Below are 144,179 nucleotides of genomic sequence, written 5' to 3' on the forward strand. Positions count from 1 at the left end.
GTGGTGTAAGAAGGAAGGCGCTGTATGTGTAGGAGTGCATGATGATGGAAAAGGAGAGCATGATGGTGGGAAAAGGACAGCGCTATAGGCGTAGGACAAGGAGAGTATGATGTGTAAGGAAAGGAGAGAGCATAATGGTAAGGAAAGGAGAGAGCAAAGGAGAAGGCTGCAGTAAAAGAAATATAAATGTAACTTATTAAGATTTTTAAAAGTATTTTTGGTAAATATTTACATAAGGTCACCCCTTTCAGAAGTCAATGACCTTGACATATGTTGTCAAGATCATCACTCTCAGTAACGTTTAAAAGGTTTTAGCCGTCGTTCGTTGTTTACTAAAAAGTTACATACAGAAATTGTTAAAAATTGACGTTTTTTTCAATTATTTTATCAAATATTGGAAATTTAAAAAAATGTTTCAAATAAAAGTTGTAAGTCTCTTCAAAATACACGTTTTATATTCTATCCATTTTTATTATACGAGTGATAGTTTTCGAAAAAAATAACGATGAGACTATAAACCTCATACAATATTAATTATAATACCATATATAATATAGTCCCACTGTATCCGCGCATATACTTTTCTACCCACACAACAAATGGGTTGCGTTAGGTTATTTTTTTTGGAAGTGGAGCCTCCCGCAGGGGGGCAGAACCCACTATGCCCGCGCATAGACTTTCTATGCGTGAAAAGTGTATGCGTGGATACAGTGGGTTCCGTCCCCCTACGGGGGGCTCCACTTCCAAAAAAAATAACCTAACCCAACCCATTTGTTGTGTGGGTAGGAAAGTATATGTGTAGAAAGTGTATGCGCGGATGCAGTGGGACTATATTATATATTATGTTATAATTAATATTGTATAAGGTTTAGAGTCTTTATCGTTGTTTTTCCCGACACATTTCCATTATAATAGCTCAGATGAACTACGCATTTCGATAAAAAAAATATATATAAATATATATAAATATATATATAAATGTAACTTATATAATATATAGGATAGGATTTTATAAAGAAGATACATAGCGATATATATGTTTAATATACAGGGTGTCCCATAATTCGCGAACCACCCGTCAGGTGCAGGTAGAGTAGGTTAAACTGAGTAAAAAAGTTATGTACCATTTTGCAATTTTCGCAATAGTTAATGAGATATTAATTATAAGAGATCAGCCAATCGGCGCCCGGCAGGAGCGCGCGGCACAAAGAAGCCTCCCATTGTTACTTGATACTAAGCGCGTCGACGAAGCGGTGGGAGGAACGCTCTGCATTGACAACCTGAAGGGTCACATATCGGCGCGCCTAGTATCAAGTAACAGTGGGAGGCTTCTTCGTGCCGCGCACTCCTGCCGGACGCCGATTGGCTGATCTCTTATAATTAATATCTCATTAACTATTGCGAAAATTGCAAAATGGTACATAACTTTTTTACTCAGTTTAACCTACTCTACCTGCACCTGACGGGTGGTTCGCGAATTATGGGACACCTTGTATATCATTTTTTATTCAAAATGTGTTTTCATACATATAATGTGTATGTGTTAAAATTTAAATTCGCGTGCATCGACCGTTCGGAGAAACTGCAGGCACAATTGTTCGCAGATGCTTTGATTATAAGTTTGATAGGATGTGTGATTATAATGTATTTTTGTCACATTTAAATATCGTACCAATTCATTCGGCAGGTAAGGATTGCCAAAACTGTCAAAATATATAGCGCGATTCCCCCTCTTTGCATACGCTACTTAGTGAGTACCCTTTAGCGTTATCCAAATTTATGATGCCGCTCTCGTTTCGATATATATCACCGATCGGTAATGAGTCACGCATAAAAACACCTCTAAAATACATGTGCATACGTTTTGCTAGTTGAAGCAGTTGTATGTTGGTAGTTGCACCCTCTGGCATTTTTAGTGTCTCTTTGACGTTTTTTTTTCTTCTTTCTCATTGACACTTCTTGTCCGTATTTGTATGGCGCGAGATACAATCCGCGACCTTCCACGGCGCGATTGTGACGTAGCATCTCTTGAAACTGACGTTGTGTAGCTTTTCCGTCGTTTATCATCTTTGCTACACCAGCCGCTCCGTCAATCAGAGATCCGAGAGCACCCAGCACTGGTAGAATCGGTAATACGCCCCCGCGTTTCGCTACCGGAAGTATTCGTTTTTTCGTAATCTTTTTCTTCGTCGACGACTTTTTCATCCCCATACCCATTTTCGTCTTTGCTTTCATGACCGTCCAAACGGCCGTGGCGGCTGCTCTTTCACCAAAATTCGAATCTTTCGCGATAATACGTTCTCGCGCTCTCGCAGCTAGTATACGATCCGCTACGTGTCGTTCGCCGAGATCGTTGCTTCGCGAGTAAGCTAAATCGTGTTCACGAGACGCGACGTCCAATGGATTGATGCCTCGATCATCTCTAGCCGTTCTTGTAAACGAGTTCCCGGTCCACAAAACTGATATCCAGGAATATGTAATTCGATAGGAAGTGCGTTTATCACGCGATTCAACAGACCACAGCCTCTTACGGTTCTCGCTGACATTCGTAACAATCTTTTATCATCGGCGCTGGACCGTCAATGTGCGTTTGTTGCCACGGTCGATTGTAATGTTCGAAACAGCGACAATATGTCTGAACCTCCGAATCCGCCTTTATGTATTCCGGAAGTTTGTCCCACAGACGCTCCACGTAACGACCAAACTGTTGCAATAAAATAATCTTTGGTATATATCGCAACTGTTCTGAGGTAAGGTTGAAAATATCACAGTCATCCGACAGTGAAAGAAACATGTTTGATACTGAGCGGTTTCGATTTGATGCGCATCTATAAATAGGCTCTCCTCCTCCTCTTCCTCCTTAGAAAGTATTGTTAAGTCTGATTAGACAAGTCATGCGATTCATGCTGCAACCAACGGTAATTAAAGTAACAAATTTTAACAATAGACTAATGCCTAAAAAAGAAATACACAAACATGGAAAAATGTTACCGAATACAATACGCGGTCTCATATGCGGCCCTTCGAATTGTGATAAAACTAACTTGTTGATAAGCTTAATAAAAGGTCCAAACGGTATACACTTTGAAAATTTATACATATATTCAAAATCGCTTCAACAACCAAAATATCAATATTTGAAAAATTTACTATCATCGATAAATGAAATTGGTTACTTTACGTTCTTTAATAACAACGATGTCATTCCATCGAGAGAGGCGCTTCCGAATTCTGTTTTTATCTTTGATGACGTGGCATGTGACAAGCAAGATACGATAAGAGAGTACTTCTCAATGGGTCGAGATACGTTTGACAGAGATAGAAACAATCGACGCTTGAGTGTCGATTGTTTCTATCTCTGTCAAACGTATGCCATGATACCCAAGCATCTTATACGCGACAATACTAATCTGTTGATTTTATTTAAACAAGACGGTACAAACTTGTGACATGTGTACACGCACCGGCATAAATGGTGTCCGTCGGTAAATGTGTATGTACGTACGTGTATGACAACCGAGAGCGTCACATACACATGCAGCGCGTACGTACGTGTCACTTGAAGCGCGGCGGAGTTCATGCAGCGGAGGAGAAAAAAGTGGAAGGCAATCCGATGTTGCATCCTTAGCGCAAGCCGCACGATCGAGAAAGAAAGCATGACAAGACGTGATGCCGATTAGTGGTGTCCTGTAGCACTGCCTCACTCACTCTACGCTTGAATGCAGGAGGAATGAGCGAGAGAGCTATAGGACACCGCGTTGTCTCTATATGCGTCTAGTTCGCTCTCGCGCTTATGTCATGCTTTCTTTCTTATTCTTTCAAGAAACGTGGCTGAACCCTGCGCATCGAATGCCGGCATTCGTAAAATTATAATTATATTATATTAATATTAGAAGTTCGGTTTCATATACAGCAAAAAAACATATGATTATTCTAATTAAATATTAATTTATTTATGATTGCGTATTTTTTTTCTATTTATGTAAAAAAATTTGCTAAAAAATATATATATACATGTATCATTATGAGTAATTTTGAGATTCACTAGAACAGTAATTGTAAACTTGCATCCGTTTGTAATTAAATTTATAATTACATATAAATAAACGTGTAGAAATGATAATTCGTGATTTAAAATATTTTTCGTAATTGTATTATTACAAAACTCAAATTTTAAATTCCAGATAAAAAATTTCTTATGTATAGTTATGCAGAATTGAATATTATTATACAGGATTCAACACAATTGTGTAAAAATATGTATAATTATTATAGATGACACCGTATAAAACGTTACGTATATTTATATATAAATGGATTGATAGCTACAATTAGAATTATGTATATGTAAGCTTATACATACTTATACACAATGCCTGCAACATTTTATGTATAATTATTAATAATTATATATAATCATATATAAAATGGACAAATTTCGTATATAAATTTGTATAATTAGATACGACTATTTTTGTCTGATTATATATAAAAATTTTTTACCGGGTTATAACACAATATCGATATCTGATCGAATTGATGGTTTGTCACAAATGAACCAACGAGCATTTAACTGTAAATTTACAATACTTATATAAAAATGTAACTAATTTAGGGAAGATAACGTTATGCTGCGTAATATTACAAAAATTTAGATATCTTCATAAAATTTTTTTAAATATTAATGATTAAATTATACATATATTAATATTAAATATTAATTTAAAGTAAATTAAAAACTCTATTTATTTTCTCTCTTTTCTTATTTATTTTCATAAATACATATATATATATTTTTATATATAATTATATATAAAATATAAAATAAAAAAAAAAATGTATATATATATATAATTATATAGAATTATATATACTGTTACGTCCGTGTCAGCTGTGAGGAAATCGATATATCGATTGGTCAAAAGTTTGAAAAGAAAACGAGCGTCGCAAGAAGACGAGTCTGCTTTCGGACGTAGCACTATATATATATATATATATATATATATATACACAGAGCATATACATATATATATATATGTATATGCTCTGTATATATATACAAAGTATACGTGTTTATAGGCGTCTCACTCGTTCGTATACTCTGTATATATATATATATATATATATATATATATATATATATATATATATATATATATATATATATATATATATATACAGAGTATACGAACGAGTGAGACGCCTATAGACGCTTCTCCTCGCGGTGTGAAAGTTTTATTGGCTCTGAAAAGGGCCGATCGTGGGACAAGCGCGGAAGCTGCATTTCATTTAGTAGTCTGTCCAGTATCCGTCCTGGTCAATAACTTGATTGAGTCGATTTGGTATCGAATCAATCAAGTTTGCGAGAAAGTCTGGTCGATGCCGAAGCCCTTCCCAAACTTCTCTCGCATGGTTAACTAACGCTGCTACCGTCCTCTCCCGTCTTGGTTCCCATCGTTGAACCATTTGTGCCCAGACATTTTCGATCAAATTTAGATCTGGTGAACGTGCAGGCCAGTTGACCAATTGAATCTCCGGATGATCCCGAAACCATGCCCATGTTTCATGTGAGGTATGGACTCCGGAGTTATCCTGCACTAACCGGATAACTGGTACATCCTCTGCGGGATAGATTGCGCGTACTGAAGGAAGAAGAACATCCTCCAGTATGCGAATATAGTCCGCAGAGTTCATCCGCGAGGGAATTTGCACCAATTCGTCGATTGCAGTTCCCGAAATCCAGCCCCACATTCCACACGAAATCCTTCCACTTTTGTGAAGAGGCACAACATGGTTCGGATGCAACCTTTGATCTCTTGGTCGCCATACATGAGGTGTGCGGTCGACAGATGATACAAAGACCTTTTCATCGGTCCAGATCACAGTCTCCCACTCCTCACGGCTCGTCACCAGGTTCTCCAAAGCGAACGCGATGCGCTGCTCCCGATGAACAGGAGTCAGCGGAATTTTGTGGGCTGGACGGTAACAATGTAACCCAGCTTCGTTCAGACGTCGCCGGGCGGTCCGATCCGATACTTGGACGTTGGCCGCGTTGAGAGCCTCTTGGACAGCGCCGAAGGGCTGCTCAACTGCTGCGGCAACGATAGCCTCGTCTTCTTCCGCCCTGGTTTTACGAGGCCTACGATTATGCCGACGATGATCATGCAAAGCATGATCACCACCATCGGCAAATCGTTGTATCCATCGTCGAACAGTTTTGTCAGAGCACGGAATCGCAACAGCGATTTCCGCTACTGTTCTTCCGGCCTGCCACTGTCCGACGATGCGACCTCGTATCTCAGGACACAAGTTTTGAGGCATCGTAATACTTATCGCGATTAATAATGCGTTCTCCGCTATGGCACCACGATAAATAATTTAATAAAACAAAAATAGAAAGGAAATAAAAAGTTGAAAAACGCGGTCTCCTAGTAATCAATAAAGAAAGAATAAATAAAAAGAAAAGAGAAACGGCATTGTACGTAGTGAGACAAATATAAAGACCTATTTATATATATATATATATATATATATATATATATATATATATATATATATATATAAAATTACAAAAATATAGATATTATCATAAAATTTTTTTAAATATTAATGATTAAATTATACATATATTAATATTAAATATTAATTTAAAGTAAATTAAAAACTCTATTTTCTCTCTTTTTTTATTAATTTTCATAAATACATATATATATATATTTTTATATATAATCATGTATAAAATATAAAATATAAAATATATATATATATACAGGGTGGACTATTTTAATCCATCCAGTCGAATATCTCGAAAACTAAGCCCGGGAGAGAAAAATGTTTCAGACAAAAGTTGTATGGTTTCGAGGGGGCCATAAGATGGTACCATTGGTTTGACCTTGAAAAGTCATTTGAAGGTCACGTGAAGGTCACTTGAAGTTTTTTAAATGGAATACCCTATATATTTTTACAGCTCATATCGAGAGCTTTCCAAAACACTTATGACAAAGTATTTTTCATTAAGTATTTTTTGAGTTATAAGGCTTCAAAGTTGCAGTATTTTGACATAAAATACAAGATATCTCGTAAAATATTCATTTTTTTATTATCTTACTCTAATACTTTTATGCACAGAATAACGAGACGAATCAATTGGCATAATTAAAACACATAATTATGTTAAAGTAAAAATCTGAATTTGCAACTACAGTTACACATTTTTACTTTAACATAATTATGTGTTTTCTTTACACCAATTGATTCTCGTTATTCTGTGCATAAAAGTATTAGAGTAAGATAATCAAAAAATGAATATTTTATGAGATATCTTGTATTTTATGTCAAAATACTGCAACTTTGAAGCCTTATAATTCAAAAAATACTTAATGAAAAATATTTTGTCATAAGTGTTTTGGAAAGCTCTCGAAATGAGCTATAAGAATATGTAAAAATATATAAAATGTTCCATTTAAAAAACTTGAAGTGACCTTCACGTGACCTTCAAATCACTTTTCAAGGTCAAACCAATGGTACCATCTTATGGCCCCCTCGAAACCATACAACATTTATCTGAAACATTTTTCTCTCCCGGGCTTGGTTTTCGAGATATTCGACTGGATGGATTAAAATGGTCCACTCTGTATATAAATATATACATTTTTTTTATTTTATATTTTATATATAATTATATATAAAAATATATATATATGTATTTATGAAAATAAATAAGAAAAGAGAGAAAATAAATAGAGTTTTTAATTTACTTTAAATTAATATTTAATATTAATATATGTATAATTTAATCATTAAAATTTAAAAAAATTTTATGAAGATATCTAAATTTTTGTAATATTACGCAGCATAACGTTATCTTCCCTAAATTAGTTACATTTTTATATAAGTATTGTAAATTTACAGTTAAATGCTCGTTGGTTCATTTGTGACAAACCATCAATTCGATCAGATATCGATATTGTGTTATAACCCGGTAAAAAATTTTTATATATAATCAGACAAAAATAGTCGTATCTAATTATACAAATTTATACGAAATTTGTCCATTTTATATATGATTATATATAATTATTAATAATTATACATAAAATGTTGCAGGCATTGTGTATAAGTATGTATAAGCTTACATATACATAATTCTAATTGTAGCTATCAATCCATTTATATATAAATATACGTAACGTTTTATACGGTGTCATCTATAATAATTATACATATTTTTACACAATTGTGTTGAATCCTGTATAATAATATTCAATTCTGCATAACTATACATAAGAAATTTTTTATCTGGAATTTAAAATTTGAGTTTTGTAATAATATAATTACGAAAAATATTTTAAATCACGAATTATCATTTCTACACGTTTATTTATATGTAATTATAAATTTAATTACAAACGGATGCAAGTTTACAATTACTGTTCTAGTGAATCTCAAAATTACTCATAATGATACATGTATATATATATTTTTTAGCAAATTTTTTTACATAAATAGAAAAAAAATACGCAATAAATAAATTAATATTTAATTAGAATAATCATATGTTTTTTTGCTATATATGAAACCGAACTTCTAATATTAATATAATATAATTATAATTTTACGAATGCCGGCATTCGATGCGCAGGGTTCAGCCACGTTTCTTGAAGGAATAAGAAAGAAAGCATGACATAAGCGCGAGAGCGAACGAGACGCATATAGAGACAACGCGGTGTCCTATTGCTCTCTCGCTCATTCCTCCTGCATTCAAGCATAGAGTGAGTGAGGCAGTGCTACAGGACACCACTAATCGGCATCACGTCTTGTCATGCTTTCTTTCTCGATCGTGCGGCTTGCGCTAAGGATGCAACATCGGATTGCCTCCCACTTTTTTCTCCTCCGCTGCATGAACTCCGCCGCGCTTCAAGTGACACGTACGTACGCGCTGCATGTGTATGTGACGCTCTCGGTTGTCATACACGTACGTACATACACATTTACCGACGGACACCATTTATGCCGGTGCGTGTACAACGATCATGTAAATACTGACATGTCTTACGATGATTTTAGCGCGTTATGTCAAAAATGTTGGCAGCACAAGTATGGATTTCTAGTAATTGACAAAGACAGTTCAATGAGCAATGGACGCTACAGAAGAGGTTTAAATGAATTTGCGGTTCCGTAAAATGGTCAGTTGCTATCGAAACATTGACAGAGCAACGTCTACATAAAAAAAAAAACATGAGTGATAACAGTGATCGTAAAAAGATTGCGCGAAAAATTGTACAGACGAGCGAGTCAATTCGCAAAAAATATCGCGCGTTAAAAACTGGCAAATTTGAGGAAGATGTAGCGTTGGAGAAACAGTTTAAACCGATTAGTGAGCCTCTAAAACAGCTTGTTCAAAATACCATCGATGTAGAATCCGACATATCGAAAATCGAGCCGTTTGATATACTCGGAAAAGATCATGTGGAAAAGAAAATTATTATAGTTAAAAAACGATCAAGAATCTCATTGAATGATTTGAGCTCAAAGCAAAAACGATTAAATGTCTCATTAAATGATTTGCCGATAACTTCTACACCGAATCAAAGACGAACGATACCGGACACATCTACTCAGATAAAAATTGCGCAACCGCGTCAATTATCGTACGAGCAACCACTCGCCGAAGAAATTTTTAAAACTACACCCGATTTGTTGGTTACAACGGTTCAACGTGAATTGCAAACGTCCGAAGGTGTAAACATATTTCGAGAGCATTTAGGTCCACTCGGACAAAAATATATACTAACTTTTATGAATCAAGATAAAGATAAAGCTATGGATTATGTGTATGGCATTAAGTTCTCTAACGATGGAATAATCCTCAGTGATAAACATTTTAACGTAGACAAAAATCATAATATAATTATCAATGAAGTAAAATATACGGGAACGCCGGTCTCTATGAATTAATTTTCAAAAAAATCCCCGACGATGAAATATACACCGAAGATGATTTGCTTAAATATAAAAATATATTACTAGCGACGAATGCGCATAAACGTGGGAACAAAGCACATAATTCAGTATTAGGGACTAAAGGATATAAGTATAAAAATGTAATTGCACCGTTATTTTCTAGCAGAAAAGCTGGAAAAGGTATACTACCGCGCGTTATGACTCTAAACGACAATAAGATCGACTACGGGCATTGGAATGATCCAAACGAGTTGGTAGATCGTCTGCGATTACTGGATGCTTCGCGTCGAGCCGGTAACAATGCTCACGACAATAAAATCATGTCGATTATCGAAGAACTTTGCGAAAATGGCCTTATTATAAATTGAATGATGTCTCGACAAAACTAATCAGTCGATCAGCGTCGCGTGACACTTTACGAAGCGTTGGAAAAAAAGAAAAATGCCTATCAACAAATTTGGCTTATTCGATTCAAGAAATGATACAACCGGCATAAACGGCTCTTGGGATAGATTGGTAAAAAGTTATGTGCACGAAAACGCTGTGTGTCGCGTCATTACAGACTTCGACGCAAGGTCGCGTAAGATTTGCCGTGTAGCGCAACCTGAGGCTGACACCGACGGCAAGACTGCCGTCAACAAATTGTACGTGCAGTCCTGCGTTAAAAGATTAATGAATCGACAGAAAGAATCAGACGAGAAGCTTACTTTGCTTGAGAAGGACGTGCGAGCATTATAGATTGCGCTAAACAAACTTCAACGCGCGGCTAACGCTAACTCAGAAACAGCTATCAACCTGAATGAGCATCAGTGAACGGGTTAGGAGCGGTTATTGAACGGTTATCGAACAGCTACAAAGGATTATCGAAGGGCTGCGAACAATTATCGAACAGTTACAAAGAATTACCGAACTGCTATCTAACTACAATGAGTGGCAGTGGCAGTGAACGATCTAGCAGCAGCGGCAACAACAGTTTCGAACGAGGCTATCAGCATCTCAAGCAGGACTGCGAACGAAGCTACGAACACGTTCTTAACGGCTACACTCAAGGTTACAAACAACTCAAGAACTGCTACAATCGGTCAAAAGACGTCTGTGAACGAGGCTACGAACGGGTCAGAAGCGGCTACGAACGAGTCAAAAAACGACTGCGAAAAAGGCTGCGAACGGGTCAAGAACGATTTTCGAATGGGTGAAGGACGGCGGTGAACAACGCAGAAACGGCTGCGAACGGATTAAGAACGGATCAGAAAACGTGAAAAAAAAACATAGAAAAACGCGTCAAAAACGGAACTTAAAAAACGGTTATTAAAGGACGATAAACGAAAATGAGTGATAAAAAAGCAAACAACAAACGACCATCGAGAAAAACTGACAAAGCAAAGAATCAACATAGTTTGGAGAGATGGCAGTTGGTAAACGAACTGCACGCGCCAGCGAGAAAAAATTTTCCCCGAAGACACGTCATAGTGCGGGGATACGATGATCTGTGGCAAGCTGATATCGTCGAGATGCGTCCGTATGCTCGAGTCAACAAGGGATACACTTACATACTCACTGTTATTGATGTGTTGAGCAAGTATGCGTGGGTCGTACCGCTCAAGAGTAAAGGTGGAAGCGAGACGGCTGATGCGATTGTAGAGATAATTCGAGACGATGCGAGATACCCGAAAAATTTTCAAACCGATCAAGGAAAAGAATTTTACAATGCAAATGTACAAAGCTCATGAAGAAACACAATATTAATCATTATTCGACATATTCCGTCAAGAAAGCCTCGATCGTAGAACGCTTCAATCATACTTTGAAGAATAAAATGTGGAAAATGTTTACGCTCAATGGAAACTACAAGTGGATCAACGAACTATCGAGACTCGTTGAAGAGTACAACACGCAAAAATCACATCGCATTATCGGTATGAGACCTGTCGATGTTACTCCAGCCGTCGCAGATAAACTTTTAAATACAGTGTACAGCAAGGTAAAGATTGCGGCGCCGACGAAATTTAAAATAAGCGATTCGGTGCGCGTGAGTAAATTCAAAACTTTATTCGAAAAAGGCTGCACACCAAATTGGACCACCGAAGTGTTTGAAATTGTTAAGATACAGAAAACTAATCCCGTGACATATATATTAAAAGATTCGCGCAGAAATACCGTCGCCGGTGGATTTTATGAATACGAACTACAACGCGTTGCTAATCCTGATATATATCTTGTGGAAAAGATATTGAGGAAGAGGGGGGATGAAGTTTTTGTGAAATGGTTGGGATTCGATAATTCACGGAATTCTTGGATACATAAAAATAATGTATTGTAAAAAACAAATAATAACAAATATTATATAAAGTTTACATGTATATAAATATACATATAATACTCAAATATACATTTTTTTCGTTTTTTTTTACGACGGTATTCTGTAATGCCCCCATGGTAGCGTATCGATACTTTTAGGTATCATATATTGTTTATCATCGTGCGGACTTAGAGCAATTTTTTTCTGCTGAATGGTATATACTTTATGCATTTTTTATCTTATACTCGATTGCTGCCGCGTCATTTCAATTCCTTCGTTCAAACACTGCATGTAATCGTCAAATATTATCGTTTTCGCGACGACGCTATTTTTGACACCTTTTACCTTTTTCGTATTCTTTTTACCATCTACTTTTAGCGCATATATTTTTGCTCTAAGCCTGACAAATTCTGTCATTATCATACCGTTGTTTTCATCCTTCATCAAACCCGGAACTTTTTTATTCATGAGCAGTATACCATACGCATTGTCTATTGCATAGTCGCTCGTGTCGAACTTGTTGATGTCGCGCTTCATATTCTCATACACGTCTTCACACTCAATGTGATATATGAGACTATCCGTGTCGGTGTACATAACTTTACATTTTTCTTTATTTACATTAGAATCATGTAATCGTGATGAAATTCATACAAACATATCTTGGATATATCAAGTATACACATACCTACATAGATTGGTTTATAAAACTTCACCTCGAGTTTACGTAATTCTACGATCTAGCGATTAAGTTTTCCGAAAAAACGCTCCTGCTATTAAAATTTGGTTTCGCGATCATTGCCTCTGTGCCGTACCTATCGTCCCATTTTGTTATAAGTTTAACATCTACGCGATTCCGCATATTTTCCATCGTTTTGCCGAAAACTGCATTATTCATTAATTTGTATAAATTCTTTTCAAAATCATTTTTCGCCATTGTTCTAAATTGTGTGTTTAGTTCAATATATGTAAGCATGGAGATTGCGCGAATTGTAATATGCGATGAATTTTTGTAACGCGAAGACCGTGTCGCGTACATTGCTGCAGATTGCGGTAGTGTATTACGTATCGTCAGTGTTGCGATGCGGGCCCGGTTTTCTCGCGCATGCGCGGCGAACGTAGCATCAGTGAAGTATCTCTATATGTAAAAAGGTGTACCATTGGTCACCCGTATAATTTTGTAAGTTTTTGTAATTTAAGGAAAAATATAATTTTTTTAAATTATTTTATGGAAAAATATATATATATATATATATATATATATAATTATGTGTATATATGTCTGTATATATTTTATATTATATAAATGTCAATTTATTTTTCCTGAAATTACAAAAGAGGTGTGTGTTATAAAAAAAAAGAAAAACAAGACGGAAGGATATAAAAATAACTTTAAACAAAATATACTTTTACAAAATAAAAAATTTAATTTGGTAGAAAAATTGTGGAATACCAACATTTGTTGCAAGGGTAAGGAAAACTGCCAAAAATCTTACCAGTATTCATAAAACAAAATACATTTATTAAAATACAAAATAAAATTATTTTATAAATATTAAAATTAAATCTTCATAGTAATATTAAAATTTAAAAAAAAATAAATATTACGTCGTAGATGACTACTAAAATGAACAATAAAATAAAATATATATTTTTCATAACTTTAAAACTTTAAAAATTTAATAAAATTAATAAAAATATTAACTATTATATATATAACTTAACTATTATATTTAATGACTTTATAATGAAAATATCTTAAGTTTATTAAATAATAAGACTTGTTATAGCCCCAGAAAAGGCTACAGACTTAATGAATATATACATATATATATATACATATAATTATATTGATGCAGGAATGCATCGCGAGCGAAGCGATAATCGCGCGAGCCGCTGACGCAGCGAGCCACGCGCGCCCGAGACGCGAACACGAAACCGGAAAGGTGTCACCGAATTGCTAAAAGTACAAGCGAGAAAATTCGACTTTGAATTTCCTCGCCTGCACTAAAACGCGAATTCAGCAATATAACCATATTTGGTCATGTTGCTAAGGGACCCCCTCCGAAAAACCATGCAGTTCGGAGGGAAGCTCAGCACCCGCCGCGATGAAGCGACGAGCAGTCGTTGATTAGAACCTAACGAGTAATAATTGTCACGGGCAGCTGTTGACCAGATTCAACAGAGTCATACACGAATAACTAAGAGATATATGCGCGCCGGAGATAAGTCGACACGTATCAGACTACCTGGGCGACAGAGCATACGAGAGATACCGCTTTCTCACTTTAACCGATAATAAACGCGAGTGACATAACGTTCGCTGGGAGCAGTGACTAAATATCGTACCATAGACTTAATTAAAATGTTATTTATTGTTTACAAATAAAGAGGATAATAAAAAAGCGAATACACGATATTGAAAAAAAGAGAAATTAAAATAAAAAGAGGCCACGGCCCGCCGTATCCCCGGCCTTCCCTAAACGATTCCGAAAAAATCCTGTGCCCCCTCCCGGAGGCACAACAATTTTGGTGACAGCGGTGGGATCCAGGGAACACCCCCGGTGGATGTCAAGGAGTTAGCACCTCGACCGTCGTGCAAGACCTGCAATAAAATACAAAGTGCGTAAACAGGCAGGCACGTCAGAAAGTTAGCAAACACTAACGGACATCAAGAAGCCAAGAAAAAACTACATGCAGAGCAGACGACTACGGACCACGAAATAAACAGAGCATCGCAGAATTGGAGCAAGGACGCGAGCCGCCAAGCCGCCCGACCTACGACAACTCCATCGACGACGCCTTATCAGCCGCCGAGCGAAGGACGCAACGTCAGCGAAAACCGAGACAGCGAGCGAATATGCGAGCGATACTACTACTGTAAGTCCGAACCAAATTAATTTTAATTAAATTTGCGTGAATGTCGGAAGGAAGAAACTTACCGAAACCGATAGCAAATAAGTCGTGGTTGCTTAGCGAACGAGCAAATCGAGCTATAAAATATTGCGAATTAAGTCCCGCGAGTGTAGCCGTAGAAGCGCTCCGAGACATACGCGACAGTGTCCGACGGAACCTCGAAACTCGATACCCGAGTGATAGCGACACAGAGCTACCGAGCAATGTTATAACAGAACGCGAATTTCCATTTACGAGTTTCGACGCGAGTCTTGTTGAAAATAATCCGACTGACCCCACTGACGATTTACACGACTCAACCAGACGAACGAGACCATATCTTAGTCGAACTCCAAGCCAGGTATCACTCCGGCGAGAATTTTCATTGACATCTTACGAGAGCGAGATTTTTGATCCCGAAGAAATCTACGCACGAACGCGCGAGATGGCAGAAGCTCAAAATCCCCGCGCGTCTACGTCCGCAAACGTGTCTAATGACGCGGTAGACGACGAGATCGCACGATTGCGACGAACAATTAATCAACCGATACAACCGCGAGAAGAATCGACAAACGACTCTACGTCCGCAATGTTAAGAGAAATGCGCTACGCAATACAATTCTTAACAGAGCAAGTAGCTCAACTACCGCAACGCGATCAAAATACAAGCCGTCGAGAAGAACTTTCCGAAAGCATATATTACGGACGGACCGATAGCGACGTTAGAAACCGACGTAGTATGGCACCCAATTTCCTGACGTTAAAGAAAGCGAGACAAATGATTCCGGAATTTGACAGAATGTCGCGACACAAGTTGCAAGATTTCTTGAATTCATGCACATACGCAATACAAAATACAAATCCGGCAGACGAAGAATCTCTTATGCAGGCGATATTATATACAAAGTTACGCGGAAAAGCGCGACAAGATTTTGAAACGCGCGATATACGCACTTTCGATGAATTTCGGACGCAACTCGAAGCTTGTTATCAAACGAAACAAAGCACGACACACTTGCAAGTCGAATTTAATTCATTAAAGCAAAAAACAAGCGAAACCGCCTACGCGTTTGGACAGCGAGTCGATCTAGTAGCTATGAAATTATATGACTATGACCGAAGGAAAAGAGCATACTCTAGAACAAAAACGCACAATTCAGCAAATTATCAGAGACCAAGCGTTAATTAATTATCAAATCGGACTATGCGACGACTTGAAAGTACTCGTACGGTCACAACGCTTCTCGACATTGCAAGAGGCGATAAACGGCGCGAGCTCGGAAGAAAAACTTATTAAGCCGATGGGAGCGAGAACAAACAGTTATCAAAATAAAAATAAACTCGACTCGAATTACTCGCGACCGCCTCGAGATACTAATGCAACATGTTTTAAATGCGGCAAGATAGGACATTATGGACGAGATTGTCGAATGAGCAGATACGCTCTGTAACCCGAAAGACCACGCGTCAATGTGGTAGAAAAATTTTGCAAGTATTGTAAAAAGCGCGGACATAATCGCGACGAGGGTTGGTCTTTAAACGGCCGACCGCAAGGAAAACCACAGGATCGAAAAAACCCGAATAACGCGAATAAATCGAGCGATATTCAAAATAATTCAAAAGGAACGTGTTATAAGACGCGAGGAAAGAGTTCCGACTCCGAGCGTAGTAACAACGAAGAAGAAAGAAGCGATAGCAAGGCAAAGCGCGCGCTGGAATATCAGGTGACACACGTACGACAGACGCGAGATAAACAAGGACTCGACGTCGTAACGATGCCCATACGCGAAACGAAGACAGGGCGCATAAACATGCTATACGATGCGACCATATCACTAATAAAAGTAAAGCATTTAAAAGGCGAAACATTGATATACAATAAAAAATTAGCGTTAATAGGAATAACCGGACACAAAGTATATACAATAGGGAAGATGCATGCAACAATTAATCTAACCGGACAAGACATTAAACATGCAATTTACGTAGTAAAAGACGACTTCCCCATGGAATACGACGGGATATTAGGAATCGATTTCCTAAGGAAGCAAAAGGTATCCTGCGATTACAAAAATAAAGAGTTAAAAATCGGTAAGGATGTACTCAAGATGCAACCATATACTAAAATTATCTTGAAACCACGCAGTGAAACCATCGTGCAAGCCGCGACTAATCGAAACGAAACGGGAATAGTACGCGCGAAAGAAACAGCCCCTAGAATATATATAGGAAGATGTCTGGTAGAACCGAAAAACTTTCTCTGCCCAATCAACGTTATCAACACAACAGACGAGACTATTGAAATACGTACACCTGTTGTAACTATAAACGACATCGATAAAGATAACCCGCACGGTATCTATACAATAGCCGTGGGGACGGACGATAAAAATACCCCACGTAACGAGCGCATCTGACAATTGTTGCGAACACAGCATTTCAACTCTGAAGAACGACAGGCACTCTCAAAGATATGTGATGAATATAGCGACATATTTCACCTGAATGGAGAACCACTGTCGTGCACTGCGACGGTAGCACACGAGATAAATACGCGCATAGACGCCTCAACGGTATATGTAAGACCGTATCGCCTTCTGGAGAAACATAAGACGGAAGTAAATAAACAAGTGCAACAAATGTTGGAAGACGGAATAATTCGTACCTGCGCGAGTCAATGGAATGCTCCGCTATTAGTAGTACCAAAAAAGACCGACGTATCAGGTAAACCGAAACTTCGAATAGTTATAGACTTTCGAAAGCTCAACGACTTGACGATCGGCGATTCTTCCCCTCTGCCTAATATTACGGATATACTGGACCAGCTGGGAAACGCAAAATACTTCACAACATTAGATCTAGCATCTGGATATCATCAAATACCAATGGCCGAAGAGGACAAGCCTAAAACTGCCTTTTCAACTCCGTTTGGACATTAGGAGTTCAACCGAATGCCCTTTGGATTGAAAAACGCACCGGCGACATTTCAGAGATTAATGAACTCTGTATTGACAGGAATACAAGGACTCAAATGCCTGGTCTATCTAGACGACATCGTCATTTACGGAGCAAGCCTCGAAGATCATAACAAGCGACTCAAGGAAGTGCTGCAACGACTTCGAACTAATAATTTAAAATTACAGCCGGATAAATGCGAATTCCTACGCAAAGAAGTAATGTACCTGGGCCATATAATATCAGAACATGGAATATCTCCTGACCCGTCTAAACTAACAGCGGTAAGAGATTTCCCGACGCCAAAAAAGGTGAAAGATATCCAATCATTTATAGGTCTACCCGGTTTTTATCGAAGATTCATAGAAGATTTCTCGAAAATAGCTAAACCATTAACGAAATTGACAAAGAAAACCGAAAAATTTGTGTGGACCGCAGAGCAACAAAATGCTTTCGAAGTACTTAAAAATAAATTAATAACGGCACCCGTATTAAAATATCCAGATTTCGCTGAACAATTTAATATAACTACAGACGCATCCGACTACGCGATTGGAGCGGTCTTATCGCAAGGAAAGATAGGCAGCGACCGACCGATAGCTTACGCCAGCCGAGTACTGAACCGCGCGGAACAGAACTATAGCACTACCGAAAAGGAACTATTAGCTATTGTATGGGCTGTAAAGCATTTCAGACCCTACGTGTACGGAACACAATTTAAGGTCATTACAGATCACAAACCTCTAATATGGTTATTTAACGTGAACGATCCAGGATCACGATTAATTCGATGGCGAATAAAATTAGTACGATTATGAGACAATACATAAGGCCGGACGTGCGAACGCGAACGCTGATGCGCTAAGCCGCAACGTAACGCGAGACGACGACGAGCAAGAGAGAGAAAAGATCCTCACCGCCGAAGACGAAGAGATGGATGATATCAGCAGCGAAGAAAGAGATAAAGAAGAGGACGAGAAAGATAGCAACGATGCGACACGTGCCTATAGCGCAGATGAAAAGAAACAAATATTATATGAATATCATGATGCACCCACTGGAGGACACCAAGGTATCGAGAGGACGATAAACAGAATTCGCCTCACGCACAATTGGACCGGGTTAACGAAAGACGTCGAACGATACATTAAAAAATGTAACACTTGCCAAAAAAATAAATTATCGCGACGATTTAAAGCACCCCTCGTTATCACCGATACACCGAGTAAACCGTTCGAAAAATGTGCATTAGATATAGTCGGTCCATTAACGATAACTAATACTGGAAATAAATACTTACTAACTTTTCAAGATAGTTTGACAAAATTTAGTAAAGTAATACCGATACCAAATCAAGAAGCGAACACTGTGAGTAAAGAATTTACCACAAAAATAATTTTAGAATATGGAATACCGGAAAAAATTTTAACCGATCAAGGCACAAATTTTTTAAGCGAAATATTTAAAAATACGTGTAAATTATTAAAAATAAATAAAATTCAGACGACCGCGTATCATCCTGAAAGTAACGGCGCGTTAGAACGATCGCACAGAACATTAACAGAATATCTACGACATTATATTAATAATGATCAGACTGACTGGGACGAATGGATTCCGTTCGCGATGTTCACCTACAACACTACGCCACATACAGCTACAGGATACACGCCCTTCGAGCTAGTATACGGACACCAAGCCGAAATACCGACAGCATTAACGAAACCACCACAACCGACATACAACTATGACGATTACGCGCAAGAGCTAAAAGAAAGACTACGCGCCACGAATCAAGTTGCAAAAGAAAATCTCACAGAGAAAAAACTAAAACCGAAGGAACACTACGATCGAACCGCAAAAGAAACAAAGTTCAAAATTGGCGATAAAGTACTCATTTATGATGAAACGCTACGACGCGGAAGATCGAAAAAACTCGAATCTCTATGGATCGGACCGTACATAATAATCGAAAAGCACTCGAATATCAACTACACGGTAAAGAAAGGAAGGAAAAGCACCCGCTTACACGTAAACAAGCTTAAGCCATATATAGAAAACTAGTACTCACCTTCTTCAAGGATCCGTGTCCTAGTCCTCCTCCTCCTCCCCCCGGCGACATCTCAGCTCGAAGAAGTCTAATTGGTCGTGGACCTTCATCAACTCCACGCGGACGGGATGCATCGGGTCTAGGGCGGGCACCACTGCCTGCACAAACCTCACACCGGGTGTTGTAAACGTAACGCGGAGGGACAATGTGCCCCCCGCGACCCGGGAACTCCGGAGAACGGCGCTCCGCGCCCGCACTACGGGGTCCACCGGCGGCGGTAAACCCACCACCGGTAGGCGACCCCTCACACAATCACAGCAGATATCGGGATGAATACCATCCCGATATCCATCACACTCGCGACACATTGGCAAGCTCCAGTGCAATAAAAAACGCTGCATCTTGCCTATATGACCGCGAGATCTACCTCAACCAAAAGTCGTTGAGAGACTAAACCAACATTATAATATTACCGGTGTATCACCCGCTGGATTAACGCGAACCCCGCGAAGTCAGGGAAGGCAAGCGACACCCAAGAGATAAAATATAATAAAATGAAATATAATATGATATTACAGGACATTCGCCTGTTGGATCAGCAAAGGTCACACGAAAGACGACGAAACGAATCTCTCATACCAGATACAAGAATTTAAACATAACCCAGGGTTATTCTTTGAAGAAATCGGACAAATCCACTACGCAAAAGAAAACTGGAAACTAGTAATAAAATTAGACTTATCAAACTTAAAGACGAAAGATACGAGCAAATAAACGAATATTTAAAATAGACCGAAAGATTATGCGAAACTATGAAATTTCACACTCATTATCTTCGAGATACATGTGTGAACCTAGACATTCTAACAAAAAGAGAAGCAAAATATTTAAAAAATGTCATAATACAAATTAAAACAATATACAAAAAACAGACAAATAAACGACGAGGACTCATAGACGGAATAGGTTCCTTATCAAAGTCTTTATTTGGCATAATGGACGTTAACGACGAGAAACGAATTAACGAACAACTTAACATATTAGAAAACAGTCAAAAAACAATACAGCATGCCGTACAAAATCAAATTAAAATAATAAATACGACTATCGGGCATATTGATAAAATCGAAAATACAATACAACGTAACGAATACCTCTTACAGAAACGAGTAAATGAATATATAGAACGCAGCGAGATAAACGAACACTTTACCATAATTACCGCAGTAATAGCAGAATTAATACGCGACGCGGATAACATTATAGAATATCTAACATATACAAAAAACGGAGCAATGCATCCGAGATTAACACCAATAGATAGCATAATAACACATTTAAAGGAAGCAACATAGCAGTTGCTACAAGGACTGTACTTCCCTTTTCAAGTACACACCGAAGATTGGCTTACTATAGAAAAATACGCGAAAATAAGCGCATTCAGCGATAAAGCAATTATTTATACCATTCTAATTTTCCCATTAATTGCGCAACCAAGCTATACCATAATGAATGTAATTGCGTTACCTGTATTCAGTTATAACAATATATTCGCAGTAACAGAAATTAACCATAAAATAATTGCGGTAGACAAAGAAAAACTAACATACGTTATAGTAACAGAAAAAGATTTAAAAGATTGTATTAACATTAACTCACAATACACATGTGAGCATGCGACACCGACATATAGAGTAAATTTAAATGCACCATGCGAAATACAAATTTATACACAGCAGCGTCAACGTAACTGTAAAACGAAACACATTATATCAATGCGTACCACATGGATCGCATTACAACAGCCACAAACATGGCTCTACTCGACTGCTACCGAGCAACAATTAACAATACAATACGACAAACGACAAGAATACAAAACAGTGATTAAAAACACTGGGAAAATTACGCTGAAGGGAAAATGCAAATTAATAACTCCAGACATGACTATACAGACGAAACAGACAATCTATGAAACGGATATAGAAACGTACCTGCCTGAATATAACTTGACACTGGTACGAGAACGCAACACGATAACACACGATAATGACACGATACAAGACATAGGTCAACACCGAATGGAACTGACAAAATTAAAATTACAACTAGAAGAAATAGACAACAATTTAAAAAGTAACGAACAAAATTTCTTCGCGAAAAAACAATTCGTATATCCAATAGCGACAAGCGGAACAATCACGATAACAATAATAATAATATTAATTGTACTTTACATAGTCATACGAAACAAAAATAAAAGAAGGAAGCGACCATTAATTAGTATATACGACGAAGAGCGAACCGATCGATCGACTCCCGAAACCAATATTAAAACGTAGCCTAAGCACGCGATTTTAGATAAGAAAAACAATTATATTTAAATATTGTAAACGCGAAAACAAACAAAATTGTAAACTAGAATAAGAAAATAATATAAAAGAAAACATATAGTATATATATATATCGGGAAACTTAAAACTTAAGAAAAAGAAATAAATTCCCTAAAACAGAAAACGTTGTACCTCCGTTTTCTTTTCCAACGGGGGAGGGGTGTTATAGCCCCAGAAAAGGCTACAGACTTAATGAATATATACATATATATATACATATAATTATATTGATGCAGGAATGCATCGCGAGCGAAGCGATAATCGCGCGAGCCGCTGACGCAGCGAGCCACGCGCGCCCGAGACCGAGCGCGAACACGAAACCGGAAAGATATCACCGAATTGCTAAAAGTACAAGCGAGGAAATTCGACTTTGAACTTCCTCGCCTGCACTAAAACGCGAATTCAGCAACATAACCATATTTGGTCATGTTGCTAAGGGACCCCCTCCGAAAAACCATGCAGTTCGGAAGGAAGCTCAGCACCCGCCGCGATGAAGCGACGGGCAGTCGTTGATTAGAACCTAACGAGTAATAATCGTCACGGGCAGCTGTTGACCAGATTCAACAGAGTCATACACGAATAACTAAGAGATATACGCGCGCCGGAGATAAGTCGACGCGTATCAGACTACCTGGGCGACAGAGCATACGAGAGATACCGCTTTCTCACTTTAACCGATAATAAACGCGAGTGACATAACGTTCGCTGGGAGCAGTGACTAAATATCGTACCATAGACTTAATTAAAATGTTATTTATTGTTTACAAATAAAGAGGATAATAAAAAAGCGAATACACGATATTGAAAAAGAGAGAAATTAAAATAAAAAGAGGCCACTGCCCGCCGTATCCCCGGCCTTCCCTGAACGATCCCGAAAAAATCCTGTGCCCCCTCCCGGAGGCACAACAGACTAATAAATAATTTAAAAATAAAAATATTGCACTATCTTGGGTAAAAAGTAAATTTAAAAAATAGATAAAATTAATATACATATATAAAACACATGTATTTAAAAATAAAAATATTGCATTATCTCTGGTAAGAAGTAAATCTGAAAAATAAATAAAATTAATATACACATATAAGACACATGTATGTAGCATGCATTAATAAATATTGGCTAGATATGTGAAAATTAATTAAAAATTAAAAATTTTGCACAAAAATTAAAAATAAAAAAGCAGAATTATAAATAAAAAAGCAAGAATATAATTAAGCACCATTAGATTTGCCTTTTTCTCTATATAAATTTTGAGTATTATGCAGTTCAAGATGCCTTGAGTCAGGTTCAAAATTTATGCTCCTCGATGGTGCGCCACCTTGACGTGGTGGGGAGGCTCTGTCCCGAAGCCCCGGGAAACCGGAGTAGAGGGATAGCTAAGAGTGCACCTTTAACCGGATTTCCTCTTGGATCCTGGCTCGGGCAGGATGCATAGCACCGGCATGCATACCTGGGTGTCAGACGCGTACGAATCGGTCCCTGCTACAGGCGCGACGGTCGCGGCGGAAATGATGGTGAACGCCACATAGTACGCCGGGGGCGAAAACCCTTAAGCCGGAGCGTGGCTGGGCGGGGGTTGAGGAGTAACGAAGACACTACGCGAGGGCCTTAGCGTGCCCGTCTAAAGAGCGTTCTCCCTTCCGGAGGAGTCCTTTTCAGAAGAGCCGATCGGATGGAGAGGCAACCGATGCTGATCGGGCTCCCCGGGTGTCGATCCTGAAGTGAGGCTTACGCGTCGCAAATCCCAACAAGACGGGAAGCGGCGTTCGGGGCACAGCTTCTTGGGGGGAGGCGGACCTACGGGTGCCGACGAGCCTCCTGGGACGATCGGGGCTTCCGGGCCATCTCGGTGTCGGGGAATCCGCCGGCTCTTCGGGGGCGGCGGATTTCGCCGGCATTGCTTTGATCATTGTAGAGTATAGTGTCACCCTACGATGCAGGGTTCGGATAGGACCTCGACCTGTTGGCTTGACAGCAGAGCGTGGCATCAGGGGCTCGCTCCCCCCTGATTCGGATTTTGGTGGTGGGTGATGGAGGGATTTTCGGCTGGATTCGAGTCCCAAAGTCACCAACACAGGGTGTCAAACACCGCAACAGGGGTCCTCTTTCCCCTATATAGGAATTTCGAAAGACGGATCGGTTAACAGGACGCCCGATGTAGGTTGAAGGACCGCAGTCCCGATGCTATACACGGTACGCACAGGGGTCCGCTTTCCCCCTCGTATAAAAACGCGGAGGCGGGGACACGGGTTAGGAAGCCCGATGTGGGTTGAAGGACATTACCATCCCAATGCTACACACGGTTCGAGCAGGGGTGCGGCTACCTCTTGTACAAAACACGGAGGCGTTCGGGGCAAGATGTTGATCGACAATGCGATAACATCCTGTGAAATGGCTGGTGCCTGACCGGGGAAAACCGGTTCGCGCTGAATTAGGACGTCGTTGCACTGAAGACCCCTCCGGGCCAACTGCCGTTGGGGCTAGTACGTGTCTCGACTCCTTCCCTGGGAACTCGTCCAAGGGGAAGGGCTCTACTGGATCGGGGACTGGAAGCGGGAACCTGTTAGTAGGGGAACCCAGGAGGAGTTCTGCGAAACTAGGGCCCTGTGGAAGGTCCTCGTCAAAGTGGAAACCCATGAAGTGCGACCGGACCGCCAATACAGGAGTCCGCCTAGTGGTGATTCGTCTTGGCCACTATAATAACCGAAAGAGGTACGCGAATGGCTACCTTCCGAAGGTGGACACCGGAGGCAAGGACGTGAGCTAGGGGTGTCACCCGGGGGATGCCAAAGAGGTGGCTGGCCCGAGCGAGTTTAGGGTCAAAAGGGATGTCGCCTCGGTCCGGTCAAACGGCACGGCCTGCACCCGCCTGGGTAAGATGTCCGTTGTCGACAGCCATGAAAATTGCCGACATGGGTTACCTCATGGTTGGCTGGGTCAGGGCAAAGGGGTTGCTTTTAAGCAACCGCCCGCTGCAGTGCCATAGATGCCTGGAATTTAAGCATACCAGGCAACAGTGCAGTGAGCCGGACAGAAGTGACACCTGTTATAGGTGTGGAGGTCAGGGCCACGTGGCGGCCAGATGCACCGGGACTCCTTCTTGCATTCTATGCAAGAGTCGCGGAAGACCATCGGAGCACAGAATGGGTGGACTGGCGTGCAGGGCCTCCAAGTCTGGGAATAGTGGGCAAGAAGTCCTAAAGTGACTACAAAAAGGACGGGCAAGGAGTCAATAACAACATGGCCCTCTGTGCACTCCCCACTCAAGGAGGAAGGCAGCCCCCTCTGCTAAAGAGAAAAATGGCAAGAGGAAGGGGGCTCCCCAAAATAAAGTTACAACGAAGCAGCAGGGTGAGACTGGGATGGACAGCAAGAGGAGTGCAGGTATGGCCTCCCCCTTGTCGGAGGAGCCGGTACCCGCTTCGGGTGGCTCTGGATGTATGGGTCCGCAGGAGACCATGGACACCTCCAAACCAATGTCAACCACTCCGCCGCTGCGCAGGACCTCTTGTGCCAGCACATGGCGGAATGGAGTTCTGATTTGGCCATTGTTTGCGAGCCCTACCGCGTACTTCCCTGGTCAGATTGGGCGGGGGACAAAGGGGGGCTTGTGGTAATAATAAATGGGGGAGGACCGCGTCCTCTTCCCTTCGACTTAGTTGGAAGAGGGGAGGGATTCGTGGCAGTTGGCTGGAGAGAAGTCACGGGTATATTACTCACCCAATCAGCCTCTCTCTGGCCTTGAAAGAATGTTCGAGGACATCGAGATAATTGTCCTAAAATGGCTGGTCTGGTCTTGGTCGCCGGGGACCTCAATTCCAAATCGGACGCATGGGGATCTCCGGTGACCAATGAGTTTGGCAGGACCGTGGCCGAGTGGGCGGACACCCTGAGCCTCGTTGTCCTCAACAGGGGGAGTGAGCCACATGTGTGCGACATAACGGCTCCTCGGTAATAGACATCACGCTAGGGAGCCGAGGGCTGCGCGCATGGTGAGCAGTTGGAAGGTCCTCGAGGGGTAAGAAACACTGGCCGATCATCGGTACATCCGATTCGGCGTCTTGAACCCCACTATGGGAAGGGCGGCAGCGTATGCGAATGATGGGCCGTGTTCACACAGCCGACCACCTCGGTGGTCGGTGAAGAAGATGGACGTGGATCGCCTCAGGGCTGCGGCCGGCATGGGTGGAACAACCACTTGAACCTCTGCATGATGTGGATGACGGGGCGGCCGCGCTTCGTGGGGCGGTCACGGAGGTGTGTGACGCCGCTATGCCCCGGAGCCGCGATGTCCAGCGTAAACCGGCGAAATACTGGTGGTCGGATGAGCTTGCTGGACTCAGAGCTGATTGCAATCGGGCCAGACGGGCGTACACCAGATGTCGTCGACAGTTAATGTGTGAGCCGTTCCCACGAGTGGGAAAGGCCCGTGCTACCTCGCCCTTTCAGGCATACGCCACATTTTTACATCCACTGTCTATCGGAACCGCCCCGAGACGGGCGATGGAAAAATCCAGTAGCGCCTGCTGGTTCGTGTGTGCAGGATGGACAGTTTGGCCACGACAAATAAGCCCATCCTTCCTTCCTTAGGGTGACATAAACTCCGCCGGCTGGCATTCGCCACTATCCGACTCCTTCACCCCGCTATCTTATCCGTCGTGCCCACGGGGACCACGGGGAGGCCTGTCCATTTGCATCCCGACCTGGATGAACGCTTCTGACCCTGTCGGGCGAAGGGAATGGTGGGATAGGTGGGCGTAATAAGGTAAGTGGAGTCCTACCTAATTTTATCTAACGCGACGCGAACGCTGCTCGAGAGCGTGGTTGTCCCGAGAAGATTACGGGATCACACCCCCATACCCGAAGGCTCCGACCTCTTCGGTTGAACAACGGACCTACCTAATATATTATATTATCTACGTTTCGTATCCCTTCAGCCAAAGGGATTCGCGGCAAAAATCGGTGAATACGGAAAGGGCCTCTGGGTTTGACACGAAGAAGCGTGCCACATCCGGCCACTGCCATTCACCTTCCGGTACGACGCTTCGCAGTATCTCTCTCTGCGCGTCAAAGAGGGGACATTCCAGCAAGAAGTGCTGGACTGAATCAATTCCACCTCCGCAAATGCACACGTCACTTTCTACGAGACCTAACGACGCGAGTCTTTCTCTAAAATCTCCGTGTCCAGTGAGAACCTGTGTGCTCCAATGGTTTATTTCTATCTCGCACGTCCCTAAAGAAGGCGAACGTGGTACGACCCTTACTTGAAGAGTTCCATCGGGTCTGCCACATATTTATCGCCTCATTTTTAATTCCTACGATCGCGGTTTTTCTTTCGGTTCCGGCGGGGATCTCAATATTACCGATCTTGGCGTCTTTTCCCGACCTAACGTTATATCGCGCGGCACCTTCGCGAAGGACTATATCTACAGGAGTCGCTCCTCCGACAACGCAAAGTGATTCCCACGAAGCCGTGCGGTATGCGCCAGTCATTGAAATTAAGACTCGACGCTGCAGGGCTTTCAGAATTCTAATGTCTCTCTCCGTACACAGGTCGGCCCACCCCGCAGCGGCATAAGCCACTGTCGGTGCGAACACGCCCCGGTAGATTGTGGAGAGTGTCCTAAAACGCAGGCCCCACTGGGCTTTTGCTACTCTACCTAACTTCTCGAACAGCGGCCCGACTTTGCTGTTTAAATATTCGCAGTGCGATCTGACCTTTAAATTTCTATCTAAGTAGACGCCAAGATACCTAACCGTTCGCTTAAATCCTATTTTCGTTTCACCGATTTTAATGATTGGCGGTCTATTCTCGAAGTCGACGGTTTTCTTATTTGTTTTTCGCTTCCTATCCGGTCGTGCTCCTCCCCGTCTACCTATCGGGTTTCTCGCGATCGCGTCGGATTTCAGAATGATGGCTTCAGTTTTACGCTCGGAAATCTGAAGTTTCGCGGACCTACACCATTCTGTTATTATGTTAACTACACGTTGGCCTTCTGTTTCTAGTTCTCTTCGCGAGTTTCCGTTTATGACGACCACGAGGTCGTCCGCATACGCGGCGAATCTATCTGGAATCACGTCTTCCAGTAATCTCAATAGGCCATCAAACATGAGGTTCCAGCAGGCCGGGCCCAGAACGGAACCCTGAGGGCACCCCCTCTCGGCCCGCTTGGACACCTCCGCGGAGCTAAGAGAAATTTTTACACTTCGATCGCTGAAGTAACTCCGGAGTACTTCGAAAATATTACGCGGACAATCTCGTTTCTTAAGGCTATCTAGCACAAGGGGCCACCAGACATTGTCAAAAGCCCCGGAAATATCGAAGAGAAGCGCAACGGCGTACCTCCTTTCGGAGGCAGAGACCATCCGTCGCAACTCCACGACAGCTTCCTCCGTCGACCTTCCGGGCATGAACCCGAATTGTCGATCGGAGACCTTCCCCGGTGCCAGTGACGTGTCTAGCAGACGAGCTTTTATAAGCTTCTCGAAAAGTTTTCCTACTACGGAGAGGAGACAAATGGGTCTGTAGGATTTCGGGTCTCTCTCATCCTTGTCTTCGCCTTTCAGGAGGATTCGGAGTGAACCCTCCTTCCAGACAGAAGGAAAGACGCCCCACTGGAGACACCCGTTAAAAAGCCTAACTAGTTGACCGGGGATTATTTTACAGGCCGCCTTGAGTACGGCGACCTCGACTAGATCTAAACCCGGAGCTTTATTGTTTTTAAAAGTCTTCACCGCGCGAGCCATTTCCGCCTCCGTGAAGAAAGAGGCGTCGGCTGTATCGGGAGCTACCCTGCATGCGTTTCTAATTTCACGCTGTTCGAGCATGTCTTCTATCTCCCGGTCATCTGGGATGTGCACATCCAGGAGGTAACTAGCGGTCTCCCCTAGTGACTTTGTGGAATATTCGCCACACCGGAGTGTGCTTAGCACCCCCTCAACCTGGAGTTTGCTCGCCTGTTGCTTGTAAACGAAGCCCCAGGGCTCCCGGTTGCCGTGCGATGTGACGAACTTCCGCCAGCTTGCGAGTTTCGCCCGCCTCACCCCCCTACAGTACTGCCTTTGTGAAGAACGGTACTCCAGCAGCACCCGGAGGTAGGTAGGGTCCTCTCGCCCTCCCTGAAGGGCACGGCGCAGCCTATATACCTTTTTCTTAATTATAGTTAGTTTTTTTGTCCACCACGGGTTGGACTTCCTAAATTTGCGCTTCCTAGGCATTGACGCGACACAGGTCTCCGTGAGCACCACTGTGAGCGTTTCTGCCATTTTCTCTACTTCTATTGTGGAGCACAGATCGATAGCCTCCAGTTGCGATCTTGAAAGATCTGTCAGGGTGACAGAGAACCGTTCCCAGTCGGCCCGACTTGTGTCGAACCTCGTGTTCCCAGCGCCCCGATCGGCACCTGACTCTTTTGGCAATCTCAATCTTATGTCCACGGCCCTGTGGTCACTGCTGGTCCAGTCACACCTTACCTTCCAGTCACAGATGAACTTGTTCATGGAGGGCGACGTCAGGGTTACGTCGATGAATGACGAACCCCTTGTCGTCCAAAAGGTGGGTGGCTGTCCAGCATCGTTGACCACTGTCAAGCCAAATGCTCTGATGAGGTCCTCGAATCGGGCACCTCTATCGTCTGTCTCTTGGGGACCCCAGAGTGACGATCGAGCATTGGCGTCTACACCTATAATAAGTCTCTCCCCCCTCAGTGAACGAAGCACCGTTTCGAGGTGGCTGAGGTGCTTCTCAATCTCGTCGCTGTACTGGAAGTAGCACGAGACAACGTAGAAGGAGAAGCTGGAAGCCCGCACTTCCACGCAGACACAATGCGTAGTGCTAAGCTGCGAGACGAAAACTGTATCTAAATTGGGATTGCAGATTACCACTGCTGCCCACGGACGTTGTGAGCGCACTGCGGCAACCCTCATCCCTATGCCTAATCCTACGACTTTGTAACCCGAACCTTGTTTCCCGACGTGTGGTTCCTGCAATGCTAAGACGTCAAGTCGCTTTTCGACTACGAGTTGACGTACCTCACCCGTTACTACAGCCGAACGTCGCATGTTCAGCTGCAGCATCCTAACACCCGTGGACGCACTACCTAAGCTAGAGCTTATCCTACCTAATTCCTGTGGCGCCGGGCCACTCGCTGTGTGGGGTGGGGTTGGGTCCGCGAATCTAACCGTCTTTCGCACCGTTGTCGCAATGTTCGCGGATCTAAGCGCGGGTCTAATCGCGGGCCTAATCGCGGACTTTTCTATCTCGCGCGCTATTTGTTTTACGCCGGTCTCCGATTCTCGCGCTGAATTTACCGACGTCGACCTAATCCTAGTAATGAGACATCGCTCTAGTACGACGTACGCGGCTCTAATCCCGGTTGTTTCGCGATTCACGAACGCGGTTCTAGCGGCAGGAAGGCCGCAATCTCGGGGCTGTGCGCCATCGCGTATTGTGTCACGGGCCCGCCCGCGCACAGCTCGGTGAGGCGCTCTCGAGGAGGCGGAGGCCGCCACCGAGCACGCGGTCGAGCAGACCCGCGACTCAACGACGGAGACACCCCGCGCTTCCCTACTCGCGGCCGCGCCAGACCGGAAGCGGTCGGCCAGGCGGGCACTCCTCCTCACCACGTCGAAAATTTTATTTTGAAGCGTCATTACTGTTCCCACGAGTACGGTGGAAGGGGTGGTCGAGCGACGTAGAGCCACCTTTACGCCGCCAAGCCTAAATACTCCGGGAGGACGGCAGGTATCCCGGAGCGGACCGTTCGCGACCGCGACATTTCACGTCTACGCGATCATGCAGACCCTAAGCACGGTTCCTAACACCTTAGTCTTTAGACGTTATGCGGGCCCGACTTCGACGAAAGCGACCGCGACGACAACGACGACCTAACGACCGCCCTAGCCGACGAAGCCACAGACGGCAACATCCGAAACCCGATTGTACCTGAAAGTAAAATTCCTGAAAATAAAGAGAGAATTAGTAGACACGCTCACAGACACACACACACACTCACACGTGGGAGTCACTGGGATCGGGGTGGTCCCCGCCTCTGGGTGACTGAGTCACCCATCCAGTCCTTCGGGCGAGGGTCCCGACCGGCTCCCACTTTTCCCCACTGAGGGACGCTTCACGGCAGGAGCACCCACCGCTCCGCACCCTCATCCCGCGGGAGCACCCGCATAAAATTAGGAGGGGGAAGGAAAAAAAAAAAAAAAAAAAAAAAAAAAAAAAAAAAAAAGGGGGCGACGGCCGTAGACCGTCTGAACAACGCACGCAGTGCGCTTGCCACATAAGAGCCATTCGTTCAGCAAGCTGACACCGACTCGTGGCAATGCTGTTTGGGCACGTTGGCTTCACCTTTCGGTTACTAGGCCCCCTCACCACGTCAAGGTGTGCCCACGAGGGGGTGTCGTCGACGACAGGACGACGAGGAGATGGAGGCCCTCCTAAGGGAGGCTTACATAGCAGGGAAGAAAGCACTCCAAGGTATCATAAGAAAGGCCAAGGCCAGGGCGTGAGAAGAACGGGTCGAAACGGTGGAGAGAGATCCGTGGGGGCGCCCTTATAAACTGGTACGAAAGAAGTTAATCAGAGAAGGCCTCCCCACCGCGGAGCGTCTTCGACCGGCATTCCTCGTAAGGGTGATCGACACTCTCTTCCTTGTAGGCAATGGGGAGATAGCTAAGATAGGTTGACCGCCCGTGCCGAAACTGATCCCGTGGTCCGAGGCGGAACATGGGATCACGGCCGAGGAACTGGGCCGGGAATTAAAAAAGGCTCCGGGCAAAGAATACAGCCCCGGGGCCTGATGGCATACCAGCCAAGGCCCTGGCCTTGGCATCGATAGAGTTGGGGGAAGCGTCCTGGCATTGTTGAACAAATGCCTGGAAATAGGACGCTTTCCCAAAATCTAAAAGGAGGCGCGATTGGTTCTGCTCCCTAAGGAGGGCAAACCGGAGGACTCACCCTCGGCGTACCGCCCTATATGCCTCCTCGATGAGGGCAAACTCTTCGAGAGGATTTTGGCTGCACGCCTGAGAGGGCATTTGGCTCGGATAGGACCCGATCTGGCTGATTGCCAATATGGCTTCCGCGAGGGCCGATCGACGGTGGACGCAATACTCCACGTTAGAGCCCTCGCGGAGGAGGCGATCGGTCAAAGGAATGAGGTTGTGGCAGTGTCTCTGGACATCGCCAATGCGTTCAACTCTCTTCCCTGAGAATGTATTAGGAGGGCCCTCGTGTACCACAAGGTGCCCACCTATCTTAAGGAAGTGATCGGGGATTACTTGAAAGATAGGTACATCACCTACACGGGGCGGTATGGCGCAGTAACACGTCGCGCCGCCGAGAGGGGGGTTTCACAGGGGTCGGTGCTTGACCCACTCCTGTGGAACATGGGATATGATTGGGTCCTCCAAGGAGTCCTTCTCTCAGGCCTATCACTAGTCCGTTATGCAGACGACACACTGATAGTGGCCCGGGGAAAAGGATGGAAGCGGACAGTCCACCTTGCACAAATAGGTGTGCAACATGTGGTAACACGCGTCCGGGCATTGGACCTGAAGGTGGCCCTGGAAAAGACTGAGGCCATATGGTTTGGAAAACCTCGGGCAAGGGAGCCACCAGTGACCCAAATGGTAGTAAATGGGGTCGCTGTCCAGATCGAAAAACATCTCAAGTATCTGGGATTGGTTCTGGACAGCGGCTGGAGTTTCGGGCCGCATATAGTGCGTATGGCCCCTCGGATTAGTACGGCGGCTAATAGTTTGGTCAGGCTGATGCCTAACTTTGGGGGGGGGGGATAGAGCTCGCCGCCTCTATGCAGGGGTCGTGCAGTCCATCGCTTTGTATGGAGCCCCTGTATGGCATGACAAGGTTTGGGCCAGTCGCAAAAGCACGAACACCCTACAGAGTGTTCAAAGGCGGCTGGCTATTCGTGCCATGCGGGGATACCGCACGATCTCCTATGCGCGGTGTCCGGGATGATGTCCTAGGCTCTTACTACGGCTCTGTATAAAGATATGTACAGGGTCGGAAAGAATATCCGGGGATATCGAAGCAATGCCGATATCGATGAGAATGGCGGTCCCCGGGCACCGCCAAACTCTAGGTTGGTGCGGCGCGTACTTCGGACCCAGAGGAACCAGCTCCAGCAGCAAAAGATAAACGAATGGCAGGAGAGTCTGGTCCGAGCCAGGGCCGGACTGTACGCTGTTGGGACACTCGGCCCGATCCTCGATAGATGGATCGGACGAAAGCACGGTTCCCTGGGATATAGGCTGGTGCAGATGCTCACCGAAGCATCCATGCTCGGTGAGTATCTGCACCGGATTAGAAGGAAAGAGTCCGGACGCTGTCACCATTGTAACAGTTTCGAGGACACGGCGCGGCACACGCTGGAAGAATGTCCGGCGTGGGCCAATGAGCGTCGTGCCCTTCGGGACGTGATCGGGAATGACATTTCCCTCCCGGTGCTACTAAACGTAATGTTAGAGGGAGACGTAAAATGGCAGCCAGCGGTTTCCTACTGCGAGCGAGTTATGTTACAGAGGGAAGCCGCTGAGAGAGAAAGAGAGAAGGCGCTGGACGCCCTCGAGAGAAGGAGGAGGAGGGGTGGCAGAGCGCGTTGTAACTACGACAGACGTGCCCAACTCTAAGTACATCCCCCCTCTTAATATATGGAGGCAGGGAACACGGGGCCTACAATATATAATATAACCCTTCGCTCCTATTCTGGTAGCACCAACCCGTGCCACGAGAACATGCTTCTTCCTTCCCTCATAATATGGGGAAGGAAGAAAGTACACCGGTGACGTAAGTCACCTGGTTGGGAAGAGAGGCTGGGAGGAAGTGGACGTAGGTGCCCTTCTTTCCAGGGGGAGAGTGGAGGGATACTCGCGGCCCCTCCTCCTATGTCCCTCTCCTCGGGCCACGGGAAATGGGTGTGGGGACACCTGTTTCCCATTGCATGTGGCCATCGATTGGGCAGCGTTGCGCGGTGATGCCGCAACGCTGCCAAAGGTGCGACATTGGGCGTCCCCCCGGACGCGCAATGTCGCCCTCAGGATGATGTCCTCCCTCTCTCATCCCCCGCTCGCGAGTTTGAGAGACGGAGGACGTAGCGGGGACGGTCCCTGGTAGAATGCTAGCGCAACCCCAGGGCCCGTCCTATGCCGCTTCGGAGGATCACCGCTGGGTTTTAGCTGGTAAGAGTCCGGCATAACCCGTCCCTTCCCCAGGGGACAGGTATCCATGAGGATTTCCCAGCGTTAAAAAAAAACGGTTGAAAATTTATACAATTAATATTTTTCGCTTGAAAACTGGACCGAACTACACAAATTGAATCGACTGACTCATTACATAAACGGTTTCTTTTTTTATTTTTTACGTCTGTTACAATAGAAAAAATTCGTTCGGCCTCAGCATTTGAGTGGGGAAAAGAAAGAACTACGTTAACTAATAATTCTAAATTTGGAAACATCTTTTCCCCATCGAAATTTCTAGATTTAAAAATATTTTGCCACATTTCATCTATTTGTAAAGAAGCTAATTCTTTTTTCCGGTCTTCATTAAAACTCGATGGCAAAATTTTCCATTCAAAAGCTAAATCAGTTATATCAATATCTTTCAATACTCGTTTTGCAATAAAAGTTAAATCTTTAATTTTTAATCTACCTTCATACAAAGCAATTTTGGGATCTAAAAAAGTTAACTGTTCAAAAAGTGTATCTTTAAAAGGCAAACAAAGCCACCTCATTTCCGATAATTTTAACATTTTATTTCGTTGAATTTCGAAAAAATCTTGAAACTCGTCCAAAACTGCACATCTCTTCGCTCTGCCCGAAATATAAGTGGCAACTCCTCTAATTAAACTTTCACAAGAATTTGGCAACTTTTCACAAGCTTTGCTGGCTATAATCGCGGATGAATGGCAAATGCAATTTAACATTATTAATTCCGGTACTTCTACTTTAAGACGAGACATAAAAGAATTATTGCATCCGATCATAACCGGTGCATTATCGCACGCCATTCCAACAATATTTTTAATCGGAATTTCTTTTTCTTCTAAAAAGTTTTTAAATATTTCAAAAATTTTCATCGCGAAACAATCCGTTGCGTCTAAAGGTAATGATTCTAATAATTGAGTTGTAAGTTTTTTAGTTAAAGGCGAAACATATTTTACGAGTAAACACATTACTTTAGTATCCGATATCTGTACTCTCATCGATTAAAATAGAAAATTTACATGTTTGTAAACATTGAACAATTATCTCGACTTCACGTTTTGCTATAATATTTTTAACAATCTTCACACACTTATCTCGAGCAAGTGAAAGATCTTGCACGACTTTGGGCTCTATACAAATATCTTTTAATAAAGGAGTTAAATGATCGGCGCAATAAAAAGCTACGTTATGTTCAGCAAAAAAAGCAGATAATTTAATTTCGGCGCGTTTAAGCTTATCTTTATGCGATAACCTACTAACGGGAGCTTCAAAATTAGACGAATTTATATTTGTTATATGTTTGGCCGTCTGTGAGTGTGCAGTTAAATTTGTTTTGCAACATCTGATGGCCTTATTGCATGCAGTACAAAGCGCTTTACTCTGTATGTCAGGATGAGGAGTTAACCATCCTTTAAAATCATTTTCATCTAGCCAAGAATTTTGAAAATTTCTAAGTCTACGTTTTTTTACAACTCCTTTACCAATACTACTGCTACTACTACTACTACTACTGTTATTATTACAATCCATGATTTAATATTTACTTACCAACAACTGGTATCCAACCTCTGTAGTCCTCCGTTGTCCGTTGCACGTTGAGCCCGCCAAAACTTTCACACCCATACCTCCTCTACAGCAGTCGTCTACATACGTGTCTGTTAATACTAGCCTAACAGACAACATGGCCGCGCATGCGCGAGAAAACCGGGCCCGCATCGCAACACTGCGTATCGTATAAGGTTGCGAGCAACTTGTTCTCTCGCTTGCTGGGTGGCTTGTCACGTGTCGGACAAAACGGTAAGTCAGTATGTGCGTCGTGAAGATGTTGCGGGTCGACAATATATCCAATTTTGATCTATCATCGATCGTGTCCGATTCGAAGTCGATCTCGAGGATATAGCCTGTAGGCGAATCGGACACGATCGATGATAGATCAAAATTGAATATATTGTCGACCCATTGAAAACTAGCGTAAGACAAAGGTTGACACATTGCCCATCTGTATAAATTATTTACATCGAAATACATTAGATACGATGACGGTTTTAATGGGTCGTATGACTGCATGTACTTGTTATTAGCATGCGCGTATTTGTTGGAACATTGACTCAAACCATCGCGTATACCTCGTTCTATAAACATTACCATATCGATGTCAGTGAGCAATTCAAACTTAATGTTTGTATGCTTCAACGTGGCATCCGACGTGTATCCGGGAAGAGTATAGTAATGTGCAGGGTCGAGCCCGTAACTCTTGATACAATTGTCACGAAAATTTTCAAAAACATCGGCTAATAACAAGACATCAATTTTTAAATATAGATCGCTATATTCGCCTAGCGTTCTAATGGAGAATCGATTCCAAACAGTCTCGGCTTGCGCGTAATCGCTGTCGGATACTGTGTTATCGGTCAAGGAATTGTAAAATAATTCGCGCGGAGGTAAACATGTATCGTGCAATTTATCTACACAATCGATATATTCGTACAGAAAGACACCTTTTCGCGTTAACAAATCAAAGTCTTCTACACGTAAATTTTGATATTCAGATTGTAAAATTTTTAATTTATCTTTACTAAGAAAAGATGTTAATTTGTTGAGACTTGTTGTGAGAAATTTAAAAGAATCGATGAAACGTAATTTAATGTGATTTCGTGATTTGTCTTCCGTAAGTTTAACATCTTTCGTAAATAAAACGTATTTTTCTTTAGTTATCGGAAATAGATCGATTCTTCCTTCGAACGCTGTGGCTATTTCCTCGATTATAAAATCTGAATCGTAACCGGATAAATTGTGGAAAATAATTGGAATATAAATGGATTCCTTATAATTTAGATTGCAATTTGAATGCGCGGGACCTCTGTACCGCCCAGTGAGGTGGCAATGATCGTGTACGCGTGTATCGTCTTCCACGAATGGTTTCTCAAATATATGACATTGAGTAGCGCTATTAAACTTTTCCAATTCTTCACGCGTCAAATTTATCATGGGAAGATTTGTAGATAAAATTGTTTTCACGCGCGTTGCTAAATTTTTTAATTCTTCAGCAAACTATGCAACACAATTATTATCCCGACATGAATGATACGCGGATAACGATTTGTCGTACGAGCAATGCACATAATAAGCGATACTAAAAACTTGATGATGCTGGTATAAATTTTTTTCTGCTTCTTCTTTGTCCATCTTTCTCAAAACACATTCCAGGTCGGCATACACGACGAAAGGAACCTGCTCCTTCCTGTTATAGTTGTTAAAAGCGAGCCACTTATCTTTATATCGCTCGGTAATCGGATAGCGCAGTCATTCATCTTCCCGCAGTCTACAGTATGTGACTGTAGTTTCTCATTTGAATAAAAATAATGTAGACATCTAAAAAAATAGAAATAATAATTATATATATTTTAACATCTATAAAAAAATAGAAATAATAATTATATATTTATTTTAAAGAAAAATCAATAATATTAAATATACATACCGATCGCAGATATATTTTTGTGTTTATTGAGTTGCAAACTCACGAGTCGGGATAAATTCTTGATCCACGCGAAATGTCCGATATCTTGGACATCTTGAATGTAGAGCAAATTGGCGTGAGTAGTAATGGGGCAGGTATGGCTCTTGGTCCGATATCGGTTACGATGCTGGTGAAGGGAGTAAAAAGCGCTTTGACGTTCTGCAAGCGGGGCAGGTATGGCTCTTGGGGCGATAACGGTTACGGTGACGGTGGTGGGACGGAAAAGTGCGTTCTGCACGTGAGGCAAGTATGGCCCGTCAAAACAAATGACGTCACATGGTAGTTGACCATGTATAACGTCATGCCTGTGAAAATGAAAAAAAAGATAATAACACAGGAACGTGCAGGTTCTGTCAAACGCGATGGTATGACGCAACGAAAGAAATAGTATTATCGGTGTCTTATATTACGATGAGTGCCTAATGTTGAAAGAAGTTGCGGAACATCCTCTTTCAACAATAAAAGTAACGAAACTACTTATATGTAAAATGGGAAAGAAGAGTGGGTGAAAGAAATCGACAATAGATTTAAATGTACAAATATGTAACGTTTATATTTAAAATTTTTTACAAAATCAAAATTATTCAAAAAGTTTTTACAAAATGAATAATTGAAGAAAATATTCCTGGGATAATGATTATAATTTTCGTTTTGTTACTATCATATGTACAATTTAATTGAGGTAAAGCGAGATTATTTCTAAAAATGTTATTTCAAAGTATATATCGAGAAAAGATAAATCTTTTAGCTGAATGCGAACGTTACGTTCTATTTCCTTGCTATTACTATTGATCAGAAGTTTTATAATACTGCTATTAATGTTACTATTGATAGGAAGATTTATCTCTATTTCGTTCATTAGATATCGCGCACATTCGTTGACACTGTTGGAAATTAAATTTAGTTGATTCAAACGAGCGTTTACACATCCAACTACATTTTCCAGTCCCAGAAAGGTTGCTCTCTGCATTACTATCGCAACGCTGTAAGTTTTCCGTTTTTTCGGTGTAGGCCCGTTTGCGTTCGTATCCTCGATGTTTTCGGAAGGAAGATCTTCTTGCACGTTTTCGCGATACGCTACTAGCACAGCTCTAGCACCATATGCGGTAGTAAAATTTATAATTATTTTGTTGATGATAATCGTACTCTGTTTAATTTTATCACCGTTTAAGTTCAAAGACATCTGTTCCATGTTTTCTTGAAATTTCTGCCACGATTCCATATCGAAGCAAATTCCTTCAGCGCTATGAGATGATAATTTAACAATCGGTAGAAAATCCAGTTCCTCTCCATCCGACGCCATAAGGCCCACATGAATTTTCTTCGTATAGGATGAATTCAGGCCATATGTTGTAGATAACAACATACGTTGCAGTTCGATTTTTCCCACGAAATTGCATTCTGACTTAGAAGCGCTGACTGAATACAAGGATTTCTTGAAATTTGAAATTTCCTTACGATTGTCCATGATAGCTGCTTCTGCGTAGAAAATCGAAGTTCGAATAATCACGCACAGAATACAAACGAAAACAACGAACTTTTACAGTTGAACTTGCTAGTTCGGATGGCAGGAAACGACTGAACTTAATTTTCCCGAATACTTAAATTAGAAAGATGAAATAGAAATGCGGTGGGGAAAATGCGCGCGCAGAATAATAAAAAATTATATGTGTATGGAATTTTAAATCAATTTAAAAAATAGATTATAAAAATGTACGTTACTCTCCATAGCTTGCCTGTGTCGCGTCTAAAGTTCAGAGAATAATATTTTTATAACGTAGTTTTACAAAAATCGTGAAAAATATAATAAAAGAAAATTTTTCATATATATATATATATATATATAAATAAATAAAATTGTATTCAATATAAATTTAGAGAAAGAAATTCTAAAGAGTGCCAAAAAAAAACAAAACCTTGCGTCACATATAAAAGTTATAAAAAAAAAAAGATATTTATTTATTGCTTGTTGGTTTTTCCAAAATTTTTTCACGACATATTTCTTATAGCTAGCCGCCGAGAAAATAAAGAAAATAATAAAGATTACTTCGCGTAACAAAAAAAAAAAAAAGGAATAAGTGTTTATTGCTTGTTGGTTTTTCCGAAATTTTTTTCACGACATATTTCTTATAACGTGCCGCCGAGAAAATAAAGAAAATAATAAAGATTACTTTGCGTAACAAAAAGAAAGGAATAAGCGTTTATTGCTTGTTGGTTTTTCTGAAATTTTTTTCACGATATATTTCTTATAAATAGTCGGCGAGAAAATAAAGAAAATAATAAAGATTACCGAAATTTTTTCACGACATATTTCTTATAACGAGGCGCCGCGGAAATAAAGAAAATAATAAAGATTACTTCACGTAACAAAAAAGGAATATTCGTTTATTATCGTACGTAACAAAAAAAGAAATGTAAACGTGGGAAATAGATTATTTCCAAAACTTTCTTTGAACTTACTGTTAATCCATCATAAAAGAAGAAAATATAATAATAAAACATTCTTTCGAAAGTTTTGCATTGTATTGTCCTATCGCATTTTGTTTAACAATCCGACCAATATAAAATCAAAGAATTTTCCCCTCTTTCTAAAGAGCCGTTTAAAATGTATAAATATGGTTCTCCGTTTTGGAAAAAGTACATTTTAAGTTCCGAATTTGAATTTTATCCATCACGCGAGTTACAGTGCAAATAATTAATTATCATGTCGAATCTTAAAAACGTTGTAGAAATTTGCCTTTCACTGGCACAGAGTTTATGCGGCCAGAAATTTGACAAATTGTTATTGGGATTAACAAGCGACGACGAAAAAAATTATAGTGTCTTCGGAAAGTTCGCTGGCGAGTGTCCTAGCGTGGTGCTCGCGGTATTATTCCGCCTAGGACATTTTTGCAATTTTCGCGAACTTTTGAATATCGCCGGAGAAGTTATCGAATCGCGAATCTGTTTTGGTGAGGAAGAGAGCGATGCTGGTGGGCACATAGAATTTCTTCGGCTGCATTTTCATCGATTTCTCCAGAATTTGAATGGTAAGTTTTTATTTTTCCTTTTTTCGGGTTTAAAATTATAAAATATGTTATTTAAATCAAACAATTTTTAAACTCAACGCGTCCGATTGCGATCGCGAAAGTCGAAGGAAATCATCTTTCTCGAATAAACAAAGATCGAACCGGAAGATTAAGTTTACGCAGGAGACGACAAGCAGACACGTCGCCAGAGGCGGGACCTTCACGTAAGTTTTAACACATATTTTATAGCGTTGATGAAAAACAAAATATTTTTCAAATTTTAAAATACCGTACATTTCAGGAGCGGCACGCATAGTGTTAACTCCAGAACCTCCTGTTATCGATTTAACGGAGGGGGACACAGAGAATGACACAGAGGAACCGCTTTCCGGAGAAGTTAGCTCGATTGACGAAGTGGTCATATTCTCCCAGATTGCAAGTAAGTAAAAAATATTACATCGAATAAAAAAAATAGCGCAAAAGATTTTTTAAACAAGAGAAATAATACAATATTTTTTAGATTACATCGCAGCAAACGAAAAAGTACGGAATGAAGACCTGATGGAGGGAAATGAAAAGGCAGAAATAGAATCGGGCGAAATGACTGAGGAAGAAGAAGAAGAAGAAGAAGAAGAAGAAATGAGAGAAGAGGAAGAAGGAATGAGAGAAGTGGAAGAAGAAGCGGAAGACGAGGAGGAAAAAGAAGAAGAAAATGATATAAATGACGTGTCGATGATAGAAGAAGGTAATAACTTAACATATTCTTTAGTTCTTCTCTTACGTTTAAATTTTATTTTAATTGAAAAAATTTTACTAGGAAACTTTTACTCAACAACTATCGTCTCCGACATTTCATACACGCCGGTGTACGATCCCTAAAGATATACCGGCGTAACAGAAGGTTAAGGGAAGAAGATTAAAACGAGTAAGTTAGCTTAACATAAATAATAACGTAACAATTTTACATTATTAACAAAATTTAAACGTAAGAGAAAAATATTTTACGAAATATTTCATCAAAATAATTTAATTATTCTTATTTTTCACAGTACAGATCGGGGGTGGAAGAAGCGGCGAAATACAACCTCAATAAGATCAACATCAACAAGTACGCGTAGGAGAAGAAGAAAATCACTCGCATGCAGATGAGGAAACACTTGACGCTGTGGAAAACGAGCCCGATAGAAGAGAAAAGGAGGGTGTATATACTGGCGATCAGGTAGAAAATAATTTTAGAAGTATTGTATTATTATCGGAAAACGTGCGCCAATTTAGAAATTTCGGTATAGAGGGACGCGAAATTAGTTTTCGTATCCGACCCGTACCCGAGGGGGCTAATGTATATAACTGGCTAGAGAACGCGTTTCGGGAACTTCACACGTACGTAACGCGTTCGTGCGTACCGGGTGATTACGTCGGGATGACTTTTGATTCTGGAAATTTTACGCGTGGACCCGCAGGTATATCGTTCCGACCATTTCGCGACTTGACTTACGAGAATATTTGGAATCTTGTAAGTTCATTAGCGCAAAGTTGCGACGGTCATGATATAGCTCTAGCGTTTAATATCTGCGTTTCTAAAGTTACTCCTCCTCAGGGAAGCGGACGTAACGCACTTACACGGGATATTATTGTTAAGCGTTCGATTTTAACGATTTCCAATTCGGACAATTTATGTTTTCCTCGTGCGCTTGTATCCGTTCAAATTTTTAACGAGTGTGGAAATTTGCGCACGGGAGAGTTACATGAAAAATGGAACGCAGTGAGACGACAAAACTCTGTGTTACAACGCGACTTAGCGTTGCAACTTACGAGGAATGCGGGTGTCACGATTCCTGAGGAAGGAAGCGGAATTCCCGAAATCGAACGCTTTCAACAATATCTCGCCGGGGATAATATTGCTATAGTGATATATAATATCGTTACTTTTGGTCGGGGCGGTAAACCGTTGTACAACGGGGTTGAATTCTTAGCCTCTCTACAGCGAGAGACAAGAACGTGCTTAAATATATTATTTCATCCGGACATAAAACATTTTGACGTAATTTTAAATTTAAGGGCCGCCGCGGGTGGGCGAGGATACTGCGTTCCGTGTAATTTAAGTTATCGCTCCGATAAGGGGGAGCATCGATGCTCTAACAAATGTCCGCGATGTAACGCGATGCCGCCGTGCGAGCAAACAGATACGCCACATATTAGGTGCGATAATTGTGGACGGGGATTTTTTAATCGTGAGTGCTTGGAGCGTCACCGCGCGCGGAAATCATACGATGGAAAATCGCAAAAAAGCGTTTGCGAAATTGTACGATTTTGTAACGATTGCCGGTTAATTTAAAGAAATAAACAACACGAATGCGACATGGCTTATTGTACCGTGTGTCATTCTTTACAATCGCTGAACCACCTTTGTTATATGTTACCTATTCGGCGCGGCGATAATTCCAATCCTTATTGTGCGGAATTTATTGAAGAGAATGGGGAGCAACAACAACGGAGGAACGGCAGCGAAAATAATTGTATACCCGCACGTAAAAAAAGCCGCATAGCATTCGTGTTTTACGACTTTGAGACGAGGCAAGACGAAACGCTCTAAGGTACCACGAATGTAAAAATTCACGTGCCTACGCTTTGCGTTGCTCATCAAATTTGTGAGTCATGCGCGGAAATAAATGAAACCTCGGTGCGATGTCGTTGGTGCGGGATTCGGGAATATATATTTCATCGTAATCCCGTACAGGAATTTGTAGATTTTGTAACGCGTCCGACAAAACATTTTAAACAAATAATTTGTATCGCACATAACGCTAAATCGTTTGATGCTCAATTTATTTTACATCATATCGTGGAAAACCGTATCTTGTTAGAGCCGCAAGTAATTTTAAATGGAACGAAAATAATTGTATTAACGGTGGGACGTACAAAATTTATCGATAGTGTTAATTATATGCCGATGCGTTTATTCGAATTACCCAAGGTCTAACGGATATTTCGAATAAAGGTATTTTTCCTCACTTATTTAATACTATCGATAATCAATCTTATGTCGGTCCACTGCCCGATGTACAATATTATTCACCTGATTTTATGCAGGTGAAAGAACGCGAAAAATTTTTAGCATGGCACTCGGAGATGACGCGCGCGAACTACGTGTTTGATTTTCAACGCGAAATATTGGATTACTGTCGTAATGACGTAGATATTCTTAGACAAGCGTGCATGGCTTTTAGAAAGATCTTTTTACAGCGCGGGGATGTGTGTCCATTCGAGGAATGTACAACTATTGTTTCTACGTGCATGAGAGTATTCAGAAAAAACTTTTTGCGCGAAAGAGAGATAGGTGTTATTCCTGCGGGTGGTTACAGACGTGTAAATATTTAGTCGCGCAAAGCTCTACAGTGGTTAGTGTGGAAGGAGCGTGAGCTTGGTCATCGCATTTTCCACGCAGGGCGAAGCAGGGAATATCGTTTACCCGATGGCATGCTTGTCGATGGGTACTACGAGTCTGCGGAAAACGGGGTAACGCAATATTACGTGTTACAATTTCACGGATGTTTCTGGCATGGTTTGTCCGAGATGTTTTCGAGTCAATCGCGATAAACCGCTTTCGTCAGATTATACAGATACAATCAATTTACGTTATGAGCATACCGTCGCAACGACATCGCGTCTTCGAACACGGGGATACAGGGTGATAGAGAAATGGGAGTGCGACTTTGATCGCGATATAAATGAAAATGTTGAGATGCGTGAATATTTACGTCATCGAATGTTAGACAACGAACCGCTCGATCCTCGACACTCCTTCTACAGAGGGCGCACGGAAAATATTGTGACGCGCTACGAGATTACGGAGAAACGGAGAAGATATGTTACGTTAATTTATGTTCACTGTACCCGTATGTGTTGAAAACCAGTGCTTTTCCGATCGGGCATCCAACGGTATACGTAGGCGAGGAATGCGCGGAATTAATCGGAATATCGCCGGGATATAATTTCGACTCGGTCGAAGGAATCGTTCGTTGCAGAGTACTCCCTACCCGCAATCTTTTTCACCTTGTATTACCCTATCGCGTGCAGGGTAAATTATTATTCGCATTGTGTCGTGCTTGTTGCGAAACATTTCAATCCGTGTGCGCTCATGAACCTTTTGAACGCGAATTCGAAGGTACATGGATATCATGCGAATTAAAGAAAGCTATTAAGAAAGGTTATTTTGTGACAGAGGTTGTGAGATTTGGCAGTATAATGTCACTCGTTATAATCACACCACGCGCCAGGGAGGTCTATTCGCCGGATATATAAACACATTTTTACAATTAAAGCAGGAGGCTAATGGTTGGCCGAGCGAATGCACAGATGACGATGTTAAAGAGCGATATCTTCGTGAGTACGAGGAAACAGAAGGTATTGCTCTTGAGAAAAATAACATCGTACACAACCCTGGTTTACGTTCGGTCGCGAAACTAGCGTTAAATTCTTTTTGGGGAAAATTTGGTCAACGCGAAAACTTGCCACATACTGACATCGTTAAAACGCAGCAGAAATTAATGAGCCTACTCACTAGCCCGCAACACGAAATAACTGATATATTGCCCGTAAACGACGAGGAAATATATGTTTCGTCACGAATGCGACAAGAAGCAATCGTACCTTCGCCCCTTACTAATGTAGTAATAGCAGCTTACACAACAATACAAGCAAGATTAAAATTATACGGATATTTAGAAAAATTAGAAAACCGCGTTTTATATTATGATACCGATTCATGTATATACGTGAGTACCGGCGATCCTCAGGAATACGAACCGCGTACGGGTAATTTTTTAGGCGATATGACGGATGAATTCGCAAACTACGACGAGGGTAGCTACATAGAGTCGTTCGTATCTGGTGGACCGAAATTTTACGTGTATGTGGTTCGTACACTCGATGGACTCACTCGCGAAGTTTGTAAAGTAAAGGGTATAACTCTGAATTTTGAAAACTCGTGCTTAGTTAATTTTATTAGCATTAGAGAATTATTATTACAAAGAGAAAGAGAGGAACAGGCAGAGGAACAAGTAGAAGAAACAACCCCGAATCGAGGATAAATCTTCAGTTTAAAGCCATTTGGCGCACAGTGTTTCATGATATAATTACGCGTGATGAAACAAAAAGATGTGCGCCTGTGCTATTAAAACGAAGATTTATAAAAACAAAACGATATTCTCTACCGTACGGGTATTTATCAGAAACTTGATAGATATTAGCATACTTTCCTGTTCACTCCTCTAACTTTGCGTGTAAAAATATAGAATTGCGCACGTTTTCCGCCCACCCTGCGTAAAATATAAATATTGTCAAAATGTAAAGTTTTGTTAAATAAAATTTTAGTTTTAAATATAGCTGTAATTTTTTTTATAATAAAATGTAAATCTTAGTTGGAAAATGTAAATATAGCTAATAAGAAAAATGCTATGTAAATGCATATATAAAAATAAAAAATTTATTTTTAATAAAAATACTGCTCCTATTTCCTCCCAACTTTTTATATTTTTTAATTTTATTAATTTAGTTTTTAAGTGGTATATTTTTTATTTAGTAAAACAATAATTTTTTTAAAATAGCGCGTACGCTCAATCCCTTGTTACCGCGAGCATATATATGCTGGTGAGAGCATTTTTACTAAAGTTACAGCTTATCACCGCGCCATTACGCTCAGCGAGATATTCGCTAGCGCGAGCACGCGACCGCCGCGGGTGGAGGGCCCCGAAGCGCGGATAAGCTTATTCCTCTGCATTCCAACGTTTAACATTAAAAATTTATCGCGCATGCGCATTTTTAACAAGCTTATTATTATTGTAAGGGTGACGATGAACTTATTTCATTTATAAATTTGTGTATAAATGCGCAATCGCTCATTTTGCAAAATGGATGTACGCTGGAAACATCCTTGGACGTCGATCGTCTGCGGACCTACGGGATGCGGAAAAACGATTTTCGTGGAAACTTTCCTTCGAAGTTTATCAATCATGTCCGATGTACGATTCGAGAGAATTTTATTTTATTACGCCGAGTGGCAAGATGCGTATCAGCGCTTACAACACGTTGTGAGTGAAAGAGAAGTAGAAGAGAAAAGCGCGCGAAGAAGCGGATACTTTAGCGGTAATAATACTTTGCGAAACGCGAAAAAAAAAATAACCGAATTTCGAGAGGGATTGCCGCGCCCGGAAGAATATTCCAACGATCCGCTTTCTCCGAAATTGGTAATAATCGACGATCTTATGAGAGAATCATCATCGTGCGACGCTATCGTGAATCTGTTTACGAAAAGAAGCCATCATAAGAATCTCAGTGTTATTCTTATCTCGCAAAATCTGTTCCATCAGGGGCGTGGACAGCGTGACATATCTCTCAACGCGAATGATATAGTTGTTTTCAAAAATCCGCGTGATCGTGCCCAAATTCGTCATTTAGCACGTCAAGTATATCCCGACGACCCAAGTTTATGGAAAAAGCATACTACGACGCAACCTCGAGACTGCATGGGTATTTATTGCTTGATTTGAAACAATCCACTCCAGACGAATATCGATTTCGGGCGTGTATCTTTCCCGATGATTCGCTGCATTACGTCTACGTACCTCGTAGATCGAGCAATAGAGGAGGGAGTATATAAAAGGAAGGTGATTACATATGCATCTTGCCAGTCGCGCTATTACATCGTAATGGTAAAAGAGAATAAATATCCTTCGTCACCGGCGTCGCGGAATTCGTCGGACGGAACAATAAAAACTGCTAGACGATCAAACGGCGAGCGAAACGCATGTCTTTTGAAAACTTTGTGCTATCTGAAAAAAAATCAAAGAGTGTCTTTCTTACGCACTGCAGATAATAAACTAATAAAGTGCATACAAGAGTGCGCTTATAATACGCTCAAAGGAAACGTACCGCTTGGAAGTAACGAAAAAAGACGATTAGCCAATCATAAAACCATCCTACGACGCGTCGCGACAAAACGAGGTAATTGGAGAGGCAGAAGAAAGCTACTGGTACAACGGGGAGGATTCTTACCCTATCTTATTGCTCCTTTACTCGAGGTTATATTATCACGGATTATCGGGAAATGAAAAATTATACAACTTTTTATATCAGCTTTTTTTCAGAATAAAAAGTAAAGCATTAACGATTCCGATATTTGAATAATGGAAAGAGCTAAAAAAATGGTTTTAATTTCTACGGAAAATCTCGAGAGAATGCAGCGCATGCAACATCAACATCATCCGGAAATAGCACCCAGCGCATCATCGTCGGATAATTCGATAAAACAAAATCTGGAAAATGTTAACGAAAATAATAATACGGTGCAGACGCCTGGAACTACTTTATCGCGACTCGATACTGAGATGTGCCGTATTCTTAATCTCGCGACTCCCCGCGACGAGGGGGAAAGATGGAAAATGTATAAGGAAGTACTTCAACGTTATCTTCACTTTGTTCGAGCTGCGAAAAAACGTTTACGCAAAGATAATGGCGAGGTAGATGAAGAGCAGAACGAAGACATGAAAGATTTGTATGATGACGATAACGATGAACTTTTGGAAACGCAAACTTTAATTAGCAGTGACGGTAACATTAGCGATAGTAATGCTAGTAGCAGTTTCGGAAAAAAACGCGCTCAATCGGTGGAAATGATAAAACAAATAGTCGTCTCCGTGCCGAAATCTTATCGCGACAAAGCACGCGCTCTATTGAAATATTTGGTAGACACCTCGGAGTCTAGGATTAGCTGGGATAGACGCGGAGTTGTGACTATAGACGGTATAGTCGTAACGGGATCGAATATCTCGGATCTCATAAACGATGCGATACGGGAAAGAAAAACCGTAAAAGCAACCGGAAGAATTCAATTTGCTCGATTACTGCATGATATAAACACGCCTTCCAATCTCATAGGTAATCGCGATTTGTTACGAGTTCATCGTATTAAAAATCCGTTACCTCACGAGAGCTCCACTCCGAAGAAAACTCTGCGCTCAAAATCATACACTTGTAAATTAAACGAATCCGACGCAGACACGATATTTGTATCCGCCGGCGAAGACAGCGCCGATGAAACATTAACACACGATAACGAAGATTCTCCGTCGAAAGGGAAAAAATGTTTACTCAATTGGATGAGACTCTAATGTCGGAATTCGAAAAACTGTATTACGACCCCTCGCACTACGAAGGGTATTCCGCGGTGGACAATTTAATGCGAGCCGTTAAACCGAATTTTAGTCCCAACAATGTTCTCGACTGGCTTAAATCGCAAGACGCGTACACGCTGCATCGACCGGTACGACGAAAACTTCCGCGTTTATATTACAACGTGACAAATATCGACGATTTGAGGGAAGCTGATTTGATTGATCTTCGTAATCTCAAGAGCTATAATGACGGTTATTCCTATTTACTCGTAGTAATCGATGTGCTTAGTAAATTTGTATGAGTTGAACCTTTACGTGACAAAACAGGTATCTGTGTAATACGAGCTTTTAAGCGTATATTCTCGAGAAGCAATGGTCGTCTACCGGTTTGCCTACAGACCGACAAAGGTAAAGAATTTATAGCGCGTCCTGTACAAAAATTCTTAAAAGAAAAAGACATTCGCTTTCGCGTAACTCGCAATCCTGATATTAAAGCAGCTATAGTGGAGCGTTTTAATAGAACACTCAAGGAACGTATGTGGCGTTATTTTACGCATAAAAATACACGACGTTACATAAATGTTTTACAGGATATCGTTCACGCTTATAATCACACGCGTCATTCCAGTATCAAAATGCAACCTGCGGTCGTTACGCGGGAAAATGTCCGCATTGCGCGCGAAAATATAACTCTTCGTTGGAAAAACGAGAAATGCGAAAAACAAAAAGCTAAATATCGCGTTGGCGAACTCGTGCGGATCAGTAGAGCAAAAGTCACCTTGGAGAAAGGATACGAGGCAAAGTGGAGCGAGGAGATATTTCGAATTCATCGGGTTCTTGATTGGCGAAAACCGCGAGTGTACGAACTAAGTGACTTAGCCGGCGAGGTCATAGACGGTATTTTTTACGAGCAAGAATTAGCCCTAGTTGAGAAAAATTTACAGGAGGAAGAATTTATCGTCGATCGCGTGATAAAGAGCAGAGGACGTGGTGATAATAAACAGTTAGTTAGCTGGCGTGGTTATCCTAGCAAGTTCGATAGTTGGATTCCCGCTTCAAGTTTAACAAATCTTTGAGATGAGGGAGGACCAATTTCTACTGGTTCTTCCGAGCAATAGCAGTATGCGTTATTTTCCGGACAATACTACCTCGTCATTTATTACGGAATTGCCTCAATCGATACAGTTACACGGCGAATGGGAAGTCGCGCTCAGTGAAATTCAATTTCCCAATACTTTTTTTCATATACAACGCGGTGAGAATATACTCACATTCGCCGATGTTGACATTCAAGGTAACGAGGAAAAAGATTCTGTGATAATTCCGAGGGAAGACGAAATACAGGCTGGCATTTATAAAAATATGGACGAACTTCTCGACGCGATTAATACGACGTGTAAAGGAGTCGGTTTGCATTTTCGTCTGGATCGACGGGGGTTATCCGCCGGTAGTATAGAGTTTTACCTTGAGTGTGATGAAAATAATTGTAAACTAAATCATTATGTAAACTTTTCCGATAAACTTCTACGAATACTCGGTTTAGGGGATGCACTTTATAATGCTCCTAAGCGGGAAGAACGATACTATACTATGCTTACGACGTATAATCCTGATTAAAAAAAAAATCTACATCAATTTTTGTTAAACTCGGTTTTGAAAAGGGACGCTTTGGATTCTTTAGTTACGAATCCTGTAGTTTGGCTCGCGGTATTCCCGATAAACTATTCGTTTATTGTGATATTTGCAAACCTTACATAACAGGCGATGTGCAGTCTCCTCTTCTCCGAATAGTGTCGGTCGAGGGGCATGTTCGCGATTACGAGTACGGAACGAATCAAGTGAAACATTTCTCTTCTCTGCATTATATCCCGTTACGACGAACAAATTTCAGTAGGATTGAAATCGATATAAGAGATCAGTTCGGAAAAAAAATAGCATTCGAATCCGGAACATCGACTATGACATTACACTTTAGGCGAACCCGTTAGTATTGCGAACGTCGGCGTCATAGGGAAAAAGATAAAAATTAAGTTCTCAAATGCAACATGACAGATTACTACGAGTATTACAATTTACAAAGCGGCAGAGGTGGTGGAATTTCGAGAGTTTTCGTCGGCGCACCTTATCAACGCGGTCATGGAATCGGAAGTTTTCTAGGAGGATTATTTAGACGTATACTACCTTATCTAAGTAGAGGAGCGCGTGCAGTAGGGAAAGAAGCTTTACAAGCAGGTGTTAATATAATCGGTGATATTGAAAATAATATACCGTTAAAGGTGTCGACCGAAAACCATTTTAAAGAATCGCGCGAAAATCTCAAGAGAAAAGCTAAAGAAAAAATAAGTAGTCTAATGAAAGGCTCGGAATATAAGATAGATGCGAAAATGCACGTAGCTCAGTTTCCTTTCGCCGGGCTTAACGCGCGTATCGTTAAATACGCGGTAACGTCGTCACATAAACGTCGGCAATCAAATAAGAAAAGATTACCGAAAAAAACCAAAGCGCGGAATAAAACATTAAAAAGCAAGGGGAGAAAGAAAAATCGCAAGTCAAAGAAAAGATATAACTCCTCCGCGAAACGTCGTAAAACTTCTAGAAAGCGCACCGTATCCGACATATTTTCTTAAACGATACTACGCTAAACACAGTAGACAATGAAAATATCAGTAAAAGATATTGATAAAAATTTACGATAAATAATCATGTCTTTTCTTCATACGTATTCGAGCGAGTGTTTAAAAAGTGAACTCGATCTTTTTTCTTTACCACCCACGCAGACTAGCATCGAAAGTTCACAATGGATCTATTACAAACCCGTCAGCTCGCTCTCGGACGACTCACCGATAGAATTCGTCATCCCAGGCCATAGAGAAGAATATTTAGATCTCACACATACCATGCTGAGTCTTCGAGTGCGCGTGGAAACCAACAACGACCTCGCGCCGCGAACGGAAGATACCGCCGCCGCCACAGAGGTCAAAGTAGGTCTCGAAAATCATTTACTCCACTCCATCTTCAATCAGATCGACGTGTATTTCAATCAAAAGCTCGTGCCGCCTCCGAACAACGCTTACGCGTACCGCGCGTACATCGAGGCGTTGTTAAATTACTCTTCACCCGCAAAAACTACCCATCTAACCTCGAGTCTGTGGGACGCGGATACACCCGGATACATGGACGATCTATTGGAATCAAAAGGCAACGCCGCGCTCGTGAGACGAGCTCGATACATTCACGGAGAACGAGCGCTAGATCTTATAGGACATCTTTATTGCGACGTTTTCAATCAAGACAAATTTTTAATTAACGGCGTAGAAGTACGCTTACGACTCGTACGCTCGAAAGATTCATTTTGTCTCATGGAAAGTAACAGTTTATCGAAAATTCATATATTGGATGCCAGCTTACTTGTGAGAAGAGCGAAAATAAGCGCCGGGGTGTTACTCGTACACGCTAGAATGTTGAGTAAAGTTACTGCCAAGTATCCACTTACGAGAGTCGAGGTTAAAACTTTTACGATTCATAGCGGGGTAATGGCGGAATCAATAGATAATGCAATATTAGGTCAACTACCGAAACGAATAATAGTCGGTTTCGTCAATAATAAAACATTTAATGATGATAGAAAATTAAATCCGTTTAATTTTAAAAATTGGGGTATAAATTTCTTCTCGATATATGTTGATGGTATGCAAATTCCCAGTAGGCCATTACAGTCGGTTTTCTCGGTTGAAGAACCGCTTTATGTTGAAGCTTATCAAACGCTTTTTTCGGGGACAGGTATCCATTTTTTGAATGAAGGAAATTCTATAAGCAGAGAGGATTATTTCAAGGGATATACGTTATTTGCTTTTGACCTTACACCCGATTTGTCCGCTAATTGTGCTGGTCATTGGAATCTTGTGAAACATGGAAGTTTGCGATTAGAAGTGCGATTCGAGAGAGCTCTTGCCGAGACCATTAACTGTATTGTTTACGCAGAGTTCGATAATGTGATAGAAATCGACGCGTCGCGTCAAGTCATCGTCGATTTTTCCGGCTAGTTTATCTATGCACGATTTATGCCTCGTAGTGTAATACTCGGTTAAAAATTCCCCCTCCAATTTCAAATAAAATATCGATATCGCCGTGTTTTCCAAAAACGTGTATTGTAACAAAAGAAGATTTAGTTTCATTCGAGACGTGAACGCGAGCGTTTCGTGAAGAGGTTATACTTTGTCATTGCAAGCACATAAATTTTCACAATATGGACATAGTCATCGACATACAAGGCTTCCGTGATGTCAACGATAAATTTATCCTAAAGGAAGTCGCTATTGTCTCCATTAACGCCCCAATCGTCGGTCATTGGATTATGATGTCTCCACATCCATTTGGAGAATTATCCGCAAAAGCAAGACGAGAAAACAATTGGCTCTCGCAAAATTATCACGGTATCGAGTGGTTCGACGGTGAAACTAATCTGAAATATTTTATTTCACATTTGCGCGAAATTACAAGACGTGTGCGTTACATTTACGTTAGAGGCAACGAAAAGGCAAGCTACTTGCGGAATATACTTTCCAGAGATATAAATAATTTGGAAGATATCTCTCCGCCATTTAAAAATCTATCGTCAAAAGAAGAAGACGGACGATATTGCTCTCACCACGGATTTTGGAATTTTGGAATCTTCCGTTGCGCATTACACAATGCTTATAAACTAAAATACTGGTTAGTCACACAAAATAATCGTGATATCGACGTTACGTTTAGTACTCAAGTTAGTTGTAGTACTGAGAAAGATTGTGAAATATACTCCGAGAACCCGGACGACGAAATCGCCGAGGAAATCGAAAGCAAAGATTATGTTTTTTGTGACATGAATGAAAATATTAAATCGAGTAGAGAAACAAAATCTGCAAAAAATCGAACATCTAATTGAAAAAGAAGAAGAAGAGGGATTCGTGAAATTGACGAAATCAAAGACGTTGCTGGATGAAAACAAGTTTAAAATTACTAACATTACTACGCAAACCGACATTGAAAACCCGAAAGCCGATATTGATAAAATCGCATTATCAAAAGAGGTAAAAACCGACGTTATTTAAATAATACCGCACGTTCGTTCGCCTTTGTTGGAAAAAAATGAACTCTCGCGAAATTTTGCAAGCACTCCATCATCTCAATGCCAGACATGTGAGAGTGTATTCTGCCGACAGAGTTCCGAGGGTGTGGACGAGGTCGAAGGCCATCGTTGTTAACACCGACAACCATACTCGACCTGGAGAACATTGGGTCGCTTTCTTCCTCAATAAATACGATACAGGCACTTACTTCGATAGCTACGGTTACCCCCTTTGTTTTCCGGATTTTTACTCCGACTGCGGCGAAATTCCACCATCCACCATTGGAACACCCAGCAATTACAAGGAATTTTTTCTTAAACTTGCGAGCAATACTACTGCGTATTTTTATATTATATGTGTAGCGGTTACGATCTTAATCAGTTTCTTACTCTTTTTACCGAAGATTGCGAACGTAACGATCGCTTGATTGTACGATTATTTAATAAAATTTTCTTTCACGAAAAACGTATTAAACATACCGACATGTAATGCTTAAACATGTAAACCTTTGTGTAATAAAATATAAAAAATACATTGTACTATTATTTAATAAAAATTAATTATTACCTTAATTATATGTAATAAGAATCTTGATTTTTGTAGTAAAAATCTGCATCAATAAATGTGAGCAATTTTATTTTTAATCATCTATTTCTTTCACCCGCTCCTCTTTCCCATTTTACATATAAGTAGTTCCGTTACTTTTATTGTTGAAAGAGGATGTTCCGCAACCTCTTTCAACAATAGGCGCTCATCGTAATATAAGACACCGATAATACTATTTCTTTCGTTGCGTCATACCATCGCGTTTGACAGAACCTGCACGTTCCTGTGTTATTATCTTTTTTTTCATTTTCACAGGCATGACGTTATACATGGTCAACTACCATGTGACGTCATTTGTTTTGACGGGCCATACCTGCCCCACGTGCAGAACGCACTTTTCCGTCCCACCACCGTCACCGTAACCGTTATCGCCCCAAGAGCCATACCTGCCCCGCTTGCAGAACGTCAAAGCGCTTTTTACTCCCTTCACCAGCACCGTAACCGATATCGGACCAAGAGCCATACCTGCCCCACTACGTAACATAAATGCCTTATCTAACCTTTACTCTAGTAAGTTCTTATTTAGCTCAACACACCAGGACCAGGATCAGCAATACAAAGAACCCAGGTTCAAGTCCCGAGAAAACCAGAAAATTTTTCCAAAAAATAAATTTTTCTTACCTGAGCACGAACCCTTCCCCCTCCAACCACCACTTTTTTTCTGTCAGTCCCGGTGGTGGTGGGGGAAAACACCAGACACCCCCGCGGTGCTCGAGGGCGCGGTGGTGGGGGTTTGTTTTGACGGGCCATACCTGCCCCATTACTACTGGCGTGCTTGTCCCTCTTTTGCTCCGAAAGACGAATAGGAACAATATTTTCGTTGTCGATGGTATACACATTGATTGAAATATTGTTATATTTCAAACTTTTTAATTTGATTAAGAGTCACTGAAAACTCAATGTCTCGAAGATTTAGCACATCCGTATAATGCGGGTAATTCTCGTTCAACACTTCTTTCAGCGGGATACATAGCAGCAGTCACTGCCCGTGCAAAACATGCATTGTCTTTGGATTGCACGTTAACTATCGCTCGCTTCATCATTATCTTTCGCGGTAATATAATATGACATCCCGCACACATAGGATTATATTTATTTATATTTACAGTCAAATTAAGTATACGCGATAATGCCCACCCACTATTACGTTCTTGAAATTCTTCGAGAGATGCTAAAGTGGGCTCGATAACACGTTGCTCGTACCATTCGCGTAAATCAGATGTACGAAATAGTTCACAGTTTTTTGTACTTACACTTTTATCGTCGTGCTTTTCACCCGCCACAAACTCACCGTTAAACACAGTATTTACTTTCACGCTGCAGTGTATTTTGATAGCGTCTCGCACATGTTCGAGCACGATATCACTCGCGTCTTCGAGAAACTGACGAGGTTCGATATAATTGATATTGATTATCGCACCAGTCGATATACGGTTCTCGAACGCTGTATCAATTTCTCGCCAAAATAGTGCAGCTTGATGCGCGCTGTGTCCGGCACCCGCGTGTACGAAACGTTTACGCAACGCATTTTTCAGTCCTTCGAGTTGCGCGATCTTTGCGATCAACAATTGTTGATATCCGATTGATATTCGCGGTCGTTTAATTCGACTCTGCTCTTCCAACGACTTGATATATTCATCGCATCGCACCTCCCACGCAAAGTACTCCTCCACCGAATTTATCAAGGTGGATTGATGTGTTAAAACCTGCTCCATTTTTTACATATAAGGTACACTCGCACAAGCTTCGACAATAATGGCAAAAATGTGACACTCTGTTCTGATTTATATCTAATCGTTATATTCTTTTCGCGTTGCGAAACGTTATTCTTTCGTGTAAACATCCGTCATTTCTATAATATCATGTTTCTTTATCTCACACATATTTCGTGGTAATGTAATATAATATGACATCCTGTACGCATAGCATTATATTTATTATTTATATTTATAGTCAAATATAATAATGCCCACCCACTATGCGAAACGTTATTCTTTAGCGCAAACATTCGTACTGTTGGCGTTCTGTATATGTTCATTTAGCAAAAATTTTATCTCACGCTTTGTCATATACATTTGTAACTGAATATTTGAATCGATTTCATCATACGGCAGCCACCCACGGCGCTCGAGAAAGCACGTGGGGACGATTTTTAATAATTTTTTAGCAGCCTTACATTGGCGCTTGCAAAATTACATCAGAAATACTCCCCTCCTCATTACATTTTGCGATATTACAAATTGCTCGCAGTACTTTGAATAGTTTAGTATCGTATCAGTTGTCCGTACATAAGGTTGTGCAAAAAAAAATGTGCTCCGCAAAAAAAACCAACAAGATGAATTTTTACATTCCGATTGAGAACGGTGAAATTCAATCAAAGAAAATGTAAGTTTCATTTATTTTCTAAATATTATTTTTTTAATATATTTTAATATTTTATATAGCGTTTCATCTCGTCGTGCGGTTGCATACTTAGGAGAAGGTATACCTTAACCCCGACATCTTACAAATATTTGGAGATTGGAATAAGCGTTGGAGCTATGTCTTATGTGAAATTGATACTTAGTGACAACCGAGGCAATCGAGTAGTATTGCTTATCGTACTCTGGCACTCATTGATGCAGAAACAGACATTGAACGACATGTACAATCGACTGAAAGTCAACCATTATGGATCTGCGATCTATCTATCCAAATGATTGCATTAAACGGATCGAGGATTGTTAAATTAACATTATTTAATAAGTCTTTGTATATGCAACCTCAACCATTATTACATTTATTCGATTTTGAAGATTGTATCGATCATATGCATTCATGGTTGTGTCAAAATACACATCTCGTGAATGAAAAGTTTAAACAATTTTGTAACGTTTTGCAACGTAACAATATTACTAATGTAAATGATGCTGTGAAAGCGATTCGCGAGAGTGACGCGTTCGATAGCGGATCACTTGTAGATTGCGAATTGTTGGCGTGTGCTATAAATGATATACTTTATGTTACTTGTAATAAATAAAAAATAAAAAATTATTATTAACATTAATGTTTCTCTTCACACTATTTTATTCTACGACTCTTCCTCCTCCTCGCGCTATCTTAGTCTCAGTCAAACAAAGACGTTTATCTCTCATAGGATCATATGCATAGTCTATTTAGAAAGAAATGAGATATGGGATCTTGTGTTATATATTTGGGATAAATGCGCGTGGCTAGTTTTTTCTCTACACTCTAAGAAGAAGTTTATTACGTGCTCGTATCGCGAGTAAGTCTATGCATTGTGCTCGTGTCACGAGTAAATCTGTGCATTGTGCTTGTATCTTTCGTAAATTTGTTTTGTACATAATATTAATAAAATATGGATGAAAATAATAGCGGTTTTGATAATGTCAGAGATAATGGTGATGATTATTTAATGATCATTTCTGACGAAAAGGAATCGGACATTGAAGTGCCACTCTTAGAACTATCTAGTGATGATGATGAAAATAATGACAATATTGGGAATATCGGTTTAGATGATATTGAAAATAATGGTGATGATAATATGGATGATTCTGACGAAGAGGGATCGGACATTGAAGTACCACCCTTAGAGGATAGTGACTATGAGAGTGACGAAAGTGTTTTTTCGGATATAGACTTACCGGAAATTAATTCGTATGATGGACTAAAAAGGATGTGTTGCATATATTTTTATTATGCAACTACAGATAGTACTTATTTCTGTGCATCATGTTTTATGAGAGTGGCGGAACTTTTTGATGAGATTTGTGCTGTGCGGGCACACACAATTAATATTTACTCATTAATTCTCGGACTATTTTGTAGCGAGTGTCGATATCCGTTATATCAAATATTACCTTGTAATATGTGTTCGATTTGTATAACATAAGACTTGTGTGTGAATACAACAAAAACTATTATTGTGTAAGTGTAGCGTGGATGAATTGTACACGCACATACACCGAGGACTTATGTGTGAAAACATCAAAAACTATTATTGTTACGCATGGGTGCGTGATGATGTTCTGAGGCCTGAGATCTCGACGTGGAGTATCAACATTTGTATGCGGATATATTCGGCCTCCGCAGGCTATTCGGAGAGGAGCCCCTTGTATTGTAAGTATGCGCAAATTTTAAATATTTTTTTTTTTAAGTACTAATAAAAATGTTCATTTTCTTTTCTGTTACAGACGCAGCCGTCACGAGTTCCCCCTCCGCCTCGCTCCAACGGATTTTTAGTTTTTAAATTTCTTATATTTTTAATTTTCATATTTTTATATTTTTTATTTTTTTTAATTTATATTTTTTTATATTTTACATTTTTAATTTTATATTATATTATATTTTTAATTTTAAAACACATACACACACACTCTTTATATGTATACATACTTTTTAAATAAAAATTTATGTTAAACTCATATATATATTACTTATTTGCGCCTTCTTCATCTATCCCATCCTTCTTCCTCTGTATTAGATATAATTCAACAATAAGATATATAATAGATATATAATAAGATAATATTTAATATTATAAAAAAACTTAACATACAAAAATTATCTTTTTCTCGCGTACGCCTTAGTCTCCGTCTTACTTCTCCTTTGCTATCCTCCTTCCTCTCTATTCTTTCTCTCGCACCCATATCTCCTTTTCCTATCATCATGCTCTCCTTTTCCTATCATCACGCACTCTTTGTCATACACATACAGCGCCTTCCTTTTTACACCACATCATACTCTCCTTGTCCTTCGCTATATAGAACTCTTATAGCACCGTCTCTCTCTACCGCGTTGCGAACGCCTATCGCACCGTCTCTTTCTATCGCGTTGCAAACGTCTATAGCACCGTCTCTCTCTACCGCGTTGCGAATGCCTTTAGCACCGTCTCTCTCTACCGCGTTGCAAACTCGCGTCGTTACCATGGGGATATAAAAAATTTATTAATATTAATCTAATTATTTATTGCAAGTATACATTATGGATAAACAGAGTGGGGTGAATATTTTATCTATAACAGTTGACATTCCTCTCTCTCACCATCAGACCTCCGCAATCAGTCGGAGAGGACACTCCCTCCACCTGCGGAATCATATGTACCTCCTTTCTTCTCCCCTTCCCCCGTCCCCCTCAATCTGGGTAGCATTTGGTACCCCCCCATATCAGTACCGGGGGGGGGGAGGTAAGCGGTCCCCCCTCAGATTTCTGTATTAGAACTCTCTTATTATATCTACTTATAATTGTGTATACTATAATTATATATACAATAATTTTTGCTCCACTCATGAATTGCATAAATTAAATAAAATAAAACTTAAAATATGATACATTCTTTATATAGAAATTTATATACTAATTGATTTCAAATATCAAACCCACCTTATAAATGTTTGTCATTCTTCAATACAAAGGCAACGGATTAAGATTCAGTATTTATAACTTTAGGCAGAAGTAAAAATTGTAAAAAAATAATAAGTAATAGATTGTAATATTTAAAAGCAATTTTTAAAATTACTGAATAAAAGAATCGACATATATAATACTAATTTATTGGTCCTAATTATTGGTATGTTGAAGCGGTATTGTTATATATGAATCAATTTCATCAGGATGTTTTATTTTTAAACATTTTTTTGTTATTCGTGTTATTGGAATTGTTATTGAATCATAAGTTATTGTATTTGATATGACCAATATTCCAAGTTTTTCCGAATCGTATGGCATAGTAAAAAAAAGATGTGGGATTTATAAAACGTTTTGCGCGAATGAATAAACTGTGATTATCATCAAATATATCTAAAATGAATAGTACAAACTTGTCATCGAGAATAGCACAGTCATCCGTTTTGTTTAGTGCAATTTTAAAATTTTGAAATTGCACATGAGAAATTGTGTTATTTCTTTTGTAAATAGCAATGGGATATTGTACTAAGCGATAGGGTTGAACTGGAAGTTTTAATTCTTCCAATACACGATTACATAATTCCTGTAAATGTTTTCCAGAATTATGTAATTTTTTTTTTAATTTTCAGCATATGGTTTTCAAACTTGAAACAACTAAAATTATCTAAGCAACCAAAAATTCGCACATTATTAGCAAGGTGAATAAGATTGTGAACATTGTGAGAAAAATGTTCTTCACCATAAATTTTTCCAAAATTAGAAACAAACCATAATAGCAATGAATCTGCATAAGCATTGAATTTTACACATAATTGAAAATCAGTTAAAATCCTTATAGCAACACTGAGAAAAAGAAAATTGTTGTAACAAGTGATAGATAATACAGGTTTCATTATTACAATTCCTGTGTATAGTAAAAATTGGCGAAATTCCGTCGCTTTCCATTTATCTATATTATGTAAAGCTCTTGCTAAAGGCTTTCTTGCAAATTTTAACGGAATATAAGATTTCATTGCGATTAAATGAGACGAAACAGAATTTATATTTTTTGTTGATAACCGAATATTTTTATTTCTCCTAAGCCATAATTGTAATAACCGTTTTACGACACCTAAACAAACGAGATGCATACCCGTACAGCATTTTAGATTACAGATACATAGCAAATAGATAAAATTTGAAATGTTGCTATATAGCAGATACATAACAATATATATAAATTATATATTAAATACATGTTTAATACCGATAAATGTCCGCGCTATGGATATGTAATTCACGTTACATATTAGATACATATGATTATATATATTCGATACGTGTTAAATACGTAAATTATATATTTCATACGTAGCTGTAATATTGCAAATACGCGTCTAAAATGTCTCATATAAGTTATTTATTCATATATACATATAGAGCGTTTTCCAGCAACCGATACAAACATAATATTACACAGAATATCATTCTATCTTATTTCAATACCAATGAACAACAAAGATAGAATGATTTTCTGTGTAACTCTGTCTGTGTCGCTTGCTGGAAAAAAATTATTTCTAAAACTAAAATAAGATATAAACTTTTTAAAATTTTCTTGTTAACTTATTTATTTTTAATATTATATATTTAATATATAATATGTATATTTTTATAAAATATATATTTTTTATATAACACTTTTGACATATATTTTAGTTATAGTATAGTATTTTAATATTTTAGTTATAGTATATAGTATTTTAATATCACATCATATCAGTCTATATATATCAGTATGTAGTACTTATTTTAATATCACTTCATCAATTTGATGTTGATCAGTTTGATTAGTTTGGTTTTTCTTTGTCTCTGAAACAATCAATAAATTTAATGTTTAATATGTAATATTATTGTTAAATATAAAAATATAATAAAGACAAAAAAGAAAGGCGTTTCTATAATATATTATATAATATATTATATATATATATATATATATATATTATAGAAACGCCTTTCTTTTTTGTCTTTATTATATTTTTATATTTAACAATACTTAAAATTTATAATTTATATTATTTATAGTTATTAAATAATTATGTGAATGATTATATATAGTTTCATATATATATATATATATATATATATATATATATATATATATATATATATATATATGTATGTACCATATTGTTGTGTATATTTTTCATATTTACATATTTACAAATTTTGTTTTTTATTTCAATAATTTACATATTTCAAATTATTTTAGAGACTTTTTGAAATTGAAAGGCGGGACAAATCTACAAGATGTGATAAAAAACATTTTCAAAACATTAATAAAGGATGACATATTAATGTCATACAGTTGGAAAGGAGCTCGAGGAAAAAATACATATATATAATTACAAGGAATCTTTCAAATCTTTTAATATGCGTTTGAATATTATTTTGAATAAAAAAACAATGAATAATGAATACAATGAATGTTATAAAGGATTATTAAAGACAAATTACATTTAAAAAAGTACCTCGATTAATATTTGATTTTTATAATAAATATTAATATTTACAAAAATAAATTATAATAAAATTTACTCACGCAATTCTACGAAAACGTACAGGAGTTTAAACAATCCAATTACTCATGAGTTTTATAATTATTTCTTCAGTTGAATTGGTATCGTGTAATCGAACAACAGCTACAAATATATATAGTATATCAATTTATAATACTGTACATATAATACTATAAAAACATTATCATCATAACAAATGTTAATTTCAAAAAACAACTATAACGAATATTTAATGTATATTTAATGAAGTCTTACCAATAATTAAATTAACGATTTTAAAATTGCGAAATGTATTTTTTCCTCGAGCTCCTTTCCAACTGTATGACATTAATATGTCATCCTTTATTAATGTTTTGAAAATGTTTTTTATCACATCTTGTAGATTTGTCCCGCCTTTCAATTTCAAAAAGTCTCTAAAATAATTTGAAATATGTAAATTATTGAAATAAAAAACAAAATTTGTAAATATGTAAATATGAAAAATATACACAACAATATGGTATATACATATATATATATATATATATATATATATATATATATATATATATATATATATATCAAACTATATATAATCATTCACATAATTATTTAATAACTATAAATAATATAAATTATAAATTTTAAGTATTGTTAATAATTATAATTATTAAAAGTAAAAATAAACATTTACCATTTTCACGAAAAATTCTTCATTTTTTAAATTTTTTTCAAAAAGTTGCAGCTCATTAATCGATGAAATAATGTTGAATGTAAAAGCTTCTTCAATTATATTATTTTCTTGATTTCTAATGGTTTGATCTGTTATTTTAGTCTCCATTCTATTGAGCCTTCTATCAATGTATGTTACTTCAACCAGGATGCGATTAACTTTTTTAAAAATTTCTTTTAACACTAAAAATTAAAATATCATGAATTATATTTTAAAATATTGTATTTAAAAGTCATTACCAATAAATTTAATCCTTTTTACCTTTTTGAGATTGATCTTCATTATTTTTATTTGTTAAATCTTCATCAATGGAATGAACATCATCTTTATCGTTAAAATCTTGATTTTTATTTTCTGTCTCTTTTTCGTTATGTGTAATTATTTCCGTTTCTTGTTGATGAATAATTCTCTGTTTTTTCTTTTCAATTTGAATCATTTTGATTTTTTCGGGTGCAATGATTGGATTTTCAAAGGTCGCCAAAATCTGTGCAGACTTTTCCGAATGAAACAATTGTTGTGATCTAGAAAATTCCTTTGGATCTGATAAAGGAGACAGTGAATCCACTTCTGTACCAGAAGATTCATTATCAGATGACGTAAAATTTTTTGCAGTAGCTCTATCATGACGTGTTTGTTTAATACTTTCTTCATCTTCAGTATTTATATCGGATATATTTTCGGCCATCCTTAACTTTTCTTGGCCTCGTTCAAAAGTATCTGAATATAACAATGACAATTATAAATACAAAACATAGACGATTAATAAGAGTGGTATAAATTATATGTCGATAGCTTGATGTTAAAAGAAAATATTTAAATTTTCAAATAGAATTAATTCTTACTTTTACGCAACATCAGTTCAATGAATAATCGATCCAATAAAATCAAAAAAAGTAACTTTTAATTTCATTAATTACATATATCATTAATATAGATTCTTGTTTACATTATTTTAATTTTATTTATTGGATCAATATTGCCATGAAAAAAAATGAATTTTTTAACACAAAAAAAAGAAAAAGGAGTTTTTATAAATAATTGTAAATATACCTGCTGAAGCAAAAGCGTAGAACATCATACATTGCCCAGCCAGCTTTTACATTTCTTAAATCCGGTATTTCTTTATTCCTTATTGCCTTATTCAGCTTCTTTTTCACATAGTAATTTGGATAGAAGCAAACCTGTTGATTTTTAACAGATTCTTGCAACCAGTTATTAGGGACTAGTGCTAGCCCGTCGTGAAATTGAATTACATAAAAGTTTTCTGGAAACTATACCAACAAAAAATATGTATAATGATGAATTAATTTATTGACAATAAAAATATTACAGTCATGTGCATTTCTATATATTACCTGTAAGGAAGATTCTTTTCTTGTTTTTTGAAAAGAAAATTGCTCGCATTTTGATTCAGTCATATCTAATAAGTGTATTAGAAGTATATTGGAAACCACGATGTAAAATGTTCAAAACAGAGAACACATAACCTGCAAAAATTAATCACAATTTAGTATATACAATTAGTTTTTATTAAAAATAGTGACATGCAATATCACGTATAATAAAGTTTAGTTAATTTTAATTTAATTTTAAAGTTATTTAGATGTGTTATTCATATTTTTAATATACCTTTCTACAAAATCTTGAATGTTGATGAGACGAATGTATACAGACACGAATGCAAATGAATATGAACAAATATCGTCGAATAGTCACAAATGCAAATCTTCTTGATTACGTTTAACTTTTTTTACTTTACTGCTATTTGATGATGAGTAATGCAGACAAATATAACCAGTAGACATAAATTGCACATTAGCCGGATGAAATAATGGGTCTGTTCTTTATTGCTGCACTGGTTGCACTAAGCATTAGGCATCTAATTATATAATCGTGAGTCGATCGATAATTCGATAACCAATTAACGAAATATCAATTAATTAAAACCAGAATGTTGTCAATCATGTTACAATGGAAAAAAGGAATAAAAAATAATTTCTTTTCACTATGAACAATACAGCGTATAGAACCATTAATTATGTATAATAGTATATGTGTATGTATGTATGTATGTATGTATGTGTGTGTGTGTGTGTGTGTGTGTATAAATTTATAATGACAGTTTTATTGCGAACATATAATTAAATATTAAAGCTTTTATTTCTTGCTGTTCATTTTTGCAATTATCGCGTTATAATATTTATTTTTTTAAATTTATTTATTTTATATTGTGTTTATATTTTGTTATAGATTATGTTATATGTTACGTTTTAAAAGTTATTTTATTGTCCACAAACGTGCCGAATAGGAATGACATACAATTTAGAATTAAATTTAATTTTCCACAACTTTCCTCGTATTTCATGCAAAGGACAATATATCACATTACTATTTATTTCTTCAACAACATTAATGTCCAGATTCTCTGATGAAAATGGTTGTGAATATAAAATATCTGTTTTTCTCAGTTGATACCCAACAATATATATTGTATTATTGGTACATTTCACGTTGTTCTTAACTGTCATTAAGTTTCCACCTTTTGTCATGATACAATTATTTGCTTCATTATTGCAGTCGATTTCATAATTTTTTAATATTAGTTTCTTGTATTGCGATTCAAAAATATCTCGAATTTCATTATACCATTAACATGTCTTGCTTTTAATTCTAATTTATAAAGTGAGTTTAATGATTTATTATTCATGCTCTCATATTGATTTTGCCTTCTTTCTGTGTATCGTCGTACAACTTGCTGCAGTGATTTCTCTGCTTTACGCAGAAAACTTTTTAAAATTTGTAAAAAGTTTTCAAATCTAAACGAACTAAAGGAATCAAGTGGTCCAAATTATCGAACTTCATTAGAGAGATGTAATAAATTATGTATATTATGAGATATACATTATACATTATACATATAGTCCTTGCCATAAATTTTTTGAAATGAATCTACAAAATGTTGCAATAGTTTTTCTGCATAATCTACATTATTTTTATTTTTTGTTATTATTGGACTGATGAGTATTGATATAGCTACATGCAAAGTCAAAAAGTTTGTATATACATTTCTATTTAAAACTGTTTTTAAAACAATAGGTCCAGTGTAAAGTAAAAATTGCCTAAATTCTGTGGCTTTCCAATATGCTATTTCATTTAAGCTTAAATTAAACTTCGAGGTCGTCTTGAAAATTCTTTAGGCACAGCATCTCTTAAATTAATAAGTGCTTGCGAAATATTATCTTTTGCTTGCACACTAATGCGAACAGCTAGTGGTCCACTTATCCACAACAATATCATTTTTTTTACAATACCCAAACAAATCAAGTGCATATAGTCAAGAACAATATTCGACACTAATTCTAAATCAGGCACAGAGAGCAAAATTGTGGGTTCTCCTTGATGATAATCAGAGTCTATTTGACGTATAAATCCTTCATCAGTTCTGAGTGCAGCTGATCTTTTTTCATAAGGAAAGCACATTTTAGAGTTAACATAATCCCCATAAATGGTACATTTAGTACAACTCGAATAGCCATTATGTCCTTTAATATTTAAAATAAAAGATTTTGCTGGAGCATCGCAAATAATGGCCTTAACATTAACTTTAATATTACAGTTTAATAGGTCTGAATAATATCCTCTCTGTACTAATGGTATTAATTCTTTCACAAATGGTTGTAAGTATTCATTGGAATTGTTTGGTTTCTTTTGACCATAGAACAGCCCCTATATGCACTTGGTTTGAAATCTCATCTGAAAGTAATATTGGCCAGAAACTACTTGGCGATGGATATTGGCAAACCATCTATATTAATTAATAAATTAATTTCAGATACTTTCAAAGACATACTTTTATAATGCTGCAGGAATACTTCCAAAGTATTCGATAGACCAAAGTGGTAATACGATCCTCCAGCTAATGCAACTATTTCAGTAGTTTTCTTGGGTGTTTTTAGAAGCACTCTTGCATTCTTTGGTAAAATTTTGAATTGTGAACGTGGAGCATTCCTCAAAATTTCCATAAGAGCATTAATTGCATTATGTCTAATTTTAAACTCAAAAGACCAATTTCGAAGATTGCACAACAATTCATTATCCATACTTTTATCATCAATGTCCATATTATCACCTACATCGTCACTCGAATTGTCAGAGTCTAATGATAAAGGTTGCATTTTTTCTCGTTTTTTAATATCAATAAAATCTTCGTCTGTGACTACTTCCGTATTATGTACTTCATCCGAATATTCTTCTTCATTATTATTGTCACTAAAGCTTGGCAATTGATCATTACTAGGAGAAGATACTGTTGAAACTGATGTTGATTGATCATTTTCAATTCGACATTTTTTTATGCATTCGCCCAATGGTCCAAAATCAGTCTTACTATTACTTGACGATTCTAGCAAGAAATAATCTATTTCCGTTTCTTTTTGTGCTAATCGTCTCTTATGCCGCAAAGAAATATTACGGTTATTTAATTTTTTATCCATTATATGGAAAATTATTTATTATGTAACCTAGAAAAATAACACGATCATAATCAAATACACATTAATATTGTACAGTTACAACCGTATGGAAATTCTAATCATTACAAAATATAAAAACTTACCTATGACTTACTAAATTCTTTTTCACATATACAATCAACACTTGTAATATTTTAACATCTGATCACCGCGATTACGATTACAGAAACGTGCCCGACTTTTCGTTTATCAGAGGTTTTTACAGGTTAATAGTGCACTACGATATTACATTTTGTCCAATATGTATCAACTACGTGTTTGATACATAAATAGTTACATATATACGCAGTATACCTGCTATCTATTACATATGTATTTTTGTTTAGATACATCAAACATATTGCATTAATTGCGTATTTAACACGTTATATTTCATATATAATAAAATGTAATGTAAATGCAATATTATTACGTATTTAATATGTAATTGCAATGAAAGGTGCCGTATGGGTATAGTCTAACGGGATTTGCGAAACCATGCCAATAGAAAGATTTTCCAATCTAGAATTACCCGTATGATGCTTTATTTGAGATCGATTTTTGAACATATCGTTTGTGCGTAAATTGTTATGAGTCTCTGGAAAAATAATTCTATTATGTACAAAATCACCTTCTTGTGTGCTTTTTGAGCACGAAAAATACCCAGTATGACCTTTAGTATACGTTATAAAACATTTAGCTGGGGTATCACATACTATAGCGTTAATAGAAACGCTATATTTTATATTAGAAACAATTATACCATTTCTTGAAATGAAAATAAAATCATTGACAAAATCAGTCAGAAAAGTAGCATCACTAGGTTTTGAAGTACCATGGTACACACCAATTATAAAAGGCAATATATAGATATCTATTTTTTTCAATAGATGTCATAATCGGCCAGAATTGGCTTTTACCAATTGCTGAACTTTTAGCAATTGGTAAGCCATCTATATTCACATTTAAACTTTTTTCGTTTTTTGTTATAAATTTAGAATATATTTTTATAGATTGCTCGAGAGAAGGACCGAAGTGCGCATGATGACCGCCCGCTATAGATTTTATATAACGTAAAGACATGTTTCGTGGTGTTCGAAGTAAAATTCTAACATCGTTAGGTAACTTGATATGATCGTGATTTTTTAGAATTTGAAACAGTTTGTTAGCAGTATTGTGCGAAACATTATCTTCGATAATTAACGTTTGCAAATCTTTCCAGAGACTCATATGGTTATTACAATCAGAATTAATTGTCAATGACGAAACATCTTCTGAAATAACGCTATGTGCTTCATTACTATTTACATCAAACTGCGATGTTACTGATAATTCATCAAAGTCATTTAAACTATAAGATAGTGTCACTTTTATGAAATGTATCATTAGACTTTTCGAAAGTACAATAAATACCGCTTCTTTGTTTGCATTAGGAACTACGTTTGATACAGTTAATAGCATTGAATGGGAGTCTGAAATTTGATTTAATTCACGACTAATTAACTGATTTCTTCGCCTTTTTTAAATACTGATAATCTTTTGGCATGATTGAAATGGATTGCACAAATAAAAGTGCTGAAAAAAAAAATTTATATATGCAAACAAATTTTAAAAATAAAACGTTCAAGTGAAAAATCGAAATTAAAAATAAATGAATTGCAAAAGACTAATATTAAAAATTCATAATATACATATGTAAATGCAATTTATAAATATCAAGAGTGTCTGGCGCCAAGTGCAGGTATCAAGATGAGCTAGGCCAACCATGTATCTATATACACGACTGCCTCGTTTTGAAATTACTTAGATTATTATAGTTATCACTTACAAATGCAAGTGGAATCGCTGAGAATATGAAACTCTTTGGGAAGCAGGAAAAAGTGTAACGCACCAAGTGGCTTCGAAAGGCCTTGTCTTCAAGAATGATTTTGACAGACATTTATTTTCTAAATAGACAACTTATATATACAAACTGTAACACACAAAACAATAAGAATTTTACAAATATCGTTACTAAATAAAGCATCTTTACGCATAAATCAACATATGTCAAAAATTATTTAAGAATAATCTCCATTAATATGTGTGTGTTAATGTAATTTATAAATATATTATTTACCAATGCAAGTGGAATCGCTGAGAATATGAAATTCCTTGTAAAACAGGAAAAAGTGTAACGCATCACGTGGCTTCGAAAGGCCTTCAAAAGTACTTTGACAGATTTTAATCGCTGAGAATATAAGACTTCTTGGAAGGCAAAAAAAAGTGTAACGCACCAAGTGGCTTCAAAAGGCCTTGTCTTCAAGAATGATTTTGACAGATTTTATCTTCTAAAATGACAACTTTTATGTACAAACTCAAAACGAACTGTAACACAAACACAAATTCCCAGCAAACACAAAGTAACAGTAATATAACTGTTATTAGTTATAATTTCCCACTCAACAATATAACTGTGTTATATAAAAGGCATGTTATATTGCAGTTATATTATTGAGTGAAATTATAACTAACAGTTATATTATTGTTGCTTTACCAATGCAAGTGGAATTGTTGAGAATATGAAACTCATTGAGAAGCAAGAAGAAATGTAACGCAACAATCTCACAATCAGTGCGGGAACTTGATATGCACAATCTTATCAAAATAAATTGTAACACACAAAGAGACTTAAATAATACAATTGGAATACACAAAATAAATATGTATTGTACCTTTCACTTACTGTTGCTGAGACGCGTCTTCATTTGTGTGATCTCTTCTTTTATTATTGAAAAGATGAGCATCGTAAAACAATAAACATAACCATGCGAGGACTTCCATAAGGACATGCTTCGTTTTTTAGACTGTAAAAATATAAATATTGAACATTAATATCAATTTATTTTATTATAAATTTTATAACTGCAATGCGGTTTTTATATTTAACCTAACCCAACTTCTTTGGTTAAATAGATTTTAAATTCTGTGGTAATATAGAAAAAATAATAAAATACCAAAAATATATGCAACAATAATTTTTATTTTTTATATTTAATTTAAATATTTAATATAATATTTTAATATTTATTTTAGATTAAAATCGTACTTACCGAAGTATATCCTTTTTCTTGATGAAACACATGAGAATAATCTGGAAAATTCCGTATAGCCTTGTGGCCACGATACTAGAACTTGGTCCGAGTTCTCGATCCAAGAAACGAATAGCCAATAAGATTACCGCTTTTCTATAAAAACTGCACGTTGATTAGCTAAATATTTCTCAGATCAAGAACTCGGACCGATTTCTAGTATCGTGGCCACAAGGCTTATGGGTGATTCCAGAATGAGTCGTTAGTCGTAAGTCGTAAATTCAACTATGATTGGTTTATTCACTTAACGACTTACAATTAACGACTCATTGTAGAATCGGTCTATAGCACAAACACACACACACATTTCCGTCTGTAATAACCTGTATCCGGTACTCGCTGATAGCGAGTTATTTTGCCGCGTGATTTAAAAGTATAAAATCTATACTGAAGAAATGTTAAAATCACTCTATATTATAATATTTTAATAACAAAAATTGTCAAATATATAATAATGTAATATAATATTTATAACATAGTAATGTATTGCATGTATATAAAATGTTTTAAAATATAAATATAATAATAATATAACGTTCTTTATATAACATATAATATTTACGTTACAATTATTTTAAGATAACTAAAAAATTACTAAGCAATGTAACAATTATAAAACACAGTTATATTGTAACTATTAAAAAAATTATATTACATTATTGTATATAAGATATAACATTTATTATATTACGTGTTATTCTGACGTTATATAGCATTTATATTCTGTGTTTAGTAGGATACTATTATTTAATATTATTTAATATTATTTTTTGTTGTAAATTACGTTTACAGTGAATAAATTCATCAGGGTACCAGATGTAGCTCAAGTTCGGAATGCATATAACCTCAATTCCAACTTGAGTACTTCTATTTCTTCTGTACCCGTACCCATAACACAAGCTGTTCATCCTGCTCATCATATCATTCTTTGTAATGAAAATGGAATATCAGTACATTTCAATGCAAGACATTTGTTAGTTATCGAAAAGATTTGTAAGTATACTGTATTCTGATATATAAACATTTAAAAATATTTATAGAATTAGGTGATAGGAATGTATCGTAGTATTATTTTTTTCACAAATTCTGTTTCCTTTACAGCTAGAAAAACTTTTAAAATTAAAGATTCAATAAGTGTTCCTAAAATGTACAATCTGCAGCAACCTTTATTAAATATTACAAATCAAATGCAATCTTCCGTTTTAATGGATAAACAATCTTCAACTATTAGTAATAAGCAAGTAGAACCTGCTATTTTAAGTTTAAATCAACACTTCGCTGAAACAGATGGATTTTCATTGCAAAATGACAACAATTTTAATACAGAGTCCACAATAAAAGAAACACCTTCTTCAAAGACGAAACGTCGAAAAAATGGAAATATTCCTCGAGGTATAGGAACTTTTTTTTCTGTTTTTTATATTTATCACATTTTCAATAAAATTGTAAAAGAATTGCCATATGAGAGTGAGAGAGAGAGAGAGAGAGAGAGAGAGAGAGAAAATTACTATTTGTAATTATGTATTTTCAATCAATTCTATATGTTATTTGCATGTTTTTGCAACTTCATGGAAGCATCCTGCAATTTTACGCCTTATTCATTATTATAAAGAAAACATGCATGTTATGAATGACAATTTTAAACGTCATGAGGAAGTATTGCAAGACATATCAGATGCGCTTGCCAAAGAGGAATATTATTTTTCTCACAATGCGAGGATAAATAGAAATATCTTAAAATTATATATAGAGACAAAAGATAAAAGTAAGGAGTCGAGAACTCTTGAGAATATATGTCCTTACTTTAATGAATTGGATGAAATTTATGGCAAATCACATTTTGTCAAGCCTCTAGCACTTGCTTCTAATAGAACTTTAACAAATTCTGAGAGCATATCTGAAGTCTCGGATTTTGACGAACAGTTATCTCTACCAAAGAAAAAAAAAGTCGGATTTCAAAAGATTGACTTATGGACAGATATGTTTCGCAATGATGCTGCTGCTGCTAGAGAAGAGGTACGGCAGAAGCGTCATGAAGAATTATTAGCTTTGCAAAGAGAACAAATGCAAACGCAAAATACTCTTGTTACGTCGTCTCAACTGCACAATTCTTTCCTTCCACGGAATTTTAACACTAATCGTCTACAGTACGACACTCATCAGGACATACTGCCTCAACGACTCTCGCGGAGTCGTGGTAACAACCGAGCGCGCGATAACAACTTGTTATCATAAAAAACAGAAAAGGGCAGTACAACTTTAATCTATTGGGAAATTATAATAATGCCCTTAATACCAAAGTCCAAGTCCTCTCACAAAATCATGAATCACATCCTTTTCCAAATGCACCGAAAGCACCGAAAAACAGGAAACGGTTCCTGACAACGTTAGAGGAGTTTCTAATTCGAACCGATAGACCTATCAGCAGAGAACATAGAAAATTATATGACTCAGAATCATATGAGCGATAATCTTGCTCCAAAAATCATATAAAAGAGGGGTTTTTGGAAGAAAACAATACAAGCTCTTTCCCGAATTTTACGTCTATTTTAACCCGTCATTCTGTGAAAGTGAACAGTAGAAGTTTATCGGTGAACCACCGTGACTGACGAATCAACGACAACACTCCGACGGCGCAATTCGACTACAGAGGATTTTGCAGGCTCGCAGACGAAACTAACGCCATTCCGTTTGAACCCTGATCATTCAATAATAAGTTTACATCCATTTTATTTACTCTTCCTCTTGTTGTTCTTTCCGTTTCTTTTTCTCCCCTATCTTTCCCTCATTTACTTATTATTTATTTTATTGAAATTTGCATAGTGCCCAAATCTTTAATTTGCCAGTCGTTACGCTATAAAAGGCGGAAATATTTAAATCGTTGGAACAAGTCAGTACTGCCCAGGCGTCGATCCCCATGACTTATCAAACAATCAAAAAGGGCGAAAAAATCGCAATCCTTCCTCGAACACGCAAAATTCCCTGTCAAACACCTTCTCCTTCGCAACCTCCATCACTTCTACGTTTTCCATCATTGACGTCCATATCCTCAGACGACCTTTGAAATATCATCACGGAAGTCTTCGAAGACTTTCATCTTCCTGCATATCCTTAAGATTACCAGGAATCTTCAATGTCTCCTTCGCCTACACACACAGACGCACACAAACACACGTACTCACGCGAACATAAATTAGAGAACGATTATAATTTAATTACATACACATGTATACACATATTATATACACATATTTATAACCAAACTTAGCAATAATTTGATGTAATATACTTTTAAAACTATGAATAAATTTATGTAATATTAAAACGCAATTTTCTCCGTGACTTCTAACCCCTCTATCGGTTGAAAGATCGCACTTGGTCCTATCCCGCGTAATAAGGATTAATTTTTTTTTACCAAAAAGGACTTTTCGACGAATGTCCGAAATAACAAGTAATAGCGATATTCATTATCGTTGACTTGTTTTTGGACCTAATAATTCGTTCAACTCGAAACATACATCCTGACCCGTACGGTTTCGAGAGCTGGCTTACGCTCTTCCTTTTAACTCAGCTTTCCCGAGTCTGGACGTAACACTCTCTTAGCCAAAATTTGGAAAAGCTTTAAGAATAATACTGAATACGTTATTTTTTTTTTCATTATGATATTACTGTAATCAAAAATTACGTTTTTTTGTTTAATTTATTTTAGCTTATTATGTTAGTGACTTGTGACGCTATAACAGAAATTCTCTTGAAGGCGAATATGATGGAAATACTTTCATCTTAAATTATACTTAATTAGTATTTTTCTTTAATTTAATTATATTTTTAATTTATGCTGTAAGTTAAATTTTACAAGTTTATATCGCATTACATGTTTAATATAGTTAGTTTTATTTTATTTAACAAACACATTTTGAGAAGCAAACAAAATAAAAATATAATAGAGTCAAAGTTTTATATGTTATTATATATATGCATATATGTATATATTTATATACATGAAGAGTTGCAGTACGAAATGAACGTATGTGTGTTTACATGTGTGTATGTGTATGAAGATTCAAGTTGCCAGATAATGACTATATATATATATTTATATATATATATATATACACAGGGTGTCCCCGAATTGCCAGATCAACTCTCGTGGGTAGATAGAGCGTGTTAAACTGAAAACAAAAGTCTTACATCATTTTGCTAAATTCGCAATAGTTAATGAGATATAAATTAATAAAGATCGGCCAATCCTTGCCAGTATAAGCGCGCGGCGCGAAGAAGCCTCCTACTTGTTACTTGATTGGGAACGGGCATGATGACATCAGCTGACCAATATGGCGGAACTGAGCCGGCTCGTAAACGCGTGGAACATATGTGTGCTCACTCAGTTTTGTCCAGTTTTGAAACCATAAATCAGTGTAGTGAAAGTGAATAATGTTTTGGAGAAATCGTTAAAATGCGCTACTCCTGCAAAGCAGGAAACAGCGGACGATGTAAACATGTTATCGCAGCACTTATGTTTTGTCAAAGGTATGTATGTTTTTATGTAAGTTGAATCCCATAATTTTTTATAATAATAAGCTGTTGTATGAAATACATATAGTGCAAGTAAAGTTTATAGTATACTTGTGACTTTGACAACTAATATTTTTTCTAACCTCAATGAACAGAAGTTTTAAAATATAATCAGTTTAGCGCATATATAACTGTAAATTTGCATGCAATTTAAAAAATTATTCTAAGATGATTAATTAATGCATCATTAAGTTTTGTCTATTATAACGTTTCATTTATTTTTATATTTTAGAGTCGAACTTTTAAAGGTTGACGAGCTGTCATGCACTGATGTCGAATGCTCCTGGGCAAAAAAAAACCAAAGAAGCGTTGCAACAGTATGAACCGATGCTTTTACTGGATCACCCTTGCATGCAAAAAATAAAAGCAAATGTGGTTAATATATCTGAGGAAAAAAGGGAAGAGATTAATAAAAATTGGCTTGTACTCTCAAGTGCAATCAAAAAGCATCTGTAAGTTGATGTAGAGTTGTTATCATTGTACATAATTTTTTTGTCAATTTATTTTTATACATTTGATTATATATATTCATATATGAATGAATTTATTGTATATACATATATGTGAATGAATTTCAATCAATCACGGACTGTACATCTGCAGAATTAACACGTAATTATACACATTTTTACAATTTTTGTAAAATGAACTGTTTACTTTTATAATAGGCTTGTTTTCTATTCCTGCACTGATGAACTCATGCAATAAGTTAGAGCGACACAATATATACTTGTCTCATTCTAACTTATTGCACCAGTGTGCACTAGTTCATCAGTGCAGGAATAAAAAACAAGCTTAATAATACAATAGAACCGTAATAAATAATTTTTACAAGTCTAATGTTTTTCAGTGGATTATTTTCAATTATTTATAAATATCATGTGCGTAATATTATTTGTTATACATTGCTATTATTTATTTCTTTTCTGTTTAATTAGGTGTGGAAGACATGATGTAATAAAACTGCATGATAACAGTGTCTCTCACGATTGTGTGAATAATATTGATGTATGTAATTATAAACTGGGCAAATACTTCAGAATTAATGAAAAAATTATCAAAATTAGATGTAGGGACCCTTAAAGAGTGCTGTCAAAGCACAACATATAGATTACGTGGAGATTACAGACAGATTTGCATAGATAGTACAAAATCACTTACCACATGGAAAGAAGAGCGTAAATTTAGAATCACAAGTTGCAGATGTTATGAGTTGTACACATACGTGAATAATAAGAAACCCAACTGGGAAAGGAAAAGTTTAAATTATTTTTATCCAAAAGAACACTCCAATGAATATGTACGACACGGAATAGAAAACGAACCAATTGCTCGTGAAATATATGAAAATAATTTTCAATTGAAAGTGCATCAATGTGGCTTGATAATTTCTAATGATAATCCGTGGCATGTTCGCCAGATAGTGTTATTTTGGATGAAAATGAAAATGTATTAAAATTAATTGAAATAAAATGTCCCTTTCATGGAAAAGATCATAACATTTGCGATGTGATTCCGAAGTTAAAATATCTCGATGAAAATTGTACTTTAAAAAAACGTCACATGTACTACGCGCAAGTTCAATTATGTATGGCTATAATGAATGTTAAAGTCACTGATTTCATGATTTTTGTACCCTCCGACAATACTTTTTTAATCATTCCTATTCCATTTGACGAAGAATATGTAACTGATTTAATCTATACCTTAAAACGTATTTATTTTCAGCAAATGCTGCATTTGTATGTGTGCTCGAAAAAAATAATAAATGATTCTTGTTTCAAACATTTGTATCTATTTTTTTGTAGTATGTACAAATTGATTTTTACACAAGAAACTTATCATCGTTTAAAATAGGTGAGGATATGTTTACAAGACCACAAATAATTATAAAATCTTCACAAAGAAATACTAAACTAATAGGAAACCTGCCTTTTAATATATTAAATACTTTTAGCTTTTGATTACTGCGTTCAATATGAACTCTCGCTTTTGCTATTTGTTGGCTTAATAGTGCTTCTTCTGCTGATAACTGATTCTTATTTTTAAAAAATGAAGGTCTAACGATTTGAATATCATGTTCTTTGCACTTTGCATCTATAAAAAATCCTCTATCAATCATTATTTTATCACCTTTTTCTAGCAAACTGAATAAGTTACTTTGTTCAAAAATTTCTTTGTCTGAAAATCGACCTCCATAGCAACGACTTACGAATGAAATTGTTCCAGCTGGTGTAACACCTATCATGAACTTTAAAGTATAATTTTATTTATAATTGGAGTATGTTATCGCTTGACAGCATACAGATTTAGGTTTTTGCAAAAGTATTTCCGTACAATCTAATATTATGCGAATATCTGGAAATGGAAGGAAACAGTTTGGGATATTTTGAAGGATCTCCTGTTTTGAAGGTCAACGTATACAATCATTGAAACATGCACGCAGTATGTTAATCATGTTTACAAAAATTCTTCGACAAGTTTTTACAGAATAGCAATTGAACAAAGTAGCCAAAAAAGCAAATGAAATATTTTGTTTCAATTTAATAAATGTCAACATCACTTTTTCCTCTACTGATAATTTAGTCTTATTGTTAGCTTTAAAGTCTCTGAACGATTTATTCTTAGCTTTGTTATATACAGTTTTTTGACATTACTCACTATTACATGAAATATTATATATTTCAAAATTAGAAATTCCTGTAGCTGTACTTAGTTCGCGATGGCTTTTAATTTGATTGTAGTATGACGTATATAAATCCGTTTGAATATCGATGTCCCTCACTTTAGTTTTCTTCTCATCTGAGATTAGTAATGTCTCATTGTTTCCCGTGCTGTCAACTCCAACCTCATTGATATCAATGACAACAGTCTCTATATTTATCATTGTTTGTTTTCTTTTCATTTCTTTTTTTAGCTTCTCGGTTTGCAACTCGATCAGCTCTGGCTTGTGCAGAAATCATCTTTTGCATCGGAAGTCGCAGTTTTGGAACAGCAGATTTTTTTAGCCTTGGCTTTTTACATTCCAGCTCTAATTGTAAAAAAAATTAATACAAAAATTTAAAATTTGAATTACATTTTTATATATTTATATAAACTATGTAAACAAAATTGAATAGAAAGTAATTATTTTACCTGAAAATATGTAGTTGCTGGCATTAAAATGCAAGGAACAAGATTTCATTCTGCTTGTCACCGCTTTTGCAGTGCGTATAGCCATTATCCAAGCTTTACGCTTATCAATTTTTTCTATTGTGCCGAACTTTTTTGTAACTTCTACTGTACACTCTTTTTTCTTTGGAAATTTGTGGAAAGATATTTCTCGATTGTCACAGCTCGAGATTTACAACCGTACACACAACAGTACTCGCGGTTAGAAATTAGAAAGTAATTTTTGAAGAAATTACTTTCATTTTGTCCCGATAATTTTTTTATAGTCTACACTAATATTCAGACATTCCAAGAGGAGTTTTTTATTCGCATGTTTTAGATATTTTTACAATTTTATTGTGAAAACTGAATGAGCACACATATGTTCCACGCATTTACGAGCCGGCTCAGTTCCGCCATAATGGTCAGCTGACGTCGACATGTCCGTTCCCAATACTAGGCGCGCGACAGTAGGCGGAGCGCTCTACAAAGGACGTACAAAGGGCGTACTGAAAGAGACACGTACAGTGCGCGCTGCGTTTATGTCTTGCCGCGCGCCTAGTATCAAGTACGAGGGCTGTATGATAAGTACCCGTGTTTAGCGACTAATGGCACCACTGACGCAAAATGTGTATGCTATCATTTAACGCCATCTTTCAAACGATGACTGTCAAAATTTCAGACAGATTTATCGAGTAGTTTTGTTTTGATAGCTGTTGAAAGTCGTCAAGTTCGTGTTTGTTTGCAACCATGGAGAAAGAGCAATATCGATCAGTGATTCGATTTCTTTTTTTGGATGGGAAGACGTGTGAGGAAATCAAAGTGAAGTTGCATGCCGTTTATAAGGACCATGCACCTTCGATGACTACTATCAGATATTGGTTTAATGAATTCAAGCGTGGCCGAACATCCGTTTTTGATGAAGAGCGCCCAGGCCGTCCGATTGAGGTGACTACGGAAAATATGGTTAACAAAATCCATGATATCGTGTTAGCAGATCGCCGGGTGAAGATCAGAGAGATTGCTGACATTGTAGACATCTCAATTGAACGCATACAAAATATCCTACACGAAAAATTGGGCATGAGAAAGCTGTCGGCGAGATGGGTGCCGCGTTTGCTCACAGTGGAGCAAAAACGGAATCGCATGACAACTTCGGAGTACTGTTTGGACATATTTAAGCGCAATCCGAAAGAGTTTCTACGGCGTTTCGTGACTGTTGATGAAACATGGATCCATCACTACACGCCAGAAATGAAAGAACAATCAAAACAGTCAGTGGACTTCATCCGGCGAACCTGCTCCAAAGAAGGCGAAAACGGTTCCATCGGCCGGAAAGGTCATGGCCACTGTTTTTTGGGATTTTCGAGGCATCATCTTCAATGACTATTTGGAGAAGGAAGGACAATCACGGGGCAGTACTATGCTGATTTATTGGACCGATTCGATGCTGAATTGATGAAAAAACGGCCTCATTTGGCGAAGAAAAAAGTGCTGTTTCACCATGACAACGCACCAGCTCACTCATCCGCAATCGCCACAGCAAAACTGGTCGAATTACGCTACGAATTGCTGCCTCATTCACCCTATTCTCCAGATTTGGCCTCATGCGATTTCTTTTTGTTTCCAAACATGAAAAAATGGCTTGGCGAAAAGCGATTCACGTCAAACGAGGAAGTCATCGCCGAAACAGAGACCTATTTTGCGGAGTTCGACAAACCATATTTTTTGGATGGCTTGAAAAAGTTAGAATATCGCTGGACTAAATGTATCGAGCTGAAAGGAGACTATATTGAAAAATAAATAAAAAAAAGTAAAAAAAATGCGTTTTCTTGGCTAACAGGGGTACTTATCATACAGCCCTCGTATCAAGTAACAAGTAGGAGGCTTCTTCGCGCTGCGCGCTTATATTAGCACGGATTGGCCGATCTTTATTAATTTATATCTCATTAATTATTGCAAATTTAGCAAAATGATATAAGACTTTTGTTTTCAGTTTAACACGCTCTATCTATCCACGAGAGTTGATCTGACAATTCGGGGACACCCTGTATATATGTATATACCCCACCAACACATGAACGGCGGACGAATGTTTGGTGAACGAATTTTCGTTTGGAGCGCGTAATCGTGCACTTGCCAAACCAACTAAACGAAAATGCTGAGTGGCGACCGCCGAATAAAGATAATATATATATGCGGATCATCTCGTATATCACCTAAACGTTACGAGATCGTTCGGAATAATTGAGTATCCTTTATTATAAACTCATCAGCCAATCATTTGCCAACTATTATAGTGATCGTGCGCAAAATAACATATATACATATACATATATATATATATATATATATATATATATATATATATATATATATATATATATCAAAAAACGCAGTACAGTGGCTGCAGGTGGCGTTGGTAAAAAAAATGAATGCTCAAGATGCTGTTATGATTTCCGTCAGTGATTTACCTAACCTGCTCATGTGTCTCAAGTACATTAGTTCCCGCCTGTTTCTTTTTACTCTATAGTTGATGAGTGACCAAATTTACGGAATTTTGATTCAAACTTTTTCTTCTTGGAAGTATTGTCAAGGTAAGTACAATTTGAGCAATAAAAAGAAAAATTAAATGCCGTGAACAGCTAGAATTTTTAATGTGTGACGGTCGATGCGCGCTAAAATCTGCATGCACCAAAGCGGATGAAAAGATTTGATTCTTTTTAGTTTTTAGTAGGCACAGTCTTTTGTAATTACACAGTGTATTTTCAATATTCTTTTTCTTATTGTTTTTAATTTTTATACTTTGTTTGTAAATTATTGCGGGGTTAATTAGTGAAGAATTCTTATAATAAAGAAGATCTTTAAAAGATCCACTTTTTTCTACTTTATTTTACTGAAAATTTCTTCTGTCACTTTTTTTTGGTATTTAAAATGGTCTAGGTAATATTATATTAAGTATTTTAATGTTTATATTTTTTCAAAATATATATCAAATATATATAATATATATAATATATAATAGACCATCTGTACCATCGGCATAACCACACGTTAAACATCAGTTGTCGCGATATATATACCACAGATTCAACAACACACAAACGGAATGCATATCCTGTAAGCTTTTTCTGAGTCACCACCATTATACACAAACTAACGGTAAATTACTTTATTACAAACAGGTATTTATTATACTCATTTTATTAATACAGACTTAACCCCTCAATCTAACTGCATACCTCCCTCGGTCTGGAAACCTCGGAGAATTGCCTCACGGGATTATTATGCAAGCCGTACAATAAAAGAGCCGAACAAGTTGGATCGTTTTATATATATGTAATTTATACAACTAACATGCGACAAATATGTACAACGGTTCTAATGCATTGATCCATTTAATCATGCGACTACGATCACGATTTTTAGTTCATACATTGCTTACGCCTTTATTATGCGATGCGTTCTCATGAATTTTCGTTTTTATCTATTATAATTTACTTATTTATTTTATAAGTTATGCTGAAGAGGATTCAAAACATGAATCGAAACGTTCAAATCTTTATTATAATTTCCGTCATTCTATAGAATGTTGCTAATGTACTTAATGTCAATACAATTGCCACACATCACCTATATAAAAAACTTATAATTTCATATTCACATCTCCTCGCTCCTATTGCCTCTTTCTTACTTACTTATATATATTTTTTTATCATAATTACAGACTACAGACGGAGCATGAACTGCCATCTTAGGCAAGGGAGGTAGGCCTTTCGGTAGGGAGGGGAGAACAGTGAGAGAAAGTGGGGAGAAACCGATGCAGTTCGGTATATTTCGGTTCTTTTCGGACATATTCGGTAAAGTTGATGCACAGAGCGTTTTGTGTACATATACTGGAAATACATAAATAAAAAAAAATTATACCATTTTTTTCATTTGTTGGAAGAGCATTTGAAATAAAGTTTGAGGGACTTTTAACACTTTCTATAACATTTGAAGCAAGTAAATTATCGTTTTCTACTTTTTCATTGATATCACTAATCCCGAGAACAGGTCGTTGAAATTTTTCTGCCTTTACTGTAAAATAATTAATAAAAAATAATTGATAACGTGAAAGAAAAAATAACATTGTCAGATTCTTATTTTTGTCAATTACCTTTGTCAAATATTTCTTTATTTTCTTTTCTTGTTTTATTTTTATGTTTACTAATATCGAAATTTTTTTTTTGCAAGTTTTTGAAGCTTTACAGCCCCTGCAACAAATTAAATTCATTTTGTTGTACAACTCATATTAGTGACAATAAAAGTATTGCAAGAAATTATCATAATTTCCATTAATTTTATTACTTATGTTCTTGCCTTGGCTGGACTTTTTTTTAGGACTAATGCTGGATTTGAAAACATTGAGATCATTTGCTATATTGTTTTAATTCTTTTTTGCTGTTACCCGGCTGGGTAACATTAAGTAATGGTCTACTAGATAAGACTAGATGAAAAAATTAAAAAAGTAATTAATATATTTAAATCTTCAAACAATATCTATATTTGAGAGTTTCAAGATATAACCAAGGAAACATTTTTGGACATACTAGTTGTCTTTAATGCATCACATGGAGGAGGTGTTGATGAGATTGTAGAACTCTTTTGAGACTTACAATTAGTAATGTCATTTCTGGTGGAGCCAAAATCCAAGCTATCATTCTCTTTAGTACTTTGTGATTTAGTTGACACAGAAGAAGGTAAATTTGTCACTTTATCACTTGCACAACTAACTATGGCAGCTAGATAAGGTATTGAATCTTCACTGGTTTTCCTGGAATCCTCTGTCAGAACACAAATAATAATAATAATCTTTTTAGCAGTCTCAGAGTAAAATTCAAATAGCAATAGACAAATCTTTCATTATGTTTCAAAAAACAAATCGCTAAAGGAAGAGATTTATAATATTTGAAATCTTAAAATTTCTCTTAGGATAAAAATCGCAAGTTATAAATAAATGAGGTAAAATTATTTACTTATTTCTCCAAGCAAAGGCGAGAAATTGAATATTCGCAAAGTAAAACTACTTGAAGTATTATCCTTTTGTGAGGCAGGTTGAGACTTTCTCGCTTTTGTCGGATTTTCATCGCCTTCATCTTCGAATGACGAATAAAAGATTTTTCTCTTGCGAAAACGTTGACTTGTCTTGTCTCTATCTGTATCATATTCTAGATCAGTTTTCTCAATAGACCGTTCCAGCTTCCTCCTTGCTTCTTCATATGTCACTAAAAATAAGAATAATAGGTGTCAATATGTTCACGAAACGAATCTCTCATACCAGATTCAAAATAAAAGAAATAAATAATTAAAGAATGAGACAGAACTTACACAGATAAATAAGAAAAGTATTATCCTTCTTTAATTTACACAAGCAAAAAAAAGCAATAAAAAAATTATCTTACCAAACCAAGCACGAATAGTGGCCGGGTAAAAGTTGAATTTTGCAGTGAGTTCTATATATTTTTTGGCCGCCACACCTTGTTTTTGAAGGACTAAATAAGTAGGATAAAGACAATTTTCTCCATCTTTATTCATCCAATTGTGCGCTATTATGCACACATCCAAATGCTTCTCATCACCAACAGTAATCTCAAGGTCTGCGATTGCATACTTTTTTTCTGAAAAATATAAACATAAAAAGGGAATGAGCACACATTATAACAAACAATATAATAACCAGCAATATCAAATTCTTAACTGCATGCCAGTTATAAATAAAAATAAAAAACTTTATATGACATTATTAATAAAAATAAGTATATGCATCATTCAATTAAAAATAAAATAGCACCATACACCAAAGAAAACAGAAAATGCTATGCAAAACAAAATCAACAAAAATGTTAGTCAATGCAATGATGATCTGATATTATCTCGTTGGAAAATAATTTCAATATAAGATACCTTAATTTGCGTATCAATGATAACAATCTCAAGCATTTAAATCATCTTCAAAATGTAAATTGAAATAGAAGTTAGAACCATATATAATCACAGAAAGCAATGCTAAAGTAATGAAAAAAAATATTTTAATTCAAATAGTGTTTATTCCTAGTCTGCATTGCCATGATTTTGTCTGTTACATTACTTGATATGACATATTATTCTTCTGTATGCTGACTTTCACAATGCATTTTAATAAAAAGATATGTTTCATTGTTAACATAGCAAAACATTAGCACCACAGTCAAGAGAAAAAAAAGAGTAGAGCTATAATAATAACAAATTACATAACACCGAGTCCATATTCAGTTTTCATACCTCTGATTACAGGGGTTTGCCATTGTCATAATTTCCAAACTATTCAATGAATAAGATGTCAAATAAGATGAGCCTTCTTCAAAGATGAGTCCTTCAAGTTAATGTTCCTCTTGGTTGGTCATTTCTAATCATGTTTATTATTATATTTGAAAAATCTTTGCAATTTTGTATATAAAATTAATAATGTTTTTTTCAAGTTCTATTTTCTGTAGAAAACTATTTGAATCGAGCCATAATAACAATATGTATTTACTTTATAAATAAACAAATAGACAGATACATAAATAGATAGATAGATAGATAATACAATTTATTTAAAATGATTTTATTTAAAATGAATGCAGTAGCGGGATGGCAATATTATCATTCTTATAAGGTAGAACAACATATTTAATTTTTACTTCATTAACTGGGATGATAACATTTCTTTGAGCCCGTTTCATATCATCCAAATTATAAATTCCAAAGTAACTGGACTTGCATGTGGATAGTAAAAAAAATCTTTTTTTTGTATCACAAATATTAGCAATAATTACAACATCATCACTTTCCAACTTCTGAATAGAACATACAGAGGCAACACCTTCCTTTGTACTGGAAATAGCTATCTCGCCTGTGAACTGAACTTAAAGTAAATAAAGATGATGTCAATGTCTTATAATTGTTGGTGCCATGCACAACATTCTTAGGTCTTAGATGAGACTGGAAATCAGCTGCCCTCTCACAAAAATCATTCAAAAAATTTCTTTCAGCTAGCCTACGCAACAATTGTTGGGTTAGGTTGGCTTGGTTAGAGATTTTAGCATCTGTTTGAATATTCCCAAATAGCTTTCAAACGGAAACGCACTGAGATTTCTTACGCTTGAGATTTCTCCTTTTTACATCCTCATGGAGATGTAATAATCCATGTAAACGTTGTAAAATTTCTCTCCAAATACCTCATTACTAGAAGATAATGTGACAAATTGAGCTATAAGATCTTTGGCAAATGAAAAAAATGTTGATCATTAATAAATTTCTGTACAGAAAATATCATAATCGCTATTTGAAGCATTAAAAATAATTTGTACAAAGTTTCAGCCACAACATCTTTCAATACTACACATCCTCCATAGAGCAAAAAAAATCTTAATTGAGTTCCCTTCCATTTCTCTAATTGCTCCACTCCAACTTGTTTGCGGGCAAATTCTTGTGGAATGTGTTTTCGCAATTCTACCAATCACCGAAAGATCTCAAGAATGTTTACACCTTTCAATCTTATTTTTTATTTCGTGCCCTTTAAAACAAAGTTTAACTATCTTTTCACTACACTCTCAAGAACTAAATGAAATGGCTCAAGAATAAACTGAGAAACCATTTTTAAATTTAATCTTAGGAGAGGTGAAACCCCATCATGATGCTCTGGGTCAGATTGATAGATAAAGTCCTCGTCTGATCTAAGCCTAACTATTTTGGTAGCATAACACATTCTGTTAAAATTATAATCTTCTGGTTGCCTACAGCTTTCACAAGCGTCATAAAATGCATGATCCACAATACGTTTCACATATTGCCTAGCAGGTAAAATATCACATATAAAATATCTAATATAAATCTCATACTTAGTTTTATTAACAGTTAAGCTATCATTTAATAACTGTAAATATTTCACTAAAAATGAATGCAGGTAATCCTCAAGAGGATTAGATTTACCAGTGCCAACAAAAAACCCTACCACAAATGGCCTACTATTCTTTAAGTCCAAAGAACGATATAATATTGGCCAGACATCTGTAATTGTACTTATCATATTGATCCCATCAATATTTATGTCTATCCCTATACGCGTATTGCCATCAATTTTTAGGTTTCTTTCTCTTATACGTTTTTGTAATCCAGCCATCAAACCAACATGAATATATGAACCATTTTTTAGATTCTGAACTACCGTCTCTCTGGGAGTGTGAATAAGTGTTTTTGGATCTAAAGGCAATTCAGGATGTGAGAACTTTTTAGATTTTTAGCAATGCTCTACACGCATCTAGCATTATATTATACTGCACATTCCATAAACATAATTTTTGAGACATAATATTGGCCTGATTTTCTGTATCACTCGCCTCACTTGTGTTAGAGCTAGAAGTTTCAGAGTTGTTTTCTTCGAACAAGTCATACCTAACACGAATCACGTCCTCTTCAATATAATTCATTTCTATATCGTTATTTTCAGCATTGCTTAGCCCATCACTTGACAAACAAAGCTTGTCACAATTATTTGAATTATTGTGTCGATTAGAAATATTTAGGTTATTCAGTTGATTGTCTTTATCACTATTTAAATTTTCTAAAACTAAGTCATTTTCTATTAAATGAAAAAAAGTTGATAAATCTAAAAACTGCAAATCACTCTCAATGATTCCAGCAAACACTGCTGAAGTTTCAGATTTAGTTTGCCGTCTAATCTGCTTAAAACCTATAAATCTCTGTAAATTACTCATACTATAACTAGGAAACTCAATTTTATCACATTCGAATAAATTTTAGAGTATCGGCTCAGATCCAGATAAGAAATGCACAAATTAAGCAAGCTGTAAAAAAACCAATTAAACTTAAATTAACATAATATATTTTATTTTATAATGTCTACGGTTAAATGATTAAATAATCATTTAAATATGGAAAAATTGTAAGATCAACGCCAAGACACAAAATAAGATTGTAATAGTTAAGTAAAGTAGAAAATGGAAGTCTAACGTCAGCAACTGATTCAAATCAAACAAGACAAATAAACAAAATAAAATATGAATAACATTAAAAATTTTACTATATAAATATTAATTTGAAATAGTAGAAGTTTTTATACAAAAGGGGTTCTTAAAATCTGTTAAAACTTTTCAAAAAATGTTAATGAAATACTTCAGTCCAAAAAAAAAAATTAATTTGCTCTTAAATTGTGTGAGAACATATTCATATTATTTGATTTTAAGAGTAACATTTTATTCTAGACAGATATTTTTTTGTTACGTTCAGACTCGGGAAGGATGTTAAGGAAACCTGTAATACCGACGCGATACAGACATAAATACCGCAGAGACAGCGCTGACGTAAAAAAAGGCCGCTCTCACCTCTCGTTTTTGGAAACTCGAGTGGGACTGTCAAGGCGGTTCTGCTTGCGTCGCACGATACGTATCGCACGCGATTTCCTTTTAGTTTTGGTGATTTTTGTTGTGTTGTGATCTGTTTGGAACCGCATTTGATTGTGTCTCACTGACCTAAGTCCAACTGGGGACAGGGACAAAGAGGTGACGTCTCGCAACGAGATATTTGCAACAGAATTAGCCGAAAGGTGACAAGGAGACTGCAAATCTGAGCGGCTCTCTCAGACTCGATAACTCTCCGTGCCGCAAGGTGATAGAATCCACGTTCGATTCTCTTCTAACATCTCTGTCGACGACCCCCGCAACGGGGCCAGGTGCGTTAAGCAGTAGCTTTTCCTGTAATACTCTTCCACCAAGTAAAAGGACAAAGAAAACTCAGATTTTGACTCTCCTCTGTCTTGTTTCAAAGCGACGTAAATACTCTCCACCCCACTGAGGAAAAAGGGGGATGAGACAGTATTTCTCATTCTATCCAACTACGGTCTAATTGATCTTTTTTTCAGGTTTTTCTTACTTTTCAGTTAGTTATATAAATATACAATTTCCAAACGCCGCTCAGACAATATAATATAATAAAAATAGTATATTTTTAAGACTTACTGGTCAGTTCGTTACACATTTTATTGCATTTATTCGTAAAAAACAGATTCACATTACCACATCGGTTCTCTTTATGTTTTTTTTGTAAAGCGTCATTAATTATACTAAGTTCATAATAAATCTCCTTTTTTTATCATTAGATTAAGCAACACTCGGATATTTAAATTTGTTAGTACAAGTATTCAACTTATTCTTTTGTTGGGTACATTAAGTACATTGTGTATTTTATTTTATTTTTAATGCTGTTATGCAACACATTGTTTTATGAAAGGTTAATTACATGTAATTTTTGTAAACACGTTCATAATAATTCTTTGTTTCCAGTATTCTTCCTCAAGTAAAGAGAAGACATTATTGGCGCACGACAACCAGGATAAAATAAAAGGGAATATTTGACTATAATACAACATTTAATTTGGTCCTTCAAGCCGGATAGACGCTATTCATTATGGCTAATATCGACGCGAGAATCGCTCTTCAAAGGAGCCGGTTTACTCTGATACAAGAAGCCGTGGAATTTGACGAAACAGAAGTAACAGTAACGAACCGTCAAATACTCACTACACGATTGGAGATGCTAGAACAGAATTGGATAAAGTTTCAAGAGGAGCATGAGAATATGTGCTTGTCAGAGAGTGACGCCCTTAGTGATCAACCATATATAAAAGAAAGGGTATATGAACGTTGCCACGCATTCTATGTTTATTCCCGTGCAAAGCTTCTTACTCAGCGAAACGAATTAATCGCCTTAGATAGACAGACTAGAACATCATTATCGGACTATGGAGCGACCAACTCTATAATGCCTCGTAGCACCTTGCCTCGTATAAAGCTACCAACCTTCTCCGGAGAATACCAAGCGTGGAGAACGATTCACGACTTATTCACGTCGCTGATTCGTGACAACGCAGATTTGACGAACGTCGAGAAAATGCACTATTTGAAGACGTGCGTCACCGAAGAGGCGGCACGGTTGGTTGGCAATCTACCTATCTCAGGTGATAATTTTATGACCGCATGGACCTTGTTAGTATCTAGAGACGAAAACAAGCGTTTTCTAATTACTGCACAATTGGACAGGATTACTAATTTAAAGCCGCTAAAGACCAAGTCAGCACAAGATTTGAAAAATCTTCTAACAGCAATATCGGAGACAATTGGTGCGTTACGTGCGTTGGGATGCGCTGTACATCATTGGGACCCACTTCTACTACATCTGTTAGTAAGATTGCTCGACCCTGAGACCCGTGAAGCATGGGAAGTAAAACTCGGGTCCTCATCGGCCTACCCAACATTTGCTCAATTTGAAGAATTCCTCATCGGAAGATCACGCGCGATGGAAAATCTCAACTTGCATACCTCAATATTCGCATCGCAGAAGGAAAATGCTACCGGATCGTCAAACAAGTCACGTACAAAGGTTGGTGCGCATGTCGCTACGCCTTCCACCAACTCAAAATGTCCGCTATGTGGATCATCTCACTATCTTGCAAAATGCGAGCGATATCAAACAAAGACGCTTCAACAAAAGAGAGGTGTCATCCTAAAACAACGACGATGTTTTAACTGCCTCAGCCCCCATACGGCGAGTAAATGTAACTCTTTCAAGCGATGTCTTAAATGCGGTAAGAAACATCATACATCGATACACGACAACAACATCTTTTCTGCTAAAAATCATTCTGAGATGCAGACAAAGATCGCAACTACACAGTCGTCAGAGCTTCCACAATCCCAGGCCGCTATACAATGACAAACAAGAATATGTGCACACCAAGTTGAGCAGGCGCCTCTTCAACGGAAAATTACGTTATTAGCAATAAGCAGAGCCTTATTGAGGAAGGACGATGGCGAATTCTATACAATACGTTTGTTGATAGATCAAGGTTCTGAATTGTCTTTCATCTCGGAAGATTTGATTCAACGGGCAAAGATAAAAAAATCCTCAGCGTCGATACCGCTTGTAGGAATCGGTGGCACATACTCAGGTCGTACCAAGGGGAGAGTAACAATACAATTACACTCGATTTATAACATGATTTCAAGCTGTATCGTCGATGCTTACGTCCTACCTCGCCTGACAACAAAAATACCAACACATACAACCAATCTTCCCTCTTGGCCTCTCCTCGAAAACATACAGCTTGCGGATCCGGACTTTGCTTGCTCCGGTCATATCCACGTGATTAGGCTCTGATAATTACGGCCAGGTAATAAAGCCGGGCCTGATACGAGGGGAACCAATAACGCCTATAGCCCAGCAGACCATTTTTGGATGGGTTCTTTCCGGCGCTGCTTCAACAGAAGGGGTATCATCGCCGGTACAAGCCTATCATTGTGAACTAGATAACGAACTGCAAGATCTAATTTCCAGATTCTGGAAACAAGAAGAACCCCCTGCTACAAAATCTTACATTTTAAGTAAAGAAGAAGAAGATTGCGAAGATCATTTTCTATCTACTCAAGAGATGTAACTGGAAGATATACAGTGCGCCTTCCTGTCAAGATCGATCCAGTACTGCTAGGAGATTCTAAGACAAGAGCACTTACTGCCTTAAACAGATTGTACAAAACATTTGAATCAACCCCTTCCTTCAAACAACTTTATACTGAGTTCATTGGAGAATACCAAAGCCTAGGACACATGGTGACGGCTGAATCCTTGATAAACCAAGATTCTCCAGTGTATTACCTGCCTCACCTAGGCGTCCTTCGAGAAAGCAGCAACACTACTAACAAGGGAACTGTCGGAAATGTCCCTCACCGATTTTAATGAGCTTTGGATATGTTGTAGAACATAAAAAAATATTAGACCCATATTTTTGTTTAGCGGCGTATCTCAACGTTTAGAGGTTGAAACAATCCCTCGAAGAATAACGAATTTTTCGTTTTTAGCGAATATCTTTGAAATTATGGGACATATGAAAAAATGTTTTATACGAAAGTTTTATGGTATTTTGTACTCTTTACAATAGTATAATTGTATTTTTCAAAAATGTCAAATTTTTTAATTTACCCCACCCCCACCCCTTATTTTGCAAAATTTAAAAAAATTTTTAAGAACAAAAATTAAAGAGTATCGAAAGTTAAATTCATCCATGCAAATAATAATATCGTGGGTTCCACGAATCAATTTTGAGAAAACAAGATGATAACTTCGTACTATAGGCGCTGCGCTATAAATTGTGTTGCGTTATTTCTTTAGTTGTGACATATTCAATAACTGCCTCTTGTGCATATATTTATCTTGCGCATATATTGGAACATAAAAATAGATTAATCTTAATAACATAATACGTAACGTATTACACAAAATAAAGCATAAATGTGTATATACACATATATATATATATATATATATATATATATATTTGCATATTTTGCACGAGACACAAATGAATAAAATCAGGTAAAAATAATATATTCATATAACTAATCTATTTTTCTAAGGTCTAAATAAAGACCGAAACGTTTGTATAATAAAAATTTCTTAATTTAAAATTTTTGTTTTCTTTTTTTGGCGCACCTATACCGCTCAACTCCTAAAGCCCTTTTATTTTATTTTTAATCTTTAATTGGAGAGTCTTTAGTCTTTATTCCATTAATGTATATATAACAAAAGTAACATATGTAAGTATGTTTACATATTGCAAGAATTAAAATAGTGTTGTGATGCATAAAATAAAAATAGAGATTATTTTACCTTTGCAGGCATAAGCATGTATATACTGTTTTTAAGCAATAAAACTACAAAGTCATACCATCCGAGATGACATTTGCAGACGTCAACTCAATCAGTGTTAAAGATACTGCAAAGAAAAATAGATTGATTATATGAATATATAATTTTTATATGATAAATTTATTCGTTCGTGTCGTTGTGCAAAATATGCAAATATATATTCATATAATCATTTAAATTTAGATATAAATATCTAATAATTGTCTTTTCAGTTCGTAGTTAGCAATGTAAAGTGTATTGAATATTGTGCTTTCGTGAACATATAAGTATTTAGTTGAATTATATTACGTTTTTATCTTATTCTTGTCATTCATTGCTTTGAGATTATTGAAATTATAAAAATTCGTTAAATCATTATTATGCATATACCTATAATGTAACATCGTAATGTACGGAAAACCGAAATGAAATGGAACAAGAATTAACTTGCTAATTATACACACGCACACACACACGCGCGCGCGCCGTACGCACGCACGCACGTGCGCACACACACACACACACACACACACACACACACACACACACACACACACCCACACACCCGCACCCACACCCCCCCCCCACACACACACATATATATACAGGGTGTCCCCAAATTGGCGGATCAACTCTCGTGGGTAGATAGAGCGTGTTAAACTGAAGAGGAAAATCTTATATCATTTTGCTAAATTCGCAATAATTAATGAAATATAAATTAATAAAGATCGGCCAATACGTGCCAGGATAAGCGCGCGGCAGGAAGAAGCCTTCTACTTGTTACTTGATACTAGGCGCGCGGCGAGACAGTAGGCGGAGCGCTCTACAAAGGACGTACAAAGGGCGTACTTAAAGAGACACGTACAGTGCGTTTTGCGTTTATGTCTTGCCGCGCGCCTAGTATCAAGTAACAACTGGGAGGTTTCTTCGCACCGTGCGCTTATACTGGTATGGATTGGCCGATCTTTATTAATTTATATCTTATTAATTATTGCGAATTTAGCAAAATGATATAAGATTTTTTTGTTCAGTTTAACACACTCTATATATATATATATATATATATATATATATATATATATATATATACAGGGTGTCCCAGAACCTTCCGTCCGTAAAATGACGTATTTCTGACACAATTTTAAGACAATTTTTCCTTTACCTAAATTTGATTTGAAACTTAGTTTTTGAGTTATAAGCAAAAATAGTTAGCAAATCACACGTCGAGTACAGAAGGCAGATAGGAACGGCGCGGCACACCGCGAGCGCGGGCGCAGCGGACCGTTCGACGAGTGATTGCCGCCGCATGAGTCGCTAACTATTTTATCTTATAACATAAAATTATGCTTTAAATAAAATTTTGGTAAAGAAGAAAATGTTTTATAATTACGTCAGGCATAAGTGTTCCTTAAAATAACGTTGAAAGCTGCGATTAGCTGATTGCTACACGCGATGTGTTTCTCAGCTGAGCCGAAAAATCAATATATCGATCAGTCTGAAGTCGTTGACGACAATGTCGATGACAATCGAAGGAGCGTCGCCGTCGCGGAGGCGGTTATTTCTCTCTCTCTCTTTCTTTCACTCACTCTGTTCCTTCCTTTTACGCATACACACATCGCGTGTAGCAACCAGCTGACCGCAGCGTCCGACGGCCGGCGATTCGGAACAACTTTTGGTCATTAAAGTAATGTTATTTTAAGGAACACATATTCCTGACGTAATTATAAGACATTTTCTTCTTTACCAAAATTTTATTTAAAGCATAATTTTATGCTATAAGATAAAATAGTAAGCAACTCATACGGCGGTAATCATCCGTCGAACGGTCAGCTGCGCCCGCGCTCGCGGTGCGCCGCGTCGCTCCTGCCTGCCTTCTATACTCGACGCGTGATTTGCTAACTATTTTTGCTTATAACACAAAAACTAGGCTTCAAATCAAATTTTGGTAAAGGAAAAATTGTCTTAGAATTGTATCAGAAATACGTAATTTTACGGACGGAAGGTTGTTCTGGGACACCCTGTATATATACAGGGTGAACCATTTTAATCTATCCAGTCGAATATCTCGAAAACCAAACCCGGGAGAAAAAAATGTTTCAGATAAAAGTTGTACGGTTTCGAGGGGGCCATAAGATGGTACCACTGGTTTGACCTTGAAAAGTCATTTGAAGGTCACGTAAAGGTCACTTCAAGTTTTTTAAATGGAACACCCTATATATTTTTAAATATTCTTGTAGCTCATCTCGAGAGCTTTCCAAAATACTTATGACAAAGTATTTTTCATTAAGTATTTTTTTAATTATAAGGCTTCAAAGTTGCAGTATTTTTACATAAAATACAAGATATCTCATAAAATATTCATTTTTTGATTATCTTACTCTAATACTTTTATGCACAGAATAACGAGACGAATCAATTGGCATAATTAAAACACATAATTATATTAAAGTAAAAATCTGAATTTGCAACTAAGTTACACATTTTTACTTTAACATAATTATGTGTTTTCTTTACACCAATTGATTCGTCTCATTATTCTGTATATAAAAGTATTAGAGTAAGATAATCAAAAAATAAATATTTTACGAGATATCTTGTATTTTATGTCAAAATATTGCAACTTTGAAGCTTTATAACTCAAAAAATACTTAATGAAAAATACTTTGTCATAAGTGTTTTGGAAAGCTCTCGAGATGAGCTACAAGAATATGTAAAAATATATAGGGTGTTCCATTTAAAAAACTTGAAGTGACCTTCACGTGACCTTCAAATGACTTTTCAAGGTCAAACTAATGGACCATCTTATGGCCCCCTCGAAACCATACAACTTTTATCTGAAACATTTTTCTCTCCGGACTTGGTTTTCGAGATATTCGACTGGATGGATTAAAATGGTCCACCCTGTATATATATATATTTTTTTAAAATAAATCAGTACTTTAGTCTGAAAAAATTTATTACATTAATAATGAAAAACAAATATTTAATTCTGCTATCTTTATTCATTTTTTGTTATTTTTCGTATTATTCTCTTGTTCCGTATTTATAAAAAAATAATTTTTTTGTCAATGAAATGTTATGATTGATGGTTCAATGAATTTTTTGTAAGCATCTATACCAACAATAAAATTATTTTTTGTTTATAAAATTATTTTCTGGTTACTTCAAATTTTAGAATTTCTATTTCAATATCTTATACTGTAGTTTTTCTCTATTATCACAACATACACAAAATACAAAATTATTATTTTGTTTTAATGGCTTAATTTATTTTGCCTTATTATATTTTTGCCAAGAGAAAGTAAGAGATGACATTACTATCATAAAAAGACAATTGTATTAATTATGAAATTTATTCTTTTTTATATATAATAAAAGTTCGAGATATATATTAAAATTTTAATATTTTAGAATGCTGCAGTTTAATCCATACAACGTAATACTTTTACTTTCTGTAACTTTTACTGATTTGATTTATCAACAAACTCCGATAACTCTATAGGAAAGAGAAGTGAAAGAAAAAATTGAACGCATGCTGTTAGAAATAAAAGATGAAGAACAACTTCAACTAGAAGTGGAAGAAACATTAGAATTTTACGATGAATATGAGATTCCAGAAGCGGAAGAAATTGATTTATTAGAGACAGAAATGAAGAGAAAATTTATCTCCCAGAAGAAGTTATTTGTAGTTCTGTTGAAACAACAATATCGAATGACTATAACAGGCAAGCTGTGGAATACTGAAGGAGTGGTACAACAAGACCAAGATCGCTTGAAGGAGTTAAATAAAAATTTAGAAAAGTTACATCGATATGACAACTATGACGATGGGAAAACCAAATCATTCAAGGTGGTAGTAGGCTAGAAAAATTAAAAAAAATTTCTGAATACACATTAAACCATTTTAATAAAGCACTTAAAAGAAAAATCATCATTCATGATATTGACATCGCTCGATAGGCTTTTCAAGCACAAGAAAAAGAAAATGCGCTAGGATTCAAAGCCTCCGAAACATGGGTAAAAAGATTCAAAAAAAGCACATAATATTGTGTCTCGGAAAATAATAAAATTTGTAACAAAAAAAACTGTGCTATCTAAAACAAACTTGGAAGATAAATGCGATACATTTATTACAAATGTAAAATATTATATTAATTGATATGGAGTGAAAAATATTTATAATTCGGATCAGAGTGGATTTCAGTTAGAATTTCATTCTGGTCGTACTTTAACTAGAAAAAGTATAAAAAAAGTAAAATCTGTAGTACAGTCTGTATTATCAATCACGCATAGCTATTCAATTCAACCGACTATTTCAGCTGATGACAGATTATTATCGCCTCTTTTTATAGTATTAAAGAAATTACAGGAACGTTTGGTCCAAGAGTACAAGAAACATTATTCAAGGCGCCTAATATCTTTGTTATGGCTTTAACATCAGGCAAATTAACATCGAATCATGTAAAAACTTGGTTAAAGGAAGTATTTTTTGCAAATGTCGAGCCACAATCGGTATTATTATTAGATTCATGGAGTGGACATTGTTCTAACATAATTTCAGAAACCAAACCAGATTCTACAACAGATATTGTTTGTTTTTCTTAACTATTCCCGCCGGTACAACGGGAAAAATACAGCCATTAGACGTATACGAATTTCGGTTGTGAGAATTTTATTAAACACCTTTCTGATGCTGTTATTTTCTTAGATTTTGTTTTGGAAGAAATTTCATGCAAGAAATAATATCTTAAAATTGCAATCATTAACACACTATCAATTCTCGTCGTCCAGATTTCAAAATTTATTTAAATATGCGTGGTTTCAAAGTTACATACAGAATAGACCGACAGAGTTTGAAACACCAGTAGATTTTTGTTTTAAAAAGAATTCTAAAGTAAAATGCAATATTTGTGGCGAAACAGCAATAGAAACTTGTTCTTGGTGTAAAAAATTGCTTTGTATAATACATTTTTTCTATGAACATCATCTTTGTAATGAATATGCTATAAATGTAAGACATATATGTACATTTATGAACCAATTCTGTATTGATTTCTTTAAAAAAGACGTGTTTTCAAATTATTGATGAATACTGAAGGTTTTTGGCAGTTTTCCTTATTCATGCAACAAATGTTCGTATTCTCTTACTTTTGCCTAATAAAAAATTCTTATTCATATAAAATTACATTTGTAACAATTTCAACCTCTTTTTCTTCTTCTTTATATTTTAATTTTTTTCTTCTATTACTTCTTTTATTTTTATTTTATAATATATTTTAATCAATAAACTCATTAAATTAAATTATATATTAAATTATATTTAATAATTATATAAATTTATATTTATATGCACAAGAGGCAGTTATTGAATGTATCACAACTAAAGAAATAACGCAACACAACTTATAACGCAGCGCCTATAGCACGAAGTTATCATCTTGTTTTCTCAAAATTGATTCGTGGAATCCACATATTATTATACTTGGATGGATTTGCCTTTCGATATTCTTTAATTTTTATTCTTAAAAAATTCGTTTAATTTTGCAAAATAAGGGGTAGGGGTGGAGTAAATTAGAAAATTTGACATTTTTGAAAAATAAAATCATACTATTGTAAAGAGTACAAAATACCATAAAACTTTTGTATAAAACATTTTTTCATATGTCCTATATTTTCAAAGATATTCGCTAAAAACGAAAAATGGTTGTTTTTCGAAGGGTTATTTCAATCCCTAAATGTTGAGATACGCAGCTATAAAAAAAGATTGGTCTAATATTTTTTTATGTTTTACAACATATCCAAAACTCATTAAAATCGGTGAGGGACACTTCCGACCCCCTCGTGGTGTGCCACCTTGTCGTGGTGAGGGGGCTCTAGTCTTCGGTCGTCCTAGGTAGTACTCACGGTCCAACCGTAGGGAGGGCCAGGCAGGCGGAGGCTAGCTAAGAGCACACCGTACCTTGCAGTCTGCGGGGTACACCCGGAGCCCGGCGACTCCGTTAGAGGCTTGTCCTCATTCGTCGGTAGGAGTTGGTGGCGGCCCTGACTTCAATCGCCTGGTGGCACGGCACCGATAGGGGGAAGGCTTGCTCCCCGTCCGTGACATGGCTGGGTGCTCCCAGCACAAGAGGGTTTCTGCACAGATGGGTGCTCCCGCTGTGCGGCGTCCCTCGGGGGATGTGGGTGCCGGTTTCGGCTGGCGTTCCACAATGGGGGGCTCCTCTCTTGGGGACAGGCAGCTTAGTGGGCTTGCCCCTAAGTGCGCGGCCACGAGGAGAAGCGGGACGGGCCGATGATATCCCGGGCCCATCCGGCTGGGCCGTTCCCGAGCCGCTCGGACGTATTCCGAGGTCAGGACCCGGCAGCGAGTGTGGGCGCCTCCGGCGGTACACCGTAACCGTTTCTTCTTTCGAAGCGGTGCACCGCTGGGTCTCTTCCGAGGTTTCTCTCGGGGGGGACGTAACACGGTACGCTGGCTGCCATGGCGGGTAAGGCTGGGCCAGGGAGCGGCGACTCAGCCCCAACCGTCTATGAGGCTCCCCGGATGGCGCCACCTACTGCAGTATCCTGGAGGTCGGAGGCCAGGAACTTCTGAAAGCCCATGGAGGCGTCAAAACCTCCATAGGTAAGTAAGGGGCTGGGGACCAGTGAGATGTAATATCCCCCCGGCCCGAGTCGTATATTATCCGCCCTCCGGGGGAACTCGGGGCCCAGTGAAACAAAAGAGAGCAAACAACACTGAGCCCCTCAAACCCGCTGACGTGGGTGGAAAATGGGCCTTTCTTCCTTTTATTTCTAAGAGGACGGAGAAGGCGGCGGAGTCCTCTAAATCGGCGGAGAATAAAAAGAGAAGAATCCAGCGAACGGCGGCTGTTTCGATAATACTGCCCCGAGGGGCAATATTGCGAGACACTAAAACTGGCTCGACAGGCAGTGAATATTGAGCAGCTAGGCATCAAGAGCCTAAAAGTAAAAAGAGCTGCCACCGGGGCAATCATTTACGAGATCCCCGGGGAAGAGAAGGCCGAAAAGGCCGAACAGGCCGATCGATTTGCGGAGGACTTCATAAGGCATCCCAAAATAAAGAGGGCGTCCGGGTCGCGCGGCCCTGTAAGAAGGACGAATTCAGAGTCCGCGGCAGAGACGAATCAGTCACTAAGGAGGAAGTGGTGGCTGAGGTGGGGAAGATGAGACGGTGCTCGACCTCAGAGGTTAAAACGGGAGAAATAAGGTTCTCCCCCAAAACCATGGGCACCATATGGGTGCAATGCTCGTTGGCTGCCGCCAACAAGATAGTAGCAGCCGACAAAATTCAAATAGGATGGGTGGCAGCAGGGGAATTACTTAAAGTCCGGCCTCTATAATGCCACAAATGTTTGGAGAGAAGCTACGTCCGCGAACGTTGCAACAACGCAGCGGACAGAAGTGGCCTCTGCTACAACTGTGGCATGGCAGGTCACAAGGCAGCCAGCTGTTCCGCACGGACCAAATGTATCCTCTGTGAGGAGAGTGGGCTGCCAAGTAGCCACAGGGTCGGCAGCGAAAGCTGCCACCCAAAAAAGAAGAAGGATGGCAGCAATAAGGCCGCCCCAAAGACTGGGTCAAAAGAGAGGGGAAACAAAGTACCCTCTCCCCCAGCCAATGCCCCCACCAAGGGCAAGGAAGGAAAGAGCGCAGCCCCCAAACCACGGAAGAAAGGGAAAGAGGCAGCGCGGAAGAAGGAAGAAGAGCCCGCAATGGCAACAGCAAAAGAGGTTCCCGTAGGAAACCCCATAGTGCTAGAGGAGGTAGTCATGGAGGAGGCCTAAGTCTCATTACATTATGAGCAAGATAGGCCTCCTCCAAACTAACCTGAATCATTGCGCCAGGGCTCAGGACTTATTCTTGCATATCCTAGCAGAATGCAAGTGCGGAATAGGGACAGCGGCAGAGCCCTATAGAATCCCGCCCAACCATCTTTGTTGGGCGGGAGATGACAGGGCTCTGTCGCTATCATCTAGAGAGAGGAGATCGGCTCCCTCCTGTTTCAAAATAGGGGCGGGGAGACACCATGTGATGGTGGAGTGGAGCCCACTCTGGGTGGTGGGTTGCTATATCCCCCCCTAACATAAGAGACCCTGCCCTGGTTTAGAGATATCCTGGACGAAATAGCTTTACTCGTCCAAAGAAGACTCCCCGAACCTATTATAGTGGCCGGGGACTTCAATGCCTGGAATAGGCTGTGAAGTTCCCGGTCCACAAACCATAAGGACAGGGTCTTGGAAGATTAGGCGGCGGTGCTCGGCCTGGTACTGATTAACCGAGGGTCGAGCAGCACCCTGGTTAAACCGCGGCGGGAGTCTATAGTCGACATAGCCGTCTCCCTCTGCGGCTGACAGAATTAACAACTGGCGGATGATGTCACAAGAGACCCTCTCGGATCATTTATACATCCAAATGGGGGTTGACATCACTCGCCGCAGGGTACTTAACCGTCGCCCTGAGGAGGAGGGGGAAACCCATCCCTCAAAAGATGGGCCCTTAAGCAGCTAGATACCGACAGGCTGATGGCTGCAGTAATGTTGGAGACCTGGCCCGGTGTCCAACTTCCAGAGAGCACCTAGGGCTGGGTGGGATGGCTCGGGGAGCTTATGATCAAGGCATGCGATTTCGCCATGCCCCGAGCCAAACCCAGGCCGCGCAAGGCGGCGTACTGGTGGACAGAGGAAATCGCGGAATTACATGCAATCTCTATCCGAGCCAGGCGCCGCCTCACATGACTAAGAAGGCGCGGTCTCTCCGACGCTGCGGAGGAAACACTGGGGAAGTAAAGAGAGGCAAGAAACTCCTTCAGTGCTGCCATTAGAAAGGCCAAGACCGATGCGTGGGAGGAGCAGTTGCTCTTCCTCAACTCAGACCCTTGGGGCGTCCATATAAGATCGTACTTAAAGGGATACCGTACCGTACTACCTTACCGATCAAAACGATTGTTTAGTTTTTAAACGAAATTATTAAATTGGTTGCACAGAATGAAAAATGCTTCTCCATGATTAAAGTACATATAATAACGAACCGGGTTGTGTTCAATTTTCAGTTAAAAACGAGAAAAAAAATTACAGTTTTAAATTATCGACTGCTAGCGTCAAGTCATACATATATTTGTTTAATATAAAAGTTTTGCAATTTGCACGTACAAAATAAGATAGATTCTCGCTTGGAAATGCATGAAAGAATATATGTAAACTTTTAGAAATGATTTTGAGGTCTAGTAAAAATAATTTCGTTTTAAAACACTCGTGCATATTATTATATGAAAATCGAGGATAAATGGATAAAAAAGAGCAGTAGATTAGTGCACCAGCAGATTGACTGGTGTCGTGATAGTCAGAGCTATAATCTTTTTCTGTGACAAGGAAGGACAATAGTACTATCCTTGTCTGTTTCATGCGTAGAGTAATATACATGCACGCCGGTGATACCGAACCGGCTCACGGCCCGTATGACACACACAAGCGCGAGCCGTTTACATGTGAGCTTGGCACGTGCATGGCGCCACATATACACGACTCGCGCTTGTGTGTGCGTCATACGGAGAGTTAGCCATGCATCTGATTTGGTATTAGTGATGCACGCTCTAATATCGTTTAGTGTAGTTTTGTGTAGTGAAGTTATTTGTGAGGTGTTAGTTATTTATGGGTCAACAGCACGATTGGAAATATTTGTCTCTCTGTCAACGTAGAGTTTCCTTCAAGGAAGGCTGGATGAAAAGGTTAATATTTTCATTTATATAAAAGGAATTGTTTTAATGTTGTTATATCATATGTTATTTATTATATTATATTGTTATCCAAATATGTTATGGCATATCGTTTTCGTATGAAAGAGTTCATTACTCAAAGAGCGATCTTATTTTCCAATAAATTTATATTTTTTATCAAATATGAATTTTGATTCATAAGTTATATATAAATAATATATACATATATATATATATAAATAATATATACATATATATATAATATATACATATAAAATATAATAATATATTCCAAATTATTAAATTCCAATGGCTAGTACTCAATTAATAGCAAATAATGTAAGTAGAACGACCAAACTAGCCAATAATATCTTTATTTAATATTAAAACGACGTTTCGACCATTTGGTTGTGGTCCTTTTCAAGTTTAACTACAATGAATAACAAATAAATTATAAATTGAACCAAGACGGTAAACGCAGTAAATCAATCAAAAAAAAAAAAAAACCAAATAAATTTAGTACATACATTCGAGTGAACAAAGATGTATATCAATGTGTTGTACAGGTAGCAGTTAGTTAAACATATTGATTTGACGAACCAACAAGTGACGGAACACGTCTTGTCAAAACTAATGTCAAAACTAAACTGTCGATTTTTAAAAAACATTTTAGACGATCTTTATAATCTTGTCATAAATATTATGTAGATTTTCTGTGTCTTTTTGTAAGTTTATTGTGTTGTTGTTAAATTTCTTGATAAAAAACATTTCGGCTATTTCTCTCTTTTTTATAAATTTCTCGTTATGTAAAATATCTGGGCTATCCCACTCAAAGTCATTTCCGAATTCAGATCTATGTTTACTAATTACGGATTGACACGAAGGATGCAATTTGATATTTTTACAATGTTCGTTAAACCTTGTGCGCAAATGTCTTTTTGTTTGGCCTATGTAAAACGCATCACAATCCCTACAACGAATTTTATATATGACATTAGTTCTATTATCAATATTTAACATATCTTTGCCACGTCTGATCAATGTGTTAAGCTTATTCGTTACTATCGACGCTACACTTTTTATGAACAGATTTTTGGAAGTCCAATGGGTTCTCCATTATCCTCGATTTTGGCCGACATAGTTATGGATGACCTAGAGTCATATTGTTTACATTCTTTAAATTTTAACGTCACCACCTATTATCGATATGTTGACGATATCTTCGCAGTAGTTCCGCGCATAGGCTTAGACGAAATAATAAAGACCTTTAATAATTTTCACCCCCGATTGAAGTTTACCGTTGAAATAGAACATAACAATTCCATTAGTTTTTTAAATACAACAATTATGCGTGTCGACAACACACTTATAACCAATTGGTTTAGGAAGTCTACATGGTCGGGAAGATACATTAACTTTCACTCTAACCACCCAACAAAGTATAAAATAAATACTATATACAATCTCGTTGATCATGCCTTACTACTCTTAGATGTCAGATTCCACAAAGAGAATATAAATATAGTTCATAAAATATTACGTAATAATTGTTTCCCTGAAAAATTTGTTGAGCGACACATACAAGAATATATGTTTTGAAGAATCGCAAAACCACTAACACTGATGAATCTATCAATAAATTACAACCAAAAAACTTTTTTATGTTGCTACCTTTTGTTAAAGATTTTAGTTCATGTTTGCGCCGATCAATACAAGACACGGGTTTGAGTGTAGCGTCGATAGTAACGAATAAGCTTAACACATTGATCAGACGTGGCAAAGATATGTTAAATATTGATAATAGAACTAATGTCATATATAAAATTCGTTGTAGGGATTGTGATGCGTTTTACATAAGCCAAACAAAAAGACATTTGCGCACAAGGCTTAACGAACATTGTAAAAATATCAAATTGCATCCTTCGTGTCAATCCGTAATTAGTAAGCATAGATCGAAATTCGGACATGACTTTGAGTGGTATAGCCCAGAGATTTTACATAACGAGAAATTTATAAAAAAGAGAGAAATAGCAGAAATGTTTTTCATCAAGAAATTTAACAACAACACAATAAACTTACAAAAAGACACAGAAAATCTACATAATATTTATGACAAGATTATAAAGGTCGTCTAATGTTTTTTAAAAATCGACGGTTTAGTTTCGACATTAGTTTTGACAAGACGTGTTCCGTCTTGTTAAAACTAATGTCACTTGTTAGTTCGTCAAATCAATATGTTTAACTAACTGCTACCTGTACAACACATTGATATACATCTTTGTTCACTCGAATGTATGTACTAAATTTATTTGATTTTTTTTTATTGATTTACTGCGTTTACCGTCTTGGTTCAATTTATTTGTTATTCATTGTAGTTAAACTTGAAAAGGACCACAACCAAATGGTCGAAACGTCGTTTTAATATTAAATAAAGATATTATTGGCTAGTTTGGTCGTTCTACTTACATTACTTGCTATAATAATATATAATATTATTTAAATAATATAATATATATAGAGAAAGTTACAATGTCCCATTTGACACTTTCACTTTAAAGCACATACTTTATTCTCTAATAATCAAATTATCAAAATAATAAAATAATGTTATAATGTTCTTGAAATTGTCCATTGATCTAAAAATCCAAATATTTCTATTAACACAAGACGGATTTTTAACGTCATTAATCACACTTTTTGAGTGATGACTTGTATCATTTGAAAACGATAATATTTCGTAATTTGACTTCCATAAAGTCCATTAAAACATTAATATTATGAAAATTGTTTTACATTTTTTTTCAAATTATATCTTTAAAACAATTCCTAAATAAAACATATAAGTATATATAATTATTAAAATGTCTATTATTAAAATGTGGTTTACATGTGCGCATTAGTTAAAAAATTATCCCAGAAGCGATTTATTCGTGAGCTGGTTGCATTTTATGCCAGATGCGGTTTGCAAGGCGCACTGGTTAAAAAATTATCCCAGAGGCGATTTATTAGTGAGCTGGTTGTAATATTTCTTACTAAATGCGGTTTGTATGTGCGCATTAGTTAAAAAATTATCCCAGAGGCGATTTATTCGTGAGCTGGTTGCATTTTATGCCAGATGCGGTTTGCAAGGCGCACTGGTTAAAAAATTATCCCAGAGGCGATTTATTAGTGAGCTGGTTGTAATATTTCTTACTAAATGCGGTTTGTATGTGCGCATTAGTTAAAAAATTATCCCAGAGGCGATTTATTCGTGAGCTGGTTGCATTTTATGCCAGATGCGGTTTGCAAGGCGCACTGATTAAAAAATTATCCCAGAGGCGATTTATTAGTGAGCTGGTTGTAATATTTCTTATTAAATGCGGTTTGCATATGCGCATTAGTTAAAAAATAATCCCAGAGGCGATTTATTCGTGAGCTGATTGCATTTTATGCCAGATGCGGTTTGCATGTGCGCACTGGTTAAAAAATTATCCTAGAAGTGATTTATTCGTGAGCTGGTTGCATTTTATGCCAGATGCGGTTTGCATGTGACATTTTGCGCTGCAATTGTAAAGAACATTTTGTTCCCTCCCTTTATCGATACCGCGGCTATGAAATATAGTTGCGAAAGGAAAAAAATTGCAAAAAATTGGACAAAAAAAAAGGAGATTAAAATTTGCGGATTATTCATTGATGTTAAAAATCCATGCTTGGGTGCTTCTCCTGATGGGCTCGTAGATAAAGATGGCCTGGTAGAAATAAAATGTCCTCTATCAGCTGAATATTTAACAGCGGAAGAGACTATAAAGACGCTGCCTCAATTAAAAAGCGTTTTTGATAAGAAAAATCTAGATAAGATGAATCCAAAACATCGATTTTTCTATCAAGTTCAAGGCCAGTTAAGTGTAACGCAGCGAGAATATTGTATTTTCACTGTGTGGACGCCAAGAAGCTTAAAAATAGTACGTGTTAATAGGGACAATGTATTTTGGAATACTCAAACGCTGCCCTTTTTAACACGTTTCTATTATGATTGCATACTGCCCGAAATCTTAGATAATCGACATAATAGACATATGCCTATTAGAAATCTTAAATATATAATAGAAGTTCAAGAAGCAGCCCAAAATTTACTGGTCAAAAAAATCGTCGACAATATAATATAGACGAAAATATTATCAAAGAAAGTCAATGTTGCGAATCCAATATTTTACCAATGGAAGCAACTAATACTACTGTTACTGTTCTGACAAATGCGGAACAAGATGACGATTGCATCATTGTTAGTTATTCACAAAATAAAGAAGAACTAACTGAAGATGATATAGCGAGACATAAAGAATTTCTCAATAAACAGGTTATTCCTTTTGTAGCCCAGTAAAATTGCTCGATATTTCACGATTTGGAAAAAATAATTGAACAAATGCTGCAATTTCGTGGAGAGGTCTGTTTTGAAGTGCTTTTTGACATATTAAAAGTCCCTATGCGTGGAAGCTACGGAAAATTCACAGTGGTGACAAAAAACCGGTTTTTCGTAAATAATTCGAAAAGTATCAAGTTTATGAGCAAAAACATAATATCAAAATTGTAGCTAATAAAATTCCGCACAATTTGGTTTTTTATAGAAGACCATACGACCAGAAGCCGAGATAGAATTTTTTAAAATATGGGTCATTTTGTGAAGCGACGAAAACGCGCCCGCGCGTCATGCATTTTTCGTTAATATTTCGAAAATGGCCATTTGGATCGCAAAATCGTTTAAATGAAAGTTGTAGAGCACTAAATTGCGAATGAATTGTGTTTTTTTTATTCCTGTGCGATTGATATTTGCGGAGATACGAATATTTAAAAAATTTTTGAGTGCGCTGTTAGTGGCTAAAACTACAATTTTCGTGTGAAAAAGTCGATTATAACTCAAAAAGTACTGATTGTACGCATATAGCATGTATTATAAAAGTAATAGGGAATAAAATTTTGAAATTTTTCATGTATATTTAAATTCATTTTAGTAATGAGTGTATGAGATAAAGGCAAGAAAGTTGCAAAATTTGAATTTTGAAAGGTATTTGCAAAATAGCTCACTTCCAGTTGACTGTAGGCTATAATAACATATACATTAATTAAAGACAATTAAATTATCTTTAAAATGAGGCAGACCCTTTTACGATAAATTGTTTATGAGTTATAGGTGTTTAAAAATAAAGGCCAATATACATTTTTATTAAAAATTATAGTTATAGTGCAAAAACGTATGGGTAACAATTTTTTAAAAATTAGTTTCAACCTATTTTTATTAGTTCATATACATATGAAAATGGTCCAGCTGCGTAAGTCCATCACGAGATGTGTTTTACTAAAAAAACAGGCATTGGAAAAATGCTGTATTTCGGATAAATTATGCCAAAATTGCATTTTCATTCCTTTTCTTCTCTATATTTTCATTTCTGTAAACTTTACAAAGAAAATGCACAGGATCTAAATTGAAGGTAACAAAATGTCCTTCAATTTAGGTCCTGTGCATTTTCTTTGTAAAGTTGACAGAAATGAAAATATAGAGAAGAAAAGGAATGAAAATGCAATTTTGGCATAATTTATCCGAAATACAGCATTTTTCCAATGCCTGTTTTTTTAGTAAAACTCATCTCGTGATGGACTTACGCAGCTGGACCATTTTCATATGTATATGAACTATAACTGTAATTTTTAATAAAAATGTATATTGGCCTTTATTTTTAAACACCTATAACTCATAAACGATTTATCGTAGAAGGGTCTGCCACGGCTCATTTTAAAGATAATTTAATTGTCTTTAATTAATGTATATGTTATTATAGCCTATAGCCAACCGGAAGTGAGCAATTTTGCAAAATACCTTTCAAAATTCAAATTTTGCAACTTTCTTGCCTTTATCTCATACACTCATTACCAAAATGAATGTAAATATACATAAAAAGTTTCAAAATTTTATTCCCTATTACTTTTATAATACATGCTATATGCATACGATCAGTACTTTTTGAGTTATAATCGATTTTTTTCACACGAAAATTGTAGTTTTAACCACTAACAGCGCACTCAAAAAGTTTTAAATATTCGTATCTCCGCAAATATCGATCGCACAGAAATAAAAAAAACGCAATTTATTCGCAATTTAGTGCTTTACAATTTTCATTTAAACGATTTTGCGATCCAAATGGCCATTTTCGAGATATTAACGAAAAATGCACAACGCGCGGGTGCGTTTTCGTCGCGTCGTAAAATGACCCATATTTTAAAAAATTCTATCTCGGCTTTTATTGGTTGTGCGGAGTTTTATAAAACATCAAATTGTGCGGAATTTTATTAGCTACAATTTTGATATTATGTTTTTGCTCGTAAACTTGATACTTTTCGAATTATTTACGAAAAACCGGTTTTTTGGACCTTTTTGTCACCACTGTGAGTTTTCCGTAGCTTCCACGCATGGGAACTTTTGATATGTCAAAAAGAACTCCAAAACACACCTCTCCACGAAATTGCAGCATTTGTTCAATTATTTCTTCAAAAAAATTCCATTTTACTGGGTTATTAATTTAGTAAGGGACAATGTATTACCTGTACGTTGCAAACTAAACGACGAATTATTGGACCGATTTTTACGCGTCGTAAGAAATAAATCTCATTTTAAAACACAAAGTGTGCTATATTTAGAATATCCTCATTTAATTGAAGCAAGTCATAGCGACAAAAGCTTACAAATTATTGGAGGAAATTGTAGTGATCACTGGCGATGTATATTTTTTGACAGCACCAAGCTTCGAGTGTACGACAGTTTACCCGGTTGTACATACGATAAATTGGTGTGTAAAGAAAAAAATTACATTGATCGTCGTTATCCACAAATAAGTACAAATGATATAATATTTGCAAAGGTTCAAGTACAACCTGATAGCATATGTTGTGGAATTTATGCTGCAGCTTTCGCCACAGTTGTAGCATTAGAAGGAAATCCTTCTAACAAGAAATATTCCAATCGTGTGGAATACATGAGGCAACATTTTCTTAATATTGTAGCAGAAAATGAATTGTCGCCTTTTCCAAAATGGTAATCCAATGAATCATTGGAAAAAGGCATTTCAATATTATTGATTTCTTTGTATTCGGAGAGACGAAAATAATACATACATTATGGTTGCGTCTTACGAGAATGGGCGATGGAAGGCGCCTATTCTATATATAAAATATTCTATAAATATATTTTATATTATATATGTTATATATAAAGCCAGGAGCGATCTGTACTGGCATTATACGTTTCTTTTTGTTAATTACACATTGACGTTCCATATGTATATATGTCAAATGATATATTCATATTCTGTTGCATTTTTTTGTTCAACCAAAATTATTGCCATGCAAAGCCATGTGCGGGAGGAATCGTCATGCAAAATGTGCAATGAATATAAACAAAATATTTAATTATTTAAGAATTATATGTATATAACAATGTACATCTAATGTTATATACTTATTTTTATCTCTATATAATAAATACAAATAAATTGTTAAACTTTTTCTTTAATTTTATAAATGTATAGTATTATATATATTTGTGAAATAAATATTTTATCATATTTGATATCTCTTAGACACTTTGCACACGTCTACTTCATTTTGTACATAACTTTATTATATCATGGTTTTGCATATGCCAAACATGCAATAAATATGGAACTAAATATGCTACAATATATATATATTTAATTTGAGAAATATATATGTGTATATAACACTATATATATCTAATGTCATACTTTTCTTATTTTTATCTGTATATAATAAGTGCAAATAAATTGTTTATTATTTATAATACATATTAGGTATTGAGTATATAATTATCTCTATTTTGTATTTTATACCATAATGTGTGTGAAAAAAGTTATGAATACGTGTATTTACAATAATAATAAATATATGTATTTATCTAATATATATATTGAATGCTATTATAAAAATACATTTTAAAATTTCATTTATTATGGTATAAAATACAAAAAAAGCATAATTTTATATTCAATATCTAATTGTATTTCTAATAGACAATTTATTTTCATTTATATTACATACAGATAAAAATAAAAAAAGTGTATGACATTAGATATGTGTTATATATACATATTTCTCAAAAAATATTGTAACATATTTTGTTCCTACTTATTGCATATTTTGCATATGCAAAGCCATGATATAATGAAGCCATGTACAAGATGAAGTAGACGTGTGTAAAGTGTTAAGAGATATCAAGTGATAAAATATTTATTTCACAAATATATATAATACTATACATTTATAAAATTAAAGAAAAAGTTTAACAATTTATTTGTATTTATTATATAGAGATAAAAATAAGTATATAACATTAGATGTACATTGTTATATAATTCTCAAATTTAATTTGTTTACACACATTTTGTATATGCCTATTAGTCCTCTATATTACGTTCAGCCTTGCAACGAAATTTTGGTCGAGAAAAAAAGTCGTTTCTTTATAACAATTGGAAACGATACATGTACAAAGATTATGCATCAGTGTGTATTATTACTACACAACAAATATCTCTTTGCGAGCGAACGAAAGAGACGATAATAGAAGCAAGCGAGACAATAATAGGAACGAGGGAGACAGTAATAAGAGCGAACGAGACAGTAATAAGAGCGAGCGAGACAGTAATAGGAGCGAGCGAGAGGGGCATAGCAGTTGGCAGAGAAAACTCGAGCCTTTCCTTGCACGCTGCTATTCCTCTCTCGCTCGCTCCTATTACTGTCTCGCTCGCTCCTATTACTGTCTCGCTCGCTTCTATTGCTATCTCGCTCGCTCTTATTGCTGTCTCGCTCACTCTCATACCGACTGCGTCGGTAATACTTTTTTAGTTCTTTCAAGGCGACGCTCAAAACCGCGTATGAGTTCGGCCGACACTTCGGTATCCCCTTAACAAATTAAGGCAATGGGCGTCTTCCGTGACGAAGTCGCTGGACCTCAAGGTCCTAGAGAACACCATCTCCACCCTCTTCCCAAGGATCGGGGTTTATCCCCATTTGAGCGATCGAGGGGGGGGGTGGAGTGGGAGAAAGTCTCAAGGCTTCCAACGAAGAGATAGCCGGGGTGATAAAGAGATTAAGGACATGGGGAAACAAGGCTCTGGGTCCTGATGGGATCCCCGGCCGGGTCTGGGTTGTGTCCTTGGCCCAACTGTCGGATCTAGTTAAAGACATCTTCACAGGATGTCTTAGGGATGGATACTCCCCCCCAGTCTGGGAGAGGGCCAGGTTGGTTCTCACCCCAAAGAGGGGCAACATGCGGGCACCCCGTCGGCGTGCCTATATGCTTGCTGGACGAGATCGGGAAGCTTCTCGAAAGAGTTATAGCCAACCGACTCGTCCAGCACCTGAAGGAAGTTGGACCGAACCTCCACGAAGATCAGTTCGGATTTCGCGAGGCGTTTGACTACTGATGCGATTAAGTGCGTCAGGGCTCTCGTGGAGTCCGAGACAGAACAGGGCAGGGTGGTTATGGCTGTATCGTTGGATATAGCCAACGCATTCAACACCCTGCCCTGGGGGAAGGTGGAGAGCGCTTTTGAACATCACGGCGTTCCCTAGTACCTCGTGGAGATGATCGGTTCCTATTTCAAAAGCAGGGGTCTAAAATACCGCGATAAAAGCGGTACTAATTGCCGGCGGGAAATGCATTGCGGTGTCCCTTAGGGGTCGGTCCTAGGACCCCTCTTATGGGACATTACATATGATCGGGTCCTCAGGATTGTCCTCCCTCCCGGCGTAAGACAGCGTGTTACGCTATCAATGACAGCGTCAGCGATAGGGACGACGGCGGCGGTAGAACTGGACGTATTTGCCGAAGATCTCGCCGTCGTCGTTAAAGAGGAAGCAGCCCTCCCATATCACTTGGGACTTGGGCACAAGGACGGGGGTTCGAGCGGGAAACTCGAGCCCTCATCCTCCCCCGGGAAAGAGTCTTTTCCCTCCCGAAGGGGTGGTGTGGGGGTGTGGCCTCTCTGCGCCACGATTAACCACGAGAAGGCCTCCTCTCCCTACTACACACGGGAGAGGAATGGGGCCTACGTCCGAACAGGACGTAGGCCCCACAGGTAACAAAAACAAACGGCCCTCCGGAAGTAATGCAAATGCTCGTTCCCTTGGAAAAGCCCGGGCCAGGCCACCGCAGGAGTTTTAGTGGGTCGGGGGCACACACAACATCTTAGCATTCCTAAAACCCACATAACCCAGTGTTCCGTCCCCGCGGGCACTGGGTATCTCTTTAGAGATTTCCCCTGCGTGAACAAAAAAAACAAAAAAGGGACACTTTCGACCCCCTTTGATAGCGCGCCACTTTTTACTGGAAAGGCTCTGTCTCGAAGCTCCGGGAAACCGGAGTGGAGGGATAGTTAAGAGCGCACTAATAGCCGGATACCCTCTTGGGCCCGGCTCGGGCAGAATGCATAGCACCAGCATGCATACCTGGGTGTCGGACGAGTACGACTGGGTCCCCGCTACGGACGCGACGGTCACGGCCGAAATGATGGTGAATGCCACATAGTACGCCGGGGGCGGAAGCTCTTAAGCCGAAGCGTGGCTGGGCGGGGGCTGGGGAGTAACAAAGACACTACGCGAGGACCTTAGCGTGCCCGCCTGGAGAGTGTTCTCCCTTCCGGAGGAGTCCTCACAGACGAGTCGATCGGATGGAGAGGCGCCCGAAGCTTAAGGTCGCGGGTTCTGATCCTGAGGTGAGGCTTATGTGTCATCTAAACCCAACTGGACCAGAGGCGAACGGTCGAGGCACGGCTTCTTAGGGGGTGGTGGATCTTCGGGTACCGACGAGCCTCCTGGGACGGTCGTTGCTTCCGGGCCGCCCGGTGGTAGGGGGTCTGTCAGCCTTTTGGGGGCGGCAGGTCTCACTGGTGCTGTGTGGTCGTTTTAGGGTAGACGTACACCCCACGATGCAGGGTTCGGGTAGGACCTCGACCTGTTGTCTTGACAGGGCGAGGCATCAGGAGTCAGTTCCCCCCTGATTCGGGTTCTGGTGGTGGGTGATGGAGAGATCTTCGGCTGGATTCGAGTCCCAAAGTCACCAAACACCGCAACAGGGGTCCCCTCAAGGGTCCTTTCCCCTGTATAAAGAAATGTCGAAAGAATCGATTTGGTGGCAGGAAGCCCGATGTGGGTTGACGGACTACGGTCCCAAAGCTACACACGGTTTGAACAGGGGTGCGCCCATCCCCTGTACAAAACACGGAGGCGTTTGGGACAGAATGTTCATCGGTATGCGATAACATCCCTTTTTTTTTACGTTGGGAAATGCTTTACGCATCCCTCTGGGAGCGGGGACTCCCCAGAGGGTATGTGGGACTCACTCGACCAATTAGTTATGATCGGGCATACCCACTAAAACCCAACGTCCACGCTGCGGTTATGGACGGGCCCCGGGGTCGCTTTCGCATTCGACCGGGACCCGCCCCCATGCAATAACATCCTGCGAAATGGCTGGGCCTGATCGGCGGCAACCGGCACGTACCGGATTGAGGCGTCGTTGCACTGAAAATCCCTCTGGGCCAACTGTCATTGGAGCTAGTATGTGTCACGACTTCTTCCCTGGGAACTCGCCCAAGGGGAAGGGCTCTGCTGGATCGGGGATCTGAAGCGGGAACCTGTTAGTAAAAGAACCTTCGGGTTCTGCGAAACCAGGGCCCTGTGGAGGGGCCTCGTCAAGGCGAAGACCCATGAAGGTGGCGACCGGATTGTCAATACAGGCGTCCGCTTAGTGGTAATTCGTCTGGCCCACTATAAAAACCGAAAAACGCACGCGAAACGGCTACCTGAGGGTGGACACCGAAGGCAGGGAGCGATTGAGCCAGGGGTGTCATCCGGGGGATGCCACAAGTGATGATAAGCCCGGGCTAGTTTAGGGCCAAAAGGTATGTCGGTCCGATCAAATGGCACGATCCGCGCCAGTCGTGTACGTGGCCATTACGGGCCATCTATTGGCCCTCTTCGGAGGGCCCCCGATGGCGCACCACCTTATCGTGGTGGGGGCTCACCCCTGAGGTGATCCCGGTGTGGTTGTCGGGTCTTAGGACCCCCCGGGGATCCGAGGGGGTGCTAAGAGTTCGCCAACGAGAAGAGTATCATGCAAGGTACAAAGAAGAAAGCGAAAAACTCCGTAGGTTCGGATACTACGGGCCGGCGGAGGAGGGGGTATCGTCCCTGTCTCCCCTTCGTCGTCATCGTGCGAAGGGCCAGCCGTGGGTTTGCCGACGAGACACACGGGGGCATGGGCTATCGTCGAGGATAGTAACAGGAAGGAATCTGAGAAGACTGCTAAGAGAAGTTCTTGGGATCTTGCTGGGGACACATTGGAGGAGTGCTGCTCCTCAATGCATGTCGTGCAAGACGGGATCACCAAGATCCATCATATTCTCTTCGACGAGCTAGAAGAGGCAAAGATGACGAAAAAGAAGAAACGTCTATTTAAGTTAGTAATACACGTTTATGATTTGCACGAGCAATCAATGACGGGTTACAATGTCCTGTATCATAGTATGGAGGGCCTTTTGGACGAAAGAAAGCTCCAAAGGGCCTCCACCACGGACGTCTTCACACAAACAAGTGTGGAGGCGTCCGAGGGTAAGGGGATGGAGACAGATGTTCCGACCTCAGGTGTGGACATTGTCTCGCTGGGGGAGGACAAAATACAGGAAATTGCCCGTAGGGAGATAGAGTCCATCATAGCGGAAAGGTTTGATGGACTCTAGAAACTGAAGGAAGAGACGCCTTTCTCTAAAGAGGTTTGTCTCTCCCCTCGCCCTTCTCCCCCTCAAAAGGAGACAAGAAGAAGAGAAGGAAGGAGAGCGAGAACTCCTCCCCGCGGGGCCGCCAATCTTCATTGGAGGGCGGGGATTACCCCGGGGGAATAACCTCTCTCCAGATGGGGGGAGGCTCGTCTCTTTCTTTAGAGAGGAAGGGTTCCTCTCTCCGTCAGTGCAACAAGGAGGGACAACCTCGTCATTGCCCCCCCAAGAAGAAAGAAAAGGAAGACACCCCCTTCCCCACTAGACCCTCGCTCTTCCTTAGAACGAGTCTCTCCGGGAAGACTAACTCTCATCCAGATGGGGAGGCCCACCTCCCTCTTCGGAACAGATGGGTTCCTCTCCCCGTCAGTGCGAGAAGAAGAAGGTGACACCTATTATTAGGTGTTACCCTTGCCTCATGGTAGGGCACTTGAGGAGGGGATGCCTGTCAGAACAGGGAGGACAGGTGTTTCCATTGTGGCCAATCTGGCCATAAGAGGATTGGCTGTAGAGGGCAGCCCCCGTCATGCCCCCTTTGCGGGGACTTTGGCGTACCGGCTGCCCACCCTCTGGGGAAGGGAGACTTGTGCTCTCGCCCCCCCGAGGGTGCTGCTGCTTAAGGATTCCCCCCTCCGCTACCAAGTAAAACCGGTAAAAAAAGAAGGAAGGAAAATACCCCTTCCGCCACCCGGCTCGGCCAGATGATTCGCGTCAGGAGGGATAATGGGTTCTCAGGTCCTTCTCTCCCCCAGGGTGAGACTGGGCCTTTGTCGGGATCAGTAGGGGAGTCCGCCATAATTGGTGGGACGAGATGGACGGTGGGAGGAGGTAGTGGTCCTCCCACCGTAATGAGAAAGAAATGGGTGGTTTTACACATTTCTCCTCCCCCTGCCGGGATGTATCTTCTGAAGAGTAGGAAGATTGGCGTGGGGGGCCCCTGAAGTAATGCAACTGCTCGTTCCGGGAGTCCCCCATTAAACGTCAGGGATACCACTCAAGGAGTTTTCAGTGGGTATTTCTTTCCGTGTCATAGCGGAAGGGCGAGTGCCACATACCCTGGCCGCACAGCCACTGCGGACGGGGATGCATAAATGCATTTTCTCCTTGTAAAAAAAAGGGACACTACCAAACGTTCCCTTGTTAGAGAGAGAGCGCCCTTGCGAATCTTCTATTTTTCTTTTACGCATTGTTTATGTGAGTTTGGCGGCAGCAACCTCTTCTCATCCAGAAACTACAAGGATCCAGGAGGCTGATTCCGGCGGCGAAGTGGACGCGGAGAGATCGTGCCCGGTAAGAAGTGCATTTTTAATTAATAATCGAGAAATCGGCGGAAACATCGGTTGCCGTTAAAAGACTTATAACCGCAGAATCGCATTCGGAACAAAGGACCAGGAGGAAACGGTCGAGGGGACGGCCACTCACGATATAATGGACGTCGGAGCCCTAAAGGAGCTGCTAGGGCGGACTCAAACCATGAGGTCCGGGGAAGCCAAGGGCACCGGACCGAGCCGAACGGAAGCTGCTGATAAGCCGCCCCGGGAAGCTACCTCGCGGAAATCAACGGATCAAGAATCAATGAGCGAGATCGAATCGGCCGCGATTGGCCCTAAGGGCCGCAATAGCGCCACAGGTGGCCTAATCACGCACGAATTTGTCGACGTGTCTCCCGCAAGCCTCACGCTCGTCACTGTTCGGCGAGCTACCGAGGACGACAGGCCCTAAAATTCTGCGACCAATGTGAACTGGACGACGAAAAAGAGGAATTTTGTAAGACCGCCAAACCGATAACTCATGCGATTCAGACGAGTTTTGCCCTGTCGCAATTACCGTATTTTTAGTTGTCGCGGTTAACGGGGAAATAATACTCCACCGTCGCGTAATTGTTGCTGTACCGTTTTGTTTAGAATTTCGCAAGAGGTTTCGTTTCGTCCGAGTCGCAAAAGGGCATAAAGTCTCTTTCTTTATAGCCGCCGATAGTCAAATTTTGTTGTCGCGTTAATTATCGTATTAGTTGTCGTGAATTAGTTACAGTCCTTGTATTGTATCCGTCGGAAAGTGAGTTCGTATACTGCGTGCCGCGTGCGACTTCGATATCCCGTACCATCTATCGACTCGCGATCCGGGAGTAACTCATATAACTTTAATCCACGAGATTGTTAAAATTCATGTAAACATTGTGACGAATGATTGTGTTTTATGTATGAGAAGATTTCTGTATAGTCTGTACAGCGGAAAGTAACCGTCGTAGCGATCCATAACGAAGGTCGATGCGTGCCGACCGCGTGTGTTTACGCGCATTGAATATTTCTCCCGCACATTGAATAGCGCGACTGACGGGTGTTCCGTGGCAGAGAATTACGATATGTTCTCGATACATTTACTCGTGGCTATCGCTGTGACCTTAACAAACCACGAGCGACTTCCGACATTACAAAGAATATCTGAAATCGAGTATAATTTGATAGCTCACGCTCTTCACGTGCTCAGCGAGTGCGGCCACTACGCCTAGTTGTCGCAGATAATATTAAATCTCTCTTGTGATTTCCATTTTAATTTCTACATCTCATGTTAAATATATCTTTTTATTCTTATTTAAATCATTGTATTTTTAACCGAAATAATTCTACGCCTAACACTATCAATTCTCGATCCCATGTCGCTCCCCACGAGCCACCCCCTCTATCTATTATTAAGACTGGCTAGTCGAAGTAGTTACCGTCGCGATTTTATTTTAGTATTTTTTGCGTGATGTGAAATTGTCATATCGAGTTACAGCGGCGTCGATTTTCGCGCCTGGCGCCCAATAGTATTGTCATTTCGGGAGGAAAAAAAATCGATTGGGAAGAGCGATCGCGCCGAAGGTGTGCCGTAGGCCAGTCCATCGGCCAAAAATCAGTCGAAGGAGCATCGATACCGGTTAGCAAAATATACACGGTCACAATATGTAATCAAGTATTTTTCTTGAAAGATGCATGTAAGTTTTCCGGGGGTTAAGTTATCTACCGGGCGCATCTCCAGGTGGCGAATAGATCCTCCCCGACTCATTACCACCTTGACGTGATGGGGGGGCTCACCCTGAGGGGGATCTCGGTGTGATTGTCGGGTCTTAGGACCAACAATCTCCGGATGAACCCAAGGGGTGCTAAGAGTGAGTCATAAAATGGATGGTACGTCGGAAGGAAAAAAACTTCCACGGTCTCGGATGCCGCGGACCGGCGAGAAGGAGGAAATGTTGCCCCTGTTCCCCCCTCGTCGCCATCATGCTAAGGGCCACCCGGGGGTTTGCTTGCGAGGCCCCCGGGGGAAGCTGCTATCGCTTGGTTGTATGCACTCTGCAATTCCTAGAATCGGGCCAATAATAGACTCGTTGCCCTCCAGGAATCTGTGGAAAGGAAGGATGTCAAGTTTGCCCCTGTTGTTGGGGGCAAGCTTGAAGATATACTAGTGGAGCATATCCAGGCCGCGTTCCGGCTCCTGTATCAGGATGACTTGGACACGGTCTTAGCGGGCTACAGCCAGGAAGGGGAGCATCTTTTGGGTAACCCCCAGCCCTGAAGAAGTTTCTGCTCAGATGCCTACACTCAAGTGTAGGCATCTGAATTTATGGAGCTCACGAAGGAGGCCCCGCAGTCCTTTGTGGATGCGGGGTCCCTCCGTGAAATTGTGAGGACGGAGGTGGAGTCCGCTCTAGCCGAGAGGCTGGGCGGACTCCACAAAGAGGTCCAGGCGTTGAGATCTTGGCTGGACTCCTCCACCCCTGCCAGGAGGGCTGCTGAGGCGCAATTGCTAGGCAGCAATCGTAGCCGGAAGGGTAGAGGTAAAAAGAGGAAGGCGCCTCACCAACTGCCTGGTCCAGGCTGCTGGGGCGAATGATAGGAGTGATCTGGCCCCGGAGAGATCCTCCCCGTAAAAGGTGGGAGACTTCCGGATCAGTCTGCCTCCCGGGACAAGGGGAGGAAGGGGAAAGGGGGCGGCGCCAACGGCCCTCTGAAGTGTTATATATGCCTCAGAGGGAGACACATTGGCGCCGCCTGCAGGACCAAGGTGTACCAGGGCGACCGGTGTTATCGGTGCGGCGTTCTCGGGCACCTCGGTTGGAGGTGTCGGAGAACACCCAGATGCGCTTTGTGCGCAGATCTGGGTGTTCCTGCCGACCATGCCCTGGGCGGGGGCAGGGAGTGCTTCTCTCCTCTGGTGGAGGGGAGAAATGTGAGGGGAAAGAGGCGTTGGGTCCCGCCATCGGTAGCGGGGAAGGTGCCCTCCCGGTGGAGGTGGCCCCGGTGATCGAAGAACCCCCAGATGGGGAGGGTGAGGAGACCAAATTATCGGCCCCCACCTTCCCGGGGGATTTTGATGCTACCATCCTCTTTTGAAGGAGGTAAAAATGGAGGCGAGTCTCCGACCAGGGAAAATAGACCCTCTTATCTGGACAGATGGGGGGGTCATGGGGAAGTGGGAAGGGATAGAATGTAATCTTGCCCCTTTCTCCACCACGGGGCAGTGAACTCGGAGGATCTTTAAGACCCTCCTTACCCCAAACTGACCTCCAGATTCGGAGGCCACTAGGAGGGGGATAAGAAGTCTTTTTCTCGTAAGGGGGGAGAGGAGGGATTAACCTCCTCAAAAGGAGGGATCCTTTCCGGATCCTCACGAACCCGTTCCGGAGCCGACCCCCGGAAATTCGGGGTCGGCTCCAGAACAGGTTCGTGAGGATCCGGAAAGAACCCCTCTTTTTGAAGAGATTGGTCCCTCCTCTCCCCCTTCCTTCCACAGGAGAGTAGAGGGGAAAAAGGAAAAAGAAAGACTCCACCTCTCCGGGCTCTCGTCCCTCTTTGTAGGTCTCGGTTTATCCCGGGGGGACCAGTCCCCGTTTAATAAAGAGCGGGCCCCCCACCGGCCCCTTGTCCCTCCTTGAAGGGCGAGTCCGTCGGGGGAAATGGTCCCGGTTCGGAGAGGTTGGAGACCTCTCCTCTTTCTGAGGAAGCTCTTCTCTCTCCCCCTCTTCCCTCCACAGGAGAAAGGAAAAGAAGAAAGATCCCACCCTCCCGGGCTCTCGCCCTTCCTCGGAGGGTACGGTTTATCCCGGGGTAACTGGTCCCCGCCTGGCGAAGAGTGGGGGCCCCTCCCCACCGGTCCCTCGTCCCTCTTTCGAGGGCGAGTCCATCGGGGGGAGTGACCCCAGTCTGGTTAAAGAAGCCCGTCTTTTTCTTCGAGAGCGGGTTCTCTCCCCTGCCGGCGCGTTAAGAGTGCTCGGAAGGAGGAGGCCCCTCCCTCGCTGGATCCCTACTCTTCCTCGGAGGGCAGGGGTTCCACCGGGAGAATCAGTCCCTGCCCAGGCGGGGGGATCCGTTCCCCTCTTTGGAGGGGGCGGATTCCTTCCCCCGCCGTCGCGTTAGACGACCACGAGGTCGTCTGAAGAGGGACGTAGCACCCTTAAGGTGCTACCGATACCTTATTGTCGGGCATGTGGCGAAAGGCTGCCTGTCCCTCCCAAATAAGGGGGACAAGTGCTATCAATGTGGCCAACCGAGCCACAAAAGTGCAGGGTGCAGGGTGGAATCCCTGTTCTGTCCCCTATGTGGGGACTTGGGAGTCCCCGGCGACACACGCCCTCGGCGGGGGAGACATGTGCCCCCGTCCCCTGAAAGTGTTAAGACCTGAAGCACACCCCCCTTTACCACCGGTCTTGAGGGGCAAAGGGGATGACGTGGGGAGAAATGCGTCTAAAAAGGGAGGAGGGAAACCTGGCGTCCAGCCGAGACCCCTCTCGAGATTTTCCCAGCCTCCTTTGGGGGCTGGATGACACGCGCCCGGGGGAGCGGTAAGGGGTACGTGAATTTCCCTTCTCTCCCCCACTAGAGTGGGTGCGAAGGCTGGCCCGAACACTGTGGACCAGCGGATTATTTGCCCTGTTCCCCCCTAAGGGGGGATTCGAGGACCGAGAAGACCCGGCGGGAGAAGGTAGTGGCCCTCTCGTCGTTATCACCGGGTGGTTCTTGGTCGGGAGAGATTGCACACCCCTCCCTCTCTTCCCGAGATGGGTTCCCTTCGGAGGACATGGCAAGGGGGGGCTCCTAATGTATTGCAATTCCTAGTTCCGGAAGTCCCCCCTATAATTGCCGCAGATGCCACTCGACAGGTTTTTAGTGGATATGCCCGTTAAATAGGGAAAGTCCCACATACCCCCCGGGAGTTTTACCACTCCCTGTCCTGGGGGGATGCGTAATGCATTTCTCTGTCAAAAAAAAGGATCCGGAAAGGAACGGTCCCGGTACAGGTGAAGCATCGGCTCCTCGAAAGAGGAGCCAATGCGAAGGCCAGAAGAGGAGGGCCAAGAGGGATAGGAAGAAGGGGCACATCGGCAAAATGTACCGGCCGGGCTCTGTTGATACCCTTCCTTCGGCGGAAAGAGCGGTGAAGAGGCCGAGGGCTCAGGAAACTGGGGCTTATACGGCGGCCATTGATCCTCTGGCGAGAGCGATTGTAATGGAGAGTTACCTCGAAGGGTTGGTCACTCCAGAGCAGTTGACCTAACTAAAGAGATCTATGGTAAGGGAACTAACAGGGATTCGTGAGGGTCCCTTATCCAAGTCACGGCTGCTGCGGCTATTAAGAGTGGGGCCGTGGTGATTACGGGGCAGGATTAGATGGCGTTCACTGAGCGGATTGAGCACATCTCACCATGAAAGGGTGCCAAGCTCAAAGTGGTGGATGTGCTTCAAAAGTGACACAGGGCTACTGCTTCGGTACTGGGTCCCCCGGTGCCTGCGGAGGAGATTCTGGGGCTGCTGGAGAGGCAAAATCCTGGCTTTTCCACGACAGCTCGGCATGTATTCGCCGAGAATGTAGGGGTTTTCCCCTTGGGGAGGAACCTCATTCTCCAAATACCGGAATCCAGTATCCTCAAATTGCGGGTAATGGATTATCAGCTAAGTTACAGGCTCGATCAGGTCTCTATAAATCTGCACAGGCCTGTTAGCGAAGGAGAGAGAAAGGGCCAAGGTAAGGTCCATCCTGAGTCGTGCCCTCCATAAAGTGGGTATGGCAACAGTGGGGTTTACCCAGATCAAGTTGTATCACAGCAAGGGCGCCTCTGGCCAGGAGCATGACTGTGATGCACACAGGGATCTGCTTAATACAAGAACCTTGGGTTTATAAGAGATGTATTAAGGGTATCGCGGCGTGCGGCCGTCTTTTTAAACATGTGGGCAAGCTCCTAGGGCAGGCCTAGAGTTGTTGTTGTCCCCCTTCTGGTGTACCACTTTGACGTGGTAGGTGGTGAGGGGGCTCTGGTCTTCACTCGTCCCGGGTAGTACCTACGGTCCAATCATGGAGAGGGCCGGGGCGAGCGGGGACTAGCTAAGAGTACACCGTACCCTGCTTGCAGGGTACAATCAAGGCCGGGTGCTCCCGGTAATGAATTCTGCGTAGTGAGTGCTCCCGCTGCGCAGCGTCCCTCAGGGATGTGGGTGCTGGCCGCGGCTGGCGTCCCACAACGGGGCTCTTCCCTGGCAGTTAAACGGCGCGTTTGGGTTTGTCCCCGCGTACGCGACTGCGAGGGAGAGCGGGACGGGCCGGTGGTGTCCCGGAACTTCCGGGTCGGTCCGGCTGCCGAGGCCGCTCAAACGTATTCCGAGGTCAGGGCCTGGCAGCAAGTGTGGGTGCCTCTAGCAGTGCACCGTGACCGTTTCTCCTTCCGAAACGTGCACTGCCGGGTCCCCTCCGAGACTTCTCTCGGGGGGGGGGGGGAGACATTAACACGGTACACTGGCTGCCATGGTGGATAAGGCTGGGGCGGGGAGCGGCGACCCAGCCCCAACCATCCATGCGGCCCCGCGGTTGGCATCACCCGCTGCAATATCCCGGAGGTCGGAGGCCGGGAATCCCTAAAAGCCCATGGAGGCGTAAAAACCTCTATAAGTGAGTAAGGGGCTGGAGACCATTGCCGGAGATGTCCATCCGTCGGCCCGTGTCGTATGCCACTTCCCCGGGGGAACTTGGGGCCCGGTCGTGGAGTATTGCCGGTCATGTTTCGAGACACTCTGCAGCCGATGAGGGTACACCCTGGGTGGCGGAGCCGCAGCGGGACGTGGGATTCATTATAATGAACTAAAAACAAAAATAAAAATGAGGAGAGGTGGGAAAAGAAGGAGGAAGTGATCAATCCTGGCAAACCGGATCCCCGGAGCTTTAAGGCTAAGATCACGGACTGTAAGCAGATCAAGATCTGCTTGCGGAAGGAAGAACCCGCCGTCTCTAAGTTCGACTCGATATCTACACCAAGCACTAGCAAGAAGGCTGGCGAGGTCTACTCCCCAGAAATTGACGAGGAGCCGCTTCCAAAGAAGCGGAAGCAGGGGCGTCTCGTCACCACCGGGCAGTATGAGGTGAAAAAGACCAGGAAGGCCGAAATGGAAAAGAAGAGAACGGAAGAGGAGAAACGGGAGATTTTTGATCCCACCCCTCTTACCGATTCTCCGGCCTGGGAAAAAATGGAGGAAATATTAATGAACTAGTCGATGAGATAAGGGAGGCCCCATTAAGCGACATCTGTTCCAGATGCTTGAACAGCGCGACGGTTCTTAAAAAGATCGCGTGCCATTTTGAGAACTTAAAAGGCACGGTGAAAAAGCAGATCAGGGAAGCTGCCTGCCTACTGCAAGCAGCTACACACGCCCTGGTTGTTAGAGCACCGATCGCAAGGACACCCGAAACCTGCCCAGAAGACCAGGGCAGGCTGGGATCCCTAAAGAAGCAGGTACGAGAGCTTAGGGAAGAAAATGCTCGCCTCAGCTCAGAGATAAAGACTATGATCGAAAAATCTAAGAAGAAAGGGAAGAAACAGGAGGATCCCCGCCCCAGCACCAAGAATCCTGTTGTCAAAGTGGATGTGAAGAACAGCGCACTACCCGCTCGAGAGGTCGAGCCACATCTCGACCTAATGGAAGTCGACGAAGATACCGTCATCATCGATCCGCCCACCCAGCAGCCTTTTTTACTACTCCCTATCAAGGGGAAAGTAGGAAGGAGCTGGATGAAAAGTATCCCCCAGGAGTGGTGACCAAAGAGGCTTGTAGAGCCTACGATCACCTTACAATGAGCGTAACTCGAGTCCTGGAGAGGAGGGAGACACTGTGCAGGAGACAGAAACTTCCCCAGGGCAGTGATCCCCCCCTAGGCAAGACCCTTCCATCCGGGAGCCCGTAGTGCGCCGCGGCCCTAACAAAAGCCGGGGTCCTGGTCTCTGTACGACCCCCGAAAAGAAAGAAAAAAAAGGGATCAGGGTTTATATTCAAGAAGGACCGGACCAAAACTCCTCTTCAGCCCGTCCCTCAAGCTCTTCCGACGTTTTCGGTAGACCAGGACACACCCTGGTCGAAGATGGTCGGCAAGAAGGAGAGGAAAAATAAAGGGGCAACTAACAGCCAGCTCCCCCTAAGCCTGCTAAAGCGGGTGGTGGAAAAGTCTCTCCCCCTCTCACGAAAGAGAGGTCGGAGAAGACAAAGGAACCCCCGAGGGCGACAGGGAACACAAAAAGGAGGATCCCGAGAACGACGGCGGTCTCTATTACTTGTCCTAAAGGACAATATTCCGAGACGCTCAAGTTGGCTCGCCAGAGCATAGACATCAGAAAGCTCAACATAGATAGCCTCAAAGTGAAGAGAGCTGCCACCGGGGCTATCATATATGAAATTCCCGGTGAGGATAAAGCCGTAAAGGCTGATAAGTTTGCGGAAAAGCTGAGAAAAACCCTCTACAATAAGGAGGGTCGCGCGGCCCTGTAAAAAGGGTGAATTTAGGCTCCGCGACCTGGACCAATCGGCTTCCATTGAGGAGGTAGTGGAGGAAGTAGTGAGGGTAGGCGGATACCTGCCCTCAGACATCAAAACGGGGAAGATTAGATTCTCTCCCAAGAACATGGGCACCCAGTGGATGCAAATCCCGCTGGCTATCGCCAACAAAATAACGACAGCCGGCAAAATTAGAATAGGATGGGTGGCAGCAAGAGTAGAATCCCTTAAAGTCCAGCCCTTGCAATGCCACAGGTGCCTGTAGCGGGATCACGTCCGTGAGCGATGCACAAACGCCGCGGACAGAAGTGGCCTGTGCTGTAACTGTGGCACTGCAGGACACAAGGCAGCCAACTGCTCTGCGAGGACTAGGTGTGTCCTATGCGTGGAAAGTGAGCTGCCGAATAATCACAGAGTCGGAAGCGAAAGCTGCCACCCAAAAAAGGAAAGGGCAGTAGCAATAAGGTTGCTGCCCCCAAGACTGGGGAAAAACAAAAGGGTGAAACACTCTCACCCTCTCCCCAGCCAAGGCCCCCAGTAAAGGCAAAAGAGGAAAGAGCGCAGCTCCCAAAACAGGGCCTGCGCAAAAGAAGCAGGAGGCTACAGCAACAATAGCAGCGAAAGAGGTTTCCGTTGGGAACGTCATTGTCCTAAAAGAAGTGATCATGGAAGAGGCCTATGTCTCATTTTTTATGAGCAACATAGGCCTCCTCCAATCCAACCTGAACCTGAACCATTGCGCCAGGGTACAGGACCTGTTCCTGCATGCCCTGGCGGAGAACAGGTGCGGAATAAGGATAGCGGCAGAGTCGTATAGGATCTCGCCCAATCATCCATGCTGGGCGGGAGACGACCAGGGCTCTGTCGGTATCACCTGGAGGGAGGAACTGGCTCCCCCTCCTGTCTTAAAATAGGGGCGGAGAGACATCATGTTGTTGTGAAGTGAGGCCCAGTCTGGGTGGTGGGTTGCTATATCTCTCCCAGCATAAGAGCCCCTGCCCGGTTCGGGGATATCCTGGACGAGATCGCCTTACTCGTCCAAAGGAGCTCCCCGAACCTATTATAGTGGCCGGGGACTTCAACGCCTGGAATAGGCTATGGGGTTCCCGACACACTGACCACAAAGGCAGGATTATGGAGGATTAGGCGGCGGTGCTTGGCCTGGTACTAATTAACCGAAGGTCGAGCAGCAACCCTGGTCAGACCGCAGGAAGAGTCTATTGTTGACCTTACATGGGCGTCTCCCTTTGCGGATGACAGAATAGCCAACTGGCGAATGATGTTACAAGAGACCTTCTCGGATTACCTTTATATCTGAATGGGGGTCGACATCATCCGCCGCGGGGTGCTCAACCGTCGCCCTGGTGACGAGGGGGGGAACGCACCACCCAGGAGATGGGTCCTGAAACAGTTAAATTCCGACAGGCTGATGGCTGCAGTGATGTCGGAGACCTGGCCCGATACTCAACTTCCGGAGAGCACCAAGGGCCAGGTGGGATGACTCGAGGAAGCACTGGAGAAGTACAGAGAGGCAAGAAACACCCTCAGTGCAGCCATCAGAAGTGCCAAGGCCAAAGCGTGGGAGGAGCAGTTGCTCTCCCTCGATTCAGATCCTTGGGGTCATCCATATAAAATAGTGCTAAATAAAATAAGGCACTGGGCGCCCTCCGTGACGGAGTCGCTGGACCTTGAGGTTCTAGAGAACACCCTCTCAACCCTCTTTCCGAGGACCGGGGATTATTCCCATTTGGGCCATTGGGGGAGAATGGAGTAGGACGAAACCTTAAAGTTTCCAATGACGAAATGGCCAGCGCGATCAAAAGTATAAGGACTCGGAGAAATAAGGCCCCGAGTCCTAATGGGATCCCTGGCCGGGTCTGGATCTTCGCCTTGGCTCACCAGTCAGATGTGGTAAGGGACATCTTTATCAGATCTCCGAGAGGGACTTTTCCCCCCTGAGTTTGAGAGAGGACCAAGTTGGTCCTTATCCCAAAGGAGAGCAAACCTGCGGGCACCCCATCTGCTTGCTGGACAAGATCGGCAAACTACTTGAAAGAATCGTAGCGAACCGACTCGTCCAGCATCTCAAGAGAACTGGACCGAACCTCCATTAGGATCAATTCGGATTCCGCAAAGAGTGTTTAACCACTGACGCGATTAAGCGCGTTAGGACCCTCGTGGAGTCCTAAACGGAACAGGGCAGGGTGGTTGTAGCTGTGTCGTTGGACATTACCAACGCATTCAACACCTTACCCTGGGGAAAGGTGGGAAGCGCCTTAGAACACCACGGCGTTCCCCAATGCCTTGTGGAGGTGATCGGGTCCTATTTTAAGAGCAGGGGCCTACAGTACTGCGATAAAAGCGGTACTCACTGCCGGCGGGATATGTATTGCGGTGTTCTTCAGTCCTAGGATCTCTTTTATGGGACATCGCATACGACCGTGTCCTGAGAATTGCCCTTCCCCCGGCTGCAAAACAGTGTTATGCCGATGACACACTGCTGTTAGCTGGGGGAAATGACTGGGAGGAGGGAGAAGCCGTAAGAACGGCAAATATAGGGATGGCTTGCGTCGTGCGTTTAATTAAAGATATAGGCCTAAAGGTGGCCCCCAAGAAAACGAAGGCCATATTTTTCCATGATGGTCTCCAAGGGAAGCCACCAAGGACCCACATTCAGGTGGATGATACTCTTGTCTAGCTGGGAGAAAATTTGAAGTACTTGGGTTTCCAGCTGGACGGGAGATGGAGCTTCCGTGACCACTTTAGTCGTCTGGCCGATAAAGTGGACAAAGTATCAGGGGCACTTAGGTGCCTGATGCCCAATTTGAGAGGGATGACAAAGTGCGCAGCTTATACGCGCACACCGTCAACTCGGTTGCCCTGTACGGAGCACCGATGTGGGCAGGTGAGGCGATGGCCACGAAGTTCATACGTGATATCCTACGCCGTGCACAGCGCAGGGTGGCTATTCGCCTCGTCCGCGAGTATAGGACGGTGTCGGACGCTGCGGCCTCAATCCTGGCTGGCCTCTCACCTATGGAGCTCCTGGCTCGAGCTCACGCTCATTCTTTCTAACAGCTGTAGTTTTTAAAATTTCAAAAGCTTTTATTGGGTCTGCATCGAGATAATCAGAAGTAATTTTTTTATGCTTTGCTTTATGTAATACATTTGCTGTATAAAACAGGGGCGCTCCAGACCCTCCTGGAGACATTAATCGTTTCGCTTCTTCAGCTCTGAAAAGTTCTACACTTTTCTGGCATAATATTTCTCCAACTTTTTTTCGATGAGTACCCCTCAAATTTCGTTTTCCATATTGTCCAATGCCAGGTGTTAATGTGCATTCTATTTTTACACAGTTGTCATAATTTTTTAATATTCCCCGGAAAATTGCTCCACAGTGACATTTTCCTAAAAAAAATCTTTTCTATTATTTACTTGACCGGTTTTACATCTTTGTCAATTAAAAATAAGCATTTTACTCATTACTTTATGATTATGTTTTTATGTATCTAATAAGATACCTGTGCGCGCGTATACGTGTATAAATATGCGTGTGTTATGTATGCGCAAGATAATTTGAAAATTTAAAACATAATACGCATATGCAGAAAGAAAGAATCAAACTAAATAAGACAATTATGTATTATTTTGCAAACAGTCGCTTGAAACTTAAGACATTAATCAAAGAAAATTGATACGCACGTTATTTTGAAAACAAAAAATAAACAAAAAAAAGATACTTTATATACTTACCATCAATATGACCGTAATCAGCATTCTGTGTTAAATAGTGTCCTTTAAAATTGATTCCACATTGAATTCGTGTTTCGTTCCAAATTTTATGCGCTATTACATCTTCCCATTCTCCACTTTTAAATCGTACACAATTCGTTTTCCATACACTTTTGTATCCAGTAAAGATTGATATTCTTTTTGCGTTAATGTAATAGTAAATATTTCTTCATTACTTATATTAACAGCGTCGTTTAATAAAGTATTTATGGACTGAATACTTTCATTTTGATTTTTATTGCATAAATCTATTTTAGAAAATTTGATACCTAATAATTCACGCAAATTGTATCTATCACAAGTTACAAATATATATAACGATATTGTTTTAATTTATCCAGTATTTGACAACTCTTCTGAAATTTTTTGCCAAATTGAAGCACTTTTTGACACTACTTTATTATTTATTATTATATCCTTTTTATATTTCAAAATTGTATTTACTATGAGGTCTTTAGAAACACTTCCTTTTCTTCCTCTATGCATTTTAAATTCTTATTATATAACTACTTTATATATCACAAAATATCACTCGATAGTATCACTACTAATACTAATGCCACTATCAATATCACAAGTAAATTATCTTTTGATTGTCTCACTGAGACTGATGAAATACCGTAGAAATACGTTCAGAACATGCGCGAAATATCAAATCTGTACAAATGTCCTGTTAGGTCGCTTAACTCGTACTGAGATATTCGTTCTCTAATCACTTCTCTTATATAACCTCGATATTTTCTTTTTCTCAGTCGCTGTATTTTCTTTTAAGAAAAGTAATTGTAAGCCGCATTGTTTCATGCGCGGCACTGTTTCATGCGCCGCACTCTTTTTGAACGGACGCCGTGATTTCTATCAGTCGCCACTATTTCCATCAAACGTCGTTATTTTTATCGGACGCCGCGATTTCTTTTGAACGCCGCTACCATATAACCGAATTTTCTGTTAAATGCCGCCTTTTTTCTTACACACACACGCACACACACACACACACACACACGCACACACACACGCACGCACACACGCACGCACACACACTATCTCTCTCTCTCTCTCTCTCTCTCTCTCTCTCTCTCTCTCTCTCTCTCTCTCTCTCTCTCTCTCTCTCTCTCTCTCTCTCTCTCTCTCTCTCTCTCTCTCTCTCTCTCTCTCTCTCTCTCTCTCTCTCTCTCTCTCTCTCTCTCTCTCTCTCTCTCTTCTCTCTCTCTCGTTTAGCTATCCTACATACACCATTACATTATTACGTATTTGTTGTGATAGATATAATTTACATGAATTATACGTTATTAAATATTCTCTGAAATAAATTTGTGTAATAGAGATAAAAATTAATCCAGAAGTATTCAGTTTATCGATACTTCATTAAACGACGCTGTTAATATAAGCATAAAAAACGTATTATTTAACGTGAAAAAAATATCAATTTTATGAGTTACAAAAGTATATGAAAAACGAATCTGTATACGATTTACAAACGGAGAATGTAAAAATATAATATAGCGTAGAAAATATAAAACATGAATTCAATGTAAAGTCAATTTTAAAGGATATTATTTGATACAGAATGCTAATTAAGGTTGTACTAATAGTAAGTACCTTATTATATAAAATATCTTTTCTTTAAAATAACGCGCGTGTTATTTTGAAGAAAAGATACTCTATATAATAATTTTGCCAATTTGTCATTTTCTCTTATATTCTTGAATTTTAAAGGGTATTTGTAAAATGGTACATAATTTCCATATTTAGTTTGATTCTTTCTCTCTGCACATGCGTATTATATTATATCTTGAATTTTTAAATTATCTAGTATACAGGGTGTCCCCGAATTGGCGGATCAACTCTCGTCGGTAGATAGAGCGTGTTAAACTGAAGAAAAAAATCTTATATCATTTTGCTAAATTCGCAATAATTAATAAGATATAAATTAATAAAGATCGGCCAATCCGTGCCAGTATAAGCGTGCGGCGCGAAGAAACCTCCCAGTTGTTACTTGATACTAGGCGCGTGGCAAGACGTAAACGCAGAACGCACTGTACGTGTCTCTTTAAGTACGCCCTTTGTACGTCCTTTGTATGTCCTTTGTAGACCGCTCCGCCTACTGTCTCGCCGCGCGCCTAGTATCAAGTAACAAGTAGGAGGCTTCTTCGTGCCGCGCGCTTATCCTGGTACGTATTGGCCGATCTTTATTAATTTATATCTCATTAATTATTGCGAATTTAGTAAAATGATATAAGATTTTTCTCTTCAGTTTAACACGTTCTATCTACCCACGAGAGTTGATCCGCCAATTCGGGGACACCCTGTATAAATTTTTTGATAAGAGAATCGAATCTCTTTTACGTGGGACGGGACCAAGTGTGATCTTTCGCGTGGAGGGAGTTAAATAAGTTTACCGATCATTTAATTTTTAGATTAACATTTATTCAATTAATTCTTAACGTTATACATATGATCTTATTAATATCGGCCTTAAAATTATTTGTATGAGTGTGTGTGTGTGTGTGTGTGTGTGTGTGTGTGTGTGTGTGTGTGTGGATCGCGGGTGTTACATAAGTACGGAGGTCATCAACCAGAAAAGAAGGGGAACAAGTGCGATTTTAAAGATTTTATTCTGGTTGGTATTTGTTACAATAGTTTATATAAAAAAAAAAAATAATTATTAATTTACGAAAGTGCAGTATGTGTTACGGCGTGATTTCGACGTTCTCGAAGACGTTATCTATCAGGTTGAGGAGAGCGGAATCAGACATAGATGCAAGCTTCGATTCTAAAGAGGGGAGCGCAAAGGTGTCAGGATCTGCTGGAGAGTACTCCAAAGAGGAGTCGGCTAATTCTATCGTTTGGTTCGACGAATTATCTGAGAGGATCATGGACGAAGAATCAGAAAAGGTTGAGGGAGACGACGGCGGTGAGTCATTGGATATATCGATGACCGAAAGTAAAAGGGGTACGAGGGAATATAATGGAGAAGGAAAATCTATTTCAGGGTAAGAATGAGTAGATGGGAAAAGGATTTTTAACGGGCTGGAGCAGCGCGAATACTGCGGTGAAGAAAAGGGGGAATCTAAACTGTTGATTTCGTTCTCGGTTATGTCGTCCGATCTATTGTCTCGATTTGCTCACGAGAATCGGCGGGTCGGCACGATTTTAGGCACTTTAAATAAAGAACAGGGTTGAATAAAGGGAAAAGAAACGACGGTAAAAGAGAGAAGGAAAATAGACTTACTACTTAGGCAGGCTTCACTGTTTTTCAGCTGCTGGTCAGGTTGTGGCCCAATTGTGGTTCTTACTCGGCGGGTGGTCGTTGTTGGGCACTGACTCTAATAGTTTTCAAAACTTAATCAAGACTCCCGATATGTGAAACGAATTCCTTGGGTCAGCGAACGACCGAAATAAGTATGAGCGAGAGTAACTGTACCGAATGAATCTAACGCTGTACTATCGACTGATTTGAATCTTGTGTGTCTGTAATGCGCGAGTCTTCCCTTTTTATATTAAATCTTGAGGGCGTGTTACCAATTTTGGGCGGGGGTATTTTTGAGATTTTGACGTGTAAAAAGCTGTCGTTCGGTGAGATCCTTCTCCTCCTTATTTTTGATTGTTGCTGATTGGTGAGCTCTGTACGGCCTCTTAGGAAATTTGGAGATTCTTCATTTGGTTATCTCCTGGGATTATGCAGCTGTTTTTATCCATTTATTTATTTAGGGGATCTCGCTATCGATCCTTTTCGGTCATTTTTTTGAACATCGATTTCAATGTTTAAAACATTTTTTCGTTCCGCAGCCCTTTTATGACTGGTCGGGCAATTATTGCTTCATCTTTATAGGAAGTAAAGACGTGGAGTCGACAGTACTTAGCGGCATTATTTGTTTCTTTCTTAAGATTATGCAGCTGTGTTTATCTATTTATTCATTTAGAGGATCTCACTATCGGTCCTTTCCGGTCGTTTCTTTGGACATAGTTTTCACTGTTTAAAATATTTTTCGTCGCGCGATCCTTTTCATGATTAGTCGGGCGATTATTGCTTCATCTTTATAGGAGGTAAAGACGTGGAGCCGACAGTACGTAGCGGCATTATTTGTTTCTTTCTTAAGATTATGCAGTTGTGTTTGTTCTGTTTCGTTGTTTTAGAGGATTTCGTTATTGATCCCTTCCGGTATTTGTTTAGATATCGTTTTTAGTAGGTCTAAACATTATTTGATAATAACGGTTCTTTTCTATTGCGCGACCCGTTTTTTGTGACCGATCGGACGATTATTGTTTCATTTTCGTGGGAGGAAAAACGTGGAGCTGACAGAACGTAACAATTTTGAGAGCAACAAATTCAGATAATATGCTGGCACCAAATTTAAGTTATCAACAAATTTTGTTCTTGCATTTCACTCTTATAACTTTGCACGCTGAGCGGTTTTCAATCATTGTTTACACTTATTTTGCAAATAAAAAATTTCAAAGTTGAATATTTCAAGAGCAACAAATTCAAATAATATTCAGGCACCAAATTTAACTTAGCAACAAATTGTTTTCTTATAGTTCATTCTTACAATTTTATTCTGCTAATAGGTTTTCCGTTGTTTTTAACTTTATTTTGCAAGCAACAAATTAGCAACAAATTTTCACATTATTTCTAAATACAGTTTTTTAGTTAATATATATTGTTCCGCTTAATCTTCTTTTAGCGGAACATCGTTTTTTAAACAAAATTACAGAGCAACAACTTTTTTTCTTTAGCAACTTTTTAGCAACAAATAAGCAACAAATAAAAATATTAATTAAAATTTGTTCTGCTCATTTTGTTCCGCTAACTTATAAGATGTCGTGTACGGAACGAAATTTAAAATTATTACGGACCACAAACCATTGACATGGTTACTCCGTGTAAATGATCTCGGATCAAGATTAATCCGATGGCGACTAAAATTAGAAGAGTATGATTACGAAATCATACACAAGGCTGGACGAGCGAACGCGAACGCCGACGCGCTGAGCCGAAACGTGAAACCAGAAGTCTGTAAGACAGACAGAAAAGAAGAGATACTCGTAATGAACAGCGAGGAAAGAGATAAAGAAAAAGACGAAGAAGATAGCAACGATACTACACGTATTTATAACGAAGAAGAAAAGAAACAGATATTATATGAATATCACGACGCTCCCACAGGTGGACACCAAGGGATAGAAAGAACAATAAAGAGAATACGCCTAAAACACAATTGGACCGGTTTAACAAAGGTTGAAAAATACAATAAGAAATGCGAATTATGTCAGAATAACAAACTTTCACGAAGAAATAAAGCACCTCTCGTCATAATAGATACGGCTAACAAATGCGCTTTAGATATTGTAGGACCGCTAACGCTAACCACTAACGGAAACAAATATGTGCTAACATTCCAAGATAACCTCACGAAATTCAGTAAGGCGATACCAATCCCGAACCAGGAAGCTAATACCGTGAGTAAAGAATTCGTAACGAAAATCATACTCGAACACAGAATACCAGAAACGGTATTAACAGATCAAGGCACAAACTTCTTGAGCGAAATATTTAAAAACACATGCAAATTACTCAAGATAAACAAAATCCAAACAATCGCCTACCATCCGGAAAGTAATGGCGCACTAGAAAGGTCGCACCGAACTTTAGCGGAATATTTGCGACACTACATTAACGCGGACCAAACAGACTGGGATGAGTGAATACCGTACGCGATGTTTACGTACAACATCACCCCGCACACAGCAACGGGATATACGCCGTTCGAATTAATTTACGGATATCAAGCGGAAATACCGACAGCTCTAACGAAATCGCCCAAACCAACGTATAATTACGACGACTACGCGCAAGAACTAAGGGAGCGTTTAAGAGCAACGAACCAGATCGCAAAAGAAAACGTCAAGGAAGAGAAACAAAAAGCTAAGAAAAATTATGATAAAAATACGAGAGAAACAAATTTTAAAATAGGCGACAAAGTATTAATTTTTGACGAAACCCTACGACGAGGACGTTCTAAAAAATTAGAATCCTTATGGACAGGACCGTATATACAATAATCGAAAAGAACTCCGATGTAAACTATACAATTAAAAGGGGACGAAAAATAGTACGGCTACATATAAACAAACTAAAACTATTTATAGAACAATAAGGAAAAAACAACGACATAATATGAAGCCCTTCACATTACAGGAGTATTATCGCTTGATGTGGCGAAGGACTAGGAAAACTGGAATCTTACGAGATCGAGCAATTTCAGCACAGCCCAGGCATCTATTTTGAAAAAGTCGGAAGCCTGAACTACGTAAAAGAAACGTGGAAATTAATGATAAAACTAGATATAACGACTCTTAGTCAAAGATACGAGCAAATCATGCAATATCTAAAACATACGGAAACGATGTGCGAAACCGCCCGATTCCAGCACGACCATTTCAAAGAAACATGCACAAACTTAGATATAATTGCGAAAAGAGAAGCAAAATATTTAAAGAGAATAATAACACAAATCGAAACCATATATAAACAACCGACGGATAGACGTAGACGTCTAGTAGACGGAATAGGCTCACTAGCGAAATCTTTATTCGGAACTATGGACGCGAACGACGAAAAGCGAATCGATGAGCAGTTAAGTTTAATAGGAAATAATCAAAAAGTTTTACAGCACGCGGTAAAACACCAATTAAAAATAATGAACACTACGATAGCGCATATCGACGAATTAGAAAATATAGTAGAACGAAACGAAAGACTCCTACAAAAAGAAATAACAAAGTTTTTCGAACGCGATGAATAAACGAACATTTTATAATAATAACCGCGGTCATCACAGATTTGATACGTGACGCAGAAAATACGATAGAATATTTAACATATATTCGAAGCGGAGCAATGCATCCAAAATTAATGCCGGTAGATGACATTGTCACGTAGCTTAAAGAAGCCACGCAACAACTACCGCAAGGATTATATTTCCCATTTAAAGTTAGTTCCAAGGACTAGCTAACTATAGAGAAGCACACACAAATAAGCGCTTTTTACAATAAAAATAATATATTTACGATCCTATGTTTTCCTCTGATCACATATCCAAACTATGAAATCCTCAATGTCATCGCCCTCCCTGCACCTGATTATAATAACATACGAACAGAAACGGAGATCAATAACAAACTAATCGGGATAGATAAAGAAAAACTAACATATATTACACCGAAAGACAGCGAACTGGAAAAATGTACAAAAATAAATTCAAGATATATATGCCAGAATACGATACCTATATACCGTGTGAGTCAAAACGCATCATGCGAAGTACAAATGTACATACAACGAAAAAGTTATCATAATAACTGTAATATGAAGCATACGATCGCAAAGCATTCGATCTGAATCTCATTACAACAACCAAATACTTGGCTATATTCGATTGTAAAATAATGACCGGAAAAATAACAATACAAGCAAAAGAAACAGTATACGAAACTGACATACAGACATACTTACCTAAAATTAATGTGACACTATTACGCGACCACAAAACGCTGACACAAGACAATGACACACTCGAAGACATACTCAAACACCGAGCAGAGTTAATACAATTAAAAGCCAAACTAGAACAGATAAATACTAGTTTAGAAAATAATAACCAAAACTACTTCACCCAAAAACAATTCCTATTTCCAATGGCGACCAGTGGAATAACGACAATAATACTAATAACAATCATAGTATATATAATTATAAAAAATAAAAATAAAAAGATAGAATTATCGCCGCGCGAACAACGCGAAATGTACGAGCACACACCACGCGTATATGGCTCACAGCCAATATTAAAACGTAGCATAAGTACACGATTCTAATTGTAAGATAATTATATTTTATATTATATTAACGCGACAACCAAACTGTAAAAAATACAACTAAATATATGTATAGATTAAAACGGATATAGATAAAATATGTATTTATAGATATAAAAAAAACCCGTACGCTTTTCTTTTCCCTAGGGGGAAGAGATGTTATAGCCCAATAAGCTCTAACCGATATGCTATTGTGAAATAAGAAGCTCTACATACCGCGAATGCGGAGCATTGACCGCGCGAACTAATGACACAGAGATCCTCGCGCGGAACGATTGCGAAAACCAGAACACCGCGACGACAATTGCGACAGGGTGCAAGCAAAGAATTCCGACCTTTGGACTCGCTACGCTTGCACCCGATGTAGGTTAAACAACCCGTACGAATTTTGCGCAAGTACACAGCACGATAAAAACCCGCCCGCGCTTAGACGCGCGGGCAGTCGCGAAATTAAGTTAATATTATTAAGTGCCGTACCGGATAACCGAAAACTGATCAGCCTAAGTGAATCAACAGTGAGAAAGCGAGTATCCGACAACCAAGCAGGGAAGCGAAGAGAGTCGTGTAACCACACCTTGTAAAATTAAAGGACACTTATTTGTTAAATCCGACTAAGTCATTCTACTTCACGTCTTGGAACTCCTCTGGTCCGTTCCTTCCGGCAAATCCTGAACCCGTGTCGCTCAACTAGCGGCACAACAACTGACACTGTGATGTTGAAAGATGCATCTTTTCGAGTGTATATCAAAGGACATGAAAAACGAGAATGGTTGGCAAATTTACTAGAAGATGATACAAGAATCGGTCTTATTATCGAGACATTGAATAACGACTATGATGACATTCCTGCTTTAGATAAATTAGATGCTACTCTGCGTTGCGATAAACATGTACGAAATTGTGCTTTACAAAATGTATTTAAAATATTCAATTGGTAATCGAATCATCATCATAAAGGTTCGACTAATCCATATTTATAATAAACTATTGTTAAAATACATGTGTTATTATTATCTTTTTTATCCTTGTAACATGTATTATATTACAGTACGTGATGCATTTTTCTATTAGTCTGCATTTCAGCAAACAATAGACGTGGAATATTCGACATCTTTAAACGCGAAAAAAAAATCAAAATTCATGTCGTTCATGGTTCGCTTGATGTTGATCGACGTTCGTTTGATGTACAATAGTGGTTCAAACATGGTTCGATAGATGTTCATCGCGGTTCGATACATGTTTGTTTGATGTATAATTGTGGTTCAAACATGATCGGATGGATCTGTAGCAAGTATTATATCTCTTAGCCATGTATACATCTGTGTAGTGAATATTACATTTCAGTACGTGATGCATCTGGTATTATATTTCAAGTCATGATATTAAGATATTTATTTGATGTATGATATGGTTCAAACATGTTTAGATCGATGTTGATCAATGTTTAGATCGATGTTGATCATGTTTCAATAGATACCAGATGCTTATTTATTGTGTCGCTATTTAATTATAATTATCTGTATGAATGTTGTGTGGAGCGACAATTCACGTTAGTTTTTAATTTTATCAGCTGTGAAGAGTAAGTATTTGTTGCTAACTCTTATGTCATGCACATCACCTACTCTTTTTTACCGAGACGTTACCTAGCACCCGCTAGAGCTGTCATAAAGTATCAGACTGTGATCCAGTGAAGTGACGTGATTCGATAAAAGTTAAAAAATGTCGAAAATAATATCTTTTCTCAACGCTTGTTTCGAGTCGGGCTATCGTCACGTGGAACTTCACTGGGTCAGGAATTTGGCCCGCGCCTTGTTCCGAGCGTTGCTGGATGTACTATTAGAGGATGTAAGTAGTTTTTATTATTTTATACGCTTTATCTTTTATTTATAATATATTTATATTTATATTTATACGCTTTTATCTTTTACAGCATTACCAATATCGTTACCACCACATCTGTTACCGTTTTATTCGGCAACTAAATAAATAAATGCCGATCTCTTCTGCTCAACTAATTTCGCGTATTTCCACCGCCAATAAAGAGAGAGAATAATAAATCAATTAACACTCGATTGACAAAACAATTTTAATGACACAAACTATTGATATAATGATATAAGAAATAATACAAGTCGCTTGAAATAAGCTCTTAAGATACGTGTGATTCGGTCACGGTTCTGAAGCGGACTGACTGCGTAAACATCTTCCTTCGTTCGTGAAAATAAGGACAAAGGGATCGCGCGATATATTAACAGCCAATAGGCAGCGTACCCGTGGACTTGAGTTCAAAACAACTGGTATAAGAAACAGGCAAATACCTGTGTCCATTGTCATATCGATGATCGAGAACGTTCGCAATAATGATCGATAACAACCTTATATTTTATTACATCGGCGATGTAAATAGTTTTTATTATATTTATACGTTTTATCTTTTATTTATAATATATTTATATGCTTTTATCTTTTACAGGAATATAAATGTTATTATAATCTCATCTCGGGGTACATAAATATAGCGCACATGAAGGAGGTGCGTCGAGTGCGGACCTTCCGCCGCAAATATGCGGAATGAGAGGATTTGTGGGCCGATGGCTCCCGTGCTCGCCTCTTAGACAAGTTTTCCCCATACTTCTACACGGACATATTCTACCTCCGCAGATTATTCGGAGAAGAGCCCCTTGTATTGTAAGTATCTCAATATAATATGCTCAAATTTTAAATATATTTTAAAATACTAATAAAGATGCTTATTTTTTTTTGTTACAGAAGCAGCTGTCACGCGTTCTCCCTCCCTCTTCCACATTTTAATTTTTTTATTAGATATTTTTAGACTTTTTTTATATCTTTTTAGATTTTATTTTACATTATATTTTATATTTTTATTAGATATTTTTAGATTTTATATTACATTATATTTTATATTTTATATTACATTATATTTTATATTTTTATGTCGAGTCATAAGTAACTTCCGATGCAGCTAAGTAGAATCTATTGTTCGTATCTACCCGCTATGAGTTACCGGGACAACGAGTTTTTGTTTTCACTATATAGATAAAGGTTCAGTTAGTCTTTTGTCAACTATTTTGTATGTGATACACGTTACGTTAAACTGTTTTTCTTTATCTCTGAAATGGAGAGTCAAAAAGTGTATATTCGTCATGTAATGCTTTGGGAATTTAAACAAGGCAATAGTGCTAAGGCGACAGCTGAAAAAATATGCAGTGTACATGGTGAAGGACTAATAACTGATCGGGCAGTTAGAAATTGGTTTGTAAAATTCCGTTCTGCAGATTCGATCTTAAAAGACGAACCAAGGGCGGGACGTCCTTCTGACTTTGACGACAACCTTTTAAAGGCAATATTGGAGCAAAATCCACGTCAATCAACAAGAGATATAGCAGAAAGGTTGAATACATCACAATCAACTGTTAACCGCCACCTGGAGAAATTAGGGAAAGTCAGCAAGTTAGGAGTATGGGTACCTCACAATCTCAGTGAACGGAATAAAGAAGATCGCATGTCAATTGCCATAAGTCTGCTCTCACGGGTAAAAATCGAGTCTTTTTTAAACAGGATTGTAACAGGCGATGAAAAATGGGATACCTATGACAATATCGTCCGCAAAAGACAGTGACTTGATAAGGATCAACCACCCCTACCAGATCCGAAAGCAAACATCCATGGCAAAAAGATTTTATTGTGTGTATGGTGGGATTGTCGAGGCATAATTCATCACGAGTTGTTGAAGTCAAATTTAACGATTACTGCGGATAGATACGTTTAGCAGCTGCAAAGAGTGCAAGAGAAACTCCATGAAAAGCGTCCTGCACTCGTCAATCGCAAAAACGTCATTCTTTTACACGACAATGCGCGACCACATACAGCAAAGGTGACTCAAGAAAAAATTCTTGAGCTTGGATGGTCTGTTTTACTACACCCACCTTACTCCCCGGATCTTGCCCCGACAGACTACCTTTTCTGTTCCTTACAAAACTTTTTGAATGGAAAAACCTTCAATTCTGAAGAGCAAGTCAGTCAGGCTGTCAAAAACTTCTTCCAGTCCAAACCAACCACATTTTACAAGGAAGAAATTGATAAACTGCCAGGAAGATGGGAGAAGGTTATACATAATAGTGGTGAATACATAATAAATTAATATAATTTTGTTATTTAATGAGAGCAAAATAAATGTCTGATAAAAAAACGGAAGTTATTTATGACTCGACCAATATTTTTATATTTTTATATTTTTAATTTTAAAACACACACACATTATATGTATACATACACACAGATTTTTGAATAAAAATTATATTTATGTTAAATACGTATATTGCTTGCGCCTCCTTTATCTATCCTATCTTTCTTCCTCCATATATTATATAATAAGTTAATATTTAATATATATATATATATATATATATATAATAAGTTAATATATATTTAATATATTATATATATTAAATATATATATTAAAAATATAATAAGTTAATATATATTTAATATATATATGTATATACTGTTCACGAATGAACAAGGAAGAAAACTTTAATTCATAATCGTCGCGCCGCCGCCTTGCCGCGCGCTTCCAGCCGACAAATACGCCAGCTCGGAGTAATCCAAAATCCACCAATCGAATTCCTCCAACTCGACTGGAGAATCAAAATCTCTTATCTTAAAACGGTCACACGACGGGGTGACAAACAACAATAATTGCCGAGCGAATTTAACAAAAGATGACGTTGAGTACTAAAATTAATAACAAAAATAATAACCGAGAAAAGTCGAGCATCTTCTCAAAACTTTGCGTCTATAAAACTTCCCTCGCGCGACCGTTTCAGCGCACTTGATCTCGAGCCTCGTTGTTGATAGTGTGTTACTCCGCTGCTTTTAAGTTATCGTAAAAACCTCAGAAGAACGTGCTTTCCTCTGAGATTCGTTGCTCGCGAATCGTTATATAATAAAGTAGCCCTTTCAAGGGACACGCGTTTAAATTCGCGCTGGACCAACCGCTCGGTGAATCAAGCCCGCTAAATCCACGTTCTCGAAAACACGCGTCTTGCCGCCAGTGATTATATTTCGGACGATTGAAGGGAATTAAGACCCGGACAGAAAATTGTAATTATCTTGCTCACTGTGACTTTATTAAAAAAAAAAATAAAGTGAACGCTGCACTTAATCGTATGTGATCGCTTGCTCTCTTCCCTGCGTTACGGCGCTATCTCGCATATATATATATAATAAGTTAATATTTAATATTTAATATTTATATAAAAAAAATTTAATATAAAAAAAAATTTATTTCCGCGCGTACGCCTTAGCCTCCATCTTATCGCACTTCCGCTATCCTTTCTCCTCACCCTCATTCTTTCTCTCTCACACTATCTTTCTATTGTAATCTTCTCCTTTTCCTACCACGTCCGATCTCCTTGTCCTACGCTATGTACAATGCACATAGCGCTCTCCTTATGCTATCCTATACCACACGTTTATCGCTCCGTCTCCGTCTGCCATGTTGCGAACGCCTGTCGTGTCGTCTCTCTCTATCGCGTTGCGAACGCCTATCGCGCCGTCTCTCTCCATCCCTCTTCCTACTCGCGGACCCATCGGTTACGCCGCGGACCTCTCTCCTCTCTCCGCTATACCCTCGTCCACCAACCGCACCGCGGACCTCTCCCGCCCTCTCCGCTGTCCCCTCGCCTTTCGGTTGCGCCGCGGACCTGCGTGACGTCATCCCCCGCGCCCGCGGTCCCCCCCCCCCCGCATTCCCCTCGAGCCCTGGGATAGAACAGGCCTTAATACACTACTATTACCTTATAAATACAATAATTTCTACAAATTATGAATATTTAAAAAAATTATTTAAATTAATAGAAAACAGAAAAAAAGAACAAAAAAGTTACTGTAAAAATATGTCAAAAAATATATAATATGAAATTTAATAAAAAATAATGTTTAATTTAATAAAGATTATTTTACGAAAATTTCTAATAAAATTACATAATATAATTAAACGTAATTAATTGTGTAATTATTTAAAATAAAATTTATGAAATATTCTTTGTGTTATTATACAAAGAATGTATATCATATGTTACAAAATATAAATATGTATAAAACATTTAATAAATAAAATGTAAGAAATTCTTTTGTGTAATAATTATTGTAGAAAGAAAATATAAGAGATCAATACCTTATATAAAATTTTTCTTTAATTGGAGATTTTTTACGTTTTTACTCTTTCGTTTTTCGCGAACTTATAATAAAAATCAATATTGATTTTTCAATCCGTTTTTTTTTATTTATTCACATAACAATTAATATAGCGAAATTATAAAAATAATAAAAAATACGTCACGTTAGTAGATTGCGAGAAATCGATTCCATAGTAATCCACGTATGAATTGAATTTGTTTCTAATGTTCACATTAAGATGCACACATATACAGGGATAGGCACTTAATTAATTATAATCTATATTATCTGTCTGTTATGTATTATATAACTATCAAAAAATTTTTTCAACAAAAGTTTCATATTTTTAAAGTTTTATATTTTGAAGAATTGTCATAACTTAAAATAGTATGTTAATACTATAAAAAATATCTTGTTGAAATGTTACTTTCAGAATTAATTAATAACGTTTTATATATAACATGTTAATAACAAAGATAATATTTCAACAAGATAATCTTTATTAATAATATTAACATAATATTTTATATAATGAAATTTGAAAGAATTATAGTAAGACAATCACAATATATTTGTAATATAACAATATTATTGCTCATTCTTTCATTTAAATTAATAATATTTATATTAGTCATTTTGTAAAAAGCAAAAATTATTTTAATGTAAGTTGGTACAGAGTAATATTACCCGCAATTTTTCAAACTGCGAGAAAATGATTTTTATTTAATATTAATTATATAAAATATCATTTAAAAAACTTATACTGTATGAAATCTGTTACATTATATTCTACATCTTATAAAATCTAATTAAAAGTATAAAATTTATAGTTAACAAATAAAATCATACAGAATTATATTATTTATCTTCTCTCAACATATTCGAACTTTCCTACTATAGTTTTTATAACATGACATAAAATGACATTTCGATATTAAATGCAAACTATACA

The 144,179-nt window shown here is 39.0% G+C and overlaps 3 protein-coding genes, 3 long non-coding RNA genes and 6 pseudogenes across 6 annotated transcripts; 5 read left to right on the plus strand and 7 right to left on the minus strand.

The window, feature by feature from the left end:
- Positions 1–12,235: 12,235 nt before the first annotated feature.
- Positions 12,236–13,768, minus strand: LOC140668870 (uncharacterized; annotated as a pseudogene).
- Positions 13,769–14,618: 850 nt separating this feature from the next.
- On the minus strand, positions 14,619–22,970 carry LOC140668341 (uncharacterized). Its single transcript, XR_012047165.1, has 2 exons — positions 20,184–22,970; positions 14,619–14,867 (listed from the first exon to the last, which is right to left on the minus strand). It is a non-coding gene; the product is annotated as an uncharacterized lncRNA (long non-coding RNA).
- Positions 22,971–34,944: 11,974 nt separating this feature from the next.
- Positions 34,945–36,395, minus strand: LOC140668873 (protein FAM200C-like; annotated as a pseudogene).
- Positions 36,396–38,941: 2,546 nt separating this feature from the next.
- LOC140668338 (uncharacterized) lies at positions 38,942–40,092 on the minus strand. Its single transcript, XM_072897264.1, has one exon. It carries the CDS (start codon positions 39,776–39,778, stop codon positions 38,984–38,986), a length of 795 nt encoding a protein of 264 aa, XP_072753365.1. The 5' UTR covers positions 39,779–40,092; the 3' UTR covers positions 38,942–38,983.
- Positions 40,093–49,485: 9,393 nt separating this feature from the next.
- Positions 49,486–50,565, plus strand: LOC140668874 (uncharacterized). The gene is made up of 3 exons (XM_072898194.1): positions 49,486–49,777; positions 49,860–49,897; positions 50,080–50,565. Exons 1-3 carry the CDS (start codon positions 49,486–49,488, stop codon positions 50,563–50,565), a joined length of 816 nt encoding a protein of 271 aa, XP_072754295.1.
- A 1-nt stretch (position 50,566) lies between these two features.
- On the plus strand, positions 50,567–51,477 carry LOC140668337 (uncharacterized; annotated as a pseudogene).
- A 9,218-nt stretch (positions 51,478–60,695) lies between these two features.
- LOC140668339 (uncharacterized) lies at positions 60,696–61,613 on the minus strand (annotated as a pseudogene).
- Positions 61,614–63,189: 1,576 nt separating this feature from the next.
- LOC140668340 (uncharacterized) lies at positions 63,190–71,798 on the minus strand (annotated as a pseudogene).
- Positions 71,799–75,603: 3,805 nt separating this feature from the next.
- Positions 75,604–79,680, minus strand: LOC140668627 (uncharacterized). The gene is made up of 4 exons (XR_012047202.1): positions 79,235–79,680; positions 78,761–79,130; positions 75,780–75,991; positions 75,604–75,696 (listed from the first exon to the last, which is right to left on the minus strand). It is a non-coding gene; the product is annotated as an uncharacterized lncRNA (long non-coding RNA).
- Positions 75,949–77,917, plus strand: LOC140668628 (uncharacterized). The gene is made up of 3 exons (XR_012047203.1): positions 75,949–76,054; positions 76,332–76,551; positions 77,038–77,917. It is a non-coding gene; the product is annotated as an uncharacterized lncRNA (long non-coding RNA).
- A 10,057-nt stretch (positions 79,681–89,737) lies between the features above and the next one.
- On the plus strand, positions 89,738–91,042 carry LOC140668875 (uncharacterized). Its single transcript, XM_072898196.1, has one exon. The coding sequence runs from the start codon at positions 89,738–89,740 to the stop codon at positions 91,040–91,042; it is 1,305 nt and encodes a 434-aa protein (XP_072754297.1).
- A 5,380-nt stretch (positions 91,043–96,422) lies between these two features.
- Positions 96,423–100,818, plus strand: LOC140668876 (uncharacterized; annotated as a pseudogene).
- The last annotated feature ends 43,361 nt before the right edge of the window (positions 100,819–144,179 follow it).

This window comes from Anoplolepis gracilipes, chromosome 8 (genome assembly GCF_047496725.1).
Source record: "Anoplolepis gracilipes chromosome 8, ASM4749672v1, whole genome shotgun sequence".
Taxonomy (NCBI): Eukaryota; Metazoa; Arthropoda; class Insecta; order Hymenoptera; family Formicidae; genus Anoplolepis; species Anoplolepis gracilipes.

What these genes read in the sequence shown, in the direction of transcription:
- LOC140668874 (XM_072898194.1), top strand. Translation starts at nt 49,486, where the DNA reads ATGTCGGAATTCGAAAAACTGTATTACGACCCCTCGCACTACGAAGGG. An exon ending in CGTAGTAATCGATGTGCTTA is followed by an intron (nt 49,778 to 49,859) that starts GTAAATTTGTAT and finishes ATTCTCGAGAAG; the next exon opens with CAATGGTCGTCTACCGGTTT. An exon ending in TTGCCTACAGACCGACAAAG is followed by an intron (nt 49,898 to 50,079) that starts GTAAAGAATTTA and finishes AATGTTTTACAG; the next exon opens with GATATCGTTCACGCTTATAA.
- LOC140668338 (XM_072897264.1), bottom strand. Translation starts at nt 39,778, where the DNA reads ATGGACAATCGTAAGGAAATTTCAAATTTCAAGAAATCCTTGTATTCA.
- LOC140668875 (XM_072898196.1), top strand. Translation starts at nt 89,738, where the DNA reads ATGGCTAATATCGACGCGAGAATCGCTCTTCAAAGGAGCCGGTTTACT.